We start from the raw sequence: 144,179 nt of genomic DNA on the forward strand, positions 1-144,179 counted from the left end.
TCGGATACAAACTGGACGTGAAACGGACGTCCTTTAGATGTACAGTACTAGCTCTGAACCGAAGACTACCGGTTTAAGACGTTAAAAGTTCTTGGTTCGAAGCCGATTGGTTCATGACAGTGTTTTACTACAATATAAATGGTAGATAGGGTTGAATCAATACCGCCAAGGTATCAATACTTTTACTTATTGCTGGTATTGTATGAAGGTATCGATACTTACTTGTATCGAATTATAGTTTCCTAACCTTGATACCCAACACGAAAGTTGTTTATACGTTGAGCGAAAATGAAATACAATATATTTAATATAAAATATATAAACAAACATATGTACAAACTATACATACACAATATACGTTATATATGATATACATAATAAATAAATATGTGTGTATATAGATATTGATTATCAGATATTATTTGTACAAGCCTACTTATTGTTAGTCTCACAAGGAGTGTATTTTAGGTGTCCGCCTCCGATTGCTTTGGTTTTCGGATATGTTTTAGAGGACCGAAAAATAAGAGATACGTATTTTTTTATAGCGGCCCGTTTTCATATTTAGGGGGTGAAACCACCCCTCAAAGTTTCGACCCGGAAGTACTATCTCGAAAACCAGAGGAGATACATGAAAACTTTCAATTGGTGGCTTTCATGGTTTTTTATGTACAATAAACCGGTGTTAACAAATTGTCAAAAATACAATTTGTTTATAACAAAAAAATTTGTTATAACTTTATTTTACAACTTATTGAAATTTGCGTAATGACATAAAATGACGAGCACTTAATTACAAATCCATTGGTATATTTATTTTTAAAATTGCCTCCTTGGTCTCGCAGTTTTTTATTATTTATATCCTGTGCACACGTCCGCTCTTTAAGCTTCCGATTGACTCGGTTTTCGGAGAATAGATATATTATCGAAGACTTTACGGTTCATATTTGTCACAAAAGTTATATTCATGAAAAAAATGTTTTAAACAAAATGCTTTTTTACACCAAGAACATCTAACTATCGGTGTTTCATCACAGAGTGCACATTTCATTTCTATATTCTCTTCGAAAGCAGATTCTACAGGATTCACAAAATCTCCTAACTTGATTTCTGCGTATCCACTTTTATACCAAGAATACTGGAATAGGACTAAGGAGGCCATTTCAAAAATAAATATACCAATGGATTTGGAATTAAGTGCTCGTCATTTTATGTCATTACGCAAATTTCAATAAGTTGTAAAATAAAGTTATAACAAATTTTTTTGTTATAAACAAATTGTATTTTTGACAATTTGTTAACACCAGTTTATTGTACATAAAAAACCATGAAAGCCACCAATTGAAAGTTTTCATGTATCTCCTCTGGTTTTCGAGATAGTACTTCCGGGTCGAAACTTTGAGGGGTGGTTTCACCCCCTAAATATGAAAACGGGCCGCTATAAAAAAATACGTATCTCTTATTTTTCGGTCCTCTAAAACATATCCGAAAACCAAAGCAATCGGAGGCGGACATATAAAATACACTCCTTGTCAGAGATATTCTGAATATATTCAAATTGGGGCATACGATCTGCGACGCAAGGCGGCCCCAAAAATATCTAGACAAACGAAACCAATCCATCTTTCTATGTATATTGCAAAAATAAACCCAGTAAAACATGGAATACATAACAAGACAATGATGTACTTAGAAAAATGGGAAAGCTCCTTATGTTTGTAAAAACAAAGGAGTAATAAAGATTCATAAGTAACATAAATAATTTATTTATTAATGATAAAGTTAAATGAAATATTTAGTAGAAATTGAAATGGAAAACGCAGTCTTTGACTTCGCAAGTGAATTAAATTTGCTAAGTTTAAATAGTAAAATATTTCATTGGGGAGGTAGCATGTATATTGAACAAGGTTATGTCAAATGTAACAATACAGAAAACTTGTTCTATATTTGAAAACACCATTTTTGGAAGCTCACACCAAACCATATATACCTATATTATTTTAATATTAAGAATATTTAAATACGCATTGCTTAATTATTAATATAAACAACATTCTGTCGTGTTGAAAGTAATTACAATATCAAATGTAGATGTGTCGATACTCACTCCATTCGATAGCTACTTGGTATCGCAACCGTACGCATCGATACCAAAAGTACTCGGTATCGAAACAAAAGTATCGGGTAATGTACTCGTATTTACTTTTTTCGATTCATCCCTAGTAGTAGGTACTACAAACTACCGTCGGGACATTAAGGGTTGAATGATTTTCTGAATGAATAGCATTACTGTATGATCCATGGCTGTCTTGGAAATTATTTTTCTCCTTTCTGTCGCGTTATAAGTATAGTCCAATCCGGCACATTTGATAATTCGACAGTGCTGTAATGCCGAGCATGCTGGATTAACGGAGTTCTACTGTACGCAAGAAGAGATTTTGTTTACATAAACAGACTTCGAACGAACTGAGGTCTACTGTGCTCGCCCCTATTGTTGTAGAATTTAACCGTGATATTTATTGTGATCATCGTGAGGAAACTTTCAGGGGGATTTATTTGAGAAACCATGCCGGTTGCGCTCGAGCGTTCCTCCCTAACGGCAACGAACCGAATGTAAGCAAGTCGCACGTGGGCCTCCCCGGTGCCACTAGAAATCTTCTCGTAGATCATTCGGCCACGTGGTCCCCGTCTAAATTAACCCGTAAGAACATTCCACGTCAAATCAGCCTGCTAGAGGCCCTCCATATTTCTCGTCCCGTTAATACGACCATTATTGCGCGTAGCACTCAGAGGATCGGGACCGATTCGTCGGGCATAAAATCCTATTTGTGGAGGCGCACAGTGCGTTTGTCAATGAATAAAAGTAAAAAAAGTCATTGTTCAATATCGATCCGATAATATAATAATAATAGTAATAATATTTGTTTATAAACGGGTTATGAAACTTTTGGTACAATATGCATATAAGTATATGGAAGTCTAGAGGACAAATGAAAAGTTTAGATATACAATAATGCATAAATATATACCAAAATTTACAAAAAGTTATAGTACTATATAGAAAGTTTAACAAAGCTTAACAAAAGTTCTACAAGACTATATAAAGAATGAAAAGAAACAATGAAAAAGGAAGAATTTATAAAAGTATTTACTAAGATGTACAGAAAGTTACGGTTGTGTAGAAAGAAATTGGTAATTATCGATAAAATAACTATGTTCTAATGTCTAAATGACCAGATTTATTAACATAAGACTTGAAGAATTCCATAGAGAATTAGTTACAAGTGTTTTCTGCAAGCAAATAGTGAGGTAACCAAATAGTCCATTATTTAGAACGTAGTTTGTCTCCGCAACCGCGTAAACAAAAGACGTTTTCTTAAAAATATTTACTATGCACATTTGTGGCCAAAGTATGTGTAATTTCTAATGAATCTTCAGAAGTTTTTATAACACTTATATGTAAGATAACATTTGAGCTGAAATTGAAAAAGAATAGCACAAAATATCTGGTGGTTCCTATTATTTCGTATCAGATAAACAATATGTTTTAATATTCTACGATTTTTTCTTGCGAAAAACTACGAAAATAAAATTTTTGTTTCTTAAAGGGGTATGCCATTCTGGAGGCATCAAAATGATGGATAACTTTAAAAGTGGTTTTCACGAAAAGTATAAAAGATACGGAAGAAAATCAGGAAACGTTTGAATATCAGTAAGTTTAAATAAATTCTGTGTAGCAGCTATAGTTAAATTGATAAAAACATGTTTCAAGCTAAAGTTAATCGGTATTCAAATGTAAACAAATTTATTCCAAACCACCTCAATTTTTCTTGAGTAGAATTGTATATTTTTTTATTCGCCAATCGATGCATATTTGTATTCTTTTGAAAAACGTATTAAGGTACATAGGTTGAAAATTTATTAGTCCAGAAGTAATGAGTTTTGTGAAGATTAAGTGGAAGAAGAAACAGCGACGGCAAAAATTTTATAAGCAAATCTTCAAAATTCTCTTTCATAGCCGCAACACGGAAAACAGAATTGAATAATGCAAATTCATCGAAAAACAATGGCGCGTGAAATGTTACGTTGACGGAACGTTAGATCCTAATGAGTTAAGGAAAGCACTCTTCTTCTTTCACGATTTTTAATCGATCCCCTCACCGGTTTTACGTTTTATGCGAGCTGTAAAGTGATTTTTTAAGACGCTTTGATTCAGGAACAGTATCTTTTAAATGAATCTAAAAACAAATGAATCAAAATCTTGCAAACTATATTATTTTCTAGGTTGGTACGCATGATCGAATAGTTGGCATTCAAATTCGATAGGTTCTGAAAGAATATGGCGGAAAAATAAAACACGAATGAAGTTTAGATCTAAAAAGAATTATTTTTGACGTAAAAAAATCTTCAAATCGCCGCAACTCCTCGCCTTGCGACTTGCGACACGATCGCTTGTAAACTAACTTTTGTAGGGCTTCTCGCAGATTATGTACAAACTACACAGTATCGCCAATTTTGCAAAGAAATTCCACGAACACTTAAAATTGGATATAAGACCGTGATACAACCATGTTTGAGATACAAAAGATTCCCCTATACATTCTTATATTCGCTTCATACTTCTGCTAAAATCGTATCGTAAATGCATACGTTGACTAGTAAGTGTATTGTCAACTTACTAAACTTCACGCTTTTATTGTGATATATTGCCTAAAAAAATTTTACATAATATTTCAAACTATGTTTCGTTACGAACATTTGACAGAAAAAAAAATTTCTCGATCATCCACCTTGATTTTTTAACCCCCGACGCAAAAAGGAGGGGTGTTATAAGTTTGACGCCTATGTTTGTGTGTGTGTTTGTTTGTCTGTGACTCCGTAGCTCATCAACGAATGACCCGATTTTGATGCGGTTTTGTTGTTTTAAAGTGTATATTTTCGGGAATGTTAATAGCTATGTTTGGTCAAAATCGGTTCAGTAGTTTTCAAGTTCCTGAACTTTCTTCACAATTTCTGAGTGGACCTCAGCCACGGTTTTACCTCGAATTTGGACTCAAATGTTTAGGTTTATGGTGCCGCTCCCGTACCCGAAATCTTGAGGGTCTGATGATGACCAGGAAAATAATAACTGGATCTAATAAATAAAAAAAAGTGTAAAATAAAATAAAATTAAAAATTTTAAAAACCCCCGACACAAAAAGAACGGTTTATTAACTGAAAAAGTAAGTTACGGAAATTTTAAAAAATAAGAAATAACTTAATATCATTATTTATTTCTCTGTTATAGGTAGCATATTCCAAACATACTATGTATTATATTCAATTTTATGATCTCATACAGTAATGAATAGACTGCGAATTTTATACATTTATAGCCTATCCAATGAGTTTTCTAGTTTATTCTGAGCCCAATATGATAGTTAAGAAAAGAATGTAATCCCTAGATTTGCTCTTCTCTACATGAATTGCTGTAGTAAATATTATTCTGCATACAAATCCGCAGTCTAGTAATGAATTTCTACGATTGAAACTCAACTATTTTATAATCTTTATTTTTAATTCTTGTAGTATTCAAGAATGCGTCGGAGACTGCTGTAAAATGTTAGAAAAAAAATTGAAAAGGTACATACGAGTACAGAAAACCACGTTGATGCGATTACTCGTATATATCTTTTGAATCCTTTTTCTGTTAACATTTTACAGCAGTCTCCGACGCATTCTTGAATATTATAAGAATTCAAAATAAAGATTAAAAAATAGCTGAGTTTTAATCGTAGAAATTCATTATTATATGAGATCATAAAATTGAATATAATAGTATGTTGGGAATATACTACCTATAACATAGAAATAAATAATATGATATAGTAAATTATTTCATAGTTTTTAAACATTTCGTAACTTTTTCATTTAATAAACTGTTCGTTATGTGTCGGGGGTTTTAAAAATTTTTAATCTAATTTTGTCGACTGTTTGCCCATTAATCGACACACTGCTCCGTGGCGGCGCGGCGGCGGCGATCGTCGGTCGAGTCTCTCGCGACGCTTCGCGCTTTAATGTTGCGCTTCTACGCTCGAGCGTTTTGGGTTTGGTGTTTCTATTCCTGGAGCGGGTTGACTCCTCTCGCTCGCGGCTCCTACGGGAGGTGCTATGCCCTGGCTAGCAAAGACGAGCACAGTCGTGTCGAAGTTTAGCCGTGTCGTGCCGTGTCGTCCCGTGTCGTCCCGTGTCGTGTCGAGTGTGCAGCGTGGCTTTTCTAGCGTGGCTTTTCTGGCGTTGCGTGTGGAAGCTACGAATGGTGCGCGTCCGTCTAATAAAACGTGTGCGCAGAATCGTGCAGCTGGTATAACGGAAAAAAAATTTCAAATGTATCTTGTCCGTTCATTCTTTCGTCGACACCAGATCTCCGAAAACGTTCCTTTGTCGACGAATCGGAGTGCCTCATCGGAGTACCAGTGTTTTGTTGATAGATAAAAAGACAAATAAGGTGCATCGAAAGGAAAGACGTTAGCGGTAAAAGTGACGTGGGGTTTTATCGGTGTCCGCGACAGGAAAAACGGGAGTTCGTTGACTGACGCGGTGAATATATTTCGAGGTGTGGATTTCACGTGGTTCAAGCTGAACCGTTTCAATTTTTTTTTCCGCCGCTCACGACGCCGTGGCATTACTTCCCATCGATCCCGTGTGGCTGATCCACGCGTCGATTCGTGGATCGAGCCGTGTGTTCCGCTGGCGAGAAAGCTCTCTTCGCGGAACTAAACACTACGTCGCCGGGGATTCGCAGAACATTACGACGGAACAGAAAGCCTTCTATTCTGGTGGAATTACTCGCGGGGATCTATTCCCCGGGTATATTTGCTTCGATGCCTATTCATTCAATGATCGGTTGGTAAACCCTTGGTATGACGAAGGCTGGGTCACACGAGATCCCGTGAAAGTTCGAAGCTCGTTGCGACGTGACGATTGTCGGCTTTTGATTTTTCTATACGGTTTTATTGACGTCTACAGTCCCCATAATAATGTACTATATTGTTAATGGTTTCCCAGAAACGAAAGAAATACTGTGGTGATTGCAAGTGTAGATTTACTCTAAAATTTTTAAATATTAATACCAGCCGAATAGTGTTTCACTGGGATTCAAAGGAAACTAATAAGGTCAATATCCCTATTTCTAATCACGTCCCGATTTCTGCTCAGTACGTATATTTTTTATTCAATGTAAAAAGTTAAATAATAAATTAGTTATACGAAAAATTATTTAAAGTCATTCATTATTTCCGTACAAAATGATACAACCCGCTGTTCAATAGATGACAGCATTTTAATAGAAATAAATTTAATAAGTTTGTTCGTCGTAAAGATACGTGATTTGAGCGGTTCCGTTGCGATCGTGGGTTACAGGTGGACGCTGTGTTTTTACTAATAAAACTTACGGAATCTTTAATATTGTTCGCAAAAGTTTGGTTTTGTCACTTCCTATTTTCACTGAACAGAAATAGGGACACGCTCGTGAGTAGAAATACGAGCATTATCATTTTCGCTGAACAGAAATAGGGACATTTTATACTTCATATTAAATTAACTATTATTAAGTTAAAATGTTTTTAAAAATATTTTTATGTAAATTAAATTATAAAGGGAGGTTTAAATTTTGTATCTAATAAGTTTTTTTGTCGATCGTTGCATAAATAAATAAAAAAATTAATTTCTGCGACAGCAGAACTCTTGCACGATTAGAAATAGTGACATTAACCTTGATAGATATTCCACGTTTATTGAAGCCATTTTAAACCTCCGTTGTTACATTTCCTTTTTTGAACTAGTGGTCGCACTGTCAATTTGGACCGAGCCAATATTCGATCAGCTGTTATTTAACATGTAGACTGCCACGATGGTCACCTATGACCGGAGATTGTTTTCTTGATGGGACCATGGTTGTCGTCAGTGCCTGGAGTGCGGTAAACGTTCCGAATAGGTAAAATAAAATGGATACCATCAACTAAAAAATTTTGAGCATCATAGCTAACTAGACAATATTATGAAATAAAAAATGCACTATTCAACAATTACGGATCTTCATTAAAATAATATACATATATTGCCTTACAAAAATGAAATATGGTGTATTGTATTAAAACATCTTTAAGCATAAATGAGGCTGGCCATCGTAATCTCTACAGTATGTAGTGACTCTTTTTGTACAATTTTTAGCATTTTTCGAGCGATGATTTACAAAATCTTTTTGGTACTTCTTACGACTCACTAACTAATGAGGATGCATTTAGCGAAATAAATAAAGTGTTGTTTATTATGATTGCTACGATACTTTTCAACGTGTGTACCATATCGCGTAAACGTCGTTGATAGTCATTTTCTTATACTTTTGAGAAGATATTCAAGAACAGTTATGGAGAATAACTGAGTGCACCAAGAAGCCGCGGTGGCCATTCGTGACCACCAAGATAAACGCACCATGGATAAGGGCATGCATGATCGTATATAACGATATTTCTTATTATTTTTTCATTATATGCTTAGAAAAATGAAAATTCTAACGTGTTAAAAACTATTTGTCAAATTAAGTCGCAAAGAATTCTGCGATAAAGTTTGAACATTGTAGATTATATTTTTATGGGCTAAAAAGTAACATTTAAAGTGTCATCGTGTTTAAAAAACTGCGTGAAAAAAAATGTTTAGAATTTTATCTTAGGCAGTGGGAACTCTAATTTTCATGAAAATTTATCGTAAGTAATAATATAATAACGAAATTTGGCACAGTGATATAACATAAAAAAATAACCCATATTTTCTCTATCAATAATCGTCCATTTGGAAGGGATGGCAACAGTGAATGTTGAGTATGTGAATTTTCAATTAATTATTTTTCTATCAGTGACATCAGCTTTCAAAGTTGGGGATAGGGAATTGATTTGGTTCAATGCTTGGAAACTGTTGAAGCTATACAAAAAATGTTCCATACAATCTTGTGTGCCTTTATACGACGAGTAAGCCTACGTAAATAGTTTTCGGAAAGATCCATTCGTTAAAACAATACATTAACAATTCACACTTTTTTTTATTATTTCCCCTAGTAGATCCACGTTTTTCGTACATACACTGCATAAAATAGAACATACAGATAAATTGGAATATTGATTTTTCTATTCTGAAAGAAATTTGTGTATACATAATTTATTCGTATTCTGTACGAAGTGAATATTACATTTTGTTAATATTTTTGGTTGTTATAGTACACTATAGTACAATAGTGTTGTTGTTTGCACAGTAAATAAAATTAAGACGACAAACGTAAAAATGCCACGTTTAAGTCTTCCCCCATATCCGTTTAGATATTGGTTTTAAGGAATTAATGATAATAAATTAAACTGTCATAATTATTGACAATAAAACGACACTATCGCAATGTAATTGTTGAATTATTATAATCAGCGTACGTATGCATCTATATTATTGAAATAAAATAGAGAATCGAAACATGACCCAAAGACTCCGCCATCACTGCATTTCGATAAATTAAGTAAATAGCTGAAAACAGACAAACTGTCGACATAAAAAAATTAATCCGTCCCATGGAAAGTTTTTTAGCCGAACGTAATGATATAATCCTTAAATTAATTACCTAAATAAATAATTTATTTAATATGTACAAGTAAAATCTTATTGTTATTTTTCCTTCTTATTACAACTTATTTAAACAAAACTTTGTCCTACCAATCGTAGCGCATAGCCAACGTTACCGCGGGAACTCGGTCGATAAACTCGCGCTCCGATTGGTCGGGGTTTTTCGTTAATATCTCGTTAACAATGCCTCAGATAACATTTTTGCAATGGAAAAACTGGTTTCAAATCACCTCACGAGTCTCCCATTTCCGGGTCTTCCAACATTTTTGTTGCACCCTGTATATCTTCAAACTTTAAAAGAGACCAAATAAAAGACGCAAAAACCTTGTAACTTTGAATATTGGAACCATTAGGAAGGACTACACGAGAAGCAATCGGTATCTTGGAACTATTGAATGAACTTATAACAAGTCTGGATGTGCAGAAATGGTGAGCATTGCATTAAGTCCCCTATGTGATGGTATTTACACTGTATGGCTGGAAACAAGATATGGGCGTGATATTTTTACACTATTATATTAAAAACTAACCGATTTAGAGCAAAATAATTTTTACCATCGAAAAGAATGAAAATTTTGATACAGGAAACATGTAAAATGTCATTTTTTTCAAAAAGTGGGCTTAATACATATTGACTTTGAGGTTCAGATATGTATCGATTTAATAACTTTGTACAATAACAATATTGTACAATAACAATAACAATAATAACTATATTTTATTGACAAGATCAAGTCCTTTGGTTTACGTAGAGTATACAGAGTATTTAGTCGTGCTAGGTAAAATATATTTTATATATGAATTCTATATTTTAAACCACGTTTCCTTACCTTATAAGTAGCATAAACGTTGTTCATCGAGTTTTAATATCCGCCTAAACGGTATGTATTTCCAACTATCAGCAACTTCGTAATGCCTTGTAACGTCTACTATATGTTCGATAAGTGTCCTAATGAGGGAGACTGGGGTGAAACTGGAGTCCTAAGAATACAATTTTATAACTTTGGCGTTAATAAATGAATACAGAAACTGAAATTGTGGTTTATTAAAAGAATTTCTACATCAAACGATAGTTTACATCTAACTTTTCAGGAAGAAGAAAAATACAAAAAAAAAATATCAAATTTAAATATAGCTTGCGTAAATGATGTTTCCTCACAGCTGGATAATACCCGGCGTAGTTCTTTTTAATATATAGCGCGGCCGGAAATTAAATGGAAACCTCAAATAAGGGTATGTGGCACATTTCGGTAAAAGTTGTATTAACACTGAGTTATGATTTTATAGTCCCTGTCGATCATTTTAGTACACAGAGGTTGCAGATATTCCGTCAGAAAGCGATGTAACGTTGAACGCAAGAAGTATATACGTTCGATGTTTGTAACTTATTGGAAGAAAGGTCTGAAGCACTGTTTAAAGATAGGGGTTTAAATGTTATGGCCTGTAGCTGTTCTGTTGGTTACTTCAATGGAATAAGGGTTTAAGGGACAGGAGAAATTCATCGCAACTTACGGAACATAGTAAATCCTCGATGACCGTTCGAACGCTCCTCGGCACTGAACATTAAATATTTCATAAACTAATGGCTATGTGCTGCTGAAACAAATATAATTGGCTTCAGAATTCCAAGCCCTATCCCTGTACTAAACCTCATTAAACAGTCAGTGTTATACCTGGAGAACTCTTGTCAGTGCCGAGAAGCCGTCGAACACTTATCGAGCATTTACTGTACAGTGTAACTTAAAAACCGCTTTCTTACCAAAATGTTATAAATTTGCTTTAGAGACCCTTATTCGAGGTTTCCATTCAATTATTATAGGTTTCCATATCAATTATTGTGTTGAGCGGTGGAACTGTGGGGTTCCAAGCAATAAAACAAAAAATGGTGTCGACTAACCGTAGTTCATTAACTACGAGGGTAACTGTAAATTTTGTTTAATATTTGGAATATTTGAAAGAACTTTAGCTTCTCGTAGGCTGTTGTCAAACAATAAAAAGAAACATCAGGAGTATTTTGGATTTACACTCGACAATGTACGACACTGAACACACTGACGCTCAAGTGCTTTATCTTCTCTTTGATCTCACGAATGAACGTTCCGACGCTCGAAACGTGTGTTCTTTTCCGCTTGATCGATTTTACAACCGCAGAGTTGGGCAAAATGTGCTAATCTAATTACTAGACGGCGGATGTTTATGCATTTACAGTAAATTCTAATATACAAAATGCAGTAAAATAAAATCTTTAACAATCCTCAACGATATTTCTGTATTATTATCATCATAATAAGACATCTAGTACAGGAAATAAATTTTTATCTCATTTTCATATTCACAAATTAATGTTTAACATTGTGAATTTACATAAATATCCGCAGTCTACTAATTACCAAATCTAAATTGCAATGTAATTGCAAAAATACAATGTAATTGAAAAATTGCAATGCAATTGTAAAAGTACAATGTAGTTGCAAAGTTACAATGTAATTATAATTGTAATTGTCTTGCAATTTCATTGCAATTATTTTATAATTGTGATATAGATTATGTGATTAGATTACATTTTGCCTAACTCTGTACAACCGCGCTACATATACATACATATGTGTATGACTATGGACTATCGTATTCGATACGTTCCCCTAGCATTTGTGGCAACGGAATTCATCGAATTCTTCAGTCCCCTAATCAAGTTATTATACGCTACTGGTATAAAATATTGCCTCACTACTGCACTAGTGAAAAATTAGCGGAATTCAATGTTCCATAACTCTGTTAATATTCATCAAAATTTGTTTAAACAAAAAGCAAATTAGATCTGGACCCTTCTACTTTTGGACGTTTTCGTTCGATTTTATTTAACCCGGTGCAAGATAATTGATTCCATTATTTATTATTTATCTTTGTTTATTTTTTATTATGTAATTGTAATATTATTTTATAATTATTCTTGTTAAATAAATATCATAAATTTGTCTACTTTACTGTTTTGAAATTCTTTGTTCGAAATACAATTTGAACGGTGCTACGAATAAATAACATGAAATCATAAAAGGGCAAGCGTTTCTGTACATTGCTATAACTTCGTTAAAAAACATTCGTTTTGGGTGCAATTACGCTTGTTTTGACGGCAAAGGATTATAATTTTTGACATTATACGTCGAAATTGCGAACACTGCTGCCTGTGAGGTACATCCATTCTCAAATACGAACAAATTTTTACAATTTGACGACTCTATTTATAAGGAAAGATTTCACCCCTTGGACACCAAGTTAAATAAAATCGAACAAAATTGTTAAAAAGTAGAAGGTTCAAATTGTAATTTGCTTTACATTTAAGCAAATTTTGATGTACATTACTGCACACGTGAGGCAATACTTTTCGCTAGTAGTGAACTTTATTCACAGTTCAACCCTCAAACGGCGGATGATTTTATTATTAGTACAGCAGCAATGCCTGGGTCCGTTTGGGCCCCCATACATCCTACTTTTTAGACATCTTTTTGAACGTAATCGTTTCATATGACTTAATATGACTACTCCTACCTTAAATTTGTATTATAACTTGACGAATTAGATAGAATTTTTAAAAACTCGGGTCCAAATGGATCCAAACATCGTCGTCCTAGAGTTAATACACGATAAATAGCACGATTTACACCAAAAAGTATACACATAACGCTGTAAATGATTTGCGAAGTTAAAGTGAACGAACATTACTTTAGAGCAGTTGAAAACACGGAAAACATAACCTTAGTAAGCACATACGTGTATCGCAAATATCGCGAACGACATTTGTCGATGAACTGATGCAAATGGCGGTGATACATGGTCACGACAACATGAGAAAAACTGTTTTGAAAATAATAGCAGGTATCCGGTTTTACCTAGGTAACCTGGTTTTGGTAATGAGTTTGTTTTAACACTGGGTTTACGGACATTCCTTGTACACCTACAGTGGGTCAAAAAAGTATTCGTACACCCTTTAAAACACAACAACTCTTTCAAAATTAGACTAAGTGACTTGAGTTTCTTTGTGAAGTTAGAAGAATTAGTGTACGAAGTAACGTGTTAACAAAATGTTGAAAATGTTGTAATTGGTCGGAATTGCAAAGAAAATAATAAAGGTAGCATTTTGCGACTTTTTTATCTGAGAGTATAATGAAAATTTAACGAATACATTACTTGGATTTACGTTAGTTATATGCATGCTGAAAATTTCATCGAAATCGGTTAACGTTGTTATGAGATACAAACGGTTAAAAATGTTGAAAATCGCAGTTTTTCGCGACTTTTGACCTTTCTTAGTCAGTTAAAACAAATACGTAATTCGCCAAGAAACAGGAAGAAATAGGGAAAAAGTTAAGAATAGGTACTCCCACTCTATCGCCCATAACTTCCTTATTTGTCCATGGATTTTCCTTATGTTGAGCTTGTTTTCTTTGTAAAGGTGTGTACTCTACGTGAAAAATAAGAATCTGTACGTCACATAATAATTTCTATGTTTTCCAAGCGATGTAGTGAACTTTTTATTTCAATTTCGGATCCAAAAAATGCAATTTTTTTTAAGTTTTGCTCGATTTCGTCGAAACTGTTGTCCGATTGGAAAACAATGTAGGAAATAATTGTATGTAATTTAATTATCTTTAATTTCTTTTTAAAAAATTACCAAAATATTCATCGGGCGATATCTCAAAAACGTATCCATAGAATTACGTCTCATGTCGATTTTTCAGTTTAGACGACCACCTTCCATAAGAATTTCATAGTGGAGTCCGGATCACCAAATGACTGTAAACTAGTGTTATTAGAAATGTCGTTGAAATTCATAAATATACTTTTTATACGCTATTAAAATGTATTAGTAGGTGTTTAATACCAATTAGTAATATGATGTTTTATTTACTAGAGAGTCAGGAATGAACCACCTTAAATCCATCAGAATTTTTCCAACGTGATTCCCTGGGTAGGAATCACGAGGGTGAGTGGAGAGTGTGTTCGGCTGTCCGCGCGGAATTGCCCGCTTATTTTTCCCTCTATTTTTAGATAATCGCGCTTTGTGTTGCAAATAGTATCCGCCGCGTTATTATCGTCCCCGTATGACAAGCGGTTTGCACTCGCAGAAGCGGATTACGCGAGTCTGACGCCGGTGTGTTTTGTCTTCGGCGAATGGAAAGTAAAAAAAAAAACGTAGAAAACGACACACGGAGCCTGTGTCTGGTGGGTGTAACGCCTATGGTTTATGTGTTGTCGCCTAGCTTGAGTAACGTGTTCTCACAGGCGACAAATCTTACGGATCGCTCGTCACCGACACATTTCATTCTTTCCGTCTTCCGATTCTCTATACGCCGCGTGTTCTTTCACGGTGACTATCTTTCTTAACCCCCTGTGGCATGAGCGTAACCAGGTTATCAGCCAGGGGGTGGGGTAAAATTTATCGTAACCCTTTCAGACCTGGTACTCACAATTGTGTACACGAAGTATCTTATAATTGAACACAAAGGTACAGTGTGCTGTACATCCATATTTTTCTTTGAATTGTGTCATACTCTGAATGTCTTTAGTAGGTTTAGTGAAACACTGATTACATACTGTACAGTGACAGCTAATACTAGGAACCTGAAACCAGTACAATTTTCTATGTGTCCTCGTCAGTTTCGAGTGTTAATACATTATTGTTAAATGTTATAAAGTGCTATGTATGTTTCTTTCCTTATTTGTGTTTTAAGTGTCATACTATCACCTAAACAGTCTACTGAGTTAAAATGAGTAATCAAATTTTTGTTTACCCTTAATAGAAAATTCAGGTCTGGAAGGGTTCAGGGAGTATTTTAGTGTAAACACTTGTTTTCAATGTGATATTTGAGATATTTTTTTGCTAAGAAACACTTTTTTCTATCAACGTTTTAAGGTTTATTTATACATATTTCAAGAACATTTATAATTTTTGTATGTCGAAAAAAAATTGCAAATAAAATTAAAAAAATTAAAAATTGACGAAACTACATGCCTTCGTACAGAACCGTTTATAAAAAAATAGTGTCCGTGATTTAAGCCGTTCTGCCTATCTGAGATAAAAGTATCAAAAAAACGTTCATAAAAGTATGTATATGTCCGAAGTCAGTATTTGTTGTATATAAACTGATTTATAAGACATTGGAATTAAAAGTAACTACAATACAAGGAACTAATTCAATCTGTGCATAACAGATTGAATCTAATATTATCCCCTTGCCTCATAATCTTATGAATAAATTATGATACTTCCTTGCGTTATAAATACACATTGTACAGGGTTTGTCAACTGATATTATCATCTTGATTCACGTCAATATTATTATCCGTGGAGAAAAATGGATTGTAGTGAAGTTGCATGATTTCAAGGTAGACTTAAGATGGATCAAACGAAATTTTTTTAGGTGAAAACACTTCGGAGATTTGAAGATGACTTTTGATTTTTTTAAATGCGAACATATGTTTTTTTTTTAAATAGCAAGATCGTAGTACATACATTGTTATTTTGAATACTACCATCTAGGGTCTTACTTTGGTCAAGCTCCGGTAGTTATTTGTACGAAGAACAAATATTTGTATCTAAATATTGTATCTAAACGCACTAATAAATGAACACAAGAGATTGTGTAACTATTAAAGTCAAATTTTAAATGATAGTAATATTAATAAATATTTGCTACGTGAAAATTAGATTTTTTAATAATTACACCTATTTTCAAAATGTATAGATTTTAAATTGAAAAATTGGAAAAATGTGGTTAATCAAATTGAAAAGAAAAAGATGCAGATTTTACCCGTGAATGAACAATATTAAGTAAATGAACATGTCTAATCAATGGCGCGAAAATTGTTTGAATATGAAGTAATGAATTAAAAAAAAATCAATATTTAATCATTTGCTTATAATATAATGTTCATTCACTGGTACGTGTTCATTTCCTGGTGCATCCATCCTAGACTCAGATGGAAATGTTTTGTGTTTGTAATTGTCTTCTAGAAGACAGTGGTAAGTGGACAACTGCACTGCTAAAAACAATTATAGGATGATATACTGCAGTCTGTGTTCATTGATTATTCTTGTAAAGTTTTTTTTTTATAATAACAAAAGGATAGGTGGTAGTATCGTACGAAAATGTCTCGACTTATCAAACTATAGTATTTATTTCATATCTTTCGCTTATAAGGGAAGGACCCTCACTTCGATTTTATCGATCTTTTGTAGGATGATAGAATACATATTATTAACGATATGTGTGAAATATTAGCCTTGGTTACTTAATAGTTTCCCGATTTAGAATCTCGGTTAAATAAGTTTTTATTTCTTTTCTCCTTTTCTTCCTCTGCAATTTTATTGCGGTGACATTGTGCACGATTCAGGATGATAATTATTGTACATGCAGAAAAAACACACAAACTAAAAAATGTCAATCTAATAAACAAGCCATTATTATGTATTCCTTGTGCCGTACATTCTTGTGTTTTTTTCTGCTTGTACGATAATTATCATCCTGAATCGTGCACAATGTTATCATAATAAGATTGCATAGTAAGAGAAGAAAAGAAAAAACCCATAATACATATGTACCTAGGTATGTAAATTAAATTAAATATACCTTCAAATCTATCAAGTACCTACCGCTAGGGTTGAATCGATATCGCTGAAGTATCGATACTTTTACTCATTGCTGGTATTGTATCAAGGTATTGACACTTACTCGGTATCGAAATAAAGGTATCGATACCTACTTGTATCGAATTATATTTTTCTAACCTTGATACCCAACACAAAAGTTGTTTATACCTTGAGAGAAAACGAAGTACAAGACTATACTTTATATATTTATTTAAATATTTAATATAGAATATAAAACATATAAACAAACTGGTCGCTGTAGGAAACAATGCAGAAAAACTTGTTTTACTATATTTCAAAATACCGTACTTGTAAGCTCAAACCTAAACATATCATATACCTATATTATTTTAATGGTGAAAATATTTAAATACATATTGCTTAATTATTAGTGTAAACAACATTGTTTTGTGTTGAAAGTAATTGCAATATCAAATGTTGATGGATCGATAGGAATATATTTTTTCGATACCTACTTGGTATCGCAACTGTACATATCGATACCAAAAGTACTCGCTATAGAAAAAAATGTATCGAGTAATATACTCGTATTTATTTGTATCAATTCGTCTCTATCCATGGCTAATATTTCACACGTATCATTAGAAATATTTATTTTATCATTCTACAAAAGATCGATAAGTCCTTTCCTTGTTAGTCGACGCACCAGAACCGCCTACAGTAGCGAACCTCTAATTGTTTCGAACGGTATGTTTCGTTCGTCGAATGTAATCGTAGCAAAAATAGAGAGCATTGCTACAGTACAGTCGCGATTGCGCGTCGACGGAGCCTGCTGGAACCAGCCTAGTTAGCGTCAGAGTGTTTTATATTAAGCTCTAAGCGTACCCGAATATTTCTTTCGGTGCCGGTTAATTGACAAGTCGAGATTAAACACGCTGTTCCGTTCATTTTTCATTTTGATAGTAGAATCCTGTGTCTATCGGGCCGAACGTAGGTGTATGCTTCGTTTCATCTCCCGTTGCAGCTTTAACGCTTAAATCGCTGTGGTTGATTCAAAAAATAGAAATTCAGTTGTTTCAGAAATGGATACACCATTCTATTAAAGATAATGTACAATTTATTCGAAGTCAACGTTTGAATTGGAAATTGTCTTAATTCATGGAAAATCCAAGCAGCGCACAGTGTTTTAAAATAAAAAAGTGTTAATAAAACAGTGTTTTAAAAATAAAGTTCAAATTTTTGTAATGTAAAAAGGACATCAGTTTGTTAATATACTTGCAAATTCACACAAGCCTTCAGAATTGCCAGTAGTCTCGTGGCGTTGTAGATTATTCCTCCCAAAAATGGTCTGGAATAAAAATTTAGCCAGCGTTATGATCTACAGATGATTATTAAACAGGTTAGACTAAATGAATTGAAAAATTTGAATAATTATGGAAATGGTGCCGTGTAATAGAGAAAATTTGTATTTTTTATAAGAATCAGACACTTTTTCGAGCACCAAAGAAAAAGTAATAAACTTACAATTAATATTTTTGGTTCGTGCTACAGAAGACACTACTTCCAAAGGTGTCTGGTAAGTTTCAAGTGAATCAGTTCATAAATTTTCGTGTTATCTACAAACGCCACGAGACTACTATATTTTCGAAGGATTTGTATGGGTTTATAAATATGTATATTCATAAATTGATGCCTTTTTACATCACTGAAATGTAAATTTTACCTCGAAACATTGTTCAATTGATCCCAGAATCTCCCATTCAATTACTTGTTTGCCAGTTTCGTAAAAAAAGACATCGAATAGTGTCTATTTTTGGAGTCTTTAGACAGATCAACCCCCTTAAAGTAAACTGTAAAATTAAAACCTTCACGCATGTGTGACAACGGTCTCTCATGAAAAATCGAAGCGTCAGACATCACTCCTGTTTACGAGTATCAGGACACACATCTGGTCCCCAAAGTCAGAGTGTATTAACTCCACCTTTAAAAAAAAATGCATTTTACATACTTTCACTTAAAATGATATTAAGTTTATATTTTCAAAACAGTGTAAAGTCCATCACATAGGGGAATTAATACGAAGTTCACCATTTCTACATATAGAGACTTGTCGTAAATCCATTCAATAGTTCGAAGGTAGCGATTGTTTCTAGCTCAATTCTTACCGAGCGCTTCCAAATTGCAAGGTTTTTGCACCTTCGATTTGCCCTCCTCTAAAGTTTGAAAAGTGTGACTTAATACACTCTGCTTTTATAAAATTCTAACCATGTAGGCATTACGAAATTGTTGGAACTGTGAAATAAACATTGTTTAGGGTATATTATAGATCGATGGACGACGCTTATACGCTACAATAAAGTAATAAAAGTGGTCTAAAATATATAATCTTTACGAAGCATCATATTTTCCTCATACAGACCAGGTGTCCTATATTTGGTTGGCTAAAAAGTAATCTCGGGTTTCTACAGTTGACGATGCTTTTTTGATTTCAATACAAATCACTACACTCAGTTAATAAATTATACACATATGTATTCTGAAAGTTGACACTTCAACGCATCGTGTAAGAAAAAAATGATTACGATTGCGTTAAATTTTCTTGAATTGACTTTTTTTTGAAAATGAGCGACGAGAAGGAGCACTTTCAACTGCTTTTCAGGTGCTTTTTCTTATTACCATTCGTTTACAGTTTACAACAACATCGACATTTATATATCATAGTAAAAACGGGAAATTTAGTAAATGTATACACTTACTATTCAAAGTATGCATTTACGTGCGATTTTAGTAGAAGTATGAATCGAATATAAGAATGAAAATTATTTCTAGTAAATGTATTCATGTATTAGATAATGCTTAAGAAATATTAATAATTTCTTAAGAAATAGGTATACTTATTTAAAGGACAAAAAAGAAAACTGAAAACTTAACACTTTAATTGATAATTTAGGGATCGTTTTTAAGAAAATTGGTTGTTTTTATTTAATAAATAGGAACGTAGGTAAGGTTAGGTTATATTTTTATGAACAAATGCTAGCAAAAGTGTTTATTGAAATTAATGCATTTTTGTTTCTGCATGCTTTTAGTAAATCCGAAATTTAAATATTTGCATTGACTAGTAAAAGTATAAATTTCTTGTCAATACATTTACTAACCAGATTATTAAGTGCATACATTGACTAGGAAATGTATGCATTTACTGATTTCACGCTTTTATTGTAACATATATACGAAATCATGTTTTGTTATTTATGTCGCGTTTGTCCTTTTTCGGCAATAAAAAAGCATAATTGCTCAAAAGTACACCTTCTCTTCAGTTATTTTCAAAACAAGGATAATTCAAGAAAAATTCAACGCAATCGTGATGGTTTCTTTTTTAAACGATGTGTTGAAATTTCAGCTTTATTTACATATTTTATTAGTTAGGTGCAGTGTTTTGTATTGAAAAACAAAAAAAGCGTCGTCGTACTATCAGATTATAGATCACTAAGGCATGTTCTTTTTAATAAAGGTACATTGTGTAAATGCACGCTGGCAGCAAGCGTGTTAATGAAATCTTATTTCGTTATCTTGCTCGCTTGTAGCATGCTCTCGATCGTCATACGGTTTGCAGTGCGAAAGTAAAATAGAAATTAAAATATAAAAATTATCATTCATTGTTCATACATCATTTATCACTAGACCGTGGATTTTTATGCAAAATACCATTTTATAAACTGATTTATAAAGACAACAGCAAAAATACGAATTTTCTTTTTCTCTAAAGTCTCTCCTTGGAATAAGAATAAAAAACGGATCTCAATTACATCTGATGAAAGTTTTGTCTTTTATTATATTTCACAGAGCTCTATAGTTTATAAATGCATAAAATCCGCAGTTTATTTATCAAGAATAATGTTTTTTAGGCGTTCTTTAGAAAAGTGCTCGTGTTACTTCGAAATAAATTCCTAGAACGGCAATAGTCTTCGATCGGGTCGGGGAAGCCTAACCTTTTTATGGACTGGTGGTTGTTCCCGCCACGTTTTACGTTTTAAAAGCCGCGGAACAAGGGGAGAACAACATATTTCGAAGCAGGGAGACCCAGAAAGTATTTCCGTCTCGTGTCATCGCGTGCATTTCCGTGCGGGCATTGGTTCCTCGCTTGGTCCCGTTCGTAACAAATCACATTGCTGCACGTAAACGTTAAAATAGAATGGCCCGTGTATTAAGTGAAATTATAGTACAGTAGAAGCTGGATTATCGGAACTAATAGAGAGGCAAAAATGTTCGAATAAGAGAACGACAAACTTTCATCGTGTAAAACTTCACATGGTTTAAGTACAATAATAGAAATTAACGCAAGAAAGGACATTAATAACACGTTAAACGCTATGGCGTTCCCTGGGGATCGAAACTAAACTTTTCGTTTAGACGACATCGTTCCTTGGGGACCGACAGTACCAAATGTAAAAAATAATACTTTATAGTAATACATATAATACTAAAAAATATGTTTACACCTTTTTAATTGATATCATGAAAACCTTTTAAACAAAAATGAGGTTCCCTTTATGAGTAAGTATTATAAAAAGTTACAACTTTCTTGGTACAATTTCCAGCTATATACAATATATTTTCCCAAATGAAAGGTAAAGCAAAATTTGGTGACACGTTTAACGTAGTTGTACTCTGAAAATCACCGAAACAATCGCATGGGTTCTTCAAGATATCTGAACTTAGTATTAAGTTTTTGTTCACTTTCTTTTGAGGATAATGAAGTAAAACTGTGGCCATTAATTAAGTATTCTGTTATTACTAAAGTTCGTAAGAAAACAACTCGACATAAAAAATAATGAAACAAAATAAAAGGCTTCTACAGTGATTATGTTTTGGCATAGGACGAGATCAATTGTTAAAAAAAGAACTAATCAGATGAATAAAATGAATCATAGTCTTCGTATTCCTTGTAGTAAATCGTGAAGTGATTGTTGCAAATAAATTTTTTACATTTGTTGCATTTGGTTCTTACGTTTTTGTTGTCACTGCTAGAACAGAACCTTCCTGGGTCACAACCCAAAGCAGCAACGACGTATGCACACGAGGTAACGTTTCAATTGGGACTGAAATGTAAAGTTTGACACGAATTAGGTAGCAAGCGATGGCGTAGGCATGTTCTTTTTAATAAAGGTACATTTTTTCTCATTTCGAAAATGCGTTGACCCCATGTGACTAATTAGATTAAAGTTTAGATTCATTTGCTCCTTATTTCTCATCCGATCGTAGTATTTTATTAATCTCTTGATCCATTAAGGACCAATGTTGCGTTTATGCAACGTTTCTTTTTCAGTCAATTTACATCATTGAATTCTATTATTTTTAAATTGTGCTTATGAAATGAAATTCCAGGGATTTTATTAATCATTTTTTCGTCAATATTTCTTCTCTCACCACGGTATGTAATTTTGTAAACAATGAAAAAATCTTTTGTGTAAAAATCATATTATTTCACTGCTTGGTCTTTAATGGATTAAGTATCATGTTTTATTTCAATTGATAACACGACACGTTTTCGTTTCGAGGACATTATAATCGCACTGTGCACGCGCATAATGTAATTTTCATATTTAGGTGTTCCGAAGAGATTTTGTTTCGATTGCTATATGTATACGTAGAGGGAATGTACATACATATTATACGAATATATACGAATGCATTATACGTGGCAGGATATAAGTATTACGTGGAATACACGCGAAGATTTGTAATACATTGTTGGAATAATAGAACATTCCGATGAAATAACGTTTGGTTAACAAAGCGTTCTGATAACACTGTTCGACAAAATTGGGAAACTTTTAAAATGGTGGATGTGAATCTGGTTTTACTTACTTGATTTTGAATTATTGAATACAACGGTAATCTCACTTTTGACCTGATGTGTTAGGTTTTTTTTTTGTAATAATTGTAAATATGGAATTGTAAAAAACGTGTATTATACAGGGTGCTTTCAAAATCGTGGTACGACTGACAGGGTGGTGATTGTATCATGAAAAAATAAGCCGAAAAAAGCAATAGCACTTGTTCATTTAAGGCTTCGTTTTCGAGATAATCAAATTTGAAAAACTGTGGGGTACGCATGCAACTGAATCGGATTTGGCTAACACGTCTGTTCATTGCATTCCGTTTCTACTTACTACAGAAAGGAATACACGCAGATTAAGGGGTTACCACTGAGACCCTAAAATCATACCTAAGTTTGACTATTTATTGTGGATAAATAATTTGCTTTATGAAAAATTTGTTTATAGCATTTTTCTATACACGTATTGAAGAGCACAAAAATATTTTTGCTTGCTCTTTTATGTGCAAAATGGCGGCACCCAGGCTCAATTGCCAAACCATTTTTTTTTGCAAATATAAAACGGTTTACAACTTTTAGTAGAGCAAAATAAAAGAAACCTTCGTCATTTACATGTGTCAAAAATGTACGTATAAAAATGGTAGTTGTAAAAAGAGTTTTCAATATTATGCCAAAATTCTACGTATCTATTAAAGAGTGTCCAATGAAAATTTAATGTGAATCGGATAATAACTGTAAGACTTATGTTGTACACTGATTTCAAAAATGCTGTTTCAAGAAACATGTGTTCAAAGGCCAGCTGGAGCCACTTGGTGGCGTGTCAAGATGTTTCATTAAATCAGTTCGAATTACATAATAGCGCTGAATTTTGCTCTAAAATCATTTATATCATATCGTCGCTCGAGTTCTTAACTGTTCTACTTTCATTTTTCAAGAACATTATTTATATCAATGTACGTGCGTCTCATTGGTCGAAAGAATACAAATTCACCATAAACTAAAAAAGAAAATTCAACTTAGAAAGCAACAAATATTCTTATAAGTCCTAACTCCTTTACTAAGAGGGGACCGATTTAAATGGGACACCCTGTATATATCTGTCCCGTAATTTTGAAATAACGATTCAAAGGTCTAGGCGTCATAGGGTTAAATAGCAGTCTGTAGGTAATGTGTTAATATGCAATTGAATCATGCATATCCTGCATCTGCAGGGATCGAACATCAGTATTTCACTACAAAGGGAAACACTATGTACAGGGTGTCTCAGATAATTTGATCACCTTGAACAATGATTTAACAGTACACTTTATGAAAATTGTGGCACGTAGAATTTAAATACCAAGGAGTACATCTTGTAAGGTACGTGCTTTTTTTGTGGGTGGAAGCAGTTCAGAAATTTCACCTTGATTTTTTTTCAACAGAATGACCCATTTTTTGTACCACAGATCGGTGGAGTATCAAATTGTGAGTAAAAATGTGTTGACCTTCATACGTCCTAAATCTAATAGTTAACGAGATATTTACAAATAATATTTAATACTCACTACATATCTGGAAGCTGTAGGTGCTGGAACTGGTTCCCCTCAACTTCAATGCAGTCATTATTTTCTAAATATCTTGTTAACTATTAGGTTTAGGACGTATGAAGGTCAACACATTCTTAATCAGAATTTTCGAAATATCGAAATTTTTGAAATGCCTCCATCCATAAGAAAAGCACGTTCCTTATAAGATGTGCTCCTTAATGGTATTTAAATTGTACGTCTCACAATTTTCATAAAGTGTACTGTTAAGTTATTATTCGAGGTGATCAAGTTAGCTGAGACACCCTATGTTTGTACACCTCAAAGTTTCATTCAGTATCTCACATTCACATCTATTCAGTCAAAACTACAAAAACTTCACGCAGTTTTACATGTAATTCCGTCCACGTTGAATGATAAACAGATCACACCATTGATCGCATCGCTACCTTTATAAGAACCGGGTCTCCACTGACCCAGCCGCCGTCCTGCACCGGTTATAATAGCCTTCTTACATTCTCGATAGATACTCGATCACGTCTTCAAACCCCATCGATCGACGACAGAACGCGATGTTTCACGTGATCTAACACGTGTTATTTAATTCCCCTGAACGTTAACGGTGATCGAGAAACCACGGTTTCATGGTGATCCCAGAAACAAAAGAGGGTGGAAGTGTGTCGCGCGAGCCACGGAATCAGAAGCGGATAGTGTTCACGCACGGAACGGATCATCGTTCACGAGGATCCATCCCCGGCGGAGACGCGTTTTTAGTAGTGAAACATGTGTGCGAACCGTACGCGCGGTATCGAAGATTTTCAGAATCGTACGGACGTCCGTGATCGAACGAACGTGCCAGGGGTTGTATTTACGGATGCGCCGAGCGTGGAAGAATGCATAAAATAAGATTGGTGACGCGACAGAGGGATCCGTCCGGTTCAAAGGATCCTACGTCGCCCTGAGATCGCGTTCCCGGATTCCGTCGTCTAAAGCTGATCGCGAGATTAATCGTCGATCCTCGACGTCACCGGTGGAACGAAAGAAATAATCTTAGACCACGTGTACCCAGCTCGAAAATAGAGGAGAACATTCAGTCGGGTATTCGTTTCGTCGAACGATCAGAAAAATAGATCTAGGAGGGCGGCAAAAGATGAATCGAGAACGATGTGATAGAAATAGGGTCTAAAGGATCGACGAACGATCTTGTAATCGTCGTGATCCATTGATCCCCCACCCCCAACCGTCCTCACGGTTCCCCAATTCATTGATCCAAGATGCTGGACATATTCCGGGGCCTGAAGAGCCTGATCAAAATCAATCACGTGCACATTGACACCGCAGTGTTCCGATTGCATTACAGTCTGACCGTGATCTTGTTGATCGCGTTCTCGTTGATCGTGACCACGCGACAGTACGTCGGGAATCCGATCGATTGCATCCACAGCAAGGATCTGCCGGAGGACGTGTTGAACACGTACTGTTGGATCCACAGCACGTACACGATCACCGCGGCGTACAAGAAAAAGGAAGGATATGAGGTACCGTTTCCCGGGGTGGACAACTCGAAGTCCCATCCCGAGAGCGAGAGGAAGGAGTACAGGTACTATCAGTGGGTCTGCTTCATGCTGTTCCTTCAGGTAATCTATGCTGTGACTTTCATGCTTTTCCGCGGCTCGATCTATGAGATATTTTTGTTGTTTCTCGAGTTTCGATGTACAGTGGGTAAAAAAAGTATTCGTACACCCTTTAAAAGAGGACAACTGTTTCAAAATTGGACCAAGTGACTTGAGTTTCTTTATGAAGTTAGGAGGATTAGTTTACTAAATAAGATGTTAACAAAATTTTGAAAAATTTACGACTTTTCAGAATGTCGAAGAAAATAGTAAACGTCGTCTTTTACAACTTTTTTGTCTGAGAATATAATGAAAATTTAATGAATATATTTCGAAAATTTATGTCAGTTATATACATGCTGCAACTTTTATTGAAATCGGTTAATACGCAAACGAGTAACAAGCATTGGAAGATGTAAGAATCTTTACATAGATATAGTACAGTTGTAGGTCAAAAGTCGCGAAAAACTGCGATTTTTAACATTTTTAACCGTTTGTATGTCATAACAACGTTAAACGATTTCGATGAAATTTTCAGCATGTATATAACTAACATAAATGTAAGCAATGTATTCGTTAAATGTTCATTACAATCTCAGATAAAAAAGTCGCAAAAAGCGACCTTTACTATTTTCTTCGCGATTCCGACTAATTGCAACTTTTTCAACATTTTGTTAACACGTCATTTAGTACATTAATCCTTCTAACTTCACAAACAAACTCAAGTCACTTGGTCCAATTTTGAAAGAGTTATTCTGTTTTAAAGGGTGTGCGAATACTTTTTTTATCCACTGTATGCATACGAGAGCGAGGCAATCAGTTTCTGCAATAATTCTGCAATTGGTACAATAAAATAGTTGACAAAGCATCTCCTTGTTCTTTCTTGAATTTAGTAACTAATAAATGTCACGTCGGCATTATTTGCAAACACGGTAGACATAATATGTAGTTCGCTGAACCATATCTTAACCATAATATGTTGATACCTCAAACATGATTTTTTAGAAAACTAGGCCATGGATGAAAAAAATGTATTCTATATTATTTCCTTATTCTTTCACGAGGAATCACCTCGTGCCGGCTTGTATATGTTATTCGGCTGCATTGTATATGGTGTATTTTAATATTTATCAATGTAAAGTACTCGAATATACAATAAATAAAAGAGTATACAAAAGAAATCTAATATTCTACTTAGAAATATTCAAGTACGTCCACTTGACCCGAAGTTTCGTATAAAACTGAACCAAAAGAACTGAACGCTTTCAGCAACTATGTTGTTAAATTCCTTTCTTCAATTTAAAGAATACAACATACAGTTGATTCAAATAAAAAGAGAAAGTTGAAATCGGTTGAAGGGTTTTAAATAACGGTTATTGATAGGCGGGTACCTGGGTACCCCGGTCATGAAAAAATGTGGAACTTTCCGGTTATGAACACTAGGGTTAAGAATTTTTATCTCCGTAATTATTCAAGATACAAATTTGATGTTATTTTCACCTTAATAGCAAAAGAACATTTTTTTAAACTAATTGTTTGTTTTGCATGTAGAGTTATTTTTTCACTGCAAAAATGTTAAAAGTATTCTTGTTTTGCAAATTTTACAGTCGGATCAAGTTTGTAACAATGTTTTAAAAATATATTCGTATTTTGTGATCTTTCCTCTTTAAAAGTAATTTTTTTAATTTTGTGGACACTACACTTTTGTATTTGATTCCCCAGATAACACACAGACGGCTTCACGACAGCTTAAAGACGCCTGTCTCAGTCGTTCCACTCTTGAATAGCTTACGAACAACTTAAGCACAGCTTCTGACCGCCTAATGTGACAATTCAAGGCGTCTTAAACAGGCCTGAATTAGGACTGAAGCAGTCGTTTAAAACATGTAATTCGTCGTATTTATCGCATTTAAATTAGGTCAAATGCATCTCTTTAAAAAACGCCATTAGAACATATTGAAAATGATTATCGATACTGATTAATTGTAATATAAATTTAATCAAGGAAAGCGTTATCCAAATGAAATCAAACTTAATAACAATTCCTTTCGATTTACTATATTTATTTATTTAATATTTGATCACATTTATTTTTATTATTATTATTACATACCATGCTTGGTAAAATGTATCATCCGCCGAGTGTTTACAAATATTGAAGAGCTATATTTATACAATATTTAAATATTATTTGTTTGTTATACGGGCACATATATGTATATAATATATTTCTATTATAAGATTAAATTATGCACGAAATGAATACAGACTACACTTACAAGAAGTATGTAATACACATGTAGTTAGTACACAACTGAATATACAGAGTACACAAAGTTCATAGAACACACAGAATATATGCACGTCAAATATATATGTATAATGTCATATAAAGAATACAAATACCATACGTTAGAGTATGAAAAATTTTACAAAATATACAGAACAAAATAGTATACAGAATATAAGGAACATACATATAACGTACATGTCAGTGCTTCTTAACACTAGTGTTCCTCAAACTTGTTAAAGGTGTTTCGTGAAATTATTAAAGCGCAATACACTAACTTGGAATCTGTATATGAGTTGTAATCTATAATTTTTTGGAAATTCATACAAATTTTTGTTCTTAGTTTTGTAACCTTAATGAAATTATGTTCTGCACATTTTTCTTACAATTGAATATGTTATAATTTCGAAAATGTTATGAATTACTTGTAAATGTATGTGCTTACAATAAGTGTAATATATTTAACGTAATGGAAGCAAATAGCCACACGCTAAAACGCCGCGTGACGATACCTACCTCCTGTTTCACGCTCTAAACAAGTCACATATACAAGCACGGCACACATTTAGAATAGTTTTGGAATTGAACGCTGTCCATAAGCAGAGGACGCTACATGCAGTCTTCAAAGTAGGGGTCGGTAATACATATGTATATTTATATGTATTTTCTTGGGGTTTTTCGAAGAACTTTCATTATCAGTGACATTATTGCCCGTTATTAAACCACGGATTTTTATCTCAATAACGAACTACGATCACTTCTCGTTCATTTTCTGTTACATTACCTTTTCGTTAATACGTTATTTGAAAAAGGAATTTACAAATTCCTGAGCCTCCCTCTTCAAATAATTATTAGTTTTCATTCTGTTTAAAAAAGTAACTGTGCATTCGTCTTTTTACGTTACTACATTTATGCTTCATTCAGTAATCTCTTTAAATAACAAACATCAGATGATAAAAAGTATGATTTTATTTGTTACGTCTTTTTTATTTGCTGTTATACGCAGTTTCCTGCGATGCATGTTGACCTACTTGTTCGGACCTTCGTAGTACAAGCGCAGCGCGTAGCCACCACTAACACGGGAACTCGGCTGGCAAACTCGCGCTCTGATTGGTCGTGGTTTTTCGTTAATATCTCGGTAACGAAGCCTCAGATTACATTGTTGCTAAGGAAAAACTTGTTCCAATTCACTCCCCGAGTGCCCCATTTCCGGGTCGGACAACATTTTTGTTACATCCTGTATATAGACAAAGGCTTAAGGAGGCAGTATAGATGGCGCCTTAAATACGCCTGTTCCCTTGTCTTAATGGCACTTACAGACGCCCAGAATGCGTCTTAAAGGCGCCTTTTTTACCAATCAGGACATTCAGTTGTTCAGTCCTAAAATGGCTATAAAATGGGCGTCTTTAATCAAGATTTTTTTTTCAAAGATATAGTGTTAGCCATAAACGTGGCCGACACTTAAACCATTAGTACTCGATCATCGGGGGTCCATTTGTGTCCCACCACACTCAGAGTCGTTCGTTACTTCCAGCTATGGCGTTCCAAGGAATAAAACGAAAATTTTTGAAAGAAATTTACGTTTTCGTAAACTTCCATTGGGAATAAAAGGGCCATAAGTATTTTAAATCTGAAATTAGTACGCTATAAGAACTTGTTTAATTACATTAAAACGGAAAACCCGATCCCAAACTGACGTCGTACGTTCCTGAACGATGGTCGAGCACAGTTTTTACAATTCAAGGGTATCGAATGACAGGATTAGGCAACCGAAACACATAAACTTTAGGATCGATCAGATTTATGGCTAACGCTATATCCTTGAAGGAGCTATAATCACGCTCGGGTCGACCGCTTTTCTCCGATAGTCTCGAAAAACCCGATGTCCTTTGTATTATAGACAATAGCGAAATGAGATTATTGGTGTTCCCAGAATAAGCATTTGTTACTGTTCCTGTGTTGTGTTGGTATGACTACTTTTGAAAAGGCAGGGAAGGAAATAAGTAAAAGGCAATAATAACGTTTCACAGACGTGTTATTAGGGTTCTGTAGATTTGTAAGACGTGCTCGGTATACAGAGTGTAACAAAAATGTTGAAGGACCCGGAAATGGGAGATGATTGGTTGGGGTTTTTCGTTAATATCTCGTTAACAAAGCTTCGGATAACATTTTTGCTAAGGAAAAACTTGTTTCAAATCACCTCACGAGTTTCCCATTTTCGAGTCCTCCAACATTTTTGTTACACCCTGTATACATATTGGTGAATCCGCTATACCTAAGAGTTAGTCTTCGAACAGCTCTCGTTGTGTCCAGTACGGAAATCGAAGACATTGAAAATAGTCCGACGGTGGTGTTGCAATTCATTCCAACGACCCTCATATTCTCGTGTAAGTCAAAACTCTTACGTAGATTATCACCAACCCTCAGTCTTTTCTTTCTCTATATTTCTCAACGATCATTAGTGTGTGCCCGTTGTCGAGTGATGATGTCACGCGTCAAGCTGTGTCAAAATCGGGAAAGAACATCACTTGAACATTGTATATTATTTGAACACTCCACATCTCTGGTAGCCCTTGTGTGGGCAACCAAAATATTCGCGGTTATTGAGCAATTGGAATACTTCTATTCTGACAGATTAGATAAACATAGAAAATTTTACTTCTATATTTTTTCGAAACTCTTAGTTTTCCCTTCCTGTAATATACCAAGTGCTGTTTTAGACAAGTACACTGATTTGCAAACTCAGCTTCCGCTAGGGAAAAAAGTAAACTTGGTATTAGGAATTATGGAAATTTATGCCAAATTAACATTCGATTCAACATTTGTTTCAGTACCTGAAATAAATTTCCCAATTGGTAGAATGCCCTTCTTTTACGTCACTATTTCCCCTAGCGGAAGCTGAGTTTGCTCGCGAGGATACATACAAAATTGTGAAAAGAAATTTAGAAATGGGTACCTGGGTACTCGGTTGCCTACACAAGGGGTATACAGGACGTTTTCAGAAGCAGGTCCATTGGGTATTGTTAATCTTCAGTTTGAAAATAGTCATGGCTCCGAAAGTGATGGGACACGCGAAACGCAAAATAAAAGTGCAATGGATGTAAAAAACACGTTAATGCCCGTGGTAGGTCAGTCTTCATTATCCAGCTGTGTACTTTGTTCGCAAATTTTTAAAATTAATTTTAAAGAGGAAAGGTCGCAGACTACGGACATCCTTTCTTCAATCTTTTTTCAGATTTTTACAACTTTTCCTATTGTAAAAACAACTTTGCATATAAATCAGAAAATTAGTTTTAAAGAACGATCCATCATGATTAAAATGAGTAAAGAAATCAAGTTTATACTTTTAATAATAACGGAGATAAACATTCTTATGTGAAGATAGTTTTCGTAAAAATTACCAATTTTTAGGCTACGTCTACTTTGTTTAATAATTTCGCAACCAACGAAATAATGACTTAAACTTACTTTATTTTTACGTATTCTATAACATATTTTAATTTCAGCAAAATCCCAGACAGCGTGTACAAAAGTGAAACCGCTTGGGGTGGAATGACCATTTACATTAGCATTTTACATTAGGTACATTATATCATATTACATTGTATTATACATTACACTTCAGGCAATCATAACTTCCTTAAAACATAATGGTATTCAAACACGTTGCACTATTTCATTTTCTGTTACCCCTATCAAATTATAAAAGCTTGATCATTTCGATAATTGAATTTTGGGTATTAGTATTGTATGAACAAATGTTTTTATTGTGGTATGCATGCTAATGAAAGTATGCGGTAGTTACGTGAAAAGAGGTGTATGTTGTTGATATAATAGATTTCTTAAAATTTCTGACTTTATTTACAAAGTGGAAACGCACAAATTCTGATGTATTCGGCAACTATGATTACTTTTGTCCTGACAAAGCAGTCATCGAAACAAATTAAAAATGAGGTCACTACGAGAAAACTAGGTAGATAAAATAAACATTGTATCGACGTCGACACTGTTTATCAAACAATAAAGAACGTTTTTTTTTCAATTTTGCCGTTGACAAAAGGCTGCACGATTTCTTTTCGATGCCTAATATGTAAACTGTTTCTTTTAATTGTTTAATGTTTTCCATTTTACTCTAAATAAAAATATTGTTGAACGTTAATAGACTTCTCGTATGCTTTTAAGGTTCTAGATATGTCTAATATCATCATGGAACCATTTATATAAATCTTGTCTAAGTGAAATAGTGCGTTTGTTAATCGTAAATGGATTTACACCACTTTCAAAAATAACAAATTGTCTAAAACGTGATTAATACCAAATTTAGATATATATCTATTTCAGCTAAAGTAGACTTCTCTGCAATGTCATTCTAAAATATAAATAATAACAATTGTAACGAACACAAATGTATATTGTTGAATGTAAAAATATATTCTTTCGATATACATTTTCAGAATTCTATTATAATGAGTATAATAGAAGAATAATCTGAACAAAATGAAAGTACATGCAATCGTGAAGATAGACAATATTAATAACCTTTATTCATATTTTATCTATTTTGTCTTCGCAGAAAGTGTTAAGTAAATTGAACGATTTTTACAAAACTTGTTACTATTGTGCAACAGAAGTTAATTTAGTATTGGCAACCGCGGGCGTAGCCAGAGGAAGGGGGGGGGGCAGGAGGGACACTTGTCCGGACGGAAAAAAGTGGCTTTCGCCTCACCCTACAAGAAAAAAATTGGATTTTGCCTCCCCCTCCATTCCCAGAGTTCCCAAACTTTTGCGTAATATTTAATACGCAGTATAATTTGAAATACGACCAACAGCCTCTATCAACAGAACGCATACATTTTCAAGGAGTTATGACTTTAAAAACAAAATAACGTATGTCTGGTTACGTACGGCCTTTCTCACTGTGTCAGTCGATATGATAATATTTTTGCCCCCCCCCCCCCCCCCCCACATTTCATTAATAATATTCGTTCAATTGTTCAGGAGGGGCCTAATGAAAAAAAAAATGATCTATCGAGTGCTAGAAAATGTACTCACGGAAGCGATATCTTAATAAACCGTCAAGGATAGAAGTCTAGGTCTCGTCGGTCAATAATGTTGCATATCGGTATGCGGTATGCATTATAGATAGATTTGGCAATGAGAAAAGCCGGATAACGAACGAACCAGTTGCGGCTACGCCCGAGGAATTTACTCGCTGCTTACAGAAGCTTATATCTAGTTCATTGCCAAGAAGGAAACCCTAAGCATATTAACTCCTTAAACCCGTAGCCGTTAGTTTGTCGCCGAGGGTCGCTGTCGTGTTCGCCTTGACGCCTTGGTCAAAGACGTTCCTCCACCACCTCGACTTCCTCACCCTTTCGATCGTTTCAAGCGGATGCGTCATTATTAACGCGTTCACCCTCGTACCAAATCATACCATTTTTTTCTGATAACTGTTCTTGTTTACAACGCACAGTCATTTAAAATATGGAGTTCCACCTGAGTAAAGACTGAAAAAAAAGATTAAATATGTGGAAATTTTATTTTCTGCCAAAAATGATCGAAGTTACTTGTAATACCTCGTTGTGACGAGTATGTATACGATACATGCTTGGAGGAACTGCACCGAATATTAACAAAATTAAAAATGTTTATACTACAATGTATATTCGTCATTCATTTATGCATATTTAGGTACAATATTAGGTTCATAGTCTACCATTGTTTATTATGAAAATAGTGAAAGTATAAAGATGTACAAACTTAGTGGTCTTAAAAGACTGCTCCTAACATGAGACCTTGCTTAAAATTACAAGTCAAATTTATCATTTAAAGTCATTTACTTTGTTGCCTTTTTAAGACAATCTAGACATATAAAGGCAGCATCAGTAGCCCCACAGTATTGGTGGGCCCATTTGTAGCAATTGGTGTATTGAACCCACTGTTCAACAGTATGGTCCTTAGAATTGAGGCATAAGCAAAATAAACATTCTGCGTCGTCAGCCAATTCCGATTCGGAACTATCTCTCTGATCAGTTTGCTCTTCTTCCGAATTATTATAAGGACGTAATGAGGATCTCATATTACGAACGGTGCAGGGTTACGTATTAGGAACAGGGACTTCTATCGAAATGTAAAATACCGGTATTATACCGGTCTTTTTCGGTTGTACACCTACGAGCAAAATCGGCTTCCGCTAGGGGAAAAAGTGATCTAAGGGAAAGACCTCCTATCACTTGGCCTCGGAGTTATTAAAACTTATGCGAAATTAACATTCGGTTTAACATTTATTTCAGTATTTGAATCGGTATATTTACCTAAATTCACCGGTAATTTTGTCGGTTTTCCTATTATATTACAATTTTCAAGATATTTATAAGCAGTTATTTAAAGGAGATATTATGTCAACAAAGTTAGATCGAAACCGATATAGTACTGCAATCACTGTAGTACTGAGAAATCAATGTAATTACCAGCATTTTTCTGGTACTATGTATAGTGTGATCGCGAATGAAAAAGAATAAAGTAGTTGTCCCAATTTTCGATCAGTTAGTAAAAAGTTGACACTTCTTTTAATGAAAAAATGAAAAATAAATCTTTTTAATTTTAACAGTTCATTTTAACACTAATATAGATAATAGCAAAGTAAAAAATTAAATTTTATGTATATTTAAATGTGAAAGATACAACTGAGAATGAAAAATGTTGATGACCCAGACGTCGATCATTAATTTACGATCGGAACTTGTTGTCGATCAGTAATTGTCCTGGTACCTAGTCGATAAAGAAAAAGGGAGTTATAAAGAAAGCTTAAAGCACACTAACGGGTAAAAAATAATTCTGAAACTAAAATGCTATTAACACGTTCCCTGCCGCGTGGGGCGTATACGCCCCACGCTGAACTTTCCGTTCAAGCCATTTGGTATTATCATTGTAAAATGAAGAATTTTTTAAAAATTCATTATGGAGTCAATTATGGACATCTTAATACTATTGCTGATGCCCTCATTTAATCGTGGGGCGTATACGCCCCACGCGGCGTGATGGGCAATTTTTCTTTACTGTGACTTGTTTTAACCGCATTTCTCTTATTCCGATCAGTCATTTATTCGCGTGTCGTTGATACAATACCCAGTCGGCAAGAAACTGCACTGTAAAAGTTGTAACATTCTGCGATAGTTGTGTGGATAAACCACACTTATGTTTGCCATGTTTTAACAAAGTTCATCGTAACATCCCTTTGTAATTGCATACAAACTTGAATTTAACTAAAATGTTATATTTTAAATTGATATAGGCATGATAAAAAAAATTATATGTGAGGATGCCACTCGCTTGGCATAATAATGTTCAGCCAGTTATTTGTTAAACTAATTCCTAGAAAAATAAATTTATTGGTTTGTTGTGTTATGCATGTTAAACTATACAACCTTTCCTTGATAATTATGATTTTTGCACTATTTTAATTATTGTAAGGCATACGCCAGAAACAAAATAATACAAATGTAAAGCGTGGGGCGTATACGCCCCACGCGGCTTGAACGGGAAGTCTTCAAAAAACGGTCTGGCAGGGAACGTGTTAACATCGTAATATTTATAAAAATAATCGAAAACTGGGTCTTGATCGACAACTGGGACAATTACCTTACAATGTAACAAAAGTTACAATCGTCGGAACGACGAATCGATCCCAAATGCCAAGTGTCGCGACATAAATCGGTACCGCCTTATGGTGCGTTTAGATCAAACGAAAGAATGCTCGTTAAAAAGCGGTCGGGGGGAGGGGGATTTTGTAATAAGCTATGCAATAAAATATATAATTCTTCAAAATTGAAATTATTCTAAATAAAATTAAGAAACATTTAATCATAACGAAGAATAATGATTCACAAATAAATATTATTAAAAGCCAAACATCAAAAAGATCTTTTAAAATAAACTTTGACCTGATATGTTTTTTTCTAGACTTTAATTTTGCAAAATCTTATATTAAATCTTTTGAATCGATAGATTTTAGTCATTCAGATTCAATTGCTAAAGGTGCTAAAGATGATGACAGAAAATTAGACGACGAATGAGTCTATGATAAGTGAATCATTCAGGAAAAGGGTGAAAAGCATCGAAGATTGTGAATTTTTAAATTGACATTTATATGATGTACATAATTTTTAGAAAATCAAATGCCATCCAACAAAGAAGTGAACAGGTTTTTAAAGGACCAATATGCACATCCATTCAGTGTTACGTCGTAAAAATACAATAAAATATATCTTCAAAAATGTAATAAACTGAAAATATCACGAGTAAATATCGGTAAATATACCGGTATTTTTATACAGGGGTATAATATCGATATTTTTTTGTTTTTCGATTTCTATAAGGGTTTTGAAGGTACAACCGATAAATATCGATATAATACCAAAGTTTACCGATACTGATATTACGGAAAACCGAAATGTATACCGTTATAATACCGGTATTTTACAGAGATTTCTACCGAAACATAAAATACCGGTACTATACCGGTATATTCCTTAAATATACCGGTATACCTTAATTAAGTCCCTGGGCATAATACTGGTATCAAATTCATATTGGTTATGAGTCCCTGATTAGGAATATCCTAGGTTCAAAAAACGAAGTTTAATTCTGAGAACGATTTATTAATGCTTCATTTGAACGATAATAAGTTAGTTGATTATATTCAAACTCGAAGTTAACAAGTAGACTGCAGTTTTTTATGCAAATATCGATATCTGTAGGCGAATTTACAAAAACTGGAATCAGACAGAAAGCTGGTAGCCCTAATATCGCTTTTATAAGTTTTATAAGACTGAACAGAATACAAAAACCTCGGTGAGCTTCATTAAAAGTTTAACTTTAGTGAGTTTCAGACAATCGTGTTTACGATAAACATATAAAATCTGCAATCTACTAATCTTTGTAAATGACTATAGACACTCGCGACGAGAAAAAATAAACTTATCAATATCTTGATGAAACAATCGTTTCCGCGTGAACGGCAATGTCATGCGGATGGCATTGTCATTTTTTTGACTAGTCCTAAACATTGCAATAGTATTGCAGCACCTGCTTGTGGAAATTCTATGGGGTCTCATATTAGGCACATGTCTCATATTCGGTGCCGTTACTCTACACGAACAAGTAAACAGATAAATATATCAGCGAAAATCAATAAACGTGATGTGACATACACGGGTGTTAAAAAAGTGTGGGACACATTGACTCAGGGTCGATTCTACATACTAACTTTATAATAAGACGAAAATCGACGAAATTGCGTTCGACGCTTCGTTTCCTAGTTATTAGGTAACCAAAAAAATTCGTACCGTTTTCATCAGTAGAGATACATGGTGCACAATGAGGATCAAGCAATACTTCTACTTTCTATTACTTTTTCCCAACGAATTAACAACCTTTTTATTCATTTCTTATAAAAGATTTCCTCTCTGGTATCAAAAATGTGTTTTAACTCCCATCCAAAGTCTTGTCGATTTTGGAATCGCTGATTTCGTAAATAGTTGACTACTGCCAAGAAAATATGACTGTCTGAAGACGAGATTTCTATGGAATATATTCTATGGAAGGATGGTTGAATTGGCCCCTGGTGCCCAATTTGAATTTATAAAATAAACAAACCCGAGTAGTTGACTTTGCAAGTCATACTTAGGTTACTTTTTCAAAACTGATTAATTTCCGTAAATGTCATACACCGGTGAATTCTTTGTTAAATAAGCTCTTGTTTAAGCATACGTAATACTACTTTCAATTGTTTAGAGTGGGCACGTGTACAGTTTGACAACGACCAAATCTATTTTAGAAACGGTAAAAACTTTCTTGGTTGCCTGATATTAATTGTTGAAAATATGGGCTCAATATGCGTGAAATAGTGTGGCGCGACGTATTAACTACTCGAACAGTCGATTCCCAGCTGTAACATAGTCGATGACCCGGTGATATTAATGAATGAAATGTAATGGAATAAATGAAACAAACTCGTGAAACAATTGAAGAACGCGCTTCGCGAGTCGTTTCACAAATTAAACTTTCACCGCACATAGTTTGTCTCGACGCTATTTTCAACGATATTTCTCGTGTTGCTTGACGTAGATTATTTTTATATAATAAGTCTTGAAACATTATTGTCGATAGCATTTTCTGGCTTTCTTGATTCATTTTGCAATGGAACTAACTTTTGCGTTCGAACTGTCCTATCATTTACATAACTTTCTTGAAATGCTAACTTTGTATCTTCGGCAAATTTTGCGATAGTTGTCTCAAGTTTAAGCTCATATAAGAAAAATAACAAGAGCATTCTGATTATCCATGATAGCTGATTATGAGGTTTTAATATTTCTATTATAAATTTTGGTGGTATTCAAAACTGTATTTTTTCTTCCTAAATACGATTTAAAACAGTAGAAGATCGAAGAAAATTTAATGGATGTCATTGGCCCCGGTAAATTCGAACTTTGGAGAAACGACACAGTAAATCCTCGATGAGTGTTCATACACCAATGGGCGCAGTCGGCTGAAATAAACATGTTTGGCTTGAAAATTCCAAGCTCTATGACTGTGCTAAACCTCATTAACGTTCGAGCACTCATCGAGGATTTACTGTATTTCACGTGCACTAATGAGGTCCCCAAAAATAAGTAATTTTCGTAATGTTTTTATAATAGAAAAAAATGTTGTGTAACTTGAATTCTGTTAGAATAATTTTATTTGCTTGTAAATGTAAAATAAAAAAATAATAATGAAATAATAAAATAATAAATAATAAAAATAATAAAATTTGGCTCTAAAAAATTCAATGTGTCCGAACTAATAACAGTTTGATCTCAGCCGAATGGAATGGACCTTCAGTAACGGTGAGCACGATTTCGTCTTTCGTGTCCGTCTAAAATGAAAGACAAAGTTATTTTTGCATTTACAAATGTTTTCATTAGCGTCTCTACTAGAACCATTCCTATCTGATAACATAACAAAATGACGTAAAAAAATGTGAGCTGAAAAACGTCAGAAATTGTTTATAATTTTGTACAATTCTAGTAGAGGCGTTTAAATTCATTTATAAGGATAAGATTCATTCACGAGTTGAATCCACTTTACTTTATTCAAATCAGATTACATTTCGAGACATCATGATCATGACTTGCAAAAATGTACGTAGTTTCGGGAAAAACGCATTTTAAGATGCCAAGTCAAGTGTCGACCAACGCGCATTTTCGGTTTTAAACCTTTATAATTCCTGTATGTTTTAAGATATTCCAAGAATTCGCCTACATATTTTTTCCAGGAGGGTCATAGAAAATTAATACGTGAATAAATAAATCAATTTTTTGATCCCAAAACATGGAGGATACATGTATACCCCCTTCATGCTTGAATTATGTTATCGTTACTTTTTTAACTGCCGTCTTTATTCTAGAACTTGAAAACTAATCAAATATGGTTTCTTATTTTTTTTTGTGTCTCTATTGAAATAACTAACTACTGTGTCTCCGAGAATGATTTCAAAGAAGTAGTAAACATATTGCTGGCAAAAGGTATTATTTCACTTACATGTAGTAGTGAAAATTTTTTGAAACTCAGTGCTCCATAACCTTGTTAATTTATCAAAAATTTATTTAAATGAAAAGCAAATTAAAGCTTGCACCTTATACTTTTTGACCTTTCTGTTCGACTTCATTTAACTCGGGGCCCGAGGGGTAGAATTTTCCTTTCTAAAGAGAGTCGTGAAATTGTAAAAATTGGTTCTTATTTGACAACGGATGACCTCATAGGAAACAGTGTTCGCTATTTTCGCGCATAGTGTCAAACTGTGATCCTTTGCCTTCAAAACAAGCGAAACTGCATTTAAAATAAATGTTTTTATAACAAAGTTATAGTCTCTACGTTTTTATGTCTTTCGTACATGGCACCGTTCAAATTGTTTTTCGAGCAATGAATTGCAAAACAATAAAATAGAAAGGTTGATGGTATTTATTAAACAAGAATAAAAGTAAAATAATATTACAATTACATTATTGTAATACAGAATTTTTGTTTATTTTTTATTTTTCATTATGTAATTAATATTATTTTATCTTAATAAATACCATTTACTTAATAAAAACCCTTGTTAAAATGACCCAAGTGAACATTGTCCAAGGGTTAAAACCGATTTACCAACAAAACGGGCCTTTAGTCGACTTTCCTCTAAGAATAGTCCTCGATTATTTCTATAAAACTGTATTTCTGTACAGCTTGACTCTGATAATTAATTATTATTCCGATTAACCAGGGAACGGAGGCCAAATATCGTCTCGGAATAGACCGATTTGGCGGTTCGATGAATGAAGCCACCACCCAATTATGAGCCGATGGAACGAATCCAACCGGTCTTCTTCGAATAATTCATTTAATTCCAGCGATGCCCGAACATTAATTCAATGCGATTCAAACCCCCCCTGATCTAACTATAGATCGACAATGACCCGAATGTTTCCACCTTCCTTTTTGCTCGGTGTCCGTTTTTTTCTTTCTGCTGCGGTACGCGACACCGAGTACCGTTGGACACTGGCCAAACCTTACTAATCACAGGGTATTATTACACGCGATATCATAATGCGTGCAATTTTTCATTTTTTTTTCTGCCTGATCTTCATCCTACACGTCATCGATATACAGGGTGTTAATAAAAATGTCGGACACTTCCATGTGGTGGATTCTACATGCAAAACTAAAACGAAAATCAAGAATAACAAAATTGCGTTCAGGGCTTTGTTTCCGAGATATTGATTGTTGAAGATACTATTATTCTACTTGAAAGGCGCGCTCCTCTATTGGTTCACATGTAGGTTTTATTCATTTTATTTCATTTCATTTACTTTAACTAGGTCATCGATTATTCCTGCGTATATATCAGCTGGTAGTCAACCGTTATAAGTAGTATAATCTAGGGATAAACCGATACCGTCAAGGTACCGATACTTTTAGTCATAATTTGTTACAAAGTCCTTTTTTTATTAATATAATATATTTAAACTAGAGTTGAGCTGAATTTTATTCAAATGATACATAGTGAAAAGCTGCATTATCCGAGGGCGTCATCCTGAGCTTTAAACAGTTAATGAGACTAAATAATTGTTTGCCGAATGTCGACTCATTTAGGAAGAAGTATTATTATTTGTTATAAAAATCGGAATTTCCACGTTAAACGATTAAAAATGACGAAGTACTTTTTTACCTTTTATTCGTTATCCGAAACTCTTTATCAAGATAATGAATTTACCGATTTCAGATTTCAACGAAGACATATTTCATTAACGAACATTTTTATTAACAAAGTAATATAACTGGACGACAACAATCTTCATATTCATTAGTTTTCATATTGATTACTCGCTCCATTCGATATGAATACTTTTTTTTGATACCGCGCATATATCGCAACGATACTAAAAATACTCGGTATCGAAATGAAAATATCGCTTATTTACTTGTATTTACTTGGATCGGTTCATCCCTAGTATAATCCATTGCGCCGCACGTATTTCATATATAGTTTGTCTATATCTTCAAACAATTAATAACTCGAAAACAAAGCCTCGAACGCAGTTTCGTTATTCTTGATTTTCGTCTTAGGTTGGTGTGTAGAATCCACCCTGTAGACCCACGTAATACCCTGCAACTATCACCCTCTACAGATTTCAATCCTGTCGAACCGCGTGGGATCGTTCGTGTTCCCTGGAACGTGTTTTATGTATTGTAGGATGTCAGGGCGAGAATAGTTTTCCGTTTTACATGTTTACGGTCGTAATTTTTTTACGATCGACTCATCAGGGATTCCGCAACATTTTTTTCAGCAGGCCCGAAAGTAGACACGAATCTTATTATAAAGGAGCAAGTTTTATTTAAATGTAAAATATACTTTCAACTAGCTGATGTACCCGCTCTTGCGCGGGATGCTTAGTTTGTGAATTACATTTTAGTAGATAAATTGTTTATACGTACATGCAATAGATTAGATCAATTAAAGTAGAATATTTTCTTTGAATAACTAAGTACGGCTTATTTGCAAGGCATAGTACGGTTTTGCCGTTTCGTAATATCAGCCAAGTTAAAAAAAAGCATTTCAATAATTTCAGAGAAAATTCATTTATCTACTAAAATGATCTACGAAAAAAAAACACCATTCACTGCCAATAATAACCAATCAACTTTCAAAAGTACAACAAATTTTACACTATAAAATATTGTTTTACTCCTAACTTCAGTTCCTTAATCAACAGGCGTCTCCGCGTCTATATACTGTCTCAAATGACGAATTAGAATAAAACAATTGATTTTATTTATTACAAGTACTCTTCAAAAATCAGTCCTTCCGAAGATTTTCACTAGGGTCAATGTCTCTATTACTGTCAGTGTCTTTAATATTGTCAGTTTATTTATTTTACTTAATAAAAACGTAATATGTGTCGGAATTTTATTATATGATGATATATAATATAATATGTCGGAATCTCTCTCGTGGAACGACGTAATGGCAACGAGCGTCGTCTTTTTCGACAGGCGACGATCACACCACATGTACGCACGCATATACATGAAAATGCCAACCCATGTAAAGAATTATGTAGAAAAAAGTTTGCTTATTAAATTGGGACTGTGATTTACATAAAAATAAAATAATAGATGTTCTTGTACGTACCTGGTATTTAAAAATTAATGTTAAAAAATGAAAGTGCAATTTAAACGTAAAAAGTGTCACTACATAAGTAGGAAGTGATGGCGAAATCATACTAGAGAAAAATTTGTAATTTTAATATTGAATCCAGGGCCGTTCCTGGGTTGTTGGCCGCCCGGGTGCGAAAACAGTATCGCCGCCCTTATTAATTTAATATTATTCAATTAAGAATTTAATATACAATGCCTATATATGTATATATTTTTCAAAAAATAAAACCATTAAGTTTTTAAGGATCTTTGGTTCATTTTATGAAAATAAAAATTATTTCTTAACTTTTGTTTTCATAAAATGAAACTAAGATCCTTAAAAAATGAATGGTTTTGATTGAAATGAATATTTAATTTCATATATGATTACGAAAGTAACGCATAATGTTTGTAATAATTATTTTATGGTTGATAAATAGTGACCATTAATTACCTACACGAATTTAATCCACTAAGTATTAGAGCAATTACAAAATATTAGTTGTACAATTGTTCTTTTTGCTTGAAATAAATATTACTTATATTGTTACAACAATAATAAAGTATGTAATCCAAATTGTTAGGGTTTACTACAGTGAATATTTTTCCCAACTTTGATGCTCCATATCTTGGCTAAATAAAAAAATCGGGTACCTATGGGTTTTCAATTTTAATAAGGGCTAGATGGACTACAAAACGCGCACAAGATGTTTCATTTTCCGGTGTAACAGCGAAAAACGGACCCTTCTAAGTACATACAGGGTGTCTCACTTAACTTGATCACCTCGAATAATGACTTAACGGTACAGTTTATGAAAATTTTAAGGCGTGGAACTTAAATGTCATCAAGGGGCACATCTTATAAGGTACGTGCTTTTTTTGTGTATGGAGAGATTTCAGAGATTTCAAGGTCACCTTGATTTTTTTAACGGAATATTCTATTTTTCGTACCTCAATTCGACGAGTATCAAATTCTGAATAAAAATGTGTTATCTTCATACGTCCTAACCCTAATAGTTAACGAGATATTTACAAAATAATTTTTAATGCGTACTTACTATCTGGAAGCTACGGCTATAGCCTATAAGTACTCGAACTGATACTCCTCAACTTCAATACAGTGATTATTTTGTAAATATCTCGTTAACTATTAGGTTTAGGACGTATGAAGGTCAACACATTTTTACTAAGAATTTGATACTCTATCGATCAATGGTACAAAAAATAGGTCATTACATTAAAAAAAATCAAGGTAACTTTGAAATCTTTGAAATGCCTCCACCCATAAAAAAAGCACGCACCTTGTAAGATGTGCTCCTTGATACCATTTAAGTTCCACACCTCAAAATTTGCATAAAGTGTACCGTAAAATCATTACTCGAGATTATCAAGTTAGCTGAGACACTCTGTATATTTCAGTGAAAATAGTACAACACTAAATTTTCACGAAAAACTCTGGTTACTCCGTGATAGCCCCGGTAATTGTTATGATAGCATTCTGATTACTCCGTGATAGTTATTGTTATGTCATGATATGTTTACCAGTTACTCATTTTTTATGGTTCATTTTATTATACTGTTACACGACATTGACAGTCCCACCGCTGACGACACACTTTAAACGTGATACTGTCCTAAAATAAAGAATTGTTTTATCGATGGTTAATGCTTCCATGACAGCCAGATGTTGAAGACATACGGAAACATTGTTTCTGATATGTACCTTCGGTTTTTCTCAGAGAAGTGCAAAAAGAAAATATAAGAATTCAGTTGCGTTTGTGACACACTTCCACATAATAAAAATGTATCACATTGCATCATGGTTATCGAAATAGTAAGAAGTCTCACGTTTTTAGACTGCCTCGGTTTTTTTTCAAAGTAGCGATACATAAATCCGTCCGCCTCTTCGAAAAACTACCCCATTAACATTCTTGCAACCAGCAAGAATTATAAAGATTAAGCTTATTAAAATCAGTCGAACGAAGACGACTTTCTGAAGGTTTAACTCGTGCTTCCACTGCCAACTCAAATTCTTAAAATTTCGGAAATTTTTTGAATTTCAAAAAATAAATCCGTTCAAACGCATACTTTAAAAGGTTGAAGATTCGAGAAATATAATGGAGAAAAATCGATTTTATTAAATTTCTATATCGAAACCTTTCTTTAAGAGGTTATCTGTGGTTATGAGAAAAGAAACGATACTTTGAAAACATCTCAGGGAAAAACGTGTGCATTTATTATCATAATAGTTTTTATATTTACTGAAGGCTCATTTTGAAGACTAATTTGTTAAATTTTTACGCAAAAATATTGATTTATTGAAGAATTATGCAGGGTTTCACGGAAGGCGTTTTTAAAAAGGTGACCACTTCTGTTCGGAACAGGATCATCAAATTTTCGGGAAAATTGAATTAATGTATTAGTTTATCTAGTATTTAATCGAAGCATTTCAGAAAAAATTAATTAGGAGAAATAATTACATGGCCCATTTTCACTAAAAAAGACACTCTTTTTTTTACCGTAAAACAAAACTTTAGCATTGAACAATGAAATCCTACGATTAAATACTAAAGTTTTGTACCCAAAATAAGCACTCAAAATTTTGAACAGACTCGTTCAGTGGATTTCGATTAATCGTGGTCACCGACTTCGAAAATGTCGTTTTGAAAATAGCACGTTTAAAGATCTAAAATTCAATAGACGTGTAAAACAAAATTATTTCCTACTCGGGAGACAATCAGCTGCAATGGCCGCCTCTAATAATTCAATTTTATGCTGTCGAATTTTTAAAAATTTCTAATCACAGTTGATCCCTTAAGTAATAAATTAAAAGGACGACTCTGTTGTCATAGGAGGTGCTCGAAATGGTGTCGCCCCCGTTTGTATCGACGCAATATTGCAATTTTTGAACTGCTGAAGTCTCTTGTGGCGTACGAATCGTCGCATCGTTTAAGATTCTAGACCAGAACAGGCGGACAATTTCTAAACCGGAATCTTCCCTTAAGGGGTTACATACCTTTGAGCTGTTAAATAAAAGGGAAAATTAAAAAAATGTATATGCAAAATTATTTTTTATTAAATACTTTTATTAGAAAAATTATATTTATGAAAAATATATAAATCTTATAACATGTTATTTCCTTAGAAATTTCTGTAAAATAGATGATCTGATTGATATTTATCAGAAGAAAATGGCTACTATTTAATTATAACCAGTTTCATCAAAACACCATCTGCGGCACCAGATCTAACTCTGTGGGCTTTTATCTCAACCAAGATTTCTTATATGTACTTATATGTACTAAAGTAGACAAAAGGAACTGTACTTACCGAGGCCGATTTTGAAAATATGAATATTTTACAAAACGACGGCTGTTTGAATGTAAACTTGTAGTTTGCGACATAAATTTTTAACTTCTTTGGTTATTACAAAAAGAAAAAATTCGCTTCGTCAAGTACAAGATTTTAGTCTTAAGAATATTATCACAAAGTTTGATCCAAATTCGTTCGGTAGTCTTATAAATATTTCTGGTACCGATTTTGAAAACTGCATTTCGAGTAAAACGCCTTTAAATAGCAGCCATTTTCTCTTGTTGATAGATATATAGTTCAAGTTTTCAGAAACTACTAAGAATATAACATATAATAAGATGTATATGATGCATTTTTAAAAAACAATAATTCTATATATACAAGAAAATGTTTTAATTTTCCGTCTTATTTAGCAGCTTAAAGGTATATAAAGACCCTTAAACAATTCTCAGGTGCGATCGCCTAGTCTCCTCTGAAAGGGTGCACAAAGTTTCTCCGGCGGTCAGAAAAAGATACTAAAGAAGATCATATGAGTTATGTGTTTAGCGTCGAGGCCAAGGGATGCCTCTCAAGTTCGCGCAGTCTTCTGACAGCTTGCTTTCGCGCGCCACGTGTGTCTGTCACCGTGTCCGGATACTCGATCCCGTCCTATCTCGTTCCTACCTGGTTTTGTTTAACGATCAAGAAAGTGAGTGTCGTTTTCTCGCCCTGGATCGTGGATGTATCGGAGTTCCTGGATCTTTCATGTAAAAAGAATGAAAGATATCGGATGATTCTACTGTGCCTCGAAATAACAATCGACCGTGTGATTTAACACTTTATCTGCATGGTCACAGAATGTACCTTGTATTCACGCTTCGACAGTCATTCAGGTGTTAAAAAAAAGTAACAGGTGTTCCAAATCTTCGAATATTTGTTCATGAGATCCATTGGAGCAATTTGGATTGAGCAGTTTTCTTTAAACGATCGTTTACACAAAAGATTATTGATTGTTTTTTTTTTTACACGTACTCACTTGTTATTTGGTTTTGTATATTATTTGCCGTTTGTGATTTATTTGTTTTTTGTTAGTTAGAGTATTAAAGAAGTCTGTAAATACTTGAAATTGAATTAAGTCGATTATTTGAAAGATTGTATAATTTGTTATCGAAATTTAAAAAATTGTTTTGTTGGCTTTCTTCGCATCTGTTTTTTATTTGTCTGATTTATTACTTATCGTTTACTATTTGGTTATTCCGCCTTTTTTGTCAGTTTTAATCGTGTTAATTAATGTTTAAATGATATTTCATTCAAATGAATATTTTAATAATCTATAACATTTAGTATTATCTCCATATATTGTCGAACTTGCTGTCAACATTAAACTCAGTCGCTTGAGAATATTTAACCTTCTTTCTTAATATTAAATTGACTCGTTTACATATATTTTCCATTTAGAAAGTTTTTCTTCGAATTTTTGTACATTATAATCAAAATATTGCTACGATCAATGTATCCTGGAATTATCGTATTATTTGCGTGTATACAAGTAATGTGCTATCCTCGAATTACTGACATAAGAAGTCACGTTGTATAACTGTATAATTATTATTATTAATAACAAATTACCAAAAAATATTATTTCGTGCCAGTACCAAAAAGTAAATGATAAGTAAAAATTATTATACCAAAACAACAAACAACACTAGTCACAGGTGTATACACTTTATAAATGGTCTATCTCGAAGGGAGTTTATTTAAATCTTTCTTCATTATTTCCCATTTGAAACTGAAATTTCACCAAAATCTTATACAAATCCAACTTCACCGACAAGAAACATGTTAACGTGATAGTATATCATGCTGTAGCTCTATAACACAAGGTAGGTCATTTAATGTTATCATCTTGATTTACGTCAATATTATTATCCATAGACAAAAATTAATTAATTTCCAAAAATTAGTTATTTTTCAACTGAATACGCTTTGGAAATTCGCAGATGGACCTTTGATTGTTTTTAAATAGGAAACATAATATCATGTTCATTTTTACTGTAAGATTGTACAGGGTCTTTCATTGTGGTCGGATTTTTTATCTTTACAAACAGCATCGAATTGATTAGAAAATTGTTGGATTATTTATTACAAATTAAAGTCGAGAATATATGGAAATTATGTATGAAAGACAATATCTGATAAATACTCACCACAAGGTTTTCTTATACGCGATTATTCTTTTATGAAAATTTTCTATAACATTTTTATATAATTGCAACTGCATGCTTTCAATAGCACTTCGGATCTGGTCTTCGAACTGTTCGATTGTTCGTGAATTATTGGCGTAGATCTTCCCATGGCCCCAAAGGAAGAAGTCCATCGGTGATAGATTTTTACAATTACACGACCTGATAACTAATCTTTGCAATAAAGTTATTGCGTACACTTCAGTTCTTGAGTGATTTGAATTTTATATGCTTTTAAGGATAAATCCTTCTTCGTCATTCGCCGTGTGGTGATTTTTGAAAGGTCTATTTGCTGTGAACGTCCTGGAATTAACGTTGTCGGATATCTTGTGTTACACATTCACGAACTCGGACAGATGTCCCAATTATTGTCACCTCAAGATTGGTGCATAACTTCATTTAATTATTTTCCGTGTTATTTAACTTAAAAACCGTCTCAGTTTAGAACATAATATTATTTAACAGCCCTTCTATTAAAAAATGTTAGTTTCATACGTTAAATATGAAGAATTAAGTAATAATTAATTAAAATCTGCGAGCAATCCTAGTGTCCCTACAACTGTCACTCAAAAATTAAAGTAAGTCTTATATACTTTAACAATTAATTTTGTATAGTAGATATAGTTTGAATAGTAAAATTACGGCTTTTTCATTACTAGGGTTTCGCCATCATTTCCTACTTACGTTGTCGCGTTCTTTTTCGTTTAAATTGCACTTTCATTTTTCAACCTGAATTCTTTTGTAAACAATTCTTTGTAAGTTATGTTTTTATTAAGGAAAGAAATAAAATGGCAGCATTAGGGACACAGTAATTGGAACATTTACCCTATTAAAAATATTTTTTTACACGAAATGTCTTTATTGATTTTTATAACTTTCTTTTATTGAACCTGAATATTTCAAAATGATTATTAAAGAATGTAAGTGATATTTATTAACAAATAATATCAATAAAAATATGAGAGTCCCAATTTAATAATAACATTTTTATTCAGTAAAATAAATGAAGTAGCAGTATTAGGGACAGCAGTAATAATTGGGTTACTTACCGTAATGCGATGTTTTCTAAAGAACGACATGGAGGAAGACATCTTTGTGTCTTGGGCAGTGATCGCTGCAAAAACTGTTGTTTCAAATTTTTCCAGTTTTCGAATTAAACGTTCATTCGACCAATTATATCGAGGATAAAAATCACGAAGTGTACGTGTATATTATCGACTGAGAATTTTCATAAAAAACTTGCACTATTTAAATATATTGTTCAACGGTACACGACTCCGTCGTGAAGTTTGTCAATGTTTACTGATCACAGATTTAAAAAATAAAATAACATTTAGTTTGACAAATAATAAACATAATCTCACAAAAAAATCCTGCCTTAATGAAAGACCTTATAATATGTTTCTCTAAATACAACTGTCATAGGTTTTTATGGTCGAGCTATGGTAGTTGTGTTCAGAAAGAATAAAATGATATAAAGAAAAGGAAAGCACCATACTTTCAATAATGTTATATTTTTTTGCAGAAAGTGTTCAACGTGACAACCATTTACATCACATTTTCGTGTTCGATAAAATCAGGATTGTCTTTCATTATGTTTAATGTTCAAACAAAATCCCGAGATATATCAGCACATTCCACGATCCGCTAACACTAGTAAAAAAATGCTAACATTGGTAAAAGTGTGATGATTCTTTCCTGCTTCCGCGATTTCGTTATTACTACAAACAACTGGCAAAGCTAGACCATAAAAATCTCTGACAGCTGTACTCACAAAAAGAAAAGAAAAGAAAAGAAAATGTAACACAATCCTGCTATAAAGAACATATGAGCCGTTTATTTGGAATGTGCCGTAAGCCCACTTTTTCATGCTTCTTTATTTGTAATTTACTTGTATTTATTCGTAACCATAACAATCGTATTATCGATTTCAACGAAATTGGACTTACATCATTTTCAAAATAAATCTCTTATACAGGGTGTTTCCGAATTAAATGTCAAAATTTCAGGAGCTTGTAGGGAACCGATAAAGTCAGAAGAAAAGTCCTTTGGAGATTTGCTCTGTTTTATTTAATTTTGAAGAAAATCACAAAAATTTCCGTTGGAAATTGTTCTGGCGATATTTGGTGCACCCTGGTTAGGATTCAACCTCTCAGTTGCTCTCTTGAGTCGATTGACATCGAATAAACTTTCTGCTTCAAGGTGCTCCATAAATGGGTACGCTTCTCCATAAATGGATCCTACCCTTTACATTTTTTCCATTAGATTACAGCGTGGATAAATAAGTGAAAACTCGAAAATTTTGTATTCTTTCGTTTTGTGATTTTCTCCCAAAATAGAGCAGAAACGAGCATACCTCTGAAGACTTTTTTTACGCGAAATTTAAAATTGCGAATTTAGTGGTCCGCAATATTTAAAAGGTTGCCGACCGCTGCTCTATACGATCCCGAAGTTTTGACATTTAAGGGGTCTTGCCACTGTAAAGCCCTAAAAAATTGTCATTTCTTAGGAATTTTTGTTCAATGAACGTAATGTTCAACATAAATGAAGTATTGTCTATTTATTAATACACTTATTGAGAGTATAAATAACTTCTTTTGAAACTTTTAAGAATTGTTTTATACATATCGCACTGAAGTGAAGTTCCTTGAAAAAATTATGTAGCGCTGGTATAGGTGATTTCAGGAGAACCAGTCATCACAATCAAAAAAATTCATCTGATTTTTAATCAGAGTGAGTGTCGTTACCAAAATTATTACTTACAAAATTAGTTACAAAAATTAAGTCGGAATCAAAATTATTTTGACCGCCAAAAAATAATCAAAATGGCGGAGATTTGAAGCTGAAATTTCGAAATTCGGTGAATTTTGTTTAGTTATTTTGCATTATAATAACTTATTATTAATAAGTATGAAAGTGTTGATTAAAAAAGGATTTCGTGGTCCCTGCGATAGCCACTGATGTGCTGAATGACATGTATAAATTTCAAACCGATCGGTCATATAATTTTTTTGCAATGACCTACGCCAGCACTACATAATTATTTCAAGACGCACACGTCAGTGCGATGACTATATAAAGAAAACCACTAAAAGTTTCAAAAAAATTGTTTAGACTTTCAATAAATGTATTAACAAATAGAGAACACCTCAACTTTGTTGAACATTTCGTTCACTAAAAAAGAATTCCCAAAGAATGACATTCTTCAGGGCTTCACAGTGGCAAATCTCCTTAAATTGGGGATACATCGTATACTCTCGTCTAAAAAATCATTGGTCACCTCAAATCACCAAAGCGTCTCCAAGTAGAACAATTTTATTCCATCTACCTTACGCCCCACAGTGGATCCGAAACCGCATAAACGTGAACTAAATTCATAGCGCTTTCGTTTATACGTTGTTCATTAGTAAACCAAACGTTTCCTGAGTTTTTGTGATGCATAGAATCTGATTCTGCTACTGTTTTTCGATTAGCGCGAAGAAGATCGTAGTAGATGCGAAAAGGAGGCTATTTCTCGGGAAAAAGGAAGTCGACAGTATAGAATAAATTTTTTTCATTCAAGGCTTCGTTTTTCGACGAAATCGATGCTGTTGCTCCGTGAACTATACCTACGTTCATTTGACAGGCAACGATATCTCATTTTATTTAGTATTTCACTTAAAATACTTTTTGATTCGATATCGTGAGTATGTATGCGTAATATTTAATAATTATACATAATCAGTTAATAAGTTCTGTCGCATATGGTAATGACAATTAACAAGAGAATAACAATGTGTAGGAAAAACAATTTATTGGAACATATTTTACCATTGTTCACGTAAACATATTTGTATAAATTATTCAAAATCTCCTCCTTTTGCTTTTATACAATTCCTTAATCTTTGTGGCGATTCGTCGATTTGTGACAGAACTTAATAACCGATTATGTACAGTATCGGACCAAAGTATTCGTACATCCCTTAAAATGGAACAACTTTTTTAAAATTGGTCCAAATTACTTCAGTTCTTTTGTGAAGTTAGGGACATTAGTTTACTAAATGATGTGTAGAAAAAAATTGAAAAAGTTGCATGTAAAAAAATAAATACATATCGAAGATTTATGTTAGTTATATACATGTTGATAATTTCATCAAAATCGGTTGACGTTGCTACAAGATACAAACGATTAAAAATGTTGAAAATCACAGTTTTTCCCGACATTCGACCTACAACTGTAGTAACAATTAACAATTCTTACATCTTCTGTTGCCTGTCACTCGTTTCTGTATCAAGGAATTTCAATGAAAGTTTTAGTATGTATTTATTAAATTTTCATTATAGCCTCCGATTAAAAAGTTGTAAAAAATTACCATTATTTGTAAATTGCAAATTTTTCAATTTTTTTTACACATCATTTAGTAAACTAATGTCCCTAACTTCACAAAGGAACTCAAGTCATTTGGACCAATTTTAAAAAAGTTGTTCGGTCTTAAAGCGTGTACGAATATTTTTGTCCGGTACTCCATATCTTCGATTTTAAATTACAGACGCTACATGCATTTATTCAAGTTCTCTACTCCGTATGCCGTTTACAGATTTTGGCGTACTGACTATGAATAAATCGTTATAACTTCCGTAGATGCAGGTGTACGCGAAAAATTCTTGGTCGGTAATCTGTAGGTTCTAACAAATACATTTGCACAAGACTTATCGTGACATTCGCGGGAATTCCGTTTCGTACATCTAACTATACCGGAAAGAAGACGAAAAAATAGGCATTCAAGAAGGCCTGTTTTTTTAAGGGATTAAAACACAGTTATCCCATTCATTTTTCTACATGTATGGTAGCTAAAAGGGCCACTCTTTCACACTGAACATGTAGATTTAAGCTAATTCGTCTGAATATAAAGATCTACTGAGGCATATGTTCGGCAATTTCAGCAAAAAATATGATCGTTCTGAAACAGAAAGTTTTCCTTTATTTCAAAGCTTGCGAAAAAAAATTCTAAGGTAACTTGTAGCAAACCGCGTGTGCATGTCAAAACTTTGTTCGTAGATATAAGAATCTACGGCTAAAATTTCAAGGATTTTCAGTGAGGTCGAAAATTTGACTTTAGTTTGCGTTTCCACGAATCCGGACCACTGTGTCCCTCACCCTCCAAAACCATACAGCTCTTCAACCCCTTTTTCCCTGCAGATAATATCACGTAATTTCTTTCAAACTTTCGCATGCAAAAAGTTAACGTGCGCCACAAGGACGCAACAGTTTTCAGCTTAGGCTGTTGTGGGTAGTAGTGTGTGTTCTCCACATTACAATAAGTTGTGTATGATTTCAGTATCGAGAGACATGAATTGACAGGAACTGCAAAACTCATTCAGTAACATGAACAACGCAATTTTATAAAAATTAGTATGCTACACAGTAAGAGTGTGTCCGATACCCACAAAGATTTAGTGAAAGCGTTAGGTAGACCTGCATATTTTGTAAGAACATTACAATTTCGGGTTAAAGGGTCATGCTCAGTCAGGAGAGCGAAAAAAGAGTGGTCTTTAGGAATTTTTTTCTCGAAAACTATAAGACCTTTTTAGAAAAATGTATTCGTGTTTCAAGTATTGCAGTTTCTGGATTATAAGGTAATTCTTTTATTTAAAAATATTTATTAGTAAATAAATGGTGAACGATCTCCCGGATGTCTCTTCACAAAAAGTGGTCTGCCTTGATCACTGTAACGTCGTAACGGTTCATCTGAAATTAAAAATTCAGTAAGATTTATGTAATGGAAGAATCAATCTTGTCCTTGAACGTGGGGTTTTTCGAAATATTGATTAGGTACAAAATAGCGGACGTTTTCCTGAAAAAGTGTGATTTTCACCTAAAAAATCACTCGTTTTTGGTCAATTAAAAAAAAAATATGGAATGAACAAACGAATCCTTTGTTCAAGGACAAATTTTTCTGATTTGAAATAAGGAGCAAAAGGCTTCATGTAAATCGACTCAGTAGTTTTCGATAAATATTGATCACCGATTTGAAAAATGTAGTTTCGAGAAAAACGCGTTTAAAGTTTCAAGTCAAGCTTACACTTATATAAAATATTAATTTTTTAACGCCTGTAACTCTGTCATTTTTAATTGGATTACCTTGAAACATGCACAGAATATTCTCGAGATGTTGTACTCAAAGAAAATGTAGAAAGTGAAAAATCGATTTTTTGAAAATTTCTGTCTGAGCATGAACCCTTAAGAAGGTCCATCAAGGCAGGACCGTCAGTAACGTAGTCGGGCAGAGTGGATCAAAGGGGTTGGGGGCTGTAGCCCCGGGCCCCACGTTCCAGGGGGCCCTGTTCTGAACTTTCCATTTCGTTATGATTAAATATTATTTAATTTGATTTATATCAAATTACAATTTTTGAAGATTTATGTATTTTACTCTGCTCTACTACACGTGAGTATTTGTGCTTTCCATCGAAGGGGGCCCCCGAAAATTTGATAGCCTTAGGCCACAAAAAATATTAATCCGGGCCTGGGGTCATGCTAGTGCACACAATGTGCTGGCGGAACATAACGAACGCATTGCTGCAGTGAAAGATTTTCTGAAATTTCCCGCAACTGGCAATGCCTGCAGCAACCGTATACCGCATTTTAACCAAAAACCTCAATATGTGGAAATTATTGGGTAGGTAGATTCCTTCGTATTTTTACGGAAAACGTGGTCAGAATCTGCTCTCATTAAGACAACATCCACGATATTAACCATCGTTGGTGGATGAAAGTTGGATATTTTTGTACCGACCCCCCAAACGCGACTACTCCGACCCCCGCTAGTGTAGGTCCTGCCTTCATGGATCTTCTTCACTCAAAATTACACTGTCCTTAGGGAACATGCAGATCTGCCTAAGACTTCCATTAAGTCTTTGTGAATGTCCGACACATTCTTACTGACAACGGGAACATCCAGGTCGGCTAATCGCTTTAGGAATGACACTATACAGGGTGTAACAAAAATGTTGTCCGACCCGTAAATGGGGCACTCGGGGGGTGAATTGGAACAAGTTTTTCCTTAGCAACAATGTAATCTGAGGCTTCGTTACCGAGATATTAACGAAAAACCCCGACCAATCAGAGCGCGAGTTTGCCAGCTGAGTTCCCGCGCAAGCGGTGACTACGCGCTGCGACTGGTAGGCAGCGTTACCGCGGGAAATCGGCTGGCAAACTCGCGCTCTGATTGGTCGGGGTTTTTCGATAATATCTCGGGAACGAAGCCTCAGATTACATTGTTGCTAAGGAAAAACTTGTTCCAATTCACCCCCCGAGTGCCCCATTTACGGGTCGGACAACATTTTTGTTACACCGTGTATACAGGTTGTAGTACACATATAGTGTTGCATATGCAAGCTTGCCGTAATACCTCCCAAGTTTTCCCCGTTGAAATTTTGATTAAAAAACCTCAAGATTGTACATATTTATTAGAAAATAATCGCGAATTAACGAAATTTGAAAAAAGTTTCCTTTTTGTGAAATTGAAATAAATTAAAGTAAGATAAAAAAATTATTTGCATTGCAAAGATCTGTTTAAAGTGAAAAAAAAATATTCTCTTTCCTTACTCCTCCTCCTCCTCTCGACCCACCTGATTCGAACTCGGGACTCGCAGCGTCGTAGTTCGTTACTCTACCGACTCAACCATGGATCCTCCGTTATAACGTGTTTTACGTAAATGAATGACTAGATGTGTACAAAACTTTAAACCAGAATATCTCGAAAACGGAGGCCCATTCTAGGGAAACCAATGAGGATTTTGTAACATTGTATGTGTACTACAATTTGTACATAGTGTTATTATAAAAGCTATTAGCCGACCTTAATGTTCCCCTTGTGAGTAGCATACTAATTTTTATAAAATTGCGTTGATCATGTCATTCACCGAGTTTTGCAGTTCTTATCGGTTCATGTTTCACGATACTGAAATCTTTCACAACTTATTATAATGCGGAGGACTCAGGCTGTCACTAACACCAGCGTCGGTTGAAAACTGCTATGTCTTTATGTCGTACGCTCTCTTTATGCACATGCAAGTTTGAATGAAATTACCTAACAATACCACAGACGAGATATAAGAATAGACCTAACATCTCATGGGACTCGGTGTCCCACGAAAATCACGCTGGTTCGAGCGCACTCCATAGAAAATTTTCCGACTTCAGAAACTACGTTCGACACCGTGATGACGCACAGAAAAGTCACACTCGTGACTGCATATAGCGATATATGTATACATACGTTATTACCCCGGTTTCGCTAGCAAACAATGGAATATTGAAATGGTAGGGGGGTTCTGACGCCCCCGAAGTATAGGACAGAAAATTACATTGCATGTTAGGTCTATTCTTATATCTCGTCTGTGACAATACTAACGTAAATCAAGGTGTTAATTTGAAGCTACCCACCCTGTATGACAGAATGAAAGGACCGTATAGCGCCCGCAAATAAAGTGTGCACGATAGATCGTGGAACGCCAGGCGGTAGGATGAAGAGCCTGAGAAGCATCGAGCATTATTCGATCATCAGCGTTGATCCAAAGAACGGGGATAAGACTCGAGCAGTATGTGTGTAACGAGGCCGGGATCTACCAGATCGGTGATTTTTCACCCGTGGCCATCAGGGATCATTCGCGAAAACGGGTGTGCACGACAAATACGAGAGGAGGCGTCTTCTGCCGGAGGAGGATCCCGTACAAAAGGACGCGGTGGTCGTCCGTGAATGCCCGGAAATGCCTCTGATGGTGAAGATGATCGATGTGTTCGGTTCCCTTCGGTCCCTGTTCAAGGTACAGAAGACCTCAGAGGACACGCTTGTGTTCCGTCTCCATTATCGCGCCACGGTTGCCCTTCTTCTTGGTGGTTGTGTGACACTTGCCTGTAAAAGCATATCCGGCTCACCGATCCACTGCGAGGCGTCCGGCTCCGTCGACAAGATAGTACTCGAGACATTCTGCTGGCTTCACACTACGTACAGCATGGTGCACGCGTTCAACAAGAGCCTCGGCCAAGCGGTCCCATATCCGGGCGTGTCGAATAGCAAAGGCGACGGACTGCACGGCCACGCGTCCCATCCCTTGGTCAAACAGCACAAGTATTATCAGTGGGTCATCTTCTTTCTGCTGCTCCAAGTACGATCGGATGTTCTTTCTCTTTTTCTTCACGGGAGAACTAAAATTGACCGTTTGAACTAGTGATCCATAAAGCTCGAGTCTTCGAAGCGTTAAAGCTCAACCTTAGAGACTACAGACTCGTCTGGATTATTGTCTGGCTTGTTTTATACGATTATTGACTAGGCGTTATCCCCACCACTGGGAGGGGGGGGGGTCTATAAAGCTCATATTTTTTTGTCCCTCCGCTGTTATTGCCGAGGCTCGGGCTTCAGGCAAAAAAAGAAATTTATGAGGGTCTGAAGCATTTCTCCCTATAAGATTATTGTCCGGACCTGAGTTCGGAGCATAATCAAGAGGAGTCTGTAACATCATATGAAGCTTGAGTTGTCGAGGCTCGTATGTTTAACACGTTGACTGTCGAGTGTGTTTTGCTGGTTTTGTCTCCAGTATCGAAGCGTGGTTGCCGATATTAGAACGATATCGCGATCAAATATCAGGTCGAAATTCATGTAAATACCGAAAACAATAGTTCAACTTTGTCTCTCAGATCAATAAAATGTGAACAAATTGAGAAACTATCTTGTTCGATGAATAACATCTTAAAATGACTTCTATATCTTGCTTAAATATGTGCATTTTGTAATCAAAGAAAGTTTCATGCGTTGTTCAGAATATACATATTTGCTCACATTATCAATAATACGTAGTTTAATGAGATTTGGGTGTCGCAGGAATAATTTACAAAAAACACGCTTTTCTGGGCGTTACTGTATTATTCCTCTTTAAAGCTTTAAAACCTTAAGTTTCATGTATGTAATATTAGAGTTCAAGACTGAAAACTTTTAAGTTAAGTTTTAAGGCTTCGAAAACTCGAGCTTTTGTACATTACTTCACTATATACAATTTATACGATTCGAGCGTTAAAGACTCGAGCGTTAAAGATTCGAATTTCCACGGTTCAAGGTTCGAGTGTTGAGGGTTCGAGCCTTTAGGGTTTGAAACGCGACTCGAGGTGTTAATGCTCACGACTCAACGCTTATTTTGACAACATTAGTTTGAACGCGTGTTGACCCTTTCGTTCCCAAATAATTTAACGATCACAAAAAAATGTATATGTCCTTTTTGCATCTTTATTTGTGTTACACGACGTATGATGGGTCCGGAGCAATAGGGAGCTATGCCATAGAATGTTGAAAAATACGATGTTTTAAATTAATTTTTTAAATCTGGCACCTCTTGGCGCTTAGTTGTTATTCCTTAATTTGTAACTACATTATATGTATTTATCTATTATACATAACATATATGTACAATTGTATGTACCAAGTGGACGGTAACTGGTAGTACAACCGGAAAGGGGTTGATTCTATATAAAAAAATAAATCAAAAATATAGAATAGGTTTTTTTTCATTTGAGACTCCGTTTTTGAGAAAATCGGCTTTGAATATCTGTTGGCGACGCGTGCAATTGAATAGGACTTGGTTAGCGCCAAGATCTGTTCATTGCATTCCATTTCCACTTACTACCATGATAAATGTACGCGTATCAGATTAATTTTCGAAGTCGATTTTTGTAGTTTTAGAGCATTTATATTTTTAAAGATTGGGATAATAAAGTGAAATCATGATGGAACATCGATGTTAAGACCTTATTAAGTACAATTCTTCAGATTTAAAGATTCTCTTTCATTTCAATCACTACTGCAAATTAATTAAAAACTGACCCAAACTTACCCACTGTTCCCTACATTTTAAGTAGCAATGTAAATCAATACCGCAAATAACAAATAACTCTATCACACTCTATAGCAGTGGTGGCCAAATCTTGTTAGAATAGGAGCCATATATCAGAAATACTCGAGAACCGGATCCTCTACTGGAACGGTATTAAATTGTGAATTACGCTTACAATCTGTGTGTACATTGCACTGTACCATAAAGTTAGCAAGCTTACAAAAATATCACATGATATACGTGTATGTAGTATGTATCAAGTTTATAAAAAAATATTGTATATGAATATAAGAGCTCCAGTAAGGATCTAAAGTCTCCGTGTGCGGCTCGCGAGCCACAGTTTGGCCACCGTATAATCTTCATTCAGACCTTAGGAGACAACAAACAATTATTTCACCGCCTCGCACGAATTCTTAAACACGAATGGAAATCGAGTGAAACAATACCAAATTCTGTTCAGTTCTGTTTATCCTCTACACACCACCGCGCTCCATAGGTGCAGAAAATCTGCCGTTTTAATAATAACCCAATTCTTCGGAAGACCATCCTCGTCACTTCCTGGTCACCAATCAATCGTGACTAGATTATAACCATGTTCATAAGCCAAGGTCGCCGACAGACCTTCGCTCGGCTTCGTTCCACCAGTAATACGCTAAAGACGAGGGGGGAAAAAAGCCTCTTCCCTGAATCGCTTCCGTTAACCCGTTCTGGTCACATCTCTTGAGAGTTCTGTCATGGTCACATGGTCGAATTGACTATTGGATTAAAAGGAATTACGGAAGATAGTTTTATCATTGTAGAATGCCGGAAAAATCGCGAAAGTGAACATTCATAAACAATGAGTTTTTTTTACTAAAAACTTCGTAATTTCTTTAATTTTTATGTCTTTTTTCGATACAATAGAAATATGCAAAGGGATATACAGGGCGTACAAAAGTGTTGTAGGTTTCTGAAATGGGTCACTTGGCCGGTAAGACTCGCGCTCTGATTGGTTGGGGTTTTTCATTAATATCTCGTTAACAAAGCCTGGGATAACATTTTTGCTAAGGAAAATCTTGTTCCAAATCACTTTACGTGTGACCAATTTTAGGGACCTACAACACTTTTGTTACACCCTGTATAAAGTATTAAACTTTTGTTGGGGTCATCAGGACCCCGGGGTGACCACGGAGGGTTATCCAGCTAACTATATTTTTCTGCTACAGTAAACGCATACTTTATCACTTTAGTGAGAATATCTGGAACATTTTTTGTCGATCGAAAGTACGAAACTTCATTAAATGATATCCAAACATGGTGAAAAGTCATAATATGGAGTCAAAACATGGAGAAAATGGTGTTACATATTGTGACTAACAATGTTTTAAATAGCCTTAAAATGACTATTGGTTCTTGATTTTATGAAAAAAAAATTTAATTTTCAAGATACTAAAAAGATGCAGTGAGCGGGTTATACGGATCCACGGAATCAGATAAACGGGGTGAACGTGACGGAACGGAGTTTACGGAAAAAGAGCGATCTTTATGGCCCATTCGAATTTTCCTCTTCTTTGGTCAATTTTATCCACTTGCCGCGGTGGCTTCGCCGCAGATTTATACGCTCAATTGGCACACACGCAAGCACCGTTCAAGTGTGGTACAGGTCGGTCTATTTTCAACCTGCGGATTTTCCTTTTTTGTTGGGTTCCTGCGCGTAGACGTGTTGCCGTTTTAACGATGCTCCCGTGCCGCAACAATTCCCAGCTCGCACAAGAATCTCGTTTCGTTACACCGAAACGAAGGGCCTCAAATTTTGAATGGCTCTGCGGGTTCCTTTAAGGTGTCTTGCCATTGTGAAGCTCTGAAAAATTGTCATTTTTTGGGAATTGTTTTTCAGTGAACAAAATGTTCAACATAAATAAAGTTTTGTCCATTTATTACTATATGTATAAAATACTTGTACTTATATTTACACTTACACTTACACTTATACTTATACTTATATAGAGAGTATAAACAAATTTTTTTGTAGTTTTTTTGAAGTAAAACTTTTAGTAGTTTTTGAGTCTTGAAAAATTTATGTATTGTTGGCGTAGACAATTCCAGGAAAATGAAACATCAGATTCAAACAATTCAAACTGATTTTTAATCAGTATGAGTATTGTTATCGTTGGAACTAAAATTATTTCTACTGCTAAAAAATAAATAAAATGGCGGAGGATTAAATGTCAAATGTCTAAATTCGGTGAATTTTTTTAGTCATTTTGTATTGTAAGAAGTATGAAATTGTTGATCAAGAAAGGTTTTCGTGGTCCTCGCGATAGCCACTGATGTGCTGAATAACATGTACAAATTTGAGACTGATTGGTCAAATAGTATTTTTGCAATCACCACCGCCAGCACTACAAAATTTTTTCAACACTCAAAAATACTCTCAATAAGTGTATTAATACACAAACAACATGTCATTTATGTTGAACATTTCGTTCACTGAAAAAAATTCCCGAAGAATGACAATTTTTCAGGGCTCCACGGTGGCAAGATCCCCTTAACCATTGGAGTACGATTCCCGGGTCCATTTGGTTCCGCGTGTTTAAAAACCGTATCAAACTCATCGATTTGTAAATATAATTTAAGCTAGGAGTTGTTCATATTTAGTCATATAAAAAAACAGGTGTCTTTTAGTGATTGCGTTCGAAAGTATGTTTAAAAAGAAGAAAGCATAGGATTTCAAGTGGACTAAGGGTGCCACTGTCTCTAGAAATATTAAAAACGTTCGTACTTCGAGGGTTAATTATGTCGAAGTCATAGTCATTTTCGACCATTTTTCGGACGACTATGAAGTAAATGGAAAATTCAATCTAAACTCGTTTATTGTACAACTTCCGGCGGGTAAATTCATACAGTAATTTCTCGATGAATGCGATACGGACAACGGCGTTATTTGCACCACTGGGAGAGGGGGGGGGGTGGTCCTCTCTGGAACCAATCAAAACAGAGTAAATGAAAGCTAAGCAGAGGTTCGGCTTTGTGTAGAAAATTACAAATTTTTAAGGCGCTAAAAGTCTTTCCGACTTGCCATGAAGGCTCCGAAGCGAATCGGAGTTCCTCGTACTCATCCAGACATTACTGTATTTATTGTGTGTGTTTCGACCGGACGGCACCGTTAACGTTGAGCAGAAAATGAAAGATGTTTATTTTCTACATGCCAGAACTTAAGAAATAAATATTATCCCCCTGCAAGAAAAGCTTTACAAATCGAAAACGTGTAATTTTTCACGAGAGCGAAAAGAAACTGATTCATTCACGTATAACTTCATACATGTATTATGCCGCTTGAAGTATTGGATTGCAACTCGTGACATTTTTCTGGATGGTGAAGCTACGTATTGGAAAATATTTTGTGATAACATGAACATTAACAATTTTTTACTTGTGACACTTTTCTCGCGGAAGTGCGATATGGATTTTGCAATACGTTGAACAAATTTTTAGCAGATTTTGTACCATATATTTTTGAGAAAAAAAATGTAGTTTTTCTTCGCACGTTCACCATTTCCACAAAGATTAATATTTCCGAAAATCCGTACGTATTTCTTTAGTTGGTACATAGAAAATGAAAATCTTCGGTTTTATCTAGATCAAACGGTGTAGCCGTGAGGTCTATATATGTTTGCGTGTGAGGAAAATATGTTTGCGTATCTCGGATTTAGGGCTGCTATTTTGTAAGAAAATAAAAAATAAAAAAGTACACCTTTTTGCGTCGAGAGTTGTACAATAAAATGCTTGAGATTGAATTTTCCATTTATTTCATTATCTGTCTAAAAAAAATTGCCCAAAATGATTATGACTTCGACTCATCCTTAACCTCTTGAAGCGAACGATATTTCAACCCCCTTTGTATTATCGTACAATCCGTTTACGCGATCGGATAACGTGGACGCTTTAAGACCAACACAAATCGCGAAGTTTAACGGCCCTTGTAACAGAATTCTGGTGGTGATACATTTAGGCGCCTATACGGGATAACGTAAACTCGTTACCGAAATGAATTGCTGTTAAATCAACAGCAATTAATCAATCCGCCGTAGCTTGTAACAATAACGGGCCCCGTTTAGCGTCGGTTTCATCGTTTCCAACGAAATTCAACGGCGATTCACGGATGTCTTCGTCCAACCAGGGGACGACATATCGATCTCCGCTTTTGTAGATCGTCGAAATATCGTTTACTACTATTATCTGGTGGAAAGTATGCAGGGTAAAGTCAAGGGAGGTGCTATTTGGGGAGAGACGCCACACTTTTAATATCTTCCGATTGGAAAAAGTATAGGTGACAAAATCTTTAAGGGGTCATACGCAGTCAGAGATTTTCAAAAAATCGATTTTTCACTTTCTACATTTTCTTTAAGTACAACATCTCGAGAATATTCTATGCAAGTTTCAAAGTAATCCAATCAAAAATGACAGAGTTACAGGCGTTAAAAAATGAACATTTTATATAAGTCTAAGCTTGACTTGAAACTTTAAACGCGTTTTTCTCGAAACTACATTTTTCAAATCGGTGATCAATATTTTTCAAAAACTACTGTGTCGATTTACATGAAGCCTTTTGCGCCTCATTTCAAATCAGAAAAACTTGTCTTTGAACGAAGGATTCTTTTGTTCGTTCCATACTTTCTTTCAATTGACCAAAAACGAGTGATTTTTTAGATGAAAATCGCACTTTTTCAGGAAAACGTCCGCTATTTTGTTCCTAATCAATATTTCGAAAAACCCCACGTTCAAGGACAAGATTGGTTCGTCCATTACATAAATCTTATTGAATTTTTAATTTCAGATGAACCGTTACGAAGTTACAGTGATCACGGCAGACCACTTTTTGTGAAGAGACATCCGGGAGATCGTTCACCATTTATTTACTAATAAATATTTTTAAATAAAAAAATTACCTTATAATCTAGAAACTGCAATATTTGAAACACGAATACATTTTTTTAAAAAGGTGTTATAGTTTTCGAGAAAAAAATTCCCAAAGAACACTCTTTATTCGGCCTCATGACTGAGCATGACCCCTCAATTAGAGCAAATTGTGGATTAACTCTTTGAAGCACGGTGGTAAGAAACACATATAACACTTTCAACTGAATATAGAAATGTAGTGTATAAAATTTGTTATGTTCCTTTTACTAATATGCTTCAAAGACAAACATAAAGTTAAACTTTAATAGAAAAATTGTATCGTAAATTCAGGAGACGCCACACTTTAGTACCTTCCGATTGGAAAAAACATAATTACATGTGTTGCTTCTTTTTATAACCCCACTTGTGTGGCTAAGACAACAAGTTAGTGTCTGCTCGGCTGTCGCTACGCGTGTCCTATCCAAGAAGCGTTAAAGGAAAGACCGTGCCAAAAATTTCGTCAGAATATTGTGTATGTGAGATATTAATGGCTGTTTCAAGCGTTGCTGAGACAGAACAAAGTTAGCAGCTATTTCATTCTTTAATGTGGTTTCTTATTGATGAGTAAACACAGTGTTTTTAATGGTATATATTTTGAGTTTGTTTTTTGGACACGTGGCATCTCTTCCACAAAATGAGGAGAACCGCCACATGAAGTGATAGGTGCTCTGGCTGGCTTCTAATGATCGAATTGTAATATTAATTTAGGATCGTAACATTAATTTATAAATATAATATTGCGTAGAGTATTGGAAAAATTATTTTACTACCAAAAAGACAATTGACTGAAAAATGGTTCTAGGAGTTTTGCACAATGTATATTCTACAATGGAACAACTGTGAGAGAAAATATAAGGAAGAGAAATTAGTGCATGAAACATATCACCCCATGGATGTGGTATTTTTTCTATAAAATTTAGAAGAGACGTCACTTTGCCAACTTGTCATTTGTAAAAAATTTTGTTAATTTTGTATGAGAAAAGTTTAGATTTGTTTGCATTTTAATAATAGTATATTGTGTTATTGTAATAAAAAAATATCGTATTAATTAGTAAAAGTCAAAAAGTTAGTGGCTCTCAACTTAAAAGGGTGGTGCCTCTTCTGAATTTACCCTATTAAGAGTGTGCATTGGTTTCGAGGGTTTTCAAAAGAGAGCTCTAACTGTAGGTTTCAGCGCACGAAATCAAATTACTCTACATAATCACATCTTGAACCTCTGACGTCTGTGATTGTTATCTACCTACCCTGCTAAAAGCAACATTATATAGTGTTCAAGCAACTTTAGAAACATTTTCTATCTTTTCAGCATTTTACGTTGTTCGGTATTTATTACTTTTAATAAGAAAAAAACAGTCGCAGGTAGTCACTGAAAGCTTGTTATAAAATTACGGCGATTTTTCTCCATCGATTGAAACGTGTGAATACTGGTTTCACATGGTTCAGAAGTGACAAACAAATTTTAATAGGCAAATCAATGCAATACGGGTTTAAAGGAACACACTTCTGCATTTTTGAAGACGTGCAAAAATTCGTTACCGAATGAATTGGTTCGAAATCGAAGGGGTATCTATCTTTTGTCAGAAAAATGGGAAGAGGTTATAGAAAACGGATGAAAATTATTGTGATTAATGTACCCTGATATTATTTTCTTCGAACAAGTGCATTTTCTAGCCAAAAAGTTTCTCAACATTAATTCAGACAACTAAATTACCCTTAAAAAGACAGCTTCGTATGCACTAGCCTAATTATACATATACGTCGATAGATTGTAACATGCGTGTAAGTGGCGTGACGAGTGGTAACAGTATTAAACGCGATTAATAGCATTTCGAAAGCGTGGATTCTTTTCCAACCCCGTGAAATCGAGCTAATTTTGCGCGGCCTCTCATTCCTCGAATTTTTCTCGAGCGACTGGTGAAAGAAAATTCAAACGAATGGGATACCAGGAGGGAGACACAGGGAGCCATGTTCAAAAATACCCAACGCAATTTCTTACGAGAAATGTACCAACATTTCGAGAAGATACGGACACGACCGTAATTTTAACGTTGAATAACTCGTGAAATATTGTTGCCCTCAAAATTGGGTATCATTACCTCAAGTGCCTTCAGTATTTCAAGCTCTATCGTTGTGCAAAGGCTCGTGCAAAAGTCAGCGTTACACCTCGGGACATTTCCTCGTTAGAAGGAAGAATCGAGAGAAATTTATTTCACAGACAACGACCGGGCTAGATGCACCATAGGACTCGTAAAATTGTTATTCGCCTAAGCATTTCGGACTGAGTTTCTGTAATCAAAACTGCAAATTTTGTTTGATAAAATAATTCAGGCGCTTATTGAAAAATGATACAAGTAAATTATTGTTTTTCCAAAAATGAAATAAGTATAGGAAACGATATTTCATATGATCCGTATTTGTCTAAACGAAAAATGGTATAATTTATTTCTGACGATAGTACGCATAGTAGTGTGTCAATGTTTGAAAGCGTAGGGTAAATTCAGGAAAGATGCCGCCTTTTTTGGTTGAGTACTCTATATACAATAACTGTTTTGGTTTTATCCGAATAATATAGTACGATCTTTTTTTTATTACACTAATTCACTCATATACAACGAAGGAGTACAAAGAATTGAGAACTTTCCTTATGCAAAAGCAACAAAAATTTTTTAAAACGATAAATTGGCAAAGTATGTCCCAAATCTCGTAGAAACGATGCCACACACATGGGGTAGGATATTACATGTACTAATTTCTCATGTAACATTTAATCCGGTCAATTGTCTCTTTAGTAGTAAAGTACATTTCCCAACATTCTACGGAATATAATATTTTACATTTAGTATTATAGTTCGATTATAATAAGCCAACCAGAGCACTTATCAGTTTATGTGGCGCCACTCCTCATTTTGTGGGAGAGATGCCACGTTTCCAAGAAAAAAAATAAAAATATATAACATCCAAAACACTGTGTTTAGTACTTAAGAAGAACCCATGTTAAGCAATAAAATAGCTACTAACTTTGTCCTGTCACCGCAACGCTTGTAATAGGCATTAATGTCTCACATACACAAAATTCTGACGAAATTTTTCGCAGTTTTTCATTTAATGCTTCCTGGGTACGACACGTGCAGCGACAGTCGAGCAGACACTAACTTGTTATTTTAGAGTCATTCCATGCAGTATTCAAATGTAGTCTGCATACATGCGTTGACAAGAAACTAAATTTAAACTAAAGTGTTATCAAAGCATGTAAATCACAATAATCATGACTTTTGTCGACTTTTCACTTAAATCGCATTTTTCTTAAATCCTAAAGGAGTAGATATATTCTGCAGTCAGATTAGAATTCAATTTGTTGAAATCTATAGGAAATGATGTATAACAAGTCATGGAAAAAATTCATCCATAAATTATAACGGAAGAATCGCATCTTGTTTCAAAAATGTCAATTTTACCATAGAATTTTCAAGGTCAAAACCTGCACATGATACTTGTTTCTAATTTTTCCTTATTTTGCAATCTTTCAGCTTTAACTTCGAAAAAGATTCGTCCTTCTATCTTATGTCTATTAAAAGTTCTACAATTTTCACACAAAAAGAACAGCTTATTCCACTGCCCGCCGCGGCTTGCTTACCTGAAACGGAGGCACACCAGTCACTTTTACAACGTCTTGTGAGGCTAATTCTAATTACTCCATCTTTCTGAAGAGCTCATATTGTAGATAATATTTCAAGGAATATGACCATATTTTTTTTTAATTTAAACACCCCTTGCCCTTCACGGAGAAAATCGCGAAGAAAGAATTGGTTTACGATTTGCAGTATTAAAAATTCAATTCTGCACATAACAAAATAATTATCATAGTAGGGTATCCTTCTAGATTAAAATAGTCGAAGAAGGAACCCGATACGATAAATACTTTCGGAGATATAAATTCGTAGGTACCTACATCGCTGTTTAACGAAAATAGGCAGACATCGTAAATTTCGGCGGCCTGAATTATTTAAACATATTCAGGAACAGTAAAATGATGACATAAACTTCCTCTAATTTCACGTGGACTACAACATATTTAATTTTGAGCAAAATTTCTGATAGTAAGTGGAAAAAGTGATCGATTTAGCGTGGAATGACCCTTTAGGCCCACAAGTGGGATTATAAAAAGACGCAGCATATATAAGTATCTTTTGCCAATCGGAAGATATTGCAAGTGTGGCGTCTGTCCTGAATTTACCCTACAGTTTTTTCGATTAAAGTTTAACTTTAACTCTCTGAAGCATGTTGGAGGTAAGAGAAACATAACACAATTGATATAGGTATAACATTTCTATATTCAGTTGAAATTGCGGTATGTGTGTCCTGCCACCGTGCTTCAAAGAGTTAACTCACAGTTTGCACGAATTAAATATTTTGTCTCCTGTACCGTTATTATTCTGAGCCCGTCGTCATATATTCCAGTCGTTACCAAATACAGTATAAAACCATTCTTTATCTTATGTGTCTTTATCTTATGTGTCGTCAAGGGCGGGACCGTCAGTGTCGTGTAACAATATAATAAAATAAACCATAATAAATAAGTAACTGGTACACATATCACGACATAAAAAAAACTATCACGGAGTAATCAGAGTGCTATCACAACAATAACCGGAATTATCACGGAGTAAACAAAGTGTTTCGTAAAAGTTGAGTGTTGTACTATTTTCAATTAAATATACAGAGTGTCTCAGCTAACATGATAACCTAGAGTAACGCTTCACGGTACACTTTATGCAAATTTTTTTGTGGGTAGAGGCATTTCAGAGATTTCAATGTCACCTTGATTTTTTTTAACGGAACGACCTATCTCCTATACCATAGACCAATAGAATATCAAATTCTGAATAAAAATGTGTTGACCTTCATATATATATATATATATATATATATGTATATATCATATTCATATATTGACATTTACAAAATAATCATTGTATTGAAATCGCTGTATTAGCTTCCAGATAGTAAGTACGTATTAAAAATTATTTTGTAAATATCTCGTTAACTATTAGGTTTAGGACTACCCGTGGGCAGCGCGAGTGGTCACCGCGGCAGTGACCCCACAGTGACTCGCGCGCCCGCGAACATGTGTAGCCCTTTTTTTTTTACGGGGGGAAAACCTTGAAAAGGTGCACCGCTTCCGCTGGAGGCGTAGACGACAATACGGGATTTCACCACGCTAAAAGCCCCCAGGTGACCCTCGAGCAGAGGGCTGGTAGCGGAATCACTCGGTATAACCGCGACCAGCCCTGCCCATTGCCCTCCCCTACAGGTGTTTAAGGGGCGGACTCTTCTCTGGGGGGGGGGGTGCGGTTGCTTCCCCCGCCTCGGGACGGCTGCACGTGCCGTCCCTCCACCTACTACCTACAGCGCCGAAGGGTCGCCTCTCGACGCTGTCTTCTCGTGGGCCGACCGCGAAAGGAGGTGGTACCCCTAGTACCGCCCCCTCGGCCCGGGTGCCCCGCGGGCGACGCGAGGGTCATCGCAGCTGTGACACTATGAATCGCGCCACCCGCGGGGCAAACACATGTGTAGCCCTGCCTTAACGTGTGACTCGCGAGAGAATATCCATACAGTTATTCCAGAAATTACTATTCAAACAGTACCATCAAATATGTCGTTGAATGCGTTTCGAAATGCTCAATAATATGGCAATCATAAAAATATGTAGTCCTATTTTAGAAAATTACACTATTATTAAAATTTCGGTAAATAATGATTTTAAAAAATTGGAGTATTCAATTTAGTTTGCTCCGTAAAATCAAACAACTTTTAAATGAAAATTTTTTGCACATTTCGAATGATTGAAAAAATAACAGCATGTATACACTTAAACCGGACATACTGTATTATTTCAGGTGACTATCGTTGCAGCGACTCGTCGAATCGCATTTCTTATTATCGATAACAGAGAAATTAAGTGAAATGCATGTTTACTGCTGAAAATCTGCAGTTCGCTGTTTCGACCAAAACAAGTTGGATACTGCTCATTTTATCAAACATATTCCTATAGAAACCGTGCGTACTACATAAATTTTAGAGTGACGAAATAAATATTTTCGGTACTATCGCCCGAGTACAATGTACCTGGTATCATTTCCGTAGAATACAATCCTCTCTTATTCTTTTTCTTCATCACAGACTCATGCGTCTTTGAACGAAGAGTCGATCGGTCGATATTCTTGTCGTCTAATTCCAATTCCTTCCACTGATACGTCACGCGATCTCTGTTCCAGGCGATCCTCTTCTACACACCCAGATGGCTCTGGAAAGGCTGGGAGGGTGGGAAAATTCACGCCCTGATGATGGACCTCGACATAGGTCTTTGTTCCGAGGTCGAGAAGAAACAAAAGAAAAAGATGCTGCTCGACTATCTATGGGAGAATCTTCGCTATCACAATTGGTGGGCTTACAGGTACTACCTCTGCGAAGTTCTCGCCCTGGTGAATGTGGTCGGTGAGTGGCACGTTATTTTTCTTCTCGACGATCCATTCCGATCTCCTTGTTGAGCGACGCGCGCGTCCATTAAAACATAGCGATTCGACTAAAAGCCCGTTTAAACTCAACGGACTTTGTACGCGGACGACACGTGTGTACACGCGTACAAGGTTTGTAGACTAGTAATAGTACCGATACACTGATTTCTATGTCCTAATTGGATGCGGTATCCCGTGTTATACTCGTGTTCCGAATTGAAGACCCCGAGCGCCATTTTTTATAGAGGCAGATACACACTTTTCAGCGGTAAATTGGAATTAATAATGAAAAGAAATGTACCTACCGAACGAATGCAGGTATGAAAATCGGAAATTATTTGAAATAAGAGAAGCAATAAAAAACAAAAGGAAAGGTATAGATGGCCTAAAAGAAAAAAATAGAGAATGAACCGATTCAGTTCAATATAAAAACAGTAAATGTAAATATGAAAACAATTTTATTCCTAGCAATAAAAGTACATGTATAACAGAATATAAAATTACGTGACAGAAACAAAAATTAACGTAATTTAACATATGATTTTATTACATACAATACACAATGTAAAATGTTTCTCAAAAGTAATTATTAACTATTCACAATCTAACTCTTCCGTGTTTGCTTTGGCCAGACAATCCCTGCTTTGGCTTAGCTTTGCAACCTTTCGCGTCGTTGTTTGACGTCACACTTGAGAAACTGCCCATATACAAGATAGCTTCAATAGGCTTCAATTCGGAACAGATCGCCAATTCCACTACATCATCCAGTTAGTATACATATAGGGATCAGTGGACCGATAGGATATACAGGGTGTTCCGCTTAAAACAGGCCACCTAAATATCTTCTCTATCTGTGATCATACGAGAAATATTTCTTACGTAATTTAAATGATTTCAAGACACGAATCGGATGGCGGCGAAAATTATTTAGGAGTGTCATTTTTTAATGTTTTGTTTTTCAAGATTATTATGCATCTATCTATGTTTAATAGTATGACCTTGAAATGACGTTGAAAACTAAACATTCTAATTTACTTATAAAAAATTTTTATAAGTATACTCACAAAGAATGCTATTCTATTGTTGACAAAATCGCACAGATTTTTACACAGTCAGTCAAAACAGTCACCATACATCATTTCAAACAGAACAACTTTGTTAGAATTGAATCAAGTGACTGTGAGTTTTTTTGTGGAAGTAAGGAAAAGAGAGTGAAAAAACCATCTTTTTGGTTTTATATATATTATTTTATTACATAACAATTAATTGAAATGCCCTTATTTTGTTAAATAACAAATAATAAAAGTGATATCCGAAGATAACTATCCATTATGCTTGTGATAATTTTGTCGATCAGATTATTATTATTTAGTGTTATGTAATAATGGTAATACTTACATTATTTTACATATTTTCAATAAACTGTCTTTTCACTCTCTTTTCCTTATCTTTGCTCTTTCTTTTCTTCTCTTTTTACCCTTCTCTTTTCACATCACTCACTGTTTACGCATTTTTTATAGACGCTTGTTTGACCTCTGAAAGGTAAACCAGAGCATTTTTAATTTAAATTGTCGAACCGTTAGTGACATATATGTATTTTCGAGCTATATGTAAAAATCTGTGCGATTTTGTCATCGATTGAATAGTGTTTCTTGTCAGTGGGAAGTCTCGAAAGGCATCGAAATATTGGATACCTACTGACAAGAGATGTTGCCGAAATGATACACGCAAATTTTTCTGAAATTTTGCGCAATTGTTTATGGGACAAACCTAAGAATTTCGCCGTACTTGGTTGGTTATAATTTTAGATTTTAAGGGAGAAACTATCTTTTCTATCTGAATCATTCTTTTTACTTATTCGCTTGAAATTCTTAAACTATAGAAAATATCGTAAAAAGGTTTAGATAAATTTTCTATCGTTTTTAGTTGTTCATATATCGGTAGGAAGAAATTTTCAAAACAATTACTTCCAAAATAAACATTTGCAAACAAATTAATAAATTATGACGCAATTTTATCTGAACATCATCCAGAAGGTTGAGCAAATGTGACATCCAAAAAGTACGATATCGCTCACCATTTAAAGTGTTACTGGGGAAAATGTACGGATCGGCAAGGCACGTATTAAGAATTAGGTACGCACTACGCATTAATGCTCCATTTTAATCCGCTCATTGCATATTTCTGATTTTTTGTACAAAATTTGTTTTTTCATGAAATCCAGTACGAGTACTTTTGAAACGATTTAAAACGTGTTTTAAAATATTTTTTCATTTTTTTTTTATAAACATCATGTTTGTTCACGATATATAACGAATTCCCTAGTAGCAGTTACTGTTGACATTTTAATGAGCCTTTGATGCACTATTGGTTGGCCAACAGTTAGAATTGTCACCCTTTCTTGCAATTGGGTCAACAATCATACCCAACGTAGGGCCCACGTCACTATACTACGAAGGGCCAACTGGAGGTTTCTTTCTGTACGGCCAATTATTAAGTATCTACAATAAACAAACAATAGGAAGACAGTTGTCTATACTACACTTCTATAAAATCCTTTACAAATATTTGAAGGAATATAACACTGGAAATAATATTTATAATAATTATATACATGTATAAATTGTATATGTATATGAAACAGGGAAACAAGTGTTTTACCAGCAAAGTTACCTTTACAATTTATTTGATATAATTTATACATGTAGCTAATTATTACAAATAATTATTATAAGTTGTTTCCAATCTTCTGTCCCCTGACTCTATTTTCACAAAATGTCAAATGTCAAACGTATTTCGCGACAGTAACAAATTGTGAGTATATTCATAAATGAGAAAACAAAAACATGAATTTGAAATATAATAACGAGTTTTTGGTTGCAGCAACGTTTCTGGCGTCTTTAAGGCGATATTTAAATGTTGGCAAACTTTGGGTTGGCCAATGTTGCATTATCATCGTAAATTTCTTATTAATTAACCAACTATAATAATTGTAGGCTCAACATCGGATATTCGTTGGCAAATTGTCATAACTTTTTCACCCTATTTTGGGAATTTGTAGGCAAAAACACTAACTATATCCCAACTAACTTCTAATTGTTGGATACCGTTGGCCAATCGTAAATGCTACTAGGGTAGACGTCTACTGTAGTAGAAAAATTCAGCTAGCGGATTAACTGATATGTTTATACTTCTTCTAAAATTTGGAGTTTCTGTGAAGTAGATATGCTCATTATACCGACTAAACATTCCCATGTTAGAAAAGGTATATTCATCAGTAAATACAATAATGTTGTGCGTTAAAAGTTACGTTAAGGGGATGTAGCTCCAATGTCCTTGACCTTGACATATGTTACCAAGGACACTCTTCTAAGTAATCCTCGAAGAAGTTTTAGCCGTCGCTCGCTTTTTATTAAAAAGTTATTAACAACAAAAATTTAAACGTATACCAGTTATTCCAACTAATTACTCTAACCAACTCTGATCAGTATAATGCTTTAGAGTTGGTTAGACATAGTTCAAGAAAAACAAGTCATTCAGAGTTGGTTGCAGATAGTTCAAGAAAAAGGTATCAATATTTTCTTAATAACCTTTCAATAAACATTTGATAACTGAAAATTTCTGGAAGTCACTGAGGAGGGTGACTTTGACAACAAACGTCAAGCACATCGGTCATTTTACTTATCAATGCAACTACAGTACGATACTAAACTTATTTGTTAATAACTTTTTAATAAAAAGTGAGCGACGGCTAAAACTTCTTTGGGATTACTTAGAATAGTTGTCCTTAACAAGGTTAAGTAACTTTTACCTGTTGTGATGAGTTATCCTAATATGTATAGTATAATAATTCTATAGGGTATACCCAAAACTCGGTAGAACCGGGCAGGAGGTGATTCTACCTGCCAAAATAAGTCGAAAAAAAGAATGACGTTTTTTCATTTAAAGCTTGGTTTTCGAGATAATCGAATTTGAAGATCTGCTAGATATGCGTGCAATTGAATAGGGCTTTGCTAGCGCGTCTGTTCACGACATTCCGTTTCTACTTAATTTTTAAATACGATTTTCTCTAAAACGAAACCTCAATTTTATTTGTATTATAATTTTAGGGAACTCTGTATAAAAAGTGAAATATCTTGTGAATTATTATTTTTCAATGACATTATTTTATACCTTTTATACACGGAATGACACGAGGAATAAATTTGTGCAAAAGAGATCGTAGTGTTCCATTGAAAAAAAGAAGTACAACTGCATTTTGTTATAGGCTGGCCCAATTCCCCGAATCACCCTGTAGAAAAGAAAATTCGGTACAGGTCAGAGTTGAACGTCATTGGCACCGAAGTTTGCCGTAAAATCGGCGTGTGACGGTCAAGAAAGACTTCCAAGAACTGGAGGGGCGGGCCCCTTTGATCTCGAATGTCTCGAGCATCTCTTTGATGGCGTATCCCTGCTTTTACTTTCATCCGCTATTTTTAAAACAGTAATTTTTAAACGTCTTTGCTACTTTAACGTAAAATCCTTCCTTATTTCAAACGGCTGGTCCCGTCTGCCGCGAACATACATAAGCTGTCACTCAAGAAGTTGTTAACATTGACAGTGTCGGAGAGCTTTTCTCTCATCTTCGCCGACAAGGAACGCCAGCCAATTGACGATCATCGTTTTGGTCTGACAGACGTACAGTATTCAAAAATATTGGAGATATTTTATTATTGGCTAATTTTCATGTTTATGGAGTGAAAACAGTCTTCGATATTGAGGATGAGAAAACCACTTTACTGCATATTTCATATATTAATAAAGGTAAAAAAAAATAGCGAATAAGAAGAATGTTTAGCTTTTCGCATTTTATAATGTCGCCTAGGTGAAAATGTCGCCGAATCATCGATGACGCCACCGTCGCTAATTATACAGAGGTTATTTCACGCCAAATCGATCACTTGTTGTATTGGATGTCAGGGATTTTGTTCAAATTGAAATATACGGTAGTTCACGTAAAATTAGGGGTTGTTGAAGGCATTATTCTTCTGGTACCTTACATTTATTTAAAAAATACAGGCTATAAAATTTTGCAATGTTTGTTTATTTTCCTGAAATCGGGATGTATGTATGAATTTTTATCTTGGGAACTATTCATTGTATTGCTTTTATTTTTCATTTATTTTAATCTGAAAACTTTGGCCTGTCTGGGTAATATGTATATTTTAAATTGCAAATCATTTATATAATGAGAAAACTTAGAAACAAATTTTTCTTTCACAAATTTCTCGCAGAGGGTCAGATATCGATAAAGAAAGAAATATGATCGCATTCCTTGAAATCCTATCTACAGGGTGTAAAAAAAATGTTGCAGGTCCCTGAAATGGGACACTCGTGATGCGATTTGGAACATGTTTTTCTTTAGCAAAAATTTTATCCGAGGCTTTGTTAACGAGATATTAACGAAAAACCCTGACCAATTAGAGCACGATTATGCCAGCCGAGTTTCCTGGTAAAGTTGGCTGGTAGCCAACCAATCACAACGCGTATATGAACAGTACTTGGTGCAATCAATTTTCTTTTTGGTAGTAAAATAATTTTCCCAACACTCTACGCAATATTATATTTATCATTTAATGTTATAATTATAAATTAATATTATATTTCGATGATTATTAGCCAGCCAGAGCACCTACCATTTTATGTGGCGTCTTTCCTCGTTTTGTGGGAGAGATGCCACGTGTCCAAAAAACAACCTAAAAAGTGATAACATCAAAAACTCTGTGTTTATTAATAAATAAGAGACCATAGTAAACAATAAAATAGGTATTAACTTTCTTCTGTCTCCATCACGATTGTAATAGGAATTAATGTGTCACATACAGAAAATTCTGACATTTTTCGCAGTTTTTTTCTTTAGTATTTCCTAGATGCAGGGCTTTTCAACAGGGACTTTGTTTTTAAATTTTAAATGAAACACACATTTTGGATGAAAGTGCTGTATTTCTTTATTGATATACAATCTAGAGGGTCGACAATTTATGAATGAAAAAGAATATCAGAGAAATGTCCACCACGACCATGTTTACAAACGTCGATCCTTTTGTCAAAATTTTCGATTACATTTTTGCATAATTGCGGTTCTATCTCACCAATTACGCGTCGGATGTTGGTTTTCAAGGCTTCAATGGATTGTGGATTATCTGCATAGACTTGATCTTTCACATAGCCCCATAAGAAATAGTCTAACGGCATTAAATCACACGATCTAGGCGGCCAATTGACTGCAAAATTACGCGAAATTATTCGATCGGGAAATTTCATTTGCAATAAATTCATTGTATTTGGCGCCGTCCTGTTGAAACCACATATTACTCACATCCAAATCATCAATAATAGGCCAAAAAAATTTGTCAATATGTACCGATAACGCAATCGATTGACAGTAACAGCGTTTGCAGCCTCATTTTCAGAAAAATACGGTCCAATCAGTCCTCCAGACCAAAAAGCGCACCAAACAGTAACACGAGTGGAATTTAAAGGCTAGTTCTATTAGAACCAGTAGACTCAAATTTATCGACTAAATTCATAATAGCGGTCTCAGAAGTATAATTATAACGACCGAAAATATTCGAAATTTTGCGATATGTAGTTTTCACAGATCCACCATTTTCGTAGTAGACTTCAATTATTTGTAGTTTACATTATAATAAATTGTAGACCTTGTACTTGACATATGTCAAAAAACAGAATGACAAAACTGTCACCAAATTAAAAATTGACCCTATTAAGAAACAAAGTCCTCCCCCCCAATACGTGCAGCAACAGACGAATAAACACTAACTTATTGTCTTAGGCACACAAGTGGGTTTATAATATATATATATATATAGGTTTATAAGGACGCAACATATGTAATTTTTTTTTCCAATCGGAAGATATTACAAGTGGGGCATTTCTCTCCATGTGGCGTCTCTTCTCAATTTACCCTACACGTATTCGTCGTTAATAAAGATCTTTTTTGAAAGTGGTGTTTTTGTTACGTCCAAACAAATTCTTAGAAGAACCGTATTTTTTCCTTTTTGAACAAGTGGGGGCGGTTTTAACATCTTAAAGAGGAATCGTGGAATTCGGATACAACTGTTCCGTACGAACCGAGAGTTACACAAATCATTTGCAACCACACAGGAGCGTTCACTCGGTGAAGTTTCCTCATTTCTCTTTGCCATTTCGTACGGATCATCTCCCAACCATATGTTTATCTTCTTTCGTTATATTTGTTTTGTTACTTTTAACGGATTCGTGTATCTTCTTCGGCCGACCAATACTAACCGGGGTAGTTTGCTTTTTTATTATTCCATATTTTTCCACGTATCACCGGTCGGCACCCTTTTGCTCGTTTATTCGGCGTTTCACCGTTTACTTCATCGGACCGACCTATCCACGGTCTCGTAAATGTCACGAACACCTGTGCAATGCACCTTGCGTGTTCTTAGGCAATGAGAGTATAGAGCTTTAGAAATTTTCGAATAATAACAAACAACAAAGAATAAATGGAATACCGATTTTTCAAGTGTACACGTGACTTCCGCTACAAGAATATATAAATGTCGAATTAGGCAGAGAAACTGCTTATAACCGCAGTACAATATCGATCATCCGAGCTAATAGGGAGACAAATCTGTTCCGATAAGCGGTTTTTGCGGATACTGGTCCAGGAGAAACAAGGTTTTATATACGCACGTCACGAGATAACTGGGAATAAAACAATTTTTATAGATGGATATTTATGTTCATGAAAACTCGATACACCGTAAATTTACGTATTTTTAACTTTGCAGTTTAATGGAATAGTTCATCTGGTCCCTCCACTCCTTCGTGTTATGTTGTTTCCTTCAACAACAATAGAGGAAGCAATATCCGTAATCTTATATCCTCTTATATCTCGTATGCTTATATCTTATATCCATTGTCTTTACATATTTCTAATTGTTTCTAAATATCATCAAAATTGTAATTTCCATATCCATTAGATTCTACTGTCAATAGAAACGTTCTATAATTCTTTCACAAAACATTCGTGACATGTTCGGTGTTTCGATAATCGATATTTTAGATGACTTTTTCGATAATTAACATTTGGATAATAGATGTTATACGTTATCAAGCTAAGCAGCTCCGAAGAGAGATAATAAATAACCTCCTTTCCATAATTTTGTCGATTTCCCAGGTTCTTTGCATACGTGTACATAAAATATCTAGAAAAGAAACAAAAAATATACCATCATGGTATCCATGTCCATTTCTGAGCTTAAAGGGGGCAAGGTAAAAGAACATCACTATAAGATCGATTTTCAGTTTTTTATTTTCAATCAAAGTGGCAGTCTTCAGATAGATTTCAAGACAAATCTCAACAATTTCTGATGAGTGGAACTAAGTGAATTTCAATTTTCAAAAGCTTGATGACGCATGAAGAGGTACACGTCAACTTCCGAACGCTGTCTTGTGAAACCATGTTTTTGCAATTTCAGATAAACACTTCTTCAAAAACACTCCACGAAATTGAAAATTTTTTTTCGTTGTATTCGTCAGTTTCTCCGCTACAAATTAATCGATCGTAATTACCAAAATGTGATTAGTTTTTGGTATCAGAGCAGTTTATAGAAAATAAAAGGAGAAGAACGGAACACTGTCCGAAAATTCATATAAAAAATTGCGAAACTTTTTACGAAATGTGTTAACGATTAAAACGTTCTCCACAACATGATAAACAATCAGAAAGAAACTGTTTTGAAATATAAGTATTCAAACCGGAGAAAAGTTTTGTTGTTTTTTAAGGGGGCATTCCACCTTGTGGGGTTGTAAAGCAGGTGATTCCTTGTGAATTTTTTTGCACAAAAACTGTTCGCGAGAATCATTCGACACTTAACAGGTTGTTTTTATATTACCTTTAATTATTGTTCTAAACTTTTTGTGCGACAACAAAAGAAAAAATATTGTTGATACAGAGTGATGATCGAGTATGTTAAAAGAAAATTTTTGAATCTGGTGTTGCTGGCGTTGACGAAACGTACCCATCAAGAATTATCCGAAACGCAAAAGAAAAAACCGATTCTTAATGTATATGTGACTATCTATGGTAGTAGATTCATTAAGGACAATAAAAAATTGGTTAATATGGAAGCATTCTGCAAAAATGGATCGAATTTCGCCCAAAAATCAGGAAAAGTTTCTTTAAATAAAATAACGATAATAGATATGAGAATAAATCTATGATACTACCATAGATAGCCACATTTATACAGATTAAGAATCTATTTTTCCTTTTGTGTTTCAGATACTTTCTGGGGTACATTCCGTCAACGGCAGCATTTTTTCAGCGCCCCCAATCATCAGTATCAACTTTGATACTCCGTATCAACATTTGTTTTTTTGTCGTCACACAAAAATTTAGAACTATAGTTAAAAACAAAAGAAAAACAACCATTCGCAAAACATTACCTTCTTTACGGCACCACAAGATAGAATCCCCCCTTAATGTGGTTCGTGCCAAATTCGAAAGTCTAGATAATTGAATAAAATTCGTACACTTTGTTTATCTGAACGAACTACACACACTCAGAAAATTTGAGACTAGGTTGCCGATGAGATAAATAAGAAAAAGCTTGTCAAAAATTCAGTGTTTTTTCATGTGAAAAGTCATAGAAATTATAAAAAGAAAGTTATTTATACCCATTTTCTGAGCTGCTTATGGCTAACTTTTCGAGTCAATACTGAATTTTCCGGATGAGTGACACGAATTTTCGTACTTAGGTGGTCAAGTCTTATAACTCATGATCATTGTTTCCTCAAAATTAATTTAACATCTAATTAACGTCCTCTGTCAGATGTTTTTTTTCGGAGCCTCGACAGTGGTTGAGGCTGAAGATGATTCATCTTGATTTCGGTTATCTTTGCATGCGAACGTAAACGGACAGACCGACCGGTGAATGAACGATTCACAATAAAATTTGGCAACGATACAGCTGGCCGCTGTCTACCTCCGAACGGAGCCAATCCACGATGATTAACCGTCAGTAGTCCCGAAACGCTTACTTTGTTCGAAGCTATCGCTGTCAGCCCGAAATTATTCTCATTGGCGAACATGCTGGTATCCAGCGGGTAATTAGTTCGTGTTTTGCGATTTTCTGAATCAACGACGGTTTGGACACTTATAGCGAGCAACGAAGATATGTGTTTCGACGATTGGATAATACATATGTATACATGGTGTTATATTTAAATCAGTTCACTGATACCGAAGATATTTCAAACGTGAGTCGAATAGTTTCGAGTGGGGCATATGTATTTCGATGTCAGTAGGTTTTTCGAATAACCGTATAATTATGAATGTGAATACATTTTATGAATCGCTAGACTTCTTTAGTTCCCAAGTCTCTTTTTTAGGCATAGAATACACAACACGTTATTACCTGCAATTGACAGATTCTAATTGGATTGTGTACTAGAGGGTTACATATACGTATGTAAATAAATAAACAAATGAATAAACGTAAGATTAGAGATATGAATAAACGTATGAATAGACACGTGAACAAACATATGAATAAACATATGAATACACAAATGAATAAACAAGTGAATAAACAAGTGAATAAACAAGTGAATAAGCATATGAATAAGCATATGAATAAGCATATGAATAAGTATATGAATAAGCATATGAATAAACATATGAGTAAACATATGAGTAAACATATGAGTAAACACATTAGTAAACACATGAGTAAACATATGAATAAGCATATGAATAAGCATATGAATAAGCATATGAATAAGCATATGAATAAACATATGAGTAAACATATGAGTAAACATATGAGTAAACATATGAGTAAACATATGAGTAAACATATGAGTAAACATATGAGTAAACATATGAGTAAACATATGAGTAAACATATGAGTAAACATATGAGTAAACATATGAGTAAACATATGAGTAAACATATGAGTAAACATATGAGTAAACATATGAGTAAACATATGAGTAAACATATGAGTAAACATACGAGTAATGATATGAGTAAACATATGAATAAGCATATGAATATGCATATGAATAAACATACGAGTAAACATATGGGTAAACACATGAGTAAACATATGAGTAAACATATGAATAAACATATCCATGCATAAATGAATAAACAAATGAATAAACCAAATGAGTAAATAAATATATATTTTTGATTGTTTGATGGAACAGTTTGAACTAGAGAAACTTACTTCTGTACCTGAAAACATAAAAACTCTAATAACGTCGGAAGATGTGAGGCGATTGCAAAACAATATAATACAAAGTGCATTTGCGTATGGTTGAAACACATTAACCACTTAATTTTCAATGTGCTGCTGCAAGCTGCTAAAATTCAAACCCCATTGTAACAACTAGCCCCTGTAACATCTGGCCCCGGTAAATTTTACTTTGGAATAATTAGAAATAATTGTTACCGAATGTATTGCATTGATTGTAAGAATCGTCAGTGACCAGAAGGGAGATTTGTCGATGGCCTACTATACATGAAACGTGTTAAGCTATTTATGCCGTAGAACTATTAGTTTAGGGGACGTTTCAATTTCTGAGTTTGACTTCATCGAGGCTGATGGACGTATTTTTGAACACTAACTTTCCGGTAAATATCCTATTACTGTAATGGTAACATTTCACGACATTCGAATTAAAAGTACTTTTTAAACTGCTAAGTATTAGATACATTATCGATGGATATAAAGGTTTCAATCTATAGGGGAAAGTTCCCAATATTGAACCACTTAAGAAAGTACCTCTATAAATCGGAAATGTGTTCATAGTTTCGAGCAGAAAAATTTGAGAACAATTTCAGCATTGTGATTGATATATAAATCTAATAAAACAGATTGTAATGCTGTGTGGATAGTTACAAAAGAATGTTCTCGAAATAGCGTCAATGGTCCAATTTAGGAAACTGGTTTCCTAATTTGGATGACAGATATCATAATTGGACCATATTTATTTTAGGTTATTTTAGGTAGGAACTTCTATTTAAAAGTATACTTAAATTCTATAAAAAAAAGATTAGTCTGAGGATCATGTCACAGTATACTGAGAAAAAAAACATGGATTTGACAAAATAATCAGTCGCTGTTAGACTGTCAGTTTATGCACTCATAGTAATCGGTATTAAAGACACTGAATCCACTATTCTTCCATAACTGATTCTGAAAATGCAGACAAACAAACAACATAAAGGCAATCTTCCTGTATCATAATCTGGATCGGTCCAACTTAAGAACCATTAGATAGTTCAATTTAAGAAACTAACCTAATTTTAACGTTTAGGTGTAATAAACATAAACTAAGTCAAGTATCACGTAAATGTTACAATAGTATTAAAGGTATGCCCCTTCTTAAAACATTATACCCACAAGAATTCAAAATTTATCTACCAATCAAAAGTTACAGCTTATACAAGTTAGAGGCAAAATTATATTAGCTGGCATCAGAACACAACATTCATCACGCTGTAGTTAATTATTAATTCTACGTTGTTCTGTTTCTTTGCTGTTACGAAGCAGTATGTACATATTAGGGGTGCGCGAATACCCGTAATTTACGAGCTAAGTTGAACTTGGTTCGATTGCTCAAATCGAGTTAAGCGTTTGAATATTCAGAGTTACTTGAAATTGACGAACTCTTTGAAAAAAATTCGAGCTACTTGGAAAACTCAAAAGCTCAAATATGTGAGCGCTCGTTAGACTTCGATTTACTTGAAGATGAATTTTCAGCTCGAAAATATACTCGAATATATTCGTACAGATCTCTAACTTTCGAGTTATTTGTAAATATTCTGCTCGAAGTACTCGAATATTTATCTATTTACTATCAAATACTAATCTAACTGTAAGGAAGAAAAATCATTTCAAGAAATGAAAAAAAAAAAAAAACAAAATCGTTAAAGTAAAGTCTTACATTTTTCTTCCTTATAGTTAGATTAGTATTTCATCGTAAGTAGGTAAATATTCGAGTAAGTAGAGCAATTCGAATATTTACCAGTAACTCGAAAATTAAAGATCTGTTCGAGTATATTCGAGTAGTTTGAAAATTTGTTTGGAACTGAAAATTCATCTTCCAGTAAATCGAAATCTAACGAGCATTTGAATATTCGGGCCGTTTGAGTTTTTCAAGTAGCTCGCATTTTTTTCAAACAGTTCGCCGATTTCAAGTAGTTTGAAAAATTCAAACGTTCGACTCGGCTCGACCGATCGATCATAATTTAACTTGAAATTCGAGTACTCGCATACCTCTAATTTATATGTATATGAATACAAACTGGTCTAATTTAGGATCCGATCCAAATGAGGGAACTTTCTCCTACTATGGAAATCAGGGATCTAGACTGTGTACCACTTATATTGATAATGATTTTCCAACACCCTACACACCATTTTTATTTGAGTGAAAAATTGAACAGATATTTTTAATTTTAAATGTATTGCCTTATAATTAGAAGAAATAGTGGACGACTTGTTGGTATACCGAATGTGTAAGCTGTGTGTATTTAGCACTTTTTGATTCCAGGGAAAAGCTTTTTTATTCCGACGCTGTTACTTCTAGGTCACCGCAACCAATTTTGTCTTTTACGATGTACATTTTATAAAGAACGTTTAAACGGTAGAGCTACATTATTTCAGCCGATAATTTTACCTCAAGCCCAGCTCTAACTACCATTGCATTTATTGAATATTAATTATTGAATTTACAAACCGTGTATCGGAAAACAAAAATCGTAGGGATTTTGAAAATAATTGAAATTTAGAAGTCGGTGACGATGTCCGATTTTTAATTTTGTATTTTCATAAAAAAATAGCCACTGTCGTTCGAAGTGGAAATATGAAATTTCCATGAAAAATATCGTGTGCTTTTTCGTTATTAACAAATTGGAAATTAAATTTGAACAAGATGAGAATACTTATTTTCGATGGCTTTGCTTTTAGATGAGGTCATTCATGTGGAATGACGGTTACTAGTTGGACGAGCACATTGCGCAGCGTTCACTTTCGTGCATTTCACTTAATTTTTAATATTTTGTAGGTTTGTTCGTTTTAAAACATGTGTTATATGCACAATAAAGTATTGTAAATCGTGCGAATGGTTTGAGTTATTAAGGCCTGTTCAATTCGACCCAAATGAAACCGTTCATTTTAGCTGTCTAATACCTATGTACCACCTTAAGTGGTTAGAGTCGTCTGACGGATGCGTGACAGCGGATCTGGCTTCTATCACTTTATTCCAGACACAGCTGTGCTTGGAGTCGCGTCCCAACGCCATGTGGAACGACATTAGCTTGTAGTGCCTCTGGCGTTTTTACGTTTATTTAAATAAATATAGTGACTTTCGTCGGGCCATCTCAAGTGACCTGATAAACGGTACGCTTGGCATGGCAGAGACCGGCAAATACAATGGAACCTCGATTATCGAAACTAGAATTTGGTTGGAACCTAATTTTTCAAATTCTCGAATTTCGAATCCAAAACATCGTAAAATTTCGAATCTTGAAACTCTTGAAAATTGAAATGCTGATTTTGTTTTGTAAGATTTTATTTTATGAACTGAAGCCTCGATAAAGTTTTTGCATAAATCTTTATTGTCCATAATTAAACGAAACACAAAGAAAAACATAACAATATATTCACTTATTCTTTTTTAGTAGTAACGAAGGATTCTTTATTAATCAATTCTATATTTTTTCTTACCTGGGTTTTAAGAATTTGAAATCACGAAAAAAATTCCAGGTTTTGAATTCTCGAAACTCGAATTTTTCTTCGGTTTGAAAGGGTTCCGAGGTTTCGACTTCTCGACGAGTCCATTCCTAATCGAAACTAATTGGAAGACAAAAGTGTTTGGATGACAGAAGTTTCGAATAATACAATCGTTACTTTTATCACGTGAAACTTCATATATTTTAAACATAATAATATTAGTTAAATGATCTTTCGTTCCCTATTTTTGATACCACTGATCGTAGCTTTCCCGACAGCATATTTTGCTGCTAACTTTGTCATACTGTCGCCATTCTTTCATCTTTTAATGATCTCATGTTTTGTTTCAAATAATAACACTACACGTTTCTGTTTCGAGGATATTATAACGACACTGTGATGACGTAGAATATAATTTCCATACTGAATTATTGTGAAGGGTTATTCCACGCCGCATGGATCACTTTTGTACACGATGTCTGGGATTTTGCTGAAATTGAAATACGTTATAGTCCACGAGAAAATAGTGGAGATTTAAGTCATTATTTTTTCAAATACATCATAATAAAAATACAGACCTTCAAAGTTGAAAATTTTCAACGATTTTTACGAAAACTACCTTCGCAAAAGAACATATTTTTAATATCTTTGTATTGCAAAAATAAATCTACGTATAAAGCAAACAATTACTTGGAAAGAACGATCCTTTACGATTAAAATGAAAGAACAGTCAAGTTCATATCTTTAACTCTGTGAGTACTGGACTCGCGGGGCGTCCGTAGCCGGATCATTTTTGACTCACATCGATAGGTTACTAACGCAAAGTTACGGTGGCTCGAGCTCGAGGCCCTTACCGACACTGTAGAAGTTTTGTCGACTAGAAGAAAGGACAGTGCGTGAAAAAGGAAATAGAGTGAGCCGAAGACATGAGTCAATACTTCTGCGGCGTCCTAGCCCGGCCCTTTTGCATACAACGTCACAAGTCGATGAGTCCGCTAGCGCATGACGTGTGACTCCGGCACCGTCTGCGGAGGGTTAATAGTTGCAATTCCACTTAACAGCCAAACTTCTTTTGACTAATTCATGAGAATATTGTATTGACTTTGCTATTATACATATAAAAAGAGAAGCAATCCATTCTGTAATTAAAATTAGCTTTAAATCATTTTCTCAGAATTAGACCTATATCACTTTAAAAAGAAAAGAAGGAACACAGCTGAAAGATAAGAAATCGACGCCAAACGTGGTAAACTTAATCGGTGAGGAGAGGAGAGGGAGCGTTATATGTAATAAAAATTATAGATCTTACAAAATCATGAAAACTGCGAAATTATTATACAAAGTGGTACTTAAAATCTGTGCAGGTCAAATGTTTCTGATGAACCGCTTCTTCGACGGTGCCTTTCTGACGTTTGGTATCGACGTACTCAGGTTCCTGGAGTCGGACCAGGAAGATCGGGTCGATCCGATGATTTACGTGTTTCCTCGAATGACCAAATGCACCTTCTACAAATACGGTGTCAGCGGCGAGGTGGAGAGACACGACGCGGTCTGCATATTACCCCTGAACGTAGTCAACGAGAAGATATACGTTTTTCTGTGGTTCTGGTTCCTCTTTCTCGGCGTGCTTAGTTTCATCACGGTTTTATACAGGGTGAGTAACATATATATATATACACACACACAGTGAGAGTCAAAAATGAGTATACACTTTCAAAGTATAGGATTCATTCATATTTATTTTTCTGAATTTAGAATATAATATTTCGCGTAGAAGCTCTATTGCATTGAGATCTGGTGACTGTGGAGGAGGATTTAACCAATTGAAACTGTTTTCCAGTAAACAATTTTCACTAAAAAACCCATGAATGCAGTTGCAGTTGAATTTGATTTGAAAATATTCAAACATTCTAATTTGTCCATAGTACTATCAATAAAAACCAACTGTCCTGCACCAGAAATTGCCATGCTGCTCCAAACCAAGTGGTTATAACTCCGAATTTCTCTTTCTTCAATTTTTGGGCTGCCTATTTACTGCGAAAATGTTTTGTAGGATGTTACAGAAGTATTACACGAAGTTCATCTTTGTAAAGTGTATACTTAGTTTTGACTTTCACTGTATATATATTTATTAATTTTTGAAACTATATAGATATATACACTACGTGGCATAACTATAAAACCACCCTAAAATTTTAAATCCTTATGTATGGTGGTTAAAATAAAAACGAACCATTTTTTTCTAAGGAATACAATCTATCCTTTTCTGGAGAAACATTTATTCTTAACACAATTGCAAACATGGCATACTTGGTTTGTTTTTATTTTAACCACAATACATAACAGATGAAAATTTTAGGGTGGTTTTATAGTTATGCCACGCAGTGAATATTTGCCTATCGTCTACAGAATGAGGTTTGGCTTAGAATTATGATTTTCCCATTCATTCTTCCATACCTTGTCTCGTTCTTTCTTATACTAAAATTATAAATTATAATTTTTTCAGCTTTTGCCGCAAAACATTACCAGTTTATTCTATAAGCAAAAATAAAAGAAATATTACATAAACATAGGCTTTTAAATGCTTTATTAAAAAATTATAACAAAGATACGAAATGATAACGGACTGCTTTCTTGTCCTCGGTTGACATTCTAATTCTATTTGAAAATGTTGCCTATTATTATGAATGCACCTAGGGAGAATAGAATCTATTGCATTACTAATTTCTTGTTTATTTTCTTTAATTGCAGAAAACACATCACGAATTCTTTGCATTAATTCCTGACGCATATTATCATAATTTGTGTTTGACAAACATTTTCTTTCACAGTCCCCTACAAGTAAAAATCTGTTGGTGTGATATCTAGTAATCTTGGGGGCCAAGGACTTGGCCTTCCTCGACCTATCAGTCGTTAAGGATAATGATCATTTAACCACTGGAGTCACAAGAAAGCAGTTCATTATTACTTCGTATTTTTGTGATAACTTTCTAATGAAGCATTTAAAGGTCTATGATTATATAACATTTTTTTTTTAATTTGGCTCATAGAATATGCGTTGGTAAAGTTTTGTGGGCAAAACTGAGACACCCTGTATTACTTACGCGTAAATTTTACTTATCAAATAGGGTAAATTCAAAAAGGACGCCAACATTTTTAGTTGAGAGCCAATAAGTATTTTTGGTTTTTACTAATTCAAACGATCTTTTTTTTGTTACATTAACATGCTTATATACCACGAAAAAATATAAACAATTGTAAACATTTCTCAGGCAAAATCAAGAAGAATTGTTAAAGATGATAGGTCGACAAAGTGACGTCTCTCTCAAATCTTGTAGGTGAGATGTCACACGCATGGGGCGAGATGTAACATGCACTAATTTCTCTTTCTTATCATTTTTTCTCTTATATTTTCTTTCTCACAGTTGTTGCATTGTAGGGCATACATTGTGCCAAACTCATAGAACTATTTTTGGCATGAGCAGCATTTAATCCAGTCAGTTGTCTTTTTGGTAGTAAAATATTTTTCCCAACATTCTATGCAATATTATATTTATCATTTAATATTATATTTATGATTTTATATTATAATTCGATCATTATAAGCCAGCCAGAGCACCTATAACTTTGTGGCGTCGTTTTTCATGTTGTGTGAGAGAAGCCGTATGTATGTCCAAAAAACAAAACAAAATACATATATTTATAACATCAAAATCACCGTGTTTACTCATGAATAAGAAACCATATTGAACAATGAAATAGCTACTATTGTTCTGTCGCTGTTAAGCTTGTCATAGGAATCAATGTGTCACATACACACCAAATTTTGACGAAATTTTTTGCACAGTTTTTCCTTTAATGCTTCCTGGAAACGACACGTGTTTGTGTCACAATTTGTTGTCTGCGGCACACTAGTGGGATTACAAAACGACACAACATATGAAATTATCTGTTGCCAATCGGAAGATATTACAAATGCAGCGTCTCTCCTGAATTTACCCTACTGTTTTTTTATTAAAGTTCAGCTTTAACTCCTTGAAGCATTGTAGTAAGAAAAATATACCACATTTTATATGCGACATTTTTATATTCAGGTGAAAGTGTGGTATGTGTTTCTTATCACTGTGCTTCAAAGAGTTCACCTACAGTTTGCTCGAATTAAAGATTTTGTCACCTGTACTTCTACCAATCGAGATATATAAGAAGAGTGACGTTTTTTCCCATATGGCGTCTCTCATGAATTTAGTCTATCTTTAGTTGAATAACACGTAAAATGATTAAATTCAGTTATGCTGCAATCTTAATGTGGCAGTAATTGGGACATCTAGCGTAGACGAATAATTGCATAAAAATTATCACCATGCTTTCTTGAAATACAAACATGTACGAAAAACTACAAGTTCCTCGATCTATTAACTCATAGTTCTAAAGATCCATTAAGAATTATCTCTGTCAATGGGAATACAGTCAATTCTCGATGAGTGTTCGGAGGCTTCCCAACACTAGCAAGAAGTCCTCGGGTGTAACGATGGCTTTGTAAGGAGGTTTAGCACAGGGATAGGGGTCGGAATTCTGAAGTCAATGATATTTGTTTCAGTCGCAATGGCCATTAGTTTATGAAATATTTAATGTTCAATGCCGACGAGCTTACCAACACCCTTTGAGGATTTACTGTATAGAGTCAATGAAAAGGAAGAAAATATTTTAATATAACATATTACAGAGAAATACGTAAATGAAACAAATACAGGTACAATAACCCATTAATGCTTTTAAAAAAATGTTAATTATAAAGAGTGGTAATGTAATATTTTGTAAATTAATTATTATGGAATATTTCATATTTACTATATCTTATCCATACATTTACAGTGATAAGTTAGAACAATGATTTTCCCCACAATTTTCCAGTGGACCAATAAACACTGGTCATACTCTATCCCTCATGTTGCAGATCGTAATCATATTCTCGCCGCGAACGAGGGTCTACCTTCTCCGACTACGGTTTCGTCTGGTCCGTAGGGAGTCGATCGAGACGATCGTCCGACGGAGCAAGGTCGGCGACTGGTTCCTCCTGTACATGCTCGGGGAGAATTTGGACACGGTGATATACAGGGACGTGATGCACGAGCTCGCGAACAAGCTCGCGTCCAGGCACCACCACAGCGTGCCCGGGATCAAGGGAGAGCTTCAGGAAGCCTGATCGTAGTGCGTTTCGTGTCTCTGTAGAGCCGTCTGCATCCAATCGCCTATTTAAAGCGTCTACCATTCTATCCCGTCCATCTCCCGTCGATATAAATTCCCTAGTAGCCGACTTGTAGTATTCGATATGTAACGTGTCTTCGATACCCGACGCGCACCGGGTGCGCCGGGCATAAATTTCCCGGCAACTAGCTTTCGACATTAACGCGTTATCCTATTTCGAGCGGTTTAACAACCGCTACGCGCTAGAGAGCCTTTCCCCTCTGTTCGATTTTGTGTTCGAAATAAACGGCGTTATCTCGAATGCCACGCAACGTGTGAAGCGTCACTCGCGGAAGGAAAGAATAACGGATCCGATATTGTCTTTACTCCTATGATGCACGCTACCATGGCAAGGGATAAACCGATACCGTCAATGTATCGATACTTTTACTGATAATTCGTATCGATGAAAGGTATCGATATCTATTTAGTATCGCATCAAAAGCATCGATACCTCCTTGTATCGAAAGAAAATGAATACAAAGTTCTTGTTCATTTAATGTGGTATATTTTAACTAGATTTGAGTATAAGTGAAAAGCTGTAGTATCTAAAGGCGTCATTCTGAGCTTTAAACAGTTAATGAGATTAAATAATTGTTTGCCAAATACCGACTCGTTCAGGACGAAGTATTATTGTTTGTTATAAAAATCGGAATTTCCACGTTAAACGATTAAAAATGACGAAGTACTTTTTTACCTTTTATTCGTTATTCGAAACTCTTTATCAAGATAATGAATTTACCGATTTCTGATTTCAACGAAGATATATTTCATTAATGAACATTTCTTTACGAAGACATATTTTATGAACGAACATTTATTAACAAGGTAATATAACTGGACGACAACCACCTTCATATTCATTAGCTTTCACATCGATTACTGGCTCCATTCGACATGAGTAATTTTTCGATACCGAGCATATATCACAACAGAAAGTATCGATACGAAAAATACTCGGTATCGAAAGAAAGTATCGATTATTGCATTTACTTGGATCGGTTTATCACTAAATGGCACTTTTTGTGGTTTTACTGACAAGAACTTCGATACCCTGCATGCGGCTTCATTTATTCAGAATCTTGCCGGGTTCCAAATAAAGATTTCGTTGTGTTTTATCAAACGATTTAGAATGTTTATTCCCATAGTACTCGATACCATGACAAGGTTTTACTGACGAAAACTTTGATAACCCGGAGAAATTTGGTTTCGCCTTTTTAGAATCTTACCCAGTTCCAAATAAAGTAAGGACTTCGTTATGCTCGATTGAACATTTCGCAGTGTTTAATCCTATAGTGTCTCTTTCCCGGCTGTTCTATAGTACACTTTTCCGTTTTTACAAATTACGGTGACCCAAAAGAGAATTTGTTTCTTCTGTTACGGACTCTATTATGTTCCAAATAAAGTAAAAACCTCACTAAACTTTCTTAAAGTGCGCATAAATCATTTTACGATGTTTATTTCTAGTGTTCCCTTCTCGGATTTATCGATACTCTTTTGTATTTTTACGAACAAGATAACTTCCATGTTCTGAACATAGAATTTGTTTAATCGGTTGGAGGTTTTATCAAGTTCCAAATAAGATGAAAACCTAACTGACCTTCATTAAATCTTTGACTGCGAAGCAATGTCGCACGGAACCATTAATATATTGTATACATATATATACGACGCGATAAGCACATGTATGTCGTAAAAAAAAAATATATACAAATTGTATGTTAGATCAGTTTAGTAAAACAGTAAATATGTTGTAGAAAGAAAAATTTAGAAGACGTATATACATATAAAGCTTTCGTATACATACTCATATTGATAGACATGTGAGGGCGTACATACACAGTGCCCCAAAATAATTGTAACTTCTTTAAAGGGTGATTCCTGAGGTGATTTGAAACAACTTTTGCCTTAGCGAAAATGTCCTCCGAGGCTTTGTTAACGAGATATTAACGAAAAACCCCGACCAATCAGAACGCGAGTTTGCCGGCTGAACTCCTCCAGTAACGTTGGCTACGCGCTACCGCGGAAGCTTAGTCGACAGACTCGCGCTCTGATTGGTCGGGGTTTTTCACTAATATCTCGTTAACATAGTCTCGAAGAACTTTTTCGCTAAGGAAAAAGTTTTTTCAAATCACCAAAGGAATTACCCCTTTCAAGAACTTACACCTACTTTGGGATAACCTGTATAGCCTTTCGTAGCCAGAGGGTTAAACTTTACTATTCTGAGTTTTAGGCAATAGTAGGTACATACTACGAATAAACAAAATCTACAGTCGAGTGGTTCACATCTTATAGAAACACCTAAACCATGCTTGAGATCGTCTTTGTAATTCCAGATAATTATTTATCCCTCTATCCTTTGAGTAAGAAGTATCAATAAATCCGAAGTCCAAGTAAAGAGCACTATGAGAGTTAATGGCGTATTCGATCTCGCGAAAATCGATATTCCTTCGATTTTCATTATCAGCCGAGAAGAATACTGACTGTAACTTATTCTCAATTGACAACTTAACTTCTGATTTGTTTATTGTATCTCCCTTTAAGTATTATCAATGAAGTATATTTTTTATAAAAATCATTGATTTGTAATAATTTCAATTAATTACAGTTAAAAAAAATTCGAGCAACGTTGGGATTAAGCTTCTAGAGAACTCATCTTGCTATTATTCTTACAAGGGAACATCGTGAACACTGACTCATGGATTAGAATGAAACGTTTTGGGTTTATAGAGTGATTCAAGACAAGAATAACGATACATTTGATTCGTGCCCAATCGCCCTTTAAGGGTATGAAAACTAACCTCAAAGTGAAATAGGCACTGCCACTTGTTCCCGCATAACTCTTAAGGGGTCATGCTCAGTCAGAAATTTTCAAAAAATCGATTTTTCACTTTCTACATTTTCTTCAAGTGCAACATCTCGAGAATATTCTGTGCAAGTTTCAAGGTAATCCAATTAAAAATGATAGAATTACAGGCGTTAAAAAATGAACATTTTATGTAAGTGTAAGGTTGACTTGAAACTTTATACGCGTTTTTCTCGAAACTACATTTTTCAAAGCGGTGATCAATATTTCTCGAAAACTACTGTGTCGATTTACCTGAAGCCTTTTGCGCCTTATTTCAAATCAGAACAACTTGTCCTTGAACAAAGGATTTTTTTTTCGTTCCATACTTTTTTTTTAATTGACCAAAAACGAGTGATTTTTAGGTGAAAATAGCACTTTTTCAGAAAATTGTTCGCCATTTTGTTCCTAATCAATGTTTCGAGAAACCTCACGTTCGAGGACAAAATTGGTTCTTCCATTACATAAATCTTACTGAATTTTTAATTTCAAATTCGTAACCGTTACGAAGTTACAGTGATCACGGCAGACCACTTTTTGTGAAGAGACATCCGGGAGATCGCTCACCATTTATTTACTAATAAATATTTTTAAATAAACAAATTACCTTATAATCTGGAAACTGCAATCTTTGAAACACAAACACATTTTTTGATGAAGGTCTTATAGTTTTTGAGAAAAAAATTCCCAAAGAACACTTTTTTTCGGCGTTCTGACTGAGCATGACCTCTTAAGCCAGGTCCAGACACGTGCAACAGCGAGCACGAACACGCGCAACGCGGCGCACGGCCAAAATTTCGTCCACACTTGAGCAGCATGCAACAGAAAAGTATGCTTGTAACTCTTTAAAAATTAATGTTTTATACGCCCGGCAGAAATATAAAATTTCCTTTTTTATAACACAGTAATTAATGATCGGGTAGGTATGCTAACAAATAGACATTCCTTCTGATATTTTCTTCAATGCGCGTCAGAATGCTCGTGTTCGGCTTGACGTTGCACGAAGTCGTTAGCTGCGTGTCGACCCATTAAAATTGGCCCTTTCAAGAGTGTTCTGCAATGCGCGTTGCACGTGTCTGGATCTGGCTTTAAAGTACAAGAGCTAGAAAAAAATGTTTCAAACAAAAGTTTAACCCCTTGCCCTACGATTTAAGTTCCGACGGTGCGTGCCACAATCAACGCCTTGGCGGTTACGCATCGAGCCAGTTGACGCTTCGGCCATGCGCTCGAAATTGTGCCGATTGCACACGTCTTATAATATGTAAATACATGTGTAAGGTAGAATTGGTTTAATCTTGTAAAAAATTGCATCATTTCTTTAAATAGAAATACCTGTTGCTTGTTACACAGATTGATTCCTTTGTTCCTTCTACGTAAAAAATTATTAGCATACCATGGAAAAAAAATGATTAGTTCTCGAGATATTTTCAAAAAATGTCTTTAACGTGAATACCGTTTATAAATTCTGTGGAGGATCTGAAAGAAAGGATCATACTGGAATATGTAGCAATAACTACAAATAATTTAATCAAAGTTATGAAAACAATAAAACAACGTTATCAGAAATGTGTACAATGTAATGGAGAAGCATTTGAGTATCTTCTTCAGCAAATACATTTTTTTCAAATATCTCGAAAACTAATAATTGTTTTGCCATAGTACCTTAATAATTTTGTACGTAGAATGAACAGGGGAATCGATCTATATAACAGACAATATGCAATTCTATTTAAAGAAATAATGCAATTGTTAATTGCACATACACTGTTGCACTTAAAAAAAATCTAAAGGCCTACAGATGTAGTGCTCTTCAAGCCATTTCTCTTTCTCCTTGGGCATTTTTTTATAAATGCATTGATAACGGAATTATGACCTGAAACAATTACGTGGACCACTCTGTAAATGAATGGAACGTACCGTATTCTTGTCTCGAATCGCTCTATAACCCACATATGTTCATAATTTCATTGTATTCCGCGAGTCAACCTTTACGGTGTTCTTTTGTTTGCGAGAGCCACCAAGTTTGTTTCAAGTTAATTTCAACTTGCGAGCACTATGGAGATATGTAAATCTATTTGTCTTTGGTAAATATTTACAATAAGGGAGTTACCTCTGTTTTCGATGATTTTTTATAATGTTGTTAGGATGATCATTCTGAATAGTATTATGAAGGTGTTAGTTGGGGGTAGCCGTTTGTAAAAGTAGTTTAATAGTATTGATAAGTAAAAAGACCGTTGATCTTGACATATGTTGTCAAGGCAACCCTCCTGAGTGACTTTCAGAAGTTCGGAGTTTCAGTTATCAACTGCTATTTATTAAAAAGTTATTAAGAGTATTTTTCTTAAACTTTCTGTAACCAACTATGAATAACTTGTTTTCTTGAACTGTGTAATCATATCTGAAGTATGATACTGATCGAAGTACCTAAACTTTTTTTTGATAATAACTTTTTTACAAAAGGCGACTCCCCAACTGAAACCTTCACAACACTACTCAGGATGACGACCTTGACAGCATATTGAAAAATCATTGAAATCGGAGGTGTCTCCTTTATTGTGAATATTTACTTTCCTTTTTCCGATATTCATCATGTGACAATATGAATACGAACGTCACTTATTCTCAAATAACAATTTAAACTCCTAGATAGTTTGTTGTATCAGTATTATTCGTAAATCAGTTCAGTTCTCACGATAAAAATTACCGAGACGCGGTACCTTGAACTGATTACTGTTATAAAAAATAATTCAAATATGATCGCATTTTGACACTCTGGTGACTCGTCTCGTTATTATTCTTAGCTAACACTTATCACGTAATTCGAACTCGAAGCCGCGAGCACTATGGGAATAAATGGCCATTATTCGGCCGACAATACATCGCACCGTTTTTTATTGCAGATTCCCTCGGAGAGTCGCGAGGACCGCGAGGATTCCCGGGGCGTAGAGAGAGTACTTATGTGAAAATACAGGATCAAGGAGGATACCAAAGACCAGAAGATCCATTGATGGCTCCCAGACCGGGACGGATCGCATTTTATTCGCTACTCGAAACGTGTGTTTTTCATTTGTATGGTTCGCCGTGTTTCGGTGACCTGGCAGGAACGTTGACGAACGTTAATCGTTTAATCATGTAAAAGTCAAATGGCCCGGTTGTGTATAGCGCATATATTCGTCCGTACACAGTATCAAGTCTGAAACAGGCGTTGAATAGTATCAAAATGGCCCGCGTTTTGTTACTATTCCGGCGAAATCGTACGATTTTGCACGGTGTACGAAATTAAAAATGCTACATTTTTCTGTTCGAATTGTGAGCATTGAATCCGTTTCACCTTGAAAATGTCGAATCGATATCGAACGTCGCGGGGGCCTTATTACCATTTTCTCGCGAGACATGGCGATAGTACATTGACGGGAGTACGCGCTCGTCAGCGGGAATCGATGTGCCTTATGTCGAAAAGACCAATGCTAACGGAAACAAACACGGCGTGTTCACTTTCACCGGAATCTTGAAATAAATGTATTTTTATTGAAATGGTAATTTAAGAAACTGTTTAGCTCTACGAAGTGACCAATTGTAAGCGGACTGTATAGAGTAATAACAAACATCTCGAACATGCATTACTTGTTTTCATAATAAACTCAAGGTCACAATGAGTTGTTTTCTTTAAATGACACCGTATACGTTTCTTTTTCCATTATATCATACAAAGACGTTAAGGTGTTAGCCCACCCTGACAGCTTGAAAAAATTTGGACCCTCGACCAATTTTGTCATGAAAGCGAGGTAGACTAACGGTGAGTGGTATAACTATATCAGAATAACGTCACGAAACAATGGAATCACGGGCATTCAATAGCTACTGAACAATAACCAGTAATGCGTTGATTTCTATTTTTGTGATCTGTGAAATTGTTTCAACGTTGAGTATGGTAATTTGACTTCCAAATTGGTAAGTATTCGTGTCTCGCTACTTATTTGTCGAAATAGACTAGGAGTAACAATCTATATGTGTTTTTACCTGTATTTTCGACGTAGTCATAAATAATCGACACATTTCCAAAACTATTTTCTTTTACTATGTTGGATCCCCACGCGTTTCAAAGTAGAATCCTGTTACGTATGAGGCGCGCGCGTGTATATGTGCAATCATGACTACTATGCTTTTAGTAGAATAATACAATACAAAAACACAGGAATCCAATTAATGTGAATTTTTGGTAACGTGATGTGTCTGTTTAGTTACAGAGCGGAACACGCGTGCGACTCGCTAAAGTAAATTTTGTTAGAATTTACCCGGAACAGCAACGAATAAATATCCTCAACTAACTGTGAACGATAAAATCTAAAACACAATCAATTAAGGTTTTTATTTTTGTTTTGAGTTCGTCGATACTTTAGTCCCATACGGGTCCTTTCACCAGATCGCCTTGTTTGGAAATTTGGGAAGATAAATACTAGGTAATATAGAAGAAAGTAAATGATTTGAATTTAGAAACAGAGAATTATATATATTGAATCATAATAGGAACTTACATACGTTAACTTTGGTAAAATGATATAATAATAATAGTATAAAATTTTAAATGTGTACAACTCAATAGCTCAGGACATAAAACGATAGAATGAACATAAAAATAAAAGTATACGAATGTTATGAGAAGAAGGAATATTTAACAGAGGTTATGGCCAAGAGAATACTATAACGCACAGTTGCTCGGTACATATACGGAACGGTTTGAATTTTAGACTTCAAAGACAACCAAATACGTGTATACAAATTATAAAATACAAATAATTTCCAGTAAGAGAAACCCCACAGTTGTAACTCAACTGCTGGAGTTTATTTGTCTGACAATTTATCGTGAATTGATCCGGAAGAGTAAGGGAAACGACTCACCTAGATTTTAATGGTGTTGGACTATTGTCGAACAAAATATCCTTTTGCGAAATTCCTGGAATTCTCTCCTTTATTTTTTTGGAATCTTATCTCTGGGTGTTATCAAAAACGAATCTAATGAGGAAGAACACACACGCACTGTGATTAATTGAATTTAAGTACGGAATTTATATCGAATTAAGTAGAGTCACGAAATAGAACTGTTAAAACTAATAATAACTGTTAACACTAAGTAATGAAACTATAGAAAAACAGAGAGAATAAAATATTTAAACAATGAAATGAATTTTCGTAAGGGTATGAGTCCTTTTGTCGTATTTTCTAGGTCTTAGGCTAGCGCGAACAAAACTCTGTCTCAAATAATACCTCACGGACCCTTCGACACGCACCTCGCGATTGTACATCAAAAAGTGTCGCAGCGTTGTACCCTCGGAAGAGACCAGAGCGGGCCTAGTCCGAATTTGTTTACACTGCATTACTGTGGCGCCTGACGAATCAGGCTGCGAGATTAATGCGTTGAGGACCGTGATTCGCTAATTGAACGCGTGATAGGAGTGTGTATATCCTTCCTCCTTTAAATCTAACTTTCTTCCTTTGGTTTCTCCGAATTAATTTCCCTACTCTTTCAGTCACGGCTATAGAAATCTTTGCTACGTTTCGACATGTTAACTGTACGCTGAATAAAGTTGTAGACAGAACGTTCTTAATGTACATGAGGCCAATAGAGAGAAAGGCATAACTTCCACAAATAATTAAATGGTATATGAACATGACTATTATCCAATGAGCCAGGCAGTAAATGTTAAAATCAGATATGCCTTTCCTCTTACATACGAAATACATATACATATAGTAGGTAATGGGCAAACTACGAGTTCTATAACAATTTAGATTATGATTTTGAATTTAACTGCGCACGCGAAGAAGGTTCGAGATGCTCGATATTTTATCGGACCGGCCACCAGAGGTTTACATTCGGTTGTTCGGCGAAGCAAGTATCTACCTCACGTTACAATCAAGCGTTCTGAACGTGGGACAACACTTAACGTGGATACATGCTTATTTGCGTCGCCAATGAGAAAAACTATCTTATAAACATCAAAGACCGTTGTTAGGTCGTGCAATTATTGCAGGGCTGTGAGATAGCTACCGGCGTTCTGAGCCACAGCTGCGGCCTTGGGGGGGAAATCGCACTTCCCCTCCCCCGGGAGAAGCGAGGATTAACTAACCAACTAACTAGGTCGTGCAATGCTCGCACTTAATCGTCGAACCGTTGCACGATCTTTAGATTTTGAAACCAAAAATAAAGCACACTTTGATTGTTTCTTAATGACTGTATTTACAATTGTGTGTTTGTGTGCGTGTGTTTGTGATGTTCACCGGGTGAGTTCTGGTTTGAGTCTGATTTTCGTGTGACGTTGCTTCTTCGAAATTCGCTGAAGGCGTTACCAAAACTCGCTTCCTTATTGGTTATGTCCTGAAGGGGAAGGCAAATTTCTCGGTTTTTCCAAGTGACGTGGAGGTGGAAAACCTCTCCTTCAGGACGAAGCGGACGTCAGAAAAATATCGCGCACGTGGTCACGGTGCGAGTTAACCCCAGTTTACCGAGCGTATGTGGCGGACTGCAGACCAAATTTTCGTTTCTTTTGTCTGTTATTCTCTTTGTGTCAACGAAATTGAAATTGCTTGAACGAAGGAAATAAAATAATAAAAAATAACGGTAATGTCAGATTCTAAAGCCGTCGTTTCTGGTCTACGACGGAACAACCGTACTGCGTTCGATTAGAGAGCTCCCACAATGCTATGCATTATCGTAACGCATCACAGTCGAAGCAAAAAAAAAAGAAAAAAAAAGAAAAAAAGAATTTTGTTCGGAACGTAACAATCCCAACATTTCTCCGAATATTTTGACGCGGGTAAATTAATTCCGCTAATTTTTAGCTCACAAACGTTGTCAGACGATAATAGAAACAAATTCTTAATTCAATACTGTAATAGAAATTATTCTAGGAATATTCTATAATATCATAATAAGTGTTTTGAGAATGTTATTATAAAATTATTTATTTGTATAATAACAAGCTATTATAAGAGAAACATATTTTTCTTATTAAAATACCACCTGAATTTTCATAAGTACATCATGAAGGCAATATTTAGAAAACTATCCTTTTTATATTAACAAGGAAAGCTACGGAGGTGCCCACTTTGATTTTGATGAAATTTCGTACGTTTGTTATGCAGGTACAAATAAGGTACACGTATTTTTTTTATCGGCAAAGATGCGATTTTAAAGGGCGAAATCATCCCTCAAACTTTCGACGTGGAAGTACTATCTTGAAAAGCAGAAGAGATACATGAAAATTTCTAATTGGTGAGTTTCATGGTCTTTTATGTGCAATAATACATATAGTGCTAACAAAATATTCAAGATACAGTTTGCTTATAACAAAACAATTTGTTACAAGTTTATTTTACAACTCATTAAAATTCATATAATAATAAAAAGTGACGAGCGTTTCATTTTAAATCTACTGGTGTATGTACTAATGAAATTGTCTCCAAACTGTTTCGCAGATTTTTGTTATAATATTTGTGTCCCGTGAGCACGACCGTTAAATCGCAACGCGATATTAAATCGAATCGCATCGGACGATCTTAACGAACAATTATTTTTGCGACATATAATAGTCAATTTTATTAAATTTATATTGCACGATATAAAACAGTTAAAGCTATGTACATACAGGGTGTTCGACTACTAGTGGGAAAAAATGTAAGCGGTGATTCTTTCAGGCAAAATAAGACGAAAATCAAGAATAACGAAATTGCGACAAATGTTTTGTTTGTTAGTTATAAGCGTTTAAAAATTGACCCAAATGATGGCAATCCGCGCGCACGGAGGGTCAGCCAGTTACAGCCTTGTTCAAAAGGTATAATCTTGTAATAATTTACGAAAACATGTTGTGTAGCAAAGTTATATAACACTGTTTTGCTATGTAGTATAGGCGCAGCTTTTGACCGACTGGCAACATGTTGTATAGCAAATGTTCGTAACTTTCTATGACCTTTACTGACACTTGATGGATAACATATAACTTGCAATATAGTACCAAAAAATGTTACATAACATTTTTCTTTCTGTTTTCCTAACAAGTTTTATAACTTTGGTATATAACGTGTCATACTGTGTACTGTAGACGCAGCTTTAGAGCAACTGGCAACATGTTATATAGCAAATGCTCGTAACTTTTTTTTATCTTTATCGACATTTATTGGATAACATATAACTTACTATATAACACGAAAAAATGTTGTATAACATTTTTCTTTCTGTTTTTCAAACAAATTTTCTAAGTTTGATATATAACGTGCTATGCTGCAGAGTGTAGGTGCAGCTTTAGACTGCTTTTTTTTTATTGCCTTGTATAGCGTGCGCTTCAAGCGCGTGCAAATGGCTAAATCTTCGGAAGAGGATGATCGGGACGCGACCGTGTGCTTGCCCTGGCCATATTCGGAAGCACGAGGAGGACCAACCGGTCCTTCGGCCCCTCCCCCCAGCCCCTCGGTTAGCTCGAACGCTCGCGAAAACTGCGTGTCTGGCAAAAGAGTCGGCCGAACGCGTTCCTTCTGCGTAACCGGGACCATTGGCATTTAAAGGACCCCTTGAAGGATACATCCTTTCACTGTCCGACAAGCCGCCTGTCCGGCCACTTCTTCGCGTCAATTACGTTCCAGCCACGTATACCCGTGCACGGGATCTCGTTATGGTAATTACGTTTGGTCTCTCCTTTCCCTGCTTTCTCCGTGCCACGAATCTCTTCGTCCACCGATTGAATCATTTATAGGACACGGTGCACATACAAGAGTGACGTTTCATATGGTTGAACGGACGAATCCTTTGGTTTCAACCATTGTGTTTGATTTGAATTATAGTAGAGCCTCGATCATTCGCAAACTAATAGTTAGACAGAAAGTGTACAGATAACAGAATTCCCTATTTCTAATCACGTTCCGATTTCTGCTCAGTACGTATATTGTTTTATTTAATGTAAAAAGTTAAATTATAAATTAGGTATATAAAAAATTATTTAAATTAGTTCAGTATTTCCGTACAAAATGCTACATCCCGCTATTCAATAGATGGTAGCATTTTAATAGAAATAAATTTAACAAGTGTGTCCGTCGTAAAGGAACGTGATTTGAGCGGTTCCGTTGTGCTCGTGAATTACACCTGGACGTTGCGTTTTTACTAAAAAAAAACTTACGGAATCTTTAATATTGTTCGCAAAAGTCTGATTTTGGCATTTCCATTTTCGCTGAGTAGAAGTAGGGACACGCTTATGAACAGAAATGCCGACATTTTCATTTTTGCTGGGCAAAAATGGGGACATTTTATACTTCATATTAAGTTCTTTTGTTGATTATTGCATAAATAAATAATAAAAATCAATTTCGACGACAGCAGAACTCTTACACGATTAAAAATAGGGACATAGATTTTATGTAATTTTAAGCGTAATAGTAAGAATTAATAAGAAGAGAACACATTGTATAAAAGTTTCCAATCTCTTGTGTTCTTTGTTTTTGATCCTACGGATCGTTGGTTTCTCGAACACCGTATTTTGCTGCTAACTGTGGTTACACTGTCGCACAGTGTACCATAATTGAAATTTAGCTGTTTAACTAAATTTAAAACAAAAATATGAGTAAATATCGTGCATAGTCGGCAATCAAACTCGACAGGTTCTGAAACAATATAGCGGAAAAATAAAACATGAAAAGATTCTGTTTAGCCTTTAGGTAGGTACTGTTCCTTTATTTTTAAGGAGGTATAACTCTGTAAACGTCAGGATTTTAAGCGATTTTCTGTGATTTTTTTTTACAAAATCAGTAAACTTTACCATATCTGGCTTTTTGTCTATGTATTCAGGTGTGCTTGGAGCAATTCTCAACATTTTTTGATACACTTTCAATGAAAGAACACAAAGTTAGTCGGTAAGGTAACAGTCGTCGACAAACATGTTTTCGAACGGGCGACCACCTGCAACCTCTCCAAGTCGTTTGAAATAAAAAAAGTTTATTATCTTTGTTATGAGTGTCGCTATTCGTGGAACTGGAATTATTAAAGAATACTTGTTTTTGACAAAATGGAGCAACTGGAAAATTAAAGACCAATTTTTTGCTTGGAATCAGTCTGAAAAATTATCTTAATCTTAACGTAAATGCATCATTCTAGTTCTAAGGATATCATCATTTATAATAAAAATAATAAGCTCTGAGGTTTTGATTTCAGACGACTTGGAGAGCTTACAGGTGGCCGCCCGTTCAAGAACATTTCTTTTCCGAATATTGTTGCCTTACCAGTTATAACTTTGTATTCTTTTAATAAAATTGATTCAAGAAAATTGGAGAACTTCATCGAACATACTTGAATACACAGGCGAAAATCTAGATGTGTAAAAGGTTATTGTATTTGGAGAAAAATTCGTAAAAAATGGCGTAACCCTATAACGATCAAACCATGAAATCATATTTCAAAACTATAAGACTGATATACATGCTGTATCTTGTTATTTTGAAATCGAAAAAATGAATATTAAGCCGACCTATTTTTTTTAGTTCTTAAATTTTCTATTTATTTTTGGAGGGAATATTTGAATTTCCTAACCCAAAATTCTGAGAGCTACTTTACTTTCAGTGAAATTACGGATCCTTACGGACAAAAGTTAGATGTTAACCGTAACCACGGATAAAAGCCAGTAATACATCCTTAAGCTTTTTATAAATTTATTAAGTTCACTAAGTTTACGGTATATAACACCCACCCTTATCAAAATATCTTTACCTTCTTGAATGGAAAAATAAATAATATATTTTTATTCTTTATTAAATTTCTATATGTATATTACGACTAATTTGTTCAAGAATTATCAATCCTGTTGTGTATTTAAAAGCCTGAACAGCTAAATTTAAATTCTGGACCACTAGATGTCGCCACTTTTTAATCTCTTAACCCATTTAGTCCTGAAACTAATTTAGTCAGCATGTTATGGAATTTTGGCTAAGTGTTAACACTAAACCTACCAAAATCTTCAAAAAGGGAATTGAAACGACAAAACCGGACATTTGGCCGGTCGTAGTAGGTCTAGTGTTAATAAAATTAAGGAGGTTTGATAATCATTTTGAAAATACGAAAAAAAAAATTCATGTAAGGGTTGCTGCGCATCACCTCACCCATACATGGTACAGTAGATGAAATCGGTAACATGAAACTTATCGGTATGTGAACTGTATCAAATATGGGACGGTAGGTCTAAATGGTTTAATGATTTCATGTTTCGTTTTAAATGATAACACTACACGTTTCCGTTTCGAGTAGAAATTCAAATTCCTTGGAACAGTAACTTTTAGTTCTAAACATAGCCCAAGAATGACCCCTTTAAATGAGAATACTCCCTTAACCACTTTAGACACGAACAGTTTTTTAATTAAAAAAAGTGATTTAATTTTTTATTTAATTACTTTCTATTCATTTTGTATCGACAGCAAATCACTAAGCAAGGAAAAATTGAAAAAATAATAAATACACAAAGAAAATAATGTGACCATATGTGGCCGTTGAGAATCTTGGTAAATTATGAATGAAAAGATTTCATACATTCAGAGCACACGAGAAGCTCCATAAATTTTTCACAAATATAACAAGTTCGTTTTACACAATTTTCGTCATGACACCTTAGAAGATTGTTAAGTTCCAGTTTTTTTTAGGATAGTGACCTACACAGTCTAGCTGGATTTCCGGAACGACTTTAGTCTAGCTTTTAGTTTTCTTAGGTGGTGACACGTATCCGGAACTTGAATTAGGTCTTCCTCGTTATTTGATCTGTTCATTCATTTATATAATTGCCGTAGCTGTTGATGTTGTGAATTCTAGAAGACACATCTGAATGTTTTTACCACGATTGAAGAGAAAAGAAAAACAAAAAAAAGGTGGCGTGAAAGTACATGTGCTTGCGAAGTGCTTCGCGTAGCAATGGGCCTAGTGGCAATATCGTAAGAGTCCACTGTACTCGAAACAATAACTGCACACATATGTGTACGTTTATAATTTCTTATAAAATAGAATTAATCCTACCAATTGCGATTTTAAATTAATACAATCATTGAAGCTGACTATATTTTACACATTTGGTATGTTATTTATCAAATATTAACGATATTCTTCAAATAATCCAAAACACTTTGAGACATCAAAAGGAACGTTACAAATGTTCAAAGCAGTGATTGTCAAGTAGAATAAAATATTATCAGTGTTGCCATACAAGTTTTTTGTTCAACAGATTTTAATTTTTTTTTTCACTTAGAATAATTTTAATTTGAAAAAATTAAACGTACACATATGTGTTAGTGTCCTTGAAGAGGTCAAGTGTCGAGTCTTGAGCAGTTCTTATTGTATCCCCTGACACAAAGCGAAGATTGGTAGGCTGCGCCGTCTGCGATACGGTAGCTTCGTGTGCAGAACTGTAGAACGATGCGGTTCTGTAGAACTCGGAGCTGAAGTGTGAAATTTTCCGACTGTCTTCACGAAAACGAAGACGGGAAGAAAGTCGAGCGTGGAGAGGAGAGAAAGAGAGAGATAAAGAGAGCGAGAGAATAGACAGTTCGGGCGTGGGTGTTCCAAGGACTTCTGCTCGCCATTTATGGGCGTATGCAAAACCGGATACTGAGTAGCCACGACAACGAACGAGACCGAGACATTTCGAGGGAAGAGAAAGACGAAACGTGGCTCGGTCTTGCTACGTGGTGGAAACACGCGTCGAATCTCCGCTACGAAGATTGACCGACCGCGCTCGTTGATCAGAAGAAGATTTGGGAATCGTTCGGATCTATACATAATGAGTAGCGATCGGACCGATACCGATACATATTGCTGACATTCGAACAGTTCGACACCAAAAGGATTACTAGCAGTGGTGAGGTATCGAAAGGTGTCGAAATTTGAAGTACTTTGTAGTGACGGGTAGGGATGAACCGATCCAAGTAAACAGAAGTAAATAATTGATACTTTCGTTTCGATACCGAGTATTTTTAGTATCGATACTTTCGGTCGCGATGGAAATATTCGGTATCGAAAAAAAGTACTTATATCGAATAAAGCGAGTAATTGATATGAAAGTCAATGAATGTGAAGGTGATTGTCGTCCGGTTATACTATTTTATTAATAAATGTTCGTTAATAAAATATGTCTTCGTTAAATTAGAGATAGGCAAATTCGTTATCTAGACTCTAGACAAAGAGTTTCGAATAACGAATAAAAGATGAAAAAGTACTTCGTCATTTTGAATCATTTAAATGTGGAAATTTCAATTTGTATAACAAAATAATACTTTTTTTCTAAATGAATCGGCAAATTTTGGCAAACAATTATTTAACTTCACTCTGTATTATTTGAATAAAGTTCTGCTCAACTCTGGTTAAAATATATTATATTAGGAAAAAAAAACTTTTTGTTCATTTTGCTTTAATACACGTAGGTATCGCTTTTGATGCGATACTAAGTGGATATCTATACCTTTTTCAGTACAAGTTATGAGTAAAAGTATCGATATCTTGACGGTATCGGTTTATCCCTAGAAATGCATTTCCCGAAACGTGGAAACCTCAAAAACTCCTCGAAACCCATAAAAGGTTCGAGCTTCAAGAACTTGAAACTTTGCACTTTTTCGTGATTTGAAATTGTCGAAATCCAGGTAAGAAAAAAAAATCAATTAGTCAAGGATGGTTCGCAGCGGGCTTTGAGAATGTTGGATTCATGTGTATCCCGAATATTCGGTGTGAGATGCTTCGTTAATGCTCGGTGATCGGTTTTTGTTTTGAAAGATATAAAATATAAGCACATTGGCGATCGATCCTGATTGTAGAATATGCAGATCGAGAGTATATGATTCGTGAGAGCCTGACACAGGTTTTTCAATTTTTGTTTTTCAAACACAACGAAAATGAATTCACATTATTATAATTACGTATTATAGTATTATTTAATAGCAGTAAAAAAAAGGTACTGCTAAATTGTTGAGTGTTAGTGCTACAAAATGGTAAGTGAATATATTATTATGATATTGTTTGTGTTATGTTTAACTATGATCAATGAAGATTTATGCAAAGAAGTTGTTGATACTTCAGTTCTTGAAACAAATATTTCTCTTACATAACAAAATCAGCATTTCAAGATTCGAGAGTTTCGAGTTTTGAAAGTTTCCAGAGTTTCGAAAACTTACAAAGTTTCGGATTCGAGTTTCGTGAATTTAAAAATTAAGTTCCCACCCACCCATAGTACTTTGTATCAATGTTCGATACGATGTATACAATATCGAAACAATATCCGTTTGATACTTCACGAAGTTATCGATCACTCGTTTGATACTTAACGAAAGTATCGACAGCTGTTGGATACTTTACGCCATTGTCGATACTCATTTGATATTTCACCAAAAATATTGACATCTGTCTGATATTACAGTAGAGCCTTCCATATCCGAATTAATAAGGAGACATAAGTACTCTCGGTATAGATAATTCCTCCTTTTGAAAGGAATGTTCGGATAGAACAATCATTTTTCTCATAATAAACTTCATTTATTTAACCCGTATCCTATCTTTGTGTGAATTCGATACATTTTATTCTAAGAAATGATGTTATTCTGTCATACGTAGATAAATTTCGCTGAGGCTCCGGGACTGCTATCCTAAAGAATTTACGAATTAAACTACATATTTATCTGTTGATTATGTTAATTTGTCACCATTGTGTCAATTTAACACTGAGGGACAAATTATGTTGGAAAAATGAGGGACGGATGAGGGTTAAATAGAGAAGAAGCTTTTGGATGTTTAAGTGGAGGAGTCAACATAACACGTATGCTGTTTTGCAACCGAAAACTGTCACAAGTTCTAACTCAAAAATGTAGAAAGTCATAAAAAAGCCAGTCCTCTAGAGATTAAATAAGTACCAATATTATTTTATTATAAAAATTATAATTTCCACGTTCAATCAATTACAACTTTATTACACTTTTTTTTATCTTTTATTCCTTATTCGAAATTCTTTATCCAGATAATGAATTCTGTCCGCCACTGCTCAAAAAGGCCGCACCGCACAATGGACAAAATCCACAAATTAGCATGACAAAAGTCAAAATAGTACCTTATTTTAAAAGGAAGGTGCGTTAATGAGAAAATCAGGTAATCAAGAAACATGTTTCAAAGTAAGGAAATCGCCGTAAGTTTTGCTGTACAGCAGGCCAAATATGGAGGTAAGGTCCTATGCTAGAACGTAGTAGCAAACATTTCTCTTTAACAGCTTATGTACGCGTGCAATTGTTTTTTGTTTGAGAGTGAATCAAAGTGTTATTGTGAAATGGAATCTGTAGACAACTGTGAAATATTTCATGATAATTATTAACCTTTTTTATATATTTTACCAATTTTATTCTCCATCACTTAATGGCATAATTTTTAAAGTGAAAGAAATGTATAGTTGAAGTTCATTAACCCTCGTACAACGAATGCAGGGTCATTTTGACCCATTTGCAGCCATTGCGGTATTCTTTGTGATTATATGTAAATGTAACATATAAAATTCATGATATAAATAAAATTTTGCGCACAATTCCTTCTGGGAACCCATGTATAATGGAAATTCCGTTACAGGTCAAATTGACTTTGCATTCTTCTGCAATGTCAGTTCCACAACATTCACCTTAGGAGGGCTAACAGTTTTAGTAGACTTATCCGTGAGATGCCATTATAATTTTTGCGTCAGCGATTAGAATGGAATGTGCACTTCCCGGCAAACAAAACATAATTTGCTTTCTTTTGCTTTTTAGTACGAAAAATGCGACATCATCTCAATTTTCTTCATTTTATAGATTCTGAAATACGAATTCTGGCAAATAATGAATTAGTGACGTGGTATCACAGCTTTGGTACGCAAACGGTAAAAATGTTAAACTTCTTAAAAAATAGCAGAGGTAACGAATTTAATTCTAAATTCCATTTAATGAAATTCCAGCAGCGTCCTAACAATATGTATACTTAGTACTTAATATTAATATTCAAGAATAGACCACACACGTTCCATAAATTATTCGTATATACATCATCATTATACGCATTCCATATACGCCATTATACACGCTTTGTATACATTTTTTCTGTATAAACTCATGTCGCTTTCTTTCGTATATATATTATATTATTGTACACTAATGAGATTTATCCTGTTTATGTAACAAATAAATAAATAAATAAAAATCGAGATAACCGCTTTTTTCAAGCATTGTCTTATACAAAATTAAATGTGAACTTTTCCTCTGGGAAACATTTTTTTGGGTGTTGGAACTTATATTTATGGAAAGTACTTGTATAGAGTTTAACGATATCAATTTTGAGCTTTTTAATTTGAATCACGACCAACAGCCTCTATTAACAAAACGCATACATTTTTAACAAAATAAAGTGTGTCTGGTTACGTACAGCCGTTTTCACTGCGGAAATCGATGTGTCAATATTTTTGCCCCCCCCTCCCCGCCATGACTGATAACCTGGCTACGTCCATATGTGAAATGTCATTTCGTAAAAAAAGTGATCTTAATACACTATGGCTCTGGGGTCCAGTGTATAAACACAGTGGTTTGAGTTGATTAGACTTGAATTATATGGCTATGTTCGTATAATAAATACTATTACCGGTGTTGTTTTGTGTGTTGAAAGCATTATACTGATCTGAGTTGGTTAGAACTAGTTAAACAATAACAAAAAGTACTGTTTAAAACTAGTTAAAACTTAGAAAATACGTGAAATTGTCGGAATCTTTTTTGCTTAATAACTATTCAATCGATACATTTCTAACACAAAATTGATATTTCTAAATATTATTTGATATGTATTTGCGATCACTATAAATATACAGTGAAAAAAAGGTTTTTCAGAGGAAAAGTTTCATTGAAATTAACTTGGTCTAAAATAATAATACATACACGTCGTTGAATAGTACGTGCTATAACATTCATTAAGTAGTTATTATTGTTTTTAAATTACACCTAAACGTTAAAACTACATTTTCTTTACGTATCGAATCAAAACTATACGCAAACGATTTCTGTTCTGTCAGATCCTACAATTCGTACACTGTGCGCCGTATACCAGTAGGGCCCATGGATGGCGTTGTAAGGCCGCGGGCGCGCTCTCTTGCGCGTACACGCACTCGACGGCTTTTGCAGGCGTAAATAGGTGGGTGGCTGGGTAGGCAGGAAGGATAGCCAGCCAGGCCGTAAGAAGGCGAGTGGCGGCGGACACGGTTCGTCCGTGTACGCCTCGCGGGGAAGAGGAGGGACCTAACCTAACCTAACCGAGCGCCTCGGCGCGCCGAGAGGTCTCCCCTGTCGCAGGTAAACTCGCCGACACTGGAAAGTGAGTTCAGTCGCGGCCGCGCGATCGCGTCGGACGATATTTATTCTCCGTTGTGTCCGGAAGTTTCGTTGGGTACCCGGGAACGTAACCGAGAATCGCCCACCTGCAGAACCTCTAGTGCCCTGAAACACGTGTCCTCGCACGTATGTCAACGGCGACAGCCTAGCCAGACAAGGTAGGAACCCAGCCACCACACAAGCTAATACTATCCTCGCGCGGCAATGCTCTCGGAACTTGCATCCATTGGCTCCGGACCGTTTCAGGCGGGTTCTATATCCCGACAAACGGGAGGAGAGAAGGGGACAATTTGATGATTATTCGAAGGAAATTAAAAATCGATGACAGTCAGTGGGAACCCGGACGTGTCCGGTGGAAACGTTATGCGGCGCGAATGATCGACTCTGGTCGCTATAAAAAGAAAATCTCGGTGATCATCTCGGATGACGACATTCCTGTGGTAACACCCACTCGGGTTCGAGTAAATACACCGTTGTTGAACTTTCCTGAATGCCTGGAATCGACTACGTAGGAGCAACAATTTCCTCTCGGCGTTCGTTGTTGCTCTATTTTTTTCCCCCGTTTCTGTCGATTCCTTCAGCTCGGACTGACTGTTCTCGGGGGGGCCCTGATTTCCCTTTCTCGAGACGAACGTCACTTACGGGAGGAAGAGTGTTCGGTATTGTGGGGTTAGGTTGTAATTGTTCTCTGGTTAATACAATTCGCGATACGCAGTGTACACGTTGCGCCGCAAGAAAGTCAACGGTCCCGAGTAGTCGTTAATTACTTTCACTGACGTGGGACGCGGATGGGGCAGCCTAGCCTCGGAATCGAGACAGCTGGTGCTGCTGCCTGTTGTCTGTCCCTGCTTCTACGCCACTGGGCCTCGCTTGGCTCGCGATCCGCTCGGCGAATGATCCCTCCGTGTCTGGCTATTATACGGGGAACACGACACGCAGGGAGGTCCCTTGGGGTTTTGCTCGCGGCTTCTACATTTCGGCCGCAAAACGACGAAACCGCGCGGATAAACGACCCGGCTCCTCCGACCACGGGTCCCGCCCCCCTCTGCACCCCTTTCCCCACCAACAACTCGTCGAAAACCGGTCCTGCTCGCGGCCGCTAGCCGATTTCGCCTGGCGAACATGCGGTCGCCATCTTGGATCCGCCGGGGGATGACGTCATTGGTACAAGGCACGCTCGCTCGGTCTCGGGGCCCTAGCTCTCTGCAGCTAGAGATTGAAAGAGAGGCCGCCCGCGGCCAATACCGATGCTCCGCGGGTATGGTCATCGATATTCCACCTCGGACTTTTCGTCGATTTTGTTGGAGCTTTCAAGGGCTCTCCCCTCCCATCTCCCATGCCCCTCAGGAGGAATGATATCGTGTTTCTCGTTTGCCATTGGGGAATTTCGATGGACGCTCGTACGGATACATAAACGCAGCAGTGTCGAAAAGTATCTGCACGCTCACAGTGGGTTTATTATTCTTTAAGCATTACCTAGCGTGGTGGGACCTGAGCTGGCCTATGAATAATTTTTGAAAGTTTTATTTTTATTCAATGGTCACTTAGAGGGTTGCTGGTTTATTTCGGTGTTTTCTTGGATGAGAATGCGCGAACAACTAATTTGTGTAATAAGTAAGAAGATTTTTTTTAAAGTAAGATATGTGTAATAAGTAATGTAATGTACGGTGGGTGATCAAATCATTATGGACACTCCAAAACACCAGTTATTTGAATTTTGATCAAGAACGGAATTGAAAATAACCTTATAATGACACCTCCTTTATTACGAAACATATTATTATGTTTCTAGTGATATATAACAATGATTACAATTTCTCAAAAAATATATGTAACAGTATTTTGTCACGCAACCATTCGCATCTATAATTGTTTGACTTCTTCTCGGCGTACTTTCAATATTTGTTTTTTACACAATATAATTTAACAGTGTTAGAATATATAATAATCAAGGAAACGAATATTCAACAAATGAAACATATAAATCGGAAGTAACAAGTCAAACTCTCGAATTATCAACGGTAGTACAATTTGGTGGCTTGTTATTGTACAATTATGAGTCTCATTCTACACTGATTACTGAGCATACCAAAGTACAGTTAATTTGTGTATCTATATATTATGAAGAGAGTATATTTTATTATTGAAGTAATAACACCGGAAACATAAAATATGTCATTTCTCCATCTCCACGGATCACCCACTGTAATAAGTAGACTGGGGAGTTTATGCGTATATAGCCTGTAGAACCTTGTGAAATATTGTAAAAGACGAAACTTTCATCAGATGCAACGATTACATGTTCTACTTTATTCTTAACCCGATAAGGCATATTTAGGACAAGAAAAAACTTCCTAGATTTGCTTTTGTTTTTACGAATTGCTTTATAAAATGTCATGTTGCATGAAAATCCGCAGTTTCGTAGTAAGATTTCCATCCCATCGGTTAAGGGTTATTCCCTCGTGCACTGTTCAGGTCAATTTCATCCAATGTTAAATTTGGTTCTTAATTATATTCTTTTGTTTAGGAAAATTGATTAAATTAATTTGACAATACTAGCTTCCATACAGTATAATCCAGTGATAGGCAAATACATTTCTTCAATTTAAGTTTAAGTCCAGGCCCAATTTAATTCGAGGAATTGTAATGCAATAATTTACTGAACAGTATACGGGACTTAAATAAAGTTTCCATAATTTCTGTTCACAATACTCAACTTCCTACTTATATTTACAGTACCGGAAATATTCATTGCACCACTTTCGAATTTACGTAGTGCACACAACTTTCATAGCAATATGATTGATAAAATGATTCGTATCCAACTTATTTTGGCTTAGACAGCAAGTTACACTTTTTTGCAATTAATGTCTTTTTTAATTCATTTTCCTGGTACTACTAATAAGAGAGGCATATGGTAATGTGTTTAATACTCGAAGGGTGCAATAAACATTTCCAGTACTGTATGTACTGTACCGGACACTTATCATGCCAGACTGTTAAACGCTATAGAAGGAAGAATTAATAAAAGTATATTCAGTGTTGTGCTCAATTTTAAATATCTGTTTAATTAGTGTGTTCATTTTATTGGGGGCACTTTAACGGTGAATTTTTCAAAACAATTCTCCCCTCATTCCACTCAAATCGGTTTCTAATCACTTCCATGAGTTATCCGTGATTTTTTAAGTGTGTTCTTACAATTAGTCTTTTCGAAAATCAATACCAAAGTTATTCGATTGTATTATACTGGCTCGGTTATGTATAGTATTACAAAATTGACAGTAGATTATTGTTCTGCAATGCTTTTAAAAGTAATTCTAACAGGTATTCCAGGCATGTTCAAGATTACCATGTATCCTAAAAATAGAATGGCACAGTGAAATCTGAGTCACACGCTTCAGTAGTTACATTTCTGTTTCGATGTCGATTTTTTCCACTTTTATGGGCGGGAGTGTACCTACCATACCAGTTCGTAATCTCATCTGCAGTTGAATGTTAAATATTTTAACGCACTGAATTGGTCAGTTGGGTAGCTCCAGAATATTTATATTCCGTCTCGTTCTCCAATAAAGGATATCGGATATTCGCAATCGTATATCATAAATATTAATATACGTGATATGTTATATAAATGTTATTATAATTAAGTTGTTGAGAAATAAATGATCGTTTGGTGAAGGTTTACTGTTGCTTTGGTTGTAACTGCTAAATATGTAGAATTCATTTAATTGTTTTTTTCAACCCAATGAAGGTTGGAGCTTGTAGAATTGAAATGTATCGTAGAAAATAGCATTTCGATCCAGTCATGCGGAATATACAAAAATTATAATACCACGGACGTAAAAGATCGTTTGCGATTTATTTCACCGTGGATTATGCTATTAATATTTTGAACTTCGTAGATCAGTACGAGAATAATATTGTTAATCTGTTTTATTGTCGAGCGAATAGATATCTGTGTTGATGATTACAATCTGTTGACGGAAATGTGTGTTTCTGTTTACTGATTCTGCGACGCGTAAGTACGGTAACTGTGATCAAATATGAGAAGCGCATTTTATCGAAATGTAATTTATTTGACCGACTGAACCTGAAAACAGCAATGTAGTTTTCGTAGGTACATTAGTTTCACAAAAGTTTTTCATTGATGTTCATGGCGTGTATGAAGGACACACAAGAATTTTTTGTCTAAATTGCACACTGAAAACCATATGGTGATCATGGGCATATGCTATGACATCTGCGCAATTAGTGATAAACAGGTCCACAAAACGAAATTTAATTACTGAGATTCTAAATAAAACTACATTGTCTCTCTCTTGACGAGGGATTTTTTTTTATAGTAACATAACAAAATGGCACCATTTTGAAGAAAATCAGTTTGAGTTCACCTGGAAGCTGTATGTATTTATTATTAAGTATTAATTTATTTATTATTAATTTATTTGTAAGTCGAATAAAAATTAAAATGTCAAAGAAATCCTGCTTTAATCGACAGAAAATATGTTTAGGAATATGCATGGAAAGTTACATAAACATCTGTGATTTACTCAAGTCATTTCGTCAGTAGCGGTAACACGCTCTGCACCGCCTGCGTTTTCAACTGGCAGAAAAATTTCCAATTCGAATTCCGATGAACTGTGTCGCATTTTCAAATATTAAAGAGTCAATTTATGAAAAAAGGTGAGTTCCTCTTATAATTATTGTTGTCGTCTGAGAAAGTTGAAACATTTATGATAAAATCGATATTATTTTGTATATACAGCTGCCATTTTGTTGGAACACATTTTTTTGCTTTATTTTAGTAAAGACGATAATCACACTCGTATAACTTAACAGTATCTTTAACTTTTCTATTTAACATGAATAGAGCAACATATAACATTTGTAACAATAACATTTGTTAATACAAAAGATAATGTCATACAAATGTGCTGCTTTAAAAATGTTAACAAACATGCACGAAGAACCTCAAGTCCATTGGTCCATTAATCTTTAATTTTAGAATTAATCTTTAGAGACCGCTTAGAAATGATCCCTTAAAATGGGAAGTACCTCCTTAACCCATATTTAGGACACAACGTTGCGTTAACGCAATATTTCACTCGTAATTTTTTCACTCGCAATATTTCACTCGTAAGATTCCAGTGAATTTGCATTATTGAATGCTGGTTTTCATACTGTAATTACGAGAGAGAATTTCAAAGACTTGCTTTGTAGTTTCTTTTGTCGCTATTTCTTCTTCCACCTGGATCATATGACGTTTTGAAATTTGAAGAAATTGAAGTATTCATACAGCACTGTAACATACTAATTCTCTTTCTTAAGCCAAGGAAACTTTTTTGTGTATCTTTCTCAGGCAGTGAGCTTTTATATTATGGTGTCTAGTATTATAGCCAATACATTTTTTAAATTTCGATAGAATAACATATAAGTTATTTTATTTATGTTTTGCAATCAAAAAATTGACCAACGTTGCATAAACGCAAAATTTCGTTACACCAGAAATACCGATCCAAACATTTCCTCGATGCCATTTATATTCTTTCTTATACACTTTCATAAGTAATAAATAAGTACTTACATGTGTAAAAATCGCCTTATTTCACTGCTTGGAACTTAATGGGTTATGTGAACCATATCGAAATGGTCTGGGCGGTATACGGATGGGAATAGAAGAATCAGCTGCAGCCGTTTTTCATGTATTAGTCCAGCTGTTTCGACTCGATCGGTCACGGTGCGTTGTAACAGAGAATCAGCGAGCTTCCGCACGGTCGCGTAATTGCAAAATAAATGGTATAATATCGCCGTTCAGTTTTTGTCCCGTTTCCGGTCTTGCGTCGTGAACGCGCCTGAGATAACGAGGGCCCAACTTTCGTTGGACACACCAGCCGTCTTGTCGTTCCTCTCCAAGGAAGGTTTCACCGACTTGGTAATATATTATCATTGACTCGGTACGAATGAAGCCTCTAATTTACAGCACGAACGTTCTGTTTTGCAATGTAATGACACGAGATCAGAATTCTTTTTACTTTTTCTAAGTAAATACGACGAGATAATTCTGACGAAGAATTCATTTGTTGTGTGTTTCATTGTTTAGTGTTCTTTCTGTTTCACTTTAGAGGTAATAGAAACGTTTAAGTAGACTGCGAATGTTTAATCTTTCATTACATCGCTTAATCTAAGAAACATGTAAATACAGACCCCTCTCGATTATCGTCCTGAACTCGGGTCCGCGCCGGGACAATAATCTTATAGGGAGAAATGCTTCAAACCCTCGTAAATTCGTTCTTTCTCTGTAACTTTTCTCGGGATCATGACTGGACTTACACCACTTTCAAAATTAATGAATTGCACAATTCATTAAATTTTAATTATGAAAAATTTATGTTTTGTAGTTTCAATTCGCTTTTCTTTATAAATAACAGCGGGGAAAACCAAATACTGTTGTTCAATTTCAATATTGATTTATTTACTATTACATTATGCTTGCAATATTAATATTAGGTACATTCTATTTCTCGTTTTGGATTGTTATGTGGAAGTGTTTTGAGATACTCATGATACATAGGTGGTATGTAAGGCAATAACTGCATCATATTTTTATATCTTTCGCATGTAAGTGGTTTAACATTTTTATATGAAGGTGTTAATGTGACTTCATTTTTTCAATTGATCGAAACGAAACGAATACTTTAAGTCTTAAATTATAAATTGTTTATAAATAAAAAGTTCACATTAAAATTTATGTAACTTTTTCGTTTTCTCAATTTCTGCAAAAAATAGACTTACACCACGTTCCAAATAAACAGTCTGTATGTCGTTTGACTGCGAGTCGGATATATTTATACTGTGCAGGATTGTCAGAAACTCGATATAGTAAAGTATTTAATAAAGATCAATAACATTACTATTTTAGTTGAAGTCCGACAAAGCTGAAAGTATCAGTTGATATTTGTATTTCTCTTGGATTCCGCTTTCGATAATTCAGTTCATAAAACTTTGTGTCTGTACGAACATCTGCAATCTATTCAGTTATGATTGACGTAATGAAATCCCTAGTACAAGAAATGAATTTCTCTTTAATTCTTATATTCATAAATGAGTGGTAATGATCACTTAATCCCTCTGAATTTTACGTGGAATAAATCATGTTTTAATCCCTGACGTATGCAAAAAGCGTTGGATTTCGACGTGGAATGACCCGAACGTCCATTCCTACTCGGACCGCCTTCAATTATTCTGTACGATCTCACGGCACAATCAAACCCCGTCGATTCTTCTCTGTTCTCATAGTGTATTATAATTATCTTCCTACCTCTATACATTCTCTTACTTCCCACTCAACCTTCAGGAGCGGCCTTCATTAACCGGCCCCCGTATACCGTTCCAAAAGCTGCTGCTCGAGAACTCTTAAATTAAATTTAAATAACAAAGTTTATATGACACTTAACAAAAGTGAATTGGAAATAAATATTTTAATAAATTCGTACATTTAGTAGTTCTAGTTATAAATCTTAATAATTTTCGAGCGTTTCAAAAAGGAAAATTGTTTAGCTTGCTCTGCACCGGAAATTGTAAAATACTTTATTCATATATACATTTACATTATTTATAATAGTTTCTTTCGGGATTGCGATTCGTCATAGGATATAAAATATTATTGGAATCTTAATTTGTCCTGGATTATGCAATATCTTTAGGATTCCAATTTATCGTAATTGCCACAGGTTGAACAATATTCTGAGGATCACAATTTGTCTTATGTTATATAATACTTTTGGGAATCCCAATTCGTCACAGACTATGCAGTATTTTTGGGATCACGATTCTACGTAGGTTGTACAATACTTTAGGTAGCCCGGTTCGTCTTATTTTTGTACGATACTTTTGACGATCTCAATTTGTATGCACTATACGATACTTTTAGGATTTCCTTGTTTTGTAGGCTATACAATACTTTTGGAGTCGCGATTTGTATGTTGTACGATATTTTAGAGTTCCCCGTTTTTTTTTTATAGATGATACAACAGTTTCAGAATCTACAGAAAATAATATGTAGGTTATACAATACTTTTGAGAAACAAATTCAACACAGCTTATACGACACTTGTAAATCCCAATTAAATTCGATAGGATACAAAGCATCCCGTGATTTCGGCCGTATACCCCAATTATGACCAACCATAGGTTAAGGAACCCAAATTTCGCCACCATGCTTAATGTCGTCCCCCACTCTATCTATAATATTAAGTGCCGCAGCATGGTGAAAACTGTGTAAACTTGTCAAATATGATTCTAATAAGCTGGCAGAAAAAATCAAAGCTTTCATCTGTTTCAATATAAATTACGACAGTTTGTTGTTTTACATCTAGTGCAGTGTAGTGATTATTTATATTTAAAATCAGATTTCAGTATTTAAGATAAGTGTTTCTATCATGCTGTTTTGCTTGGGTGTAGTTCAGTGTCTTTGTTTTCATAATGTGAAATGGGAATCTCGTTTTGTCACTTATAGGTCACACTCGATAATTATATTGAAAAATGACATTGTGCCCCCCGCCCCCCTTCCCTTACACATACGTACGTAAGTGGTCTTAATTTCGCCCCGAGGAAAGCTGTGCTTTATGTGGCAAGCAGTTTTCGAGCGACGTAAAGGGAGAAAAATTGAATAAGAATGCTGGATGCTTCAAATGGTATCATGTACTGTGTGCATCTAAACCTCGAAGAAGGAAGTTTATTCTTTGATTTTTCTTTTACTTTCACTTAATAAAAACATTATTTTTATATTTTCAGAAATAAAGCATTCTGTAAACATATAAACATCACCTATGAAATTTATTTCAACCCACTAACAGCTGTTTAAGCACGAACTTGGAAACACTTATTTTAATAAGTGAAAAATGTATCTTTTTGCATTTCGTATGAAATTTTATGCGAAAGTGATAAAAGGGTTTCGTAATTAAAGTTTCAAAGTGGTTATACAATTTTCGTTAGACTATAATAACCTCGATTTGCTTTCGAATGAAAACCAAGAAACCTTAAGGGAAACGAAATTTGAACCCCTTACCCTACCCGTGTTCCGTGTTCCGTGCAGCGGCCAAACTTTACCACCTCAAGACGCTACTTCAACGGCGCAAAACTGACTCTTTGCATCTGTTGCAGCAGTCCGTTCTGCTGCGTCGGATTACCGTTTCGTTTCGTAGCCGCAATTACCCCGCGATAAGGCGGAGTCCTTCACCGCACCGATCTTTTCCCTCGCAAGGGAAGGACCACAACTGTTCGATTTTGATTTTAACGGGGTTTTGTGGGACGATAGGATACAGCTTCCTAATGATATATGTGAAATATTTGGTGTATATAAACAATAAAAAGTTACTAACTTTCAAGGTATACCATGAATGTAGGTAATTGGAAATTCATCGAAATTGCGTTGACAGAGTAGGAACATAAAACAAAAATATTTCGGTGAATGGGAGTCGATGCCAGGAGCTCCGATTTACAAGCCAAACAACTTTGTAGGAACAGCGAGTCACAGGAGTATTCGTACCCTCGCAATTCTTCGATTCGAATGTTTAATATTCTTTAGCAACGTACATTTTGAAACATTTATCAATAAGTATATATTGCGCAATAACTAAGACTTCGAATGATATATAATTAATTGAAAATAGTATTATATGTAAATGGAAACTTAAGTAAATCATCGAAACTTTAATCTCATAAAAGTATTCTAATTCGTACAATTTAAGGGGCCACAGGAAATTTGCGAATATTTACAAATAATTTGATCCCACAAGGATACAACTGTTACGAGTACGAATATTTTTGTGAACTTCATTTATATTGCTATGAATTGTCATTTTACAATAAACGACGCGTCATTCAAAAGCTTAATTATTGCATTACATGTTCCTAGTGATAAATAATTCAGAATATAATACAGTAAGTTAATAAAAATTATTATTAAAATACGTTCTGGCCTTTTAACTCTTCGATTATCATGTACCAGTAAATAAACTCGTTAATTTCGACATTAAAAGAAAAAGGTTTTATTAAAACAAAGTTGGTATCAATTCTGGAGACTTTAATAAATTCAAGAAACCTTTACTTAATAGAAACACACGAATTATTTATTATTTACCAACTTAAGAAATGCTCTCTCAATTTTAGCGAAACATTTACGATGGCATTCATGTCGCCTCAAGTTCATGATTGCTAAATGATAATATTTTTTTTAAATAATACATCGCGCTTTTGCGAACATTTCTATATGATTTATGATAAGAAATAACTACGGATAATTATTATCTGTCCTGAAATTCGCTAATATTTAAAAAAAATTTAATATTAACAAAAATTCAAGATAGTGTCCAATCACCAGAACGCGTTCAAACACTGGGACATTTATCTTACTGTCACCTTACAAAACTCCGTTAAAATCGAAGTAGGTTAGTTGGGGTACATCCCTTGCCAGTCCGATGATTCGCCGTTACAGCTACGAGCGCATTCGAAACATGACAAAAACGACCTTAGAGCGATGCTCGTAAAAGTTCGGAAAAATTTTGCGGAACGGCACGCTACGGGGCGTAACAAGCTCGAACTTAACGGTCCTGTGTTCTCGTCGCGCGGCCAGCCGCCACAACGTCGGAATTCCGAAGGTTTCGTACGCAGCGTTCGTCAGGTCACGGCGATTCGGAAACGTGACTCTTGTTCTCTCCCCGATCGGACGATGCACTTCCCGTGTGGTAAAAGTTAATAACGTTGTGGACAACGTCGAGACACGCGAGGCAAAACCGTGACCGACAATGGCTGCGTGGTTTCAAGCTAGAAGTATATACAGGCTGTCCCAAAATGGGTGTAAGTCTTTGAAAGGGGTGATTCCTAGGGTAATTTGGAACAACTTTTTCCTTATCGAAAAAGTTGTTTCAAATCACCCCAGTAATTACACCTTTCAAGGACTTACACCCATTTTGGGACACCCTGTAGGTACTATTCGATGGAAGAAATGTGCCGTTTTTGTTTCTGGCTGTACTATAACATTTAGAATTTAGACCAACGCCCGCTAGGGGTATGGTCTGTGTATATTGTGTTTATTTTTATTTTCAAAGTAAAATACTGATTCTGTAGGCTAGTTAGGGATAGTTTAAGAGAAAAAAGTCTACTTGTTCAGAGCGAAATAATGATTCTGTGTTAGTTAGAGAAAGTTGAAGAAAAAGAATCTTCTAATTCAAAGGAAAATACTGATTCTGTGTTAGAGACAGTTTAAGAAAAATAATATTTTTGACGAGGCATTATTTTCGGTCTATATTTTACTATATTTTACTATAAGTGCCAATCTTGTTGGACTTCTCTACTCGTAAGGTTTCCAACGGTGTGTCATCCCCCTCCCCCAGGGGGGAGGGAGTTGGTCTAACTGCTACAGTGCAGCTTTTCCTAAAGTGGTCATAAATTCAATTTTGAAGAAAAACGTGGTAAGATAGTTTCAGTTACAGATGGACATATTCCTTTTATATTTATAGAAACAGAGTCAATACACTAGAGAAGAAGTTACGAATATGATATATGTATATAGTACTGTACATACAGAGTATTGACAGCTTTGACAATGATTGGAAATTACATAACTATTATCCCCATATTTTTTTGTTTAATAGACATTTTGTGTTTTGGCCGTACCTAACGGACAGTTTTTACGTGTGCATATTGAAGTGGAGTTTATTTTAATTTATTTTACGATTTTCAAAGAAACACAAAAGGTAAGTTACTCTATAATAGTCGTAGTCTGAGAATATTAATGACGATTTGAAGTAGGGAAACCCGTCCGAAACGGGCTACCTGGATAAAATCGGGACACGCTATTATTTGTGAAACGGTTTTCAATTTTTCCATGTTTTTACGGTCATGTATCGCCGCCATTTGCACTCAGGTCATCAACAAACGTCGATCGCGGTAGACCTGTACTTACTAGAGTAATAATGTTTTCTGTGTTGTTTAGTGTTCTGAACTGATTTTCGTTCATTTTAAACCTTCACAACTACTGACAGTGTTAGGTATGTACTATTTTCGTATAAATTATGTCATTTATCGAGTATTAAAGTGCAAATAAAGTATAATGATTTGGTTGAAGGTCTGAAGAAATGGATTATCAAAGCATTAGATATCAGGTACCGTACTCATTTGTATCTTAGGCAATGGGGCAAAACTGTACGTGTAAAGCAATTGAAATTTTCTATTTTTTTTTGGCATTTCTCTTTTTCCTGCAAAGTTAGAAGTAAACTATTGTTTGGTGTAAAGATTCTTTCAGTACATTATAATTTCAATTTTTTTCTGAATTCATTAATGCAAGAATTATATCTTATTCCTAGGGTCCCCGTTTGACCCCGCTCTCCTCTGTATTATGGTTTTCATTACGGCATAGGGACAGAAAGTAAAATGGCGAGTTGGTAACAATATGAGACGTTTATGGTCCTATTATGATAGTGCAGGTCCAGAGAGCTAGAGTTACATACCTATGTGACTATTGTAAAAGTATAATGTAAATTATGATTGTGTTGTTATAATTGACACTTGTATGTCATTAAAACTTTTTCTGTTAATGCTAAAACATAGTTTCGTAATTTATTTCTCTCAGAAGTAACGCTTTCGTACATTACTACCCGGATTTCTAACTGGCCGATTTTTCCTTAAGTTACAGAAAAGTATAAAACCAAAAGTTCTGAAAAATTCACATTTTTATCCATGCTGCACATGAAACTGCTCAAAGCGATTCGTTCGATAATTTTATTTATAGCTATTACTGAGACTCCCTAGACTAGACTTCTCTACACTATTTTCATGAATTGGTCAAAAGAAGTTTGGCTGTTAAATGGAATTGCATAAATGTTTTTCTTTTCCAGACTAGTGTACGTGCATTTGAAACAATGGCACAATTTATTTAACACTCCCCAATAAAATTTCTAGAAGAGCTAATTTTAAAAAGACAGAAAAATACTAATGGAGACATTGTAACTTGGTTAAAGATTTGCTGGATAAGATTTGAAAGATCCAAAAAGATTAAAAACAAGATTGTAAAAGAGATGCACTATCTAAATTGTTATACCAAACGTCACATGGAACAAAATGCGGAATTTAAAGTTCTACATTCATCCTGAAAACGAGGAAAGCCAAAAAATTTCAACTTTGTATATTCTCAAACGAATATATTTTTACATGCAATAATAAAGCTTTATTGTTGCTCTATAATTATTATTGCTCATATTTTAGAATTACATTTCCAAAAAGTCTACTTTCATTGAAATATAAATTTAAATTTGGTACAAGCAACGTTTTTGACAATTCATTATTTTTGAAAATAGTATAAGTCCGTTTGCGATTAACAAAAATACTGTTTTACTTACTTAGAGAATATTTGTAAAAATATTCACATGATAAAACTAAACATGTATGAAATATAAAAAACAAAAACAAGCGTATCAGCATGTAACGATATTTTGAAATAGCGTAAAATGCAAAACATTAAATATCTCAAAATAAAGAAAACTGGTCTTATGCCACTTTAATTTATAAAAAAAGAACGGCTCAGATACAGGGAATCCTGCGATGTATTCAACGAATCTTCCGGGTTCGATTACAGTAAAGCGTCCATGAAAGTTCAGAAGTAGAGGGGCACGATTTCAGCACCCGAAATATAAGTCTATTTTGTATCGTTAGTCAGTTATATCACAAGTAACACACAAAACACTGACATAACAGCAGAACGACAATTTAAACAGACTTCCTACATTCGCGTTTTCTTGACTTTACGCGAAATTTAAATATAGCGTTCAAATTGACTAAATGAATGTATATATGTTGAATACTTTCTGAACAGTATAATGGCGCGAAATTTAACGATCAGGGTACAGTCGTTGATTCTCAGCTAGCGTGGCTCCACCGTTCCCGTTGCAGAAACCGTGTTTGAATATCATATTGGGATGCTCTGCGGACTGTTGAAGAGGTAACTGAAGCAAATCGTAAATGTAGACTGGATCGTGTTGCGCAGACATTGCATTTATCATTTGGAACCACTTACCCGCTGATATTTAATCTAAGATGAACAATGTTTATTCCGATATTGTAGTGACACGAATTCATAGTATACAGGGTGTTTTTTTTAAAGATGGTCCAATACTTTTTAAATTTGTACTCACTAGGGTGAAACTAGTGTAACACGCACCGGTGTAGATATTTCAGAACAGTACAGAGAATACTGTTTGAACAATAACTTCTCGGATAACTGTGTGAATATTGCTGGCAAATGTCAAGTTCGGTTAGCTTAGTCTTTTAACCGTAACGTGTGATCCGCGAGACAAGAAACAATGAAATTGCCACCAATATTCATACAGTTGTCCGAGAAATTATTGTTCAAATACACTTTTCAAATATGTCGTTGGATTTGTTTTGAAATGCTTAATAATACGGCAATAATAAACATATACAGTTTATTTGTTACTAAAATCTCTGTAAATAAGTATTAAAAACGAATTTGATATTCTATTTAAGTTTACTCCATGAACTCAATTTCCATGAACAAGTTTCATATGAAACATTTTTTCGTATTTTCAATAGTTAGAGAAATAATAGCGGGCATAGTACACTTAAATCGTACTATACTGTATATATAGAGGTTCTCGATAAAAATGAACATTAACCGATTATGTCTATATTATACTCAGTAGAAGGAAATCAAATTATCACAAACATATGTATACAAACGTATACAATACATAGAATCTTAATTTTAAGTAGGTACCATCTGATTCATCATCTTCATATGAACTAGTACATGCTATGAACATCTAGTTAACTTCTATTTAATAATTTAATGATTACATTTATGTAAAATCTATGTTAATTCGTAGACCCTTTTCTTTGCCAAATCTCTCGTATTTTTCCACTTATAAGATAAATGTTTTCTTGAAACTTGCGTATGCTTGGAAAAACAAAACCAATATCTTAATTACCAGCAACAGTTATGCTTAAATTCTGTTAATATATTTATCAAAATACCAGAAAACATAAATCTTACAGGACTTCCTTATGCCTTGCACTATTTTTATTCTGAATGTACATATCTGTGGTTGTAAGGAAAAACGCGGCATGTCACATGCTTTCACTTTCAAGATATTATCGTTTAAAGTTCTGAACACCAATTCTTCTTATTAGCAATATTTCCTCGTTTTCTTTTTACGTTATAAATATATATTTCCTTCGCGTTTCATAATATTCTTCTGTTTTTTCCAAAGTACAAGTTACATATTTATCTATCACTTATATGTAATATTGTGCTATTTTTGGTAAAATGAAAATATCGAATATAATTTTCTTTGTTTCATTTTATATAAAATAATTGTAATATGATCAGTAGAAGTAAAAAAATAAAAAAACGATCAAATTTTGTGAATTTACGTTGCTTTGCCTAAGTACATATGAATTGAACATTGAACTCCGGTTAAATTGCATTATTTTTTGAGCATGTAAAATTTGTTTTCATGTACTTTTTGTGATAAGTACATAAATTCTATATTCTACAGCTCAATTATTGCATAGAATCAAATTTGTTACTTTTACATTTATTGAATTTCGATGATATATATAAATGTCTCTGTTAACTTGTATATTTACGCATGTATCGCATGCTCACTCTTGGCAACGGTGTTACATTTAAGTCCGAATAATTTTAGCAGAAGGTAATCATGTTTAGGGAAACATACTTCATTCTTCTTTTGTACTTTTGCTCAGTTAGAAATGCATATTAACCTTTTAAGGCCTGAATCATGTTACCGTTCTTTTTTATCGCAATTTTTATTCCAGCTACTGGAAAACTGTTAAAATATGGCATTTTATTTTTTGTATTTGTTTAATATGCAAATATCTAAATACGGTGTCTCCGAGTGTTGGCACAGGAATACAAAGAAGCAATAAATACAGTGAATCCTCGATGAGTGTTCGTCGGCTCCTCGGCACTGAGCATCAAATATTTCATAAGCTAATGGCTATGTAAGGTTGGAACAAATATCATTGGCTTCAGAATTCCAAGCTCTATTACTGTGCTAAACATCATTAAAAAGTTAGCGTACACCTGAAGAACTCTCTTTGTCAGTCCTGAGGAGTCATCGAACACTCATCGACGATTTACTATATTTATAAATCCTAGGTAGGTTCTAAGCATATTGATTCATTGCAGCATTTTATTGTGTAATATAAGTGGTACTACAAAGTACCGTCATGACATGAAAGGGTTAAATCCTTGTGGGCGTGCATGTTGAGGTTACTCAATGTTTACAACCAATACAAATGATATTCGTTAATTTGGACTTTGTATTCACTTAAATAACTATAAATATATATTTAGAGTTATTGAAACGAACGATTTTACCTTGTTATTCACAATTAGAATCTTTCGTTTTTTTTGTCTTCTATTTATCAGTTATCGCAAAAAAAAAAACTTGAACGAAATATTTGCCCGAAACCGTGTGCATTTTTTTTTTTAAACGGTCAGTATTTTAATAAAGCATTCGACGCGCAAGGACACGGAACGCATACTTACACACCAGCCGCGTTTCACGCGTGTGTATGTGTGCCCAGTGAAAGTCCGAGTCTTTTGCGCAACGAGACGACGACGTTGTCTCCTTCGGATACTGGTTCGACTTTAAAGGCTCGATACGCCTGTCTCCTAAGACTTCCAAGCAGGTCGGGTGTTAACGTCACTCTTGTTACGTTCGCAACGTTCGTTTTTACATCGCGTCGATATTTCTGTCGGGCTCCATTTCCTGTGTGTCTGTGTCCGTACCGCAGAATTTACCTGTATGTAAGCCACCCGTCCCCAAACCTCGCCACGTGTAGGTACGTCATTAAACGCAGAACAAGAAAGTTCGTGGCGTTCCGAGCATAGTGTCATTGTTACCTTTTTACTGGACGAAGATAAAGTCGTTCGATCTGTAAAAGAGGTACTATATCCCTAAGTAGAGTAAACCTATACAGGGTGCCCCATTTAAATTGAACCACTTGAATATCTCCAAAACTGTTGACGATATTAAAAAAGGTTTCAGACAGAAGTTAAACGATATCAGGGGCATACTTTCTGATGTAATTTTTTCCTATATGGACGCGTAGAGGTCATATGAAGGTCAACTTTGTTTTTTTAAATGGTATCGTATATTTTGTAATGCATTACCTGATGCTACTCGTTATTGCCTACATAAAGTATTAAATCACTTATGGTGAATCAGTGCATTAAAAAATATGCAATTCCATTTAAGAAAAACAAAGTGGACCTATATATAACCACTAGGCGGCTACGTAGAAGAAATTTATTCACACCAGAAAGTGTGCCCCGTGATACCATTTAAATTTGGTCTGAAACATTTTTCAATATCGTCAACAGTTTCGGACATATTCGAGTGGGTCGATTTAAACGGGACACCTGGTATATAGGTGCGGGTTGAATGTATTTGTTGTATAAGTTACACTTTGCTTTTTTTTTAAATGTTTTCTGTGAGAAATATCCACTAGACGTACGAACAAGCAAAAAGTCAATTTTAATTACGGTTTTAGTGAAAAAAATTACACTACTTCGACTGGAAAATGTGATAACATCTACCGAATTGATTAGACTTCGGATGATTATTCCTTTAGATCGCTAGAATATTTTGTATCAAAGAAAGACTGCGAAAATAAAATCCATCTGGAAATTGATTGAAGAGTTTTCTTTCAAACCAAAACAATCGAAGTTGTAATATCACTGGTGGAGTGAACATAGTTGAAAAATGAAAAGAAATTGTAGAAAAAGGTAGTAAATCTGAATATGAAATGAGTTGAAAGGTATAAATTGTAGCTCTCACTAATTATAAGAATTTAGTTATTCCTTCATTGTCATGATTTGATTTGTTTCCCTATCACACGTACTTCATATACAATTGGATTATCAGCTTTCTGTTTCTTTCTTGGTAACAAAAATCGTCCAAAAACAATGCCAAGTAATAAAAGGTATGGCCATCACGCATTGCTTATTATACGATATTATAAGTAGTGTTTTTTAATAATAATTATTTTATAAACAAAATAAGAAATTATTTTCTTTTGACGGAGTTATGTTAATAAACTTTCTTTGAAAATAACTGTCGAAACAAATTTTTCTGTTTATATCTAAATTATTTAATTTTGAATTTTCTTGAATAAATATGAACATTAAATACATGCTTACCAAAGTTTGGTTTCAAAATTCCCATTTTTACACCCAAATTCAGCTTACGAGCCCCGAAATCGGCATTTCGTATTACTGTGCGACATCGACAGTGGGAAACATTTATGAAATGTATGGAAGACGTGTCGGTAAGGTTTAACGCTAGAACTACCGACGATAAACGCATATTTGCTTCGGTCGGTGGATGAACGTAATAAACTTTTGAAGATGTAGAAATTTCGAAACTCACTAATTTCTTCACTTTCATATCGTAATAAAAGGTGCAAAAGATCTGAGAAAATGTATTGTCATAACATTTTAATCGTCGTTGTAAGAGTGTATTGACAAGTCATTTTGATTTGCTTGGTAGTTCTAGTGTTAAATGTGTTCCATAAGACGTCAGAGATTTTTATCGGGAAATGTTAGTATACATACGGTATCACGTTTCAGGCAACTAAAAGCAATGGATGTAGATGATATAACCCCGTAAGCCAGTGCTGTTCAGCAGTTGTCCAGACGGATAACGTTTCAGACTGTACAGGCAAACAAAATCGAGAATTCTATTTTTCAAATATTCCACGATTCATTCCACTTGTATTATTTGTTACACGAGTTCTTTGTTAATGTCTGATGCGTGTTCGGCGTAGTTTTTAACATTAATGCCAAAATTATTTAATTGTGTTGAACATATGTCTGCTGAGACTATCGATACACAATGTTCAGCAGTCTACATAGATTTATGATTTTTTAATGCAGTTTCCAAAGGTGTTCGCTAACTATCTTACGAAAAAATGAAACAAATTATTATTTTTCTTTTCTCGCAATAAACGTGGAGAATGAAATATAGCTTCAAGTCACCGCACCGACGAGAAACTTTGCCACAGAAATAAGAAAACTAGGATAACGATATGCCAAATGGAGGCCAATGGTGACCAAGGAGTAAAACTAGACGAGCAAAAAGGTTTTCATGTATCTTATTCTGTCACAAGCACGAGTAAAATCCATCGTACTTTGCACGTACTCGAGTATTTTAATACAATTGAGTAAACGAACCTGCAGGTGAATGAATAGAAAAGTGACAAATTATTGAAAGATATGGGCAAATTATAAATGATGAGTGAACTCATTTTTCTTGATTAAGAGATTGATAACTTCGAGAGAATTTCAATTTTTCGGTTAAATGAATGTTTCCGTATTGTCTGTGAAATGAAAATAATACACGAAAAGTAAAGAATCATTAGAAAATATAGTCAGATGTAAATGACGAATCATATACTTCGTCATTCTGTGTCACCAGGTTAACAGCTCCGACCAAGAAGGCGTTTCTTGGTCAAATACTTTTCGAAAATTTCTGGTCGAAGAAAACGAAATTTCGTCTACAAAATTACTATGTAGTAGTTAATTTTTACACGAGTTCTCCTATCTTACAATTAGATAATATGCAAAAACGAATTACGACCACATGTCCAGGGTTGGGTAAATTTTTATTTAAATGTTTCATAGTAAATAAAGAAAGCAAAATAGGATTTTAATTGTAAATAACAATTAAATTTTTTATCGAAACAAAAATTTATTTTAATAATGGCGCAAACAATTAGTTCCTTACTTCTTATTTGAAATGGAAGGTTATATTTTAATCTAGATTTAGGTGAAACACAAATAATAAATAGTTTTTGGTCTTCTCTTATCTATTGCATTCTCAATAATGGAACAGAGTCGTCCACTAAAATAGGATGTTCTTTCCTCAGTATCAGATTAGAATCGTGATTTCCATCGACGGTATTCATACCAAGGCCGAGATGCACCGTCCTCCTACGGCGCAGAGGTGTGGAACAATCGTGTGGGAGCGGGCGTTCCTCGATGAATCGCGAATTACGGACACGTACGCGACACCTACACGAGAAATACGTGTACGATCGATGCGTTAGGCTGATCCGTTTGATTGGAACGTGATCGACAAGACGATTCAATGTGGCTTTCCTCGAAACGATTCGTCGACCGACGATCACCTTTGTTTCAGCGCTCGAATTCGACGTGTGAACACCAACCATAAGGGGAAGAAACACGATATATCAAATTTCTTATGATTTTCTGATATTTATGCTTGTCTAATTGGCTAGAAGGGAGTACAGGAGACCAGGGTTGGTTGACTAACTCCCTTTAAGGGGACTTTCTCATTCAAAATTGAAAAAAAAGACACTTTTTTAATATTTTTTTATAAAAAAACTATTATATTTAGAAACATAATTCCTTTTGTACGCTATTATATATATTATTGAGAACATAAAGAAATTTTTTCTAGCACTTTTAGTTCACCACGACCCCTGTAGAGGGCGTCTTCCAAAAAGCCACGTTTTAATCGGTACGACACTTTGCAGACGTCCTGTAAAAAGTTAAGTAAAAATTCAAACGGGATTCTATTCGTGAGACACAAAACTAGACAATAAACCTCTAAAAGTTCATAAAACTACCCCTCTTTTTTATACAGGGGTGAATTGCCCCCAAAAAAGAGTGATTTTTCGAATTTTTCAGAAAAATATGTATGAAACGATAAAAAATACAAAAAATAAAATATTTTAGAGGTTTAGATGTAGAAATTTCGAAACTCACTAATTTCTTCACTTTCATATCGTAATAAAAGGTGCAAAAGATCTGAGAAAATGTATTGTCATAACATTTTAATCGTCGTTGTAAGAGTGTATTGACAAGTCATTTTGATTTGCTTGGTAGTTCTAGTGTTAAATGTGTTCCATAAGACGTCAGAGATTTTTATCGGGAAATGTTAGTATACATACGGTATCACGTTTCAGGCAACTAAAAGCAATGGATGTAGATGATATAACCCCGTAAGCCAGTGCTGTTCAGCAGTTGTCCAGACGGATAACGTTTCAGACTGTACAGGCAAACAAAATCGAGAATTCTATTTTTCAAATATTCCACGATTCATTCCACTTGTATTATTTGTTACACGAGTTCTTTGTTAATGTCTGATGCGTGTTCGGCGTAGTTTTTAACATTAATGCCAAAATTATTTAATTGTGTTGAACATATGTCTGCTGAGACTATCGATACACAATGTTCAGCAGTCTACATAGATTTATGATTTTTTAATGCAGTTTCCAAAGGTGTTCGCTAACTATCTTACGAAAAAATGAAACAAATTATTATTTTTCTTTTCTCGCAATAAACGTGGAGAATGAAATATAGCTTCAAGTCACCGCACCGACGAGAAACTTTGCCACAGAAATAAGAAAACTAGGATAACGATATGCCAAATGGAGGCCAATGGTGACCAAGGAGTAAAACTAGACGAGCAAAAAGGTTTTCATGTATCTTATTCTGTCACAAGCACGAGTAAAATCCATCGTACTTTGCACGTACTCGAGTATTTTAATACAATTGAGTAAACGAACCTGCAGGTGAATGAATAGAAAAGTGACAAATTATTGAAAGATATGGGCAAATTATAAATGATGAGTGAACTCATTTTTCTTGATTAAGAGATTGATAACTTCGAGAGAATTTCAATTTTTCGGTTAAATGAATGTTTCCGTATTGTCTGTGAAATGAAAATAATACACGAAAAGTAAAGAATCATTAGAAAATATAGTCAGATGTAAATGACGAATCATATACTTCGTCATTCTGTGTCACCAGGTTAACAGCTCCGACCAAGAAGGCGTTTCTTGGTCAAATACTTTTCGAAAATTTCTGGTCGAAGAAAACGAAATTTCGTCTACAAAATTACTATGTAGTAGTTAATTTTTACACGAGTTCTCCTATCTTACAATTAGATAATATGCAAAAACGAATTACGACCACATGTCCAGGGTTGGGTAAATTTTTATTTAAATGTTTCATAGTAAATAAAGAAAGCAAAATAGGATTTTAATTGTAAATAACAATTAAATTTTTTATCGAAACAAAAATTTATTTTAATAATGGCGCAAACAATTAGTTCCTTACTTCTTATTTGAAATGGAAGGTTATATTTTAATCTAGATTTAGGTGAAACACAAATAATAAATAGTTTTTGGTCTTCTCTTATCTATTGCATTCTCAATAATGGAACAGAGTCGTCCACTAAAATAGGATGTTCTTTCCTCAGTATCAGATTAGAATCGTGATTTCCATCGACGGTATTCATACCAAGGCCGAGATGCACCGTCCTCCTACGGCGCAGAGGTGTGGAACAATCGTGTGGGAGCGGGCGTTCCTCGATGAATCGCGAATTACGGACACGTACGCGACACCTACACGAGAAATACGTGTACGATCGATGCGTTAGGCTGATCCGTTTGATTGGAACGTGATCGACAAGACGATTCAATGTGGCTTTCCTCGAAACGATTCGTCGACCGACGATCACCTTTGTTTCAGCGCTCGAATTCGACGTGTGAACACCAACCATAAGGGGAAGAAACACGATATATCAAATTTCTTATGATTTTCTGATATTTATGCTTGTCTAATTGGCTAGAAGGGAGTACAGGAGACCAGGGTTGGTTGACTAACTCCCTTTAAGGGGACTTTCTCATTCAAAATTGAAAAAAAAGACACTTTTTTAATATTTTTTTATAAAAAAACTATTATATTTAGAAACATAATTCCTTTTGTACGCTATTATATATATTATTGAGAACATAAAGAAATTTTTTCTAGCACTTTTAGTTCACCACGACCCCTGTAGAGGGCGTCTTCCAAAAAGCCACGTTTTAATCGGTACGACACTTTGCAGACGTCCTGTAAAAAGTTAAGTAAAAATTCAAACGGGATTCTATTCGTGAGACACAAAACTAGACAATAAACCTCTAAAAGTTCATAAAACTACCCCTCTTTTTTATACAGGGGTGAATTGCCCCCAAAAAAGAGTGATTTTTCGAATTTTTCAGAAAAATATGTATGAAACGATAAAAAATACAAAAAATAAAATATTTTAGAGGTTTATTGTCTAGTTTTATGTCTCACGAACAGAATCCCGTTTGAATTTTTACTTAATTTTTTACAGGACGTCTGCAAAGTGTCGCACCGATTAAAACGTGGCTTTTTGGAAGACGCCCTCTACAGCGGTCGTGGTGAACTAAAAGTGGTAGAAAAAATTTCTTTATGTTCTTAATAATATATATAATAGCGTCCAAAAGGAATTATGTTTCCAAATATAATAGTTTTTTTATAAAGAAATATTAAAGAAGTGTCTTTTTTTTCAATTTTGAATGAGAAAGTCCCCTTAAGTATTGTATTATAGAATAAATGGTGCTTGATAAATATGAATGACTATCTCGCCATTTAATGTGTCGCCGTGACAGAAACTCGCGTGGTACATCAGTGAGAATAAAACGATTTTTTTCCGACTATTTATGAATTTCTATCCATTAAGTATTGCATAATACTTTTTCATGAATATTTTGTGGAAATGTGATGCATTGATTATAATTTACGGAACTTTCTTTTATCCGCTGTGTAGAGGTTTTGTATATGCGGCCCTTAACATATTGTTACGTGTTACCCGATAGGTAGCACGTATTGTATAATGTTAAAGCGAGAGACTTCAGGTTAGCGACGTCGTTTTGGTAATAACGCCAAAACAAAAACAGAGTAGAGTCGTGATAAGACTATAGAATAGAAAAGACGTGTTAAGATAAGTACTCCTCCTCTACAAATAAATAATTCTTCCTTTTTATTAATATTGCCTTTATTTATTCGGAAGTCATGCCGCGTCCACGCAACAATATTAAAATGTCGGTCGGGGTTACTTGACTAATTGTAAACATAGGTGAGATTATCCTCAGAATCAGAATATGATACAGAATGCTTGGTAATCAAGAAACCTTATTGTGATAGCGTTCGTAAATGGGCACACAAAAACTACATCAGCTCTAATATAATATTTTATGTGTGCATTATCTGTAACTCAAATAATTACTTGTAGGCCTGACCTAATTTTTCCTACAAATATCAATAAATTCGTTAGAATAAATTAGATATGAACAATTAAATGTTTAATTTTTGTTAATACCATTATTTTGTTCTTAAACATTGCAAAGTAAATGATTATGTAGTCAACTAACCCTGCAGCCTGGGTTTGTTGACTTATTGCTCTCACTAATCTACATATGACCAAAACTACAACCTAGGCTCAATTAAAGCGATTTTCAAAATTAGACCTGTATACCTAAATAAATGTGTGAACTTTTGATATGCATCACGTTAACAAAATATCAATGGTTCATTTGTAAAAACCAGACGTGTTAAAAATTAGTCAACCAAGTCCGGTCTCCTCCTTTTTTTTTTTACGGGGGGAAAAGATGCACCGCCTCCGCTGTGGGCGGAAACGACCAATGCGGGATTTTACCACGCTAAAAACCCCCCGGTGACCCTCGGGCAGAGAGCTGGTAGCGGGATCACTCGGTATAACCGCGACCAGCCCTGCCTATTGCCCTCCCCTACAGGTGTTTAAGGGGAGGGCTCTTGGGCCCGGTCTCCCTTACTTTAATATGACATAGTTGGTAATGGGAGATTCAACCTGTTAAGTTCGAAGATACAAGCTTTTTAACCCTTTGCACTCTCGAGGCGACTCTCACTCGCCACTCGGGTGTATATCTTAAATTAACTTATAAAAGAAAAACAAAGGAATGTACGTTCGCTTTGTTACCTTGTCGCGGGAATTGGTGTTTGGTTCAAGCGATACTTAGGGTTATCGATATGCGAGTGTTGAAAGCGCGAAGTTTGAAACAGATGTAATAGGAGAAGGGAGGAAAGTGAAGTTGGCACATGTAGGAAGGAATTGAAATTAGTTTATACTCATCGAAAAGGATAGATTTCAAATTATTTATGTTTGAACAATTGCTCTTTATCTCCCTCTTCTAACATGAAAAACAATGCTGTGATGTTAAAACGCTCGCGAACTGGACAATTGATAAATGAAAAGAAATGCATTGGCAAATAGGAAGTCGTTCTAATTAATTAATAATTTCCTGATTGGATGTCGGTATCTAAGACATTTTGAGAATAAACAAATTGTATTTGTTTTTATAATCGGGCAAGGAGATGACTCTCCTTGTTTCTTTTTTCCGCCATTCATCTCTGGACATTACAACTATCCAGACGCGTTCTTGAAACAAAAAGTATTTGTAAAAGTTCTTAGTAAATTCATTTACATGAGTGTAAAGAAGTATTGAAATTAAAATTAAAGAGTTGTGAACAGTTTAAATCGTAATTGTTATTTAATTGAATATTTAAATTCAATTTCACAAGTAACAGCGCCGCATAAGTGCTGGCTCACGCCATTTTTCCCACGAATCTTTAAAATTCACTAAGGAGAACGCAACAGCTTATTCATTTAAAATATCTGAAATTAATGGTCGATCAACTGCGGGTAATCTTCAGCATATTCGTGGCCGAGCTTCCACTGCCAATACCAACCACAGCGATATTCGGTTAAATGAAAAGCTTCATGTCACCTTAATGGAGTCAAAGAGAGATTGCAAAGTCTGTTTTGACAGAAGCAAACATGGCAGAAGGCATGAAACAAATTAATTCTGTAATACTTGTCTTGAAAACCTAAGAATGCATTTGACGAATGCTTTATAAAATATCATACAAAGGAAAATTGTAAATCTTAAATTCAATATTACGTTTTTCATATAACGTAAAAATACATTCAACATTTAAATAAAACTGTTATGTTTATCAATATATGTATAATTTATGTCTACACTGGGTCCACAAAGTATTCGTACACCCTTTAAAACAGAACAACTCTTTCAAAATTGGACCAAGTTACTTGAGTTTCTTTGTGAAGTTAGAAGGATTAGTTTACTAAATGATGTGTTAACAAAATGTTGAAAAAATTGCAATCGGTCGGAATCGCGAAGAAAATAGTAAAGGTCGCTTTTTGCGACTTTTTTTATCTGAGATTGTAATGAAAATTTAAGGAATACATTGTTGAGATTTATGTTAGTCATATGCATGTTGAAAATTTCATCAAAATTTCATACAAACGGTTAAAAATGTTGAAAATCGCAGTTTTTCGCGACTTTTGACCGAAAATTGTAGTATATCTAAAGATTCTTACATCTTTCGATGTCTGTTATGTATACATACATATAACTGTCGAAAAATCTTCGAAATGCATTTATTAAATTTTCATTACAGTCTGAGACAAAACAGTTGTAAAAAACAACATTTACTATTTTCTTTGCGAAAAAGTTCTCTGCGGCTTTTTTAACGAGATATTAACGAAAGATCCCGACCAATCAGAGCACCATTCTGCCGACCGAACGCGTGCGGTAGCGTTGGCTATCTGCTGCGCTTGTACTAGGAACAAGCAAGTCGGCAGGCATTGAAAGGAACTGCGTAGAATAGCAAATGAAAAATTAGCGAATAAAAATAAAAAGTTCGATTTTATTTGTTACCTTTGTTTCATTTGTCATTCTACACAGTTTTCTTCGATTCATGCCGACTTGCTTGTTCTTAGTACGAGCCCAGTCCATAGTTAACGCTACAGCAGGAGCTCAGCCGGCAGACTGGCGCATGGCGCTTTGATTGGTCGGAGTTTTTCATTAATATCTCGTTAAGAAAGCCTCGGAGAACTTTTTCGCCAAGGAAAAAGTTGTTTCAAAACACTCCAAGAATTACCCTTCTCGAGGACTTACATCGATTTTGGGACACTCTGTATAAGTTTATTGTCTACGTGATCACGGCTAGAAAGGCACTGCCATGGACCAGCATGTGCTCGTCATCAACGGTTTGAATTTGGTACAATGATGAAGATCAGGTACAGAACAAGCAATGTTTGTAAACCATACAGCAGAACGAGGATTAGTTTTGATGTACATTATACCTATTCCCTTTCAGAAGTGCCTTTTTTGTTAATTTTATGTATGAATAAGTAAGTATGGTCATTTCTAAAAATAAATGTTGAACATGATTACGTAAATACGATTTTTTTTATTAAAAATGCCAATTTTCGATAAGTGGTTGAGACCCGTAAAATTTATTTAAAAAATATTTTTAAAAACCTGTAGTAGTCTCTTGGGTTATAGAACATATTTAAAGGGTACCACAATAAAATTTCGACAAGAAATTTTTTGTTCCGTGTAAGAACCAGCCTGTTATGTATAAATCATTTATTATTAATCTTAATAATAATTCCATAGAATCACCATGGAGGCAATCTTCTTCTACCCTTAAATATATTTCAAATATTTTTTCCCAGTTTTCGAACAATGGCTTGGTAAGGGAACGATGGAACCAAGACTAGCTCCTTCTGCGACATCGGATCATTTTACTTTGACGGGCTCAAAAGTTAAGCCACCTTTACCGATTTTTTCCTTAGTAAATTCCCTTAATTATTGAACTACTTATACATAATATAAAAAAATTGCAAAATAATTTTTTATTATATTTTGTTTCAAGTTTTTTCTTAGCATGAAAGTGACATCTGAAAAAGGTACCTCCATGACGCATGTGATTTCTCAACACAGACTCATCTGAAACAAAAAATACAAGATAATTCTTAATTATTATGGGGGCGCTATCGCAGGAACCACAGTCATGCGTATATCTTGAGTTCATCGTACTTTTTACATAAGAAAATGACCGAAAAAGTGCTTTTGTTTATTTTTGTTATTGGACCTGCACCATTTTGTTATTTTTAAGATAAATTATTTATTGTGGGTCCTAAAATAACGATACTTATACCAGTTAAAAATTTTGAACTTTTGTTTCAGTCGTGTCTCACAATCAGCTGAGAAGTCATTCGCATCATGGAGATATCTTTTTGTGACATATCACTTTCATGCTGAGAAAAAACTTGCAAGAAGATATAATAAAATTATTTTTTTATTTTTTTCATATTACTTATAAGTAATTCAATAAATACGAAAATGATGCATTTAATTACATAATGTATTTACTGAGGAAAAGATCTCTAAAGATATCTTAACATTTTCGGCCGACAACATAGACTGACCCCTTAAATGGGTAGAACGGATCTATACGTCTGACCTTCTACTTTTGTATACAAGTTGACGTCACAAAAATGTTTCATATCGCTCATAATACATATAACAACATTACAAGAAGAAAATATTCTTTATCATTTTAATAAAATTTCAAACTTGGAATTTCAGCCAGCTTTTCAAGTCACATACTCCACAGTACGGCCTGCGAAAAAATTCTTTCCCCCCTTAAGAGGTCAAGAGTTCTGTTGGACTTCAAATAAAATAAAATCCTCGTTAAATTCTATCAAACATCATACTATACGGATACTTTGGCGATTTTATATGTACACTATAAATATTTAAGATCCTCAGTTTAGTCATTAATAGAGACCCTTTAATCAGAGTCACGAAATCACGTGTAAGTTAAGTCGGTGAACGCCATTTTTAGGCAAAGGTGTTGGGTAAATCGGGGAATAGTGGCGATATATGTATACAACGTTGCTTTGAAATATTATATAATTGCTACATTTGATAAATGACTACTTAAAAGGGTACCAATTCGTCAAAGAAAAGTTATGTTATGAAAGATTGAAAATTACGTTATACAATTACATTCTAATTCAATTACACTAATGGTTACAGTAATTGGCAATTTAATTACTTGAAAAGTTGGAATTATATAATTCAAGTACAGCGTAATTCAGCTAGTGTATCTCTTTTCATTTCTGAATTAGATTTTTTTTAATAAGTCGCGTTAGTTGATTGCCGTTACGTTTTCTATTTATATAGTAAGCAATATTAAGTGAAGTAGGTACATGTTCTATTTCTTGTCTTATATGTTTGAACCTTGACGAAAACATAACACGAAAGATTATTTCTGTTCAGATATTACGAATTTATCAATAATATCATATTCATCGATGATAATCATTTTTTCTGATTGCAAGCTATACGTATGTCTTACATTTGTCTCACCGTCTATATTGTCGATATTAAGAAGGGACGCGATGAAAGGGAATACATGAGTGAGAATAACATAAACCAAAAAACCGACAGGTTCAATGAATAAATTAATAAAATAGTGCAAGGAACATAAATGTTACGTTTTTATTTTTTTTTTATGTGAGCATTGCCATGGTCCTACTATCAAAATATCTTTTTGGTTTATGTATTTTTTTGCATGCAATATCATACACCAAAACATGGCAAACCTACGAAATATATTCATTTTTAAATTATGGCAATTTGATATAATTATTATTATTTGGCTTTCTATGACGAGTTCGTACAACTTCGCGCACCACATCCAGGCATTTGTCTAAAATATCAATTTTTAAGCGTTCCAACGTTGTATATATACAGTGGACTCTAACAATATTGCCACGCGAGGCACTTCCCCTTCACACGTACTTTCGAGCACACATATTCGCTTTCGCACCATCTTGCGTACGCCGGCGCACCAACACGATATAGCTTTTGCGCTGGCGCTGAGGCGGAGACAATGACGGTAGAACTAAACATGGAGGGGGCCCTGAACTCATTGCCATTTTATTCCCCTACAGCCCCGACCATGGCAATATAGTTAGAGTCCACTGCACCGCTATACCACACCGCCATTTAAAACACCTTTGCCTAAAAATGGCGGCACTAATCAAAATCGGGGACGGGATTTCGTGATTCTGATTAGACGGTCGCTAGTCATTAATACTGATTAGACACGCCGATGATCGCGATATACTCGTTCCCATCACTACTTGTTCCCTCTGCGCACGAATCGGGCGACCTTATTAAAATTTCGCTCCTTCGTTACGTAAGCGATCGGTCGAAAGTAAACAGAAAGAGGTAGATGTAAGAGAGTGAGAGTAGGTCAGCGTACCTTCGGTGATTGTATTCGAAAGTGGTCCCGTCGAAGCCTTGGAAGCTCCAAAAACGGTACAACCTCTGACACTTTTAAGAGCCCGCAAAAGTGTCGAGGTTCCTTCGGAAACTTTTGTTACTCGTTTTACACGAATTTCACTTTGGAATCCACTCCCATATCCGTTCTATTTTATCATGCGACCCACTGAGCACCGTTCGTCGTTTAACGTAGCTTCCGCGTTTGATATCGTATCTAGTTGGGGCTACCTATGGTGCTTTATACTTTTTATCAATTTCACTAATTGAATTTGAATGATTAATATTTTAAACTACTTCAAAATACTTCAATGGAAAACAAATTTACAAATAAGTGGAAAAAAACAAAAATTTTTTTCCTTATTACAGAAACATGTAATTTTTTTTTCATTTTTAAGAAAAAATTGGAAAGTTCGTTAAACAAACCGAATGAAAACAGACAGCGTTACCGCTTATGGCAGACATGTGTAGAAGATATGTACTACCAAACGCATTGAACTTAAGTGTGCATACTTTGATTTTAATTTTTAGTTTTAGTTAATCGTTAACATAACTTATTTTCCACCATAATCTCCGTAAAAAATCAGAAGTGATAAATTCCTCAATATAAACAACAGTTCCATAAGGCACGTCTTATAAAGAAATTTTCATAACATATCTTTTTCAATAATTTTATCGTTGACTGCGTTTTTTTGGTAGCAATCAAAAGTTGACGCTATTAAGAGTGTCCTGTAAAATTTTCAACTAAAATTATTTTTATTGAAAATATACGGAAAACACCTTAACCCTTTCACCGTTTAGTCTGTATGCAGTATAAGTAATCCGAGATGTTTAACCCTTATAGGTTGTATGTTACCTCTGACATGACATTGCAATTTTATCGTACGTATAGGGGAAGGTTGCTAAATTTGAACCGCTACTGTAACTTGTAATGTGTAGCAATTTAGGCCTTATAATAGATAGTACGTGTTGCACATATTAGTAATAAGTTAGTAAACGTAATCACCACTATCATACACATATTGTCTATCATAAGGTCCAAATTGCTTACACACGACAAGTTATACTAATGGTCCAACCTAGGCGATAGTCCGAATTCGGCAGCCTTCCCCTGAATCATATGTCACGCAGGAGGTGACAAGATTGATCTGGTAAAAGTTCTAACTTCCGACACAGCAACAAGTTATAATCAAAAAGGTAACATCCGATAAAGGTTAAAATAAATCCAGTGGGACGTTGATTATCCGAATGTCGATTATCAGAAACGCCTATCATCTTCGATACCGACTATATCATCGGATCAAAGAATTCTCGAAAGATTTCGTTTGATGACTGGATTTGAAATATGTAAAAATAATCCAAGATATAAAATTGTTAGACGAAGATGATATTACTTGATTCAGTCCTGTTGAAGAAAATAAAAAATAATAAGTCCCGATCAAATATTTATTTGCATCATTATAAAAATGTAGAATAACATTTTTACACATGATACTTCGTTTTCGAGAAAATCGAATTTGAAAATCTACTGGATACGCGTGCAATTGTATATGACTTGCTTACGCGGCTATTCATTGCAGTCTGTTTCTACTTACTGTCACTATGAACACATCCGCGTTAGATGAATTGTGAAAATCGATTATCTTGAACATGAGGCATCGTACAAAGAAATGTTATTCTATATTTTCGACTTATTTTTGCATATAGAATGTCATCCATTCGGATTATACCACCATTGCGGATATACCCTGTATGTATAGTAGCGAACAAATTATAAAAACTTAAGACTAATACTTCTATGAAGGTCAATTGCTTTAGCATACTCTGTATTAGTTAAGGAAGGCTACGGATTTTATGAAGATTATTAACCCTCATTCGTTTCTTGTGTCAATTAGACACAGTTTTCTCCTAAAAGGAGACGTTATTATGTCATGTCTAGGTAAATTTAGTTGAGGCTTCATGACTTTTACTTTAAAGAATTTGCAAATTTAACTATTTATCATTTCATTGTATTAATTTTTACCACTGGGTCAATTTGTCATCGAGGTACAAATTAAGTTGGGAAAATGAGGGACGGATAAGGGTTAATATTACACGAAATAATCTTTAAGGACATCCATACTCTTAGTTAATTAATTACAGAAAATGCTAAAAGTATTAATCTTCAACGAATTATTACGCTACGTAGGTGCTTAAGTTAATTTTGACAATCGGACACTAACGACGCCCTCTCCTACACCCCGTAACATTTAACGTATTAATATTAGAACATTGACGGTACCAGAACACTTCCTTTTACTCTCGAATCATTTGTCGTCATCGTCGAACCTAAAGAATCGGTCGAGGTCTTCGGCGAGAGAAGGGGGCGCACGCGTGCGCGAGCGCACACGAACCGGAAACGGCCGAGGTCGACGCAACGTCATTCTTCATCTCGCTAAATCATCGAGCGATTCGCGTGCAAGTACTAGATAATAAACTAGGGAGGTTAGAAAAAAATTTTACAGTGACACCAATGGAATTATTTTTCTCATATGTAATTTAAATCGTTATATTTACAACGTTGATATTCATAGTGTCGAAGAAACATTGGTGCAGTAGAAATCGATGACAACGAGGGTGTGAAGAGGTAGCATAAATAAAAAAGCACGTTTGCACGTATCAGATGTAACAATTACATAGTTAAATCAGCCTTTTGACTTATGTATCACGAAACATTCGTAAAAATTACGACTGAAAGAAAATACATAATATTTTAGAAAAATATTATTTTTCTCGAA

At 34.8% G+C, this 144,179-nt stretch overlaps 1 protein-coding gene across 2 annotated transcripts; it reads left to right on the forward strand.

Moving 5' to 3' along the window:
• The first annotated feature begins 25,884 nt into the window (after window positions 1–25,884).
• Window positions 25,885–91,065, forward strand: LOC107187341 (innexin shaking-B-like). Of its 2 annotated transcripts, none has more exons than XM_015575533.1 (4): window positions 25,885–26,247; window positions 70,842–71,061; window positions 87,227–87,516; window positions 90,817–91,065. In XM_015575533.1, exons 1-4 carry the CDS (start codon window positions 25,885–25,887, stop codon window positions 91,063–91,065), a joined length of 1,122 nt encoding a protein of 373 aa, XP_015431019.1. The 2 variants fall into 2 exon arrangements, with proteins under 2 accessions (XP_015431019.1, XP_015430938.1); XM_015575452.1 differs by lacking the exon at window positions 25,885–26,247 and adding an exon at window positions 57,514–57,912.
• The last annotated feature ends 53,114 nt before the right edge of the window (window positions 91,066–144,179 follow it).

Source organism: Dufourea novaeangliae, unplaced genomic scaffold (assembly GCF_001272555.1).
Source record: "Dufourea novaeangliae isolate 0120121106 unplaced genomic scaffold, ASM127255v1 scaffold2, whole genome shotgun sequence".
Classification (NCBI taxonomy): domain Eukaryota; kingdom Metazoa; phylum Arthropoda; class Insecta; order Hymenoptera; family Halictidae; genus Dufourea; species Dufourea novaeangliae.

Excerpts from the sequence above, each read along its gene's own strand:
- LOC107187341 (XM_015575452.1), top strand. The coding sequence starts at position 57,514 with ATGCCTCTGATGGTGAAGATGATCGATGTGTTCGGTTCCCTTCGGTCC. Across the intron at positions 71,062-87,226 it reads CGCCCTGGTGAATGTGGTCG|GTCAAATGTTTCTGATGAAC; the intron begins GTGAGTGGCACG and ends AAATCTGTGCAG. Across the intron at positions 87,517-90,816 it reads TCATCACGGTTTTATACAGG|ATCGTAATCATATTCTCGCC; the intron begins GTGAGTAACATA and ends CTCATGTTGCAG.